Source organism: Electrophorus electricus, chromosome 10 (genome assembly GCF_013358815.1).
Source record: "Electrophorus electricus isolate fEleEle1 chromosome 10, fEleEle1.pri, whole genome shotgun sequence".
Taxonomy (NCBI): Eukaryota; Metazoa; Chordata; class Actinopteri; order Gymnotiformes; family Gymnotidae; genus Electrophorus; species Electrophorus electricus.
Genome location: NC_049544.1, coordinates 17,933,588 through 18,077,766, shown reverse-complemented (window position 1 = coordinate 18,077,766; position 144,179 = coordinate 17,933,588). Strand labels below are relative to the sequence as shown.

The 144,179-nt window shown below is 41.7% G+C and overlaps 3 protein-coding genes across 9 annotated transcripts; 2 read left to right on the top strand and 1 right to left on the bottom strand.

The window, feature by feature from the left end:
• Positions 1–23,205: 23,205 nt before the first annotated feature.
• On the bottom strand, positions 23,206–96,348 carry col11a1a (collagen, type XI, alpha 1a). Of its 3 annotated transcripts, none has more exons than XM_027021521.2 (67): positions 96,070–96,348; positions 89,635–89,799; positions 88,264–88,477; positions 85,270–85,432; positions 77,631–77,756; positions 75,018–75,107; positions 74,161–74,265; positions 71,744–72,052; positions 70,228–70,293; positions 69,796–69,837; positions 69,607–69,669; positions 68,225–68,299; positions 67,975–68,058; positions 67,343–67,399; positions 65,295–65,348; positions 65,149–65,202; positions 64,342–64,395; positions 64,065–64,118; positions 62,516–62,569; positions 62,392–62,436; positions 62,200–62,253; positions 62,065–62,109; positions 61,302–61,355; positions 60,212–60,256; positions 59,956–60,009; positions 59,185–59,229; positions 58,739–58,792; positions 58,605–58,649; positions 56,933–56,986; positions 56,391–56,498; positions 56,155–56,208; positions 54,431–54,484; positions 53,387–53,431; positions 53,194–53,247; positions 52,981–53,025; positions 51,423–51,476; positions 51,066–51,119; positions 48,336–48,389; positions 48,124–48,231; positions 45,940–46,029; positions 43,900–43,953; positions 41,333–41,440; positions 40,982–41,089; positions 40,215–40,268; positions 39,608–39,661; positions 39,124–39,231; positions 36,303–36,356; positions 35,832–35,885; positions 35,499–35,552; positions 34,881–34,934; positions 34,131–34,238; positions 33,701–33,754; positions 33,390–33,443; positions 31,847–31,900; positions 29,952–30,005; positions 29,385–29,492; positions 28,997–29,050; positions 28,674–28,727; positions 28,198–28,305; positions 27,165–27,218; positions 27,039–27,074; positions 26,888–26,941; positions 26,387–26,633; positions 25,080–25,192; positions 24,626–24,694; positions 23,913–24,146; positions 23,206–23,635 (listed from the first exon to the last, which is right to left on the bottom strand). In XM_027021521.2, the coding sequence occupies exons 1-67, from the start codon at positions 96,188–96,190 to the stop codon at positions 23,489–23,491; spliced, it is 5,469 nt and encodes a 1,822-aa protein (XP_026877322.2). In that variant the 5' UTR covers positions 96,191–96,348; the 3' UTR covers positions 23,206–23,488. The 3 variants fall into 3 exon arrangements, with proteins under 3 accessions (XP_026877322.2, XP_026877323.2, XP_035386740.1); XM_027021522.2 differs by having other exon boundaries at positions 71,756–72,052; XM_035530847.1 differs by lacking the exons at positions 71,744–72,052; positions 74,161–74,265 and adding an exon at positions 74,484–74,657.
• A 21,659-nt stretch (positions 96,349–118,007) lies between these two features.
• rnpc3 (RNA-binding region (RNP1, RRM) containing 3) lies at positions 118,008–129,107 on the top strand. Of its 5 annotated transcripts, none has more exons than XM_027021526.2 (16): positions 118,008–118,061; positions 119,869–120,031; positions 120,172–120,219; positions 120,313–120,422; positions 120,610–120,699; positions 122,614–122,725; positions 123,290–123,358; positions 123,807–123,952; positions 124,467–124,592; positions 124,887–125,044; positions 126,447–126,602; positions 127,043–127,137; positions 127,344–127,402; positions 127,958–128,090; positions 128,345–128,417; positions 128,741–129,107. In XM_027021526.2, the coding sequence occupies exons 2-16, from the start codon at positions 119,876–119,878 to the stop codon at positions 128,896–128,898; spliced, it is 1,689 nt and encodes a 562-aa protein (XP_026877327.2). In that variant the 5' UTR covers positions 118,008–118,061; positions 119,869–119,875; the 3' UTR covers positions 128,899–129,107. The 5 variants fall into 5 exon arrangements, with proteins under 5 accessions (XP_026877327.2, XP_026877328.2, XP_026877329.2 ...); XM_027021527.2 differs by having other exon boundaries at positions 118,013–118,071; XM_027021528.2 differs by lacking the exon at positions 118,008–118,061 and adding an exon at positions 118,135–118,480 and having other exon boundaries at positions 128,975–129,107.
• A 429-nt stretch (positions 129,108–129,536) lies between these two features.
• LOC113584546 (alpha-amylase 1-like) lies at positions 129,537–134,898 on the top strand. Its single transcript, XM_027021531.2, has 11 exons — positions 129,537–130,077; positions 130,389–130,553; positions 130,750–130,896; positions 131,141–131,338; positions 131,484–131,714; positions 132,203–132,336; positions 132,488–132,610; positions 132,722–132,821; positions 133,488–133,609; positions 133,735–133,860; positions 134,078–134,898. Exons 1-11 carry the CDS (start codon positions 130,072–130,074, stop codon positions 134,265–134,267), a joined length of 1,542 nt encoding a protein of 513 aa, XP_026877332.2. The 5' UTR covers positions 129,537–130,071; the 3' UTR covers positions 134,268–134,898.
• Positions 134,899–144,179: the final 9,281 nt, after the last annotated feature.

Here is a 144,179-nt window from a genome sequence, read left to right as displayed (position 1 = left end):
GGTGTGGACGGGTCAGTCCCTATGTTAGGTGACTAGGAAGTGTCATCTAGGGCCCCTTGTTTATCCAAAGCATCTGCTTGATCATTGAGTGTTTTGTCACTGCCAGGAGTCCATGAGTGACCCTTCACCTTTTTCCAAAAGATTAATGGGTCATGCATATCTACAAGGCCTGTGCAAGCCCTGAAGTGCTCTTGGTGTTTAACTTATTTCTTGTTTGAAGTAAAGAAGACATTTTCTTTCCATGCTGCAAAATGACACCTGAAGCTTAGCCATACATAGTTGGAATCTGTGCAGATAACCATTGTTTTTATGCCATTTTCTACCACTAGTTGTAGTGTGATGATACTGGCTATTTCAGCATATTGGAATGACTGTGCACCTAGTTGGAACTTTTGAGGTTCCAGGGGTGTGTCATTAATCCAAACTATGCCTATTCCTTCTTGGACCTGAGTTTTTTTGGTGGTGGAAGGAGCAGCCATCTATATAGGCAGTGAGCAGGTCTTTGCAGACGTTTGGGTCAAAGTACTGATAGTTGGTGAATGCCAGTGACATCTATTTTTGGACAGGCATGGTTCCAGTCAGAACATCAGTCTCACACCTTTGGCAGGCTGCCAGCCCTGTGCCTAAGGGTATCTTCTTGTTTTGTGCGTAACACACTTCTAAGTCACAGCTCTGTAGGACCATGAGCCAGGTGGCCACATGGGCATTATGGGACAGAGTTATGTCCTATGAGGACACCCTCTCTAATTCACTGGTTGGTGCTAAGTTTCAATTATAGCTTTCTGACCACCCAATTAATTTGAGAAGTGTTTGACTGCCCATACCATAGCTAACAGTGCCTATTGCAGTCAGTGTATTTAATCTCCGGGGCTGACAAGATTTTGCTGGCATAGGCTACACTTTTCTTTGTAATGAAAGGAAACACTAGAGATAGTTTTAATCCAAATTCAAGAGGTTTTATTTATTCTTGGGAGCAGTTAGTAACAAGGCAACCTGTTTTGGAAACTGTGTTATAACAGGTTTGCTTGTTGTGAGCATGTCTGTTCTCAAGGTTAGGGTATACCAGGGTTGTCATCAAAACACTGAGTACAAGAGGTGTGTGAAGGTCAGACAGAAGGCTGGGTCTAGAAGGCAGGCAGAGTTCAGAAATCAGAAAAACAAGCAAACAGAGGACCGGCTCATGACATGACATGACATGACATGACATGACATGACATGACATGACATAATACTTCACAAAGTGAGCATGCAAGAGGTGAGATTATATAGGAAGCCCTGAGCAGGAGAGGGAATAGGAATCAGGTGTGTCTCATTAGTGAATCTGATCGAATGCAATGATGGCCAGAGGAGGTGGGTGTGGCAATGCCGGAGTGGGTAGAGCCAATGGAATCTGTGACACTTTTCCTGTCCATCATTGTTGTATTCTTTTTAGGTCTATGCCTGGCTTCTGTTCCTTTTCCTAACTTAGATTTGCTTTGTTTCATTTTTGTTTTTGCTACGTTCTCATTGTTAATAAGTTGCATTCAGCTTTTGCTACCTTGACACCTAGCTACCCAACACTGGAACATTTTAAGTTCAAAGGCTTTTTATTTGCCCCAAATAAACATTAATCACCTCAGTGTTTTTGTCATACTTCACCTTATTCAGTGTTACAACTAGACATATCATCCTCTTATCCCATAATATTCAGTCCTGTGGGACTCAAATTGTGGAATTCACACCCAGATCTCTGTGATTATTCTCCCATTTCATCTGAACAGCTTCCTCTTTACTAAACATGACTTTCTTCTTGTTTTTTGTACTGTAATGCTGAGAAGATTGATGTGTTTGATAGAAGAATGATAAAAAGAGATAAATGTGTTTGGAGCAAGATTTGTTTCAGTAGCATGAACAGATGGTGATTCATAACTGTCCAGTCTTCAGGATGCTCAGGTTTGACATACTCCAGTAGTAGCTGGCTGACATATCCCAGGTTTGGCTTGGAGATGACTTGCTGATTTGTGACATACATGAACACACCATGGCAGACCATTCCACACTGCACACACATTACCCTGCCCAAACATGGCTTGCATGAGCACACCACAATGAGGAGCCTTATTTGAGAACATCAGACTAAATTAGTGTGAATCTGCGGTTTATTTGCCCATGCAGTCTGTTGTGCGAAAACAAAATGGAGTGTTTGAAAATGAGATTTTGTTGTATCTCTTTTGCCGTGTGTTTATGTGACTCTTATTGTAATTTGCCCTTTCAAAATTTCCTTCTGCATAATGTATTAGTCTATCAGAGGTGGGTGTAAAACTGTTTACCTTCCAAATCACATCAGCGCCTCATACCTGGGAGTGGGAGTGCATTCTGTCTGTCTTCTGCTGTTCGCGTTAAAGCACATTTATCTTTCTCTATTTTCTGTCTCTCTGCCTTCCTTTACCTCTTACTTCCCTTCTCTGTTCATCTGTCTGTATCTATGCCTTTCTCTCTCTCTCTCTCTCTTTCTCTCTTTCTCTGTCAAACCTTCACACCCATACACATAGACAATAAAAACACACAGTTGGTGACTTACAAACACACACACGCATACGCATGCACACACACACATGCATACTCACATGCAGACGCACACAAAGACCACACAGGACAGATTACAGCCAGTTGTAAGCAGTTAGCAGTTGTGACCTGAACTTCAGACATCATGGCAAGGTAGCACACACACACACACACACACACACACATACACACACACACACACACACACTCTCTCTCTCTCTCTCTCTCTCTCTCTCTCTCTCTCTCTGTGTCTCTTTCACACATACTCTCTCTATCTCTAGCACTTTCTTTCTCCATCTCTGTGATTTTTTGGTCTGTCTCTGATGTTCTACATGTCTATCCATACTACTCTCCCTGTTTGTATGTGTGTCTGTGTGTGTGTGTGTGTGTGTGTGTGTGTGTGTGTGTGTGTGTGTATTTGTTTATCGTAATACCCTTAGCTATGTTCTAAAGCCCTGCACTGGTTATGTGAGAGGCTGACTTCACTCTAAGACTTTATGGATACAATCTTTACTGCGAGGTGCCTGGCTCGTTCAGGGCCCAGGGATCCCAACCTGCAGCAGGCTTTAAAAGCTAACACCTACTTGCTTTACATAGCTCACTTTCATCCTCTTATTCCCTCTCTCCAGTTCCAGTGTGCAGAATTAAACAGACTTTTCCCTGAAGCCACTAGATGGTTACGTTCCACTGGGCTATGTAACATTTCAGGAACCATTGAATCTAGCAGCTAATTTGTTAATTCTTGGAACAATCTCAAAGATCAGAAGCAACTGAAATGCTTGCTCCTCCCAAGGCTACTTTGAGTTTCAATCTCTTTTATGTTTTAGCAAATAAAAACATTAAATAAAAAACAGGCTTGTTAAGTGCATGCTCTTCAATGTGTGGGCTGTTTCATGATTATGGCATTTTTACATATCAGGTTTGTTATGTCATCTGATACACCGCCATTAAATATGTACATGGAGAACTCTTATAAAGACAGTGAAATATATTGTTTCATATTAGACCAAATATATAATTACCAAATATATGTTTATATTCTTGGAAATAGAAAAAAAAACATGAAAAATTATGATGTTTTCATTGATCACAATGAGTGTATTGAATATTTGTCTGTTATTGAAGTGTTCATCAAATGCTGATGTGAATGTTTCATCATGGTTGTTCCTGTTGCTGGATATGTGAGCTGTTGCAGCTGGAGCTCTCAGTGTGAGTCACCTTCAGTGACTGCAGAATGTGTCCATGAGAAAACCTGCTGTTTTCCTACATCAGAGGGGGTGGGGGGAGGAATGAGAGAGAGAGAGGGAGAGAGGGAGAGTGAAGAAGAGAGAAAGGGAGGAGAGAGAACAGACTCTTTCCACATTCCTCCAGTGCATTTTATTATATGTTTCTACAGAAAGGAGACAGCCAGTTAGTAGACAGCAGATTGGCAAGACTGATGCCTGAACTCTACTTCAAGGAATTTACAGAACAAAAGGGTAACGCAGCAACATTCAAAGGAAAGGAGACAAATCCAGTTTAGTGGGCTATACAGAAGAAGCACTTTAGATGTGATCACATGGTTAATGTTCACTAATCCTCTCTAGAACCTGGAAGGTTTGGCCATATTATTCCTATTCTTTCAATACCCCATTAACTCCCAGTTGAATTCTACAGTGATTACAAAATGCTATCACTGTCCTGTAAAGCTCTAGCCTCATAGCATGTGAAAAAACTTACCGTCTATTAGGATCTGTTGTACTTGCTTCAGTTACAAGCTAGGCTCTTTAAATCAGTATCTAGAATGATTAAAACTATAGTTAGGCTTTTTATTTTTTTTATTTTATTTTTTTATTTAATTTTCTTTTTTTTTTTTTTTTACCAGGCCTACAAAGCCTTCTTACAAATTCTGCAGGCATGGGTGAGAACACAAGTGCAAGTTGGTTTTAATCAAGTAAATGGTGTACACACAAAAACTGGGACAAAACTCAACAAGAAAATAAAATATAAAGAAACTACAAAAGACTGGGATTGACTAAACAAGTAGCAAAATGAACATAGCAAGAAAGCAAAACAAGCAATATTTCGCAAACATATATAGAGACACACACACACACCATGCTCAGCAAAGAGGCCAACCAAGCACAGGAGTTTATATATACTGGGGAAGATGAAGAACACCAGGGAACAACAATGGGGAATATCACTGGGAGGTGCTAAAGACAAGTGGGAGAAGACAGGAGGGGGAACAGAAACCAAAACAAAATCACATGGAACAAGTAACACAAGGAACCCCCCCCCCCCCCCCCCCCCCCCCAATATATCACACTTCACACTATGGGAACCAGGGGACTCCTTAACACTAACAGGTTTTAAAACCTGTTTTATTCTTATATAGCCACATGAACTGCCAACTCATGCATGGATGTAATTTTGATACTTTAAAACCTTCAAATCATATTGGCTTTAACACCATGTTCTCATGTCAAACATTTTGTATATGTTTAGAATTATTACTATTCAGTAGTAAGTCCATATTTAATATTGATCTTGGCTCTAATGGATCATGGATCTCTCTCATGGATCTAATGGATTGATGAATATGTTATTTCCTTTACTTTAGTAGATTGTATATCAAAAGTCCAGTATCCAAATGTTGCCCAGAGAAAGAATCCTGTTAAATATCATGAGTTTTCCTTGTGTGATGTATCCTTGTTATGGTTGTCCTCAGCTTGCTCAATAGGAGTCTGGACTACAAATGTTCATTTTGTGTGTGTGTGTGTGTGTGTGTGTGTGTGTGTGTGTGTGTGTGTGTGTGTGTGTGTGTGTGGTGTTCTTTGGGGATTGTTTCTTTGGAGGTAAATTCCACTTCTAATGTGTGTAGACCCCATCCCAAATTGTTTGAGAAGTAGGCTGTTGAAGTCAAAGCTGACGGAGAAGACAGTGTTGTTCAGTATTGTTCTCTGCTTGTATCACCTGCCACATTCACCAGATGAACAGAACTGTATTACAATAAGCTTCTCAAACCCACGAGACCCAGCTGAGCAGGAACAATTAATTCCCACCTTCATCATAGCTTTCTGCTGTGCCCTCTGACATCCATACTGTGTGTTTGTGTGTGTGTGTGTGTGTGTGTGTTTGTGGGTGTGTGTGTGTGTGTGTGTGTGTGTGTGTGTGTGTGTGTGTGTCTGCTTGGGGGGTGCGGGGGGAGTAGGTGAGATGCATTATCTCTGTTGTTGTTTACATATTGCTTTGTTCCTGATACATCCAACAACTGACCTCAAAAAATCCCCCAAACAGCGTGAGATGGTTATGATGCTTCTGTTGGAACTGGAAGCAGTTTCTTATCGATGCGTTTATTGCTGCAGATTACTGTCATCATTTGACTGTTGGCATGTTACAGAGCAGCCTTGCAATAAAAACCTTCAAAATAAACTAAACTGTATTGAGAATAGGCAGATAGCAAAATGAGGAGTACAGAGACATATTTACAGAAAGAGTAGAAAGAAAGAGAGGACATTCAGACAGAGAAACAGAAAATAATCCACAGAAATAGAGAGAGAGAAGAAAGATAGACTGACACAGAGAAGGTGAGACAGATTTAGGAGGCATTTAAAGAATATGGTGAAAGTTGTAGCACAGAGTGGCAGATCCTCAGTGCACTATATATGGACAAAGAGAGGGAGTGTGTCTGTGTGTGTGTGTGTGTGTGTGTGTGTGTGTGTGTGTCTGTGTGTGTGTGTGTATTAGAGAGTGGAAGAGAGGGAGTGTGTCTGTGAGGGTGTGTGTGTGTGTGTGTGTGTGTGTGTGTGTGTGAGTGTGTGTGTGTGTGTGTGTGTGTGTGTGTTTGTGTGTGTGTTAGAGAGAGGAAGAGAGGGAGTGTGTCTGTGAGGGTGTGTGTGTGTGTGTGTGTGTGTGTGTGTGTGTGTGTCTGTGTGTGTGTGTGTGTGTGTGTGTGTGTGTGTGTGTGTGTGTCTGTGTGTGTGTGTGTTAGAGAGTGGAAGAGAGGGAGTGTGTCTGTGAGGGTGTGGGTGTGTGTGTGTGTGTGTGTGTGTGTGTGTGTGTGTGTGTGTGTGTGTGTTAGAGAGTGGAAGAGAGGGAGTGTGTCTGTGAGGGTGTGTGTGTGTGTGTGTATGTGTGTGTGTGTGTGTGTGTGTTAGAGAGAGGAAGAGAGGGAGTGTGTCTGTGAGGGTGTGGGTGTGTGTGTGTGTGTGTGTGTGTGTGTGTGTGTGTTAGAGAGTGGAAGAGAGGGAGTGTGTCTGTGAGGGTGTGTGTGTGTGTGTGTGTGTGTGTGTGTGTGTGTGTGTGTGTGTGTGTTAGAGAGAGGAAGAGAGGGAGTGCTAACTCTGGTTAGGATGCAAGTGGTACCACTATACAGTGTTTCTGTTTTCCTTCATTGCTCTCTCTCTCTTCCCTTTCTCCCTCACTCCACATGTGTCTAAGAGAATTAGAACAGCTCAACTCTCCAGTGCTGAGTGGCTGGTCAATCAATCTTGCATCTCAATTACCCCCTTCATTATCATGCACTGATTGGTTTAAGCAAAACAGCTTTGGAGGGGCATGGGGAAAAGTGTCCTCCAGAGAGTTTATGTTTGGGTGGCCTGGTGTGATATGACACATTTGAATGCTGCCCACCACACCTTCCTCCAACTCCCTTAAAATAGGCACACAGCCACAGTTGATCCTGTTCAGGTGCTTTGTTACACCTCTCCACGTGTTTCCTCCTCTGTGTCCTCAGCACTCCGGGATGGGTGGAGGAGTGGGCAGTGTCAGCCTGCAGCAGCTGTTAGAATCATATGGCAGGTCAACATGGTCCGGTTCCCCTCCCCACAACAGTTGCCCTACCGAGCCTCAAGCTGTGGAAACCTCTTCATATCCACACACTACCACTTAACTGAATTTATGAAATAACTTCCTGTCAAAGATGCTCCTGCCTTTACTCAGCCACCCCAGGGTGTTTTGGAGACATTCCAGTCCATATCATGCTTGAACATCTATCATATTCCTGTACCGCAGTTTCATCCTTTATAGGTATATAAGAAACTTTTGTAGAGGAAATTTCAAGATAATAAATATCACACAGTAGCTATCCATGATATTCATATCCATTGTATCTCTGGATGCTCAGAATCTCTGCAGTGAATGGGAGACAGGGGGAATGTGTTTGCAACACAAGTCTTCAAGCAAGGCAGATAACTGCAGGGATGTGATGAGATGCAATTTACAGCCTTCTTCTTATGTGAGTAGGGAGCACAGCTACAGGATGAAATTGCAATCACATTTACAGATTTTAACAAACGCTCTTCTCCAGAGTGACTTAGAGAAGTGCTTTGTTGTCTCCTTGAAATTTATGCTACCCTTATGCTAGCACAACTATGCTAAAGTCTAAGGATTCCATCATGCTAAAGCCTTGTCAGATGGAGTCAGTGCAGAAAAATATACACTCACTGTACTGTAGTAAAGGATATTTATCTATCTGTCTGTTTGTCTGTCTGTCAGTCTATCTGTTTGTCTGTAGGGATCTGTTGGAGTCATTCCTCCAGCTAAGGAGTTGCAGCCCTAAGTGCTCTTATCAACGCTGAGAAAACATTGGTGCTAACCTTCCACATTCTTTCTATTTTTATTGCCATATGTATCATCACTTCTGTTTTCAGCACCTTATCTACTTTCGCTGTATCTGGCTGGTTTACCATAGCTTGCTTGTCTGTCTAGATATGAAGATCCCACAGGATCTTAGCTTTCTACAACTTCTCCCATTTGGAAATGGGGATCTCCAGCTTATATGTCTTGCATATGAATCCATGCTTACATCATGCCACTTGGTTGCTTTTCTTGCTAGCTTTTTGCAACTTGCTACTAGGTGCTAGATTGTCTCTCTGGCTTCGTTGCATAGCCCATAGTGCATAGTCCATACACCTTGGGGCTTGTCTGATGTGACACACCTCAGCTATGACTGACAAGCTTAACGTTTGTACTTGTGCTGCCAGGATTAATGTCTTTGTGCTTTCCTTAAGTCCTGCCCTTTCCAGAATGCCTTTGAGGCATACCCTTGTCAAATCATCCTTGAGGGCCATTGCTTGAATGTACTCATGGGTGTTTCATGTTTCATTTCAGTATATTTTAAACTTCCCACATCTTTCCAGCTGGTGTACAATCTTTGGATATTCGATCTAGAGTGGAGTGCCCCATGCATTGTGAGGAGCTTACAGTTCTTCTTATGGCCATCTTATTGTGGCTGCTTGGTATATGATGACTGGCAAGACATACTTGTTTATAGCTTAGATCAGATAGATATGTAATAACTGCCTTACCCTGTGTAGACACATGAGTGTTTTTGGCCTTCTGGTTCCTGGTTTCTATGTGACTGGAGAATCATCAGGTAACTGTTGTCTAAGTCTGTTATATCGACCTTGTGGTAGTTTAGTTTGCTTGGCACTGATCACCATTTATCTACTTGGTATATACTATGCTATTTTCACTTGGTCAGTTGTATTTGAGTTGGTATCTAGCGTTGTCATCCTGTGATCCGCTGAGCTTTGAATGAAAAATATTATGGTCTTCAAACAGGGCATTCTGGTTTCCATGAGCACTGAATCTATTTTTTTTTGTCAAGCCAGCCAATGCTCAGGTTGTTTTTTCATCATGTACAGTGCTCATATATATGCACATATGCTCATTCGGCTTGGTGACTAGTATTCTTGAAAGGAGATTCTAAGTTGTGGACAGGCATATTATAGGTCTGTATTTGGATAGTACTTGTAGTTGGATTGTGCTTTATTAGGGTCCTTCATGACCAGTACATCCTGTCATGAGCTAGTCATTCTGGATGGGAGCCATTGGCTAGGTGGATCCAGATGCACTGATTTGTTGCACTGTAACTCTATACTCAAAGGTTCTGATGCCAAGAAGGCATTTATTCTTTTGGCCACTGCTTCATGTATCTCTGCAGATTGGCTGCTAGTGTTGTTAACCTATTTGCTGTCTATAATATTTCCTCTGTTGCCAGACACCATCTTTGAACTTTATACCCTTCTGGATCTCTGTCAGCTTGCCAACTTCCATCTGAGTTGCCTTTATTTTGCTTTCCAATCTTGTTTCCAAGTAGAACATTGAGGGTAGTCTGTGGCTTATAATTTGTATCCTTTTATCTCAAAGATGACTTCTGCAGAAGCATATACAATGGTACCATGCCCACAATAGTTACCTTTGACACAGTCAGCTTCTGCTTGTCTGCAACTGACCCACATAATATATTTACTATAAACTCTTCAGTTAGTTCATATATATATATATATATATATATATATATATATATATATATATATATATATATATATATATATATATATATATATATATATATATATATGTGTGTGTGTGTGAAGTACATGAGGTTTCAAGAGGAGCTATGCTATCTATATGGACAAATGTATCCAGACACAGGACACACCTTTCAATTACTGAATTCAGGTGTTTCATTCATTCCCATTGCCACAAGTGTATTACTGTAAAGTGGAAGTATTTAGGAACCTCAGCAACTCAGCCACAAAGTGGCAGACCACAAAACATTACAGAGTGGGGTCACAGAGTGCTGCGGCAGCATAGTGCGTCAAAGTCGCCAACGCTCTGCTGACTCAATAACTGCGGAGTTCCAAACCTCCTCTCGCATTAACATCAGCACAAAATTTGTACGCTTCATGGCATGGGTTTCCATGGCCGAGCAGCTGCATGGAAGCCTTACATCGCGAAGCACAATGCCAAGCATTAGGTGGAGTGGGATAAAGCACACCACCACTGGACTGTGGAGCAGTGGAAATCTGTTCTGTGGAGTGATGAATCATGTTTCTCTATCTTGGCCTTTTGTTCAAGAGAACTTGGGAAGATTGTGCAACTACAAGCTAGGTCAGCTGCAAGGGTCTAGTGGGAGGGGGACCTGCCAAAAGTGAGTTTCTGTGAGTTTCTGTTCAGTCTTAAAATGAGACAGTTGCTTGTCTGGACAAACAACTGACTGACCTCTCTGGGAAAAAAAGATGAAATCTTCCTGATGTTGTACAAGAAGAATCTGCATGTTCAAATGACAAGACATGAGCAGCTAGACCACACCTACATCACCACGGACTTTGAGTGTGGTAAGCATTTGACAAATAAAATTACAAAGTTTTTAGGATTTAAAGTTGGTTTTAATTTTTGTTTGTTTGACAGTTGTGTATGTGTATAGTTTTTTTATAGACACCTTGGATCAAAATACAGAAAAAGCACTCAAAAAAAAAAAGTTGATTTTATTTTGCTCCATACAACGCAATGCAATTTTGGTTTTGTATTGCAGTTGTAGGCATGGCCTTTTTGGATATCACAGCCATTCTTATATATCCTCAGAAAGGAAAATACCTACTGTTGTCTAATGTGTCTTCCCCACTGCAACTAGCTCTGTCTACTGTACACTGATAGTAATGCCTGGTAGTAATATTGTGAGAGAATAGAGGAAAAAAACTGCTTATTGTAGTTTAGTGAACTCAACTATTGTAGTTGTTAGTGCTTTTCCTGTGCAGTGAGATTTCCCAGTATCTCTTTGATTTTGCCTGAAGCTCTCAGGACACCTTGTAAAAAAGGTTTTTAGAGTGTCTCTCCACATCTTTTCCATCACAAAAGAATAGTTTTAGCAAAACGGAATGAACTGAATTGATTTGAATTTAATTTAATTTTGTGCTAGACAGGAGTCCATCGGACTGCTGAGAGATAAACTCAGAGCTGGCCTTAGGCCAGGGATACCAATGAAGAAGGAGAGGGAGAGAGAGATAAAGAGAGATAGAGATAGATAGATAGATAGAGAGAGAGAGAGAGAGAGAGAGAGAGAGAGAGCGAGAGAGAGAGAGAGAGAGAGAGAGAGAGAGAGAGAGAGCTGCAGGCATTCTTTGTAGTAGTCCTGTGGCAATCCTCACTCAACTTGATTTAAATTTGCTAACTATATTTTCATCCTACTTATATTAATTTGATTTTCAATGTGAAAACATTGTGTGAAACAACAACCAAAACAGCAAAACAAAAACAATAATAAAATACACAAACAGTTAACAGATCTGAGCTGTTTATGACTTTTGGTCCCATTTTAGCCTGACCACACTCATAATTAGTAGTTTTAACATGTAAATGTTCTCTTCACATTATAACCAACACATATGCCAGAGACCATAGCTTGTAAGCCTGCAGTGTTTTCCAGGCCATTAAAGCATTCTAAAGCAGCACATGTATTCCTCTCACGTGTTTGAGCAGACAAAGGAACAAGCCCTGTGGCTTGATATGCACCCATGGTCTGAGAGTTGAACCTGTGTGTCTCTGAGGACTGCAGCGTTCACTGCCGGGTGGCGTACACACTAGCAGCTATTTGATGGGCTCCATTCAGCCCGGGGGGAGGGGTGAGGCGCCAGGGCGAGACCACAGCAGCTGTGGCTGCTCTGGTTCCACATCCCCAGCAGCAGATGGGCGCATCTTAAGCCAGCCACAACTCAATTACAGAGCAGACAGACAGACAGACAGAGAGATTAAAAAGGATAAAAATCCCAGACAGAAAACACCAGGCAGAACATGTAATGTATAAACTAAGTGCCATGCAGCAAAGGTGGAACACAGCGCTCTTGTTTTTTAACAGACACTTTTTAGAAAATGCGAGTAATCCTTGTCCACAAGTAAGCAGATCTGATATATGCTGAAATAATAAAATGGGGCGTGTATGAATGCCAGTGGTGGTATGGATAGATTTTGTGTGGTATGAATAGATGGATTTGTGTGTGCATATACCAGTGTGAACCAGTGCATTTACTGATATGTCTGTATTGTGTTTCCTACTGCTACACCCTATGCCCTCTCCTGTAGACTTTAATTTCAGTCCTAATCCTAACTAATCCTGACTAAACTTGATCTAGTATTCAGATCCTTCTAAAACCCTTGATTAGGGTCTGGTGTATTAGATGATATCCTGGGGGTATTAAGAAAGAGCCCTGGCATGCTGATGTGCTGCATTAAAACATTAGGACTTTGTTTGTGTGTGTGTAGAGGCTGGATACTTGAGATTTACTGGGTGAGTGCCTATGCAATTTGATATCTCTACTGTCTTCAAACTGGCTTCCTGATATCACCTGGCTACACTATTCAGATGCTTCTTAACACTTTGAATCAGACGTGTTAAACTGGGTCCTGATTTGTGCAGATCAGTATGTCAGTATGATTAAATCCCTCAATGTAAACTTCAATATATCCTTTCCATAAATAAATATTTCAATTAATCAGTACTTTATTTGAGAATGTATTTAAATATTTAATGATTTATTTACATTTATGGAATTTAGCTGCTGCTTTTATCTAAAGCGACTTAAAATTTTGACTGAATACAATTCGAGCAGTTGAAGGTTAAGGGCCTTGTTCAGGGACCCAACAGTGGCAACTTGTCAGTGGTGGGGCTTGAACCAGCAACCTACTATTTATAACCTTGCATTTATTGATGGATTTATTAAAGGATGGGTAGATTTATCTGGATTTATTGAAGGATTGCATGCATCTACATGTAAATGAGGGCTGAATTTTGTTAAGAATGGGTTGAACTGATTGGACAGCAAACCTGATTTGGGTGACATGATTGGACTGCAGACCTGCTTGCTGGAAGCATTGTTTTTATATTTTCTCACTCATATCACTCCATATGATGCCGTCTCAAATTTTCAAACAGATTGCAGGCATATTTGTTCCTGACTGTAAACAAAAACAGAACACACACCAAACAAATGCAAAACAAGTCTACAAACACATGAAACTGTTTGCATGTCTCATATGAGTTGATTCCAATCTTACTTACATCTATGAACTCTAGCGACTAAATCTGAATATAAGCAGTGAAAATATTAGTCCCACTGAAAATATTACTACTCTGTGAAATAATTAACTATGCCATCATGCATAGAAAGCATGTTTCCTGTGCCTTTTTATCTTTCAGGCTAGGGAAATGCTTCATATGTACAAACCGTTATACAAATGAAGCCATACATCAAGTCTGTAGCATATGAAGAGTTGAAGTTTAGCTGTAGCTGACAAGCCACTTTTGTAATGCTAATGCTAACATGGGACGGTAACACTAGTTTGCCATAGTAAATTGCTTTACTGTAATTGATCATGAATAAGATTAGCACGTAATTATAAGTGCTAATCTTATATATTAATCCGCAGGTATGCTCTGCATTAGTAATTGAACAGAAGCTACATCTACAAACATCTATGAATATCTTCAATATGCCTCAAATCCATATGTATGTGAATGAATTTATCTTCCATGAAATATAGGAAAACAATGGGTGTGGTCAGGCACATGAATAATTAGGAGGGGTGTCAATCATCTTTTGGCCATATAGTGTAGCAGCACATTGTAGGCATAACAGTTCTCGTGCAAGAACCTTTCAAGCAGATTATTTCTCATACGAATAGATTCATTAGCCCATACAGTATTTTTTTTTTTTCTTTAGGCAATCACTGCATATGACTTATATGATTTGTATGGGCCACTCATACATTTGTACTTTTTTGTAGCTGTTGGTGGAATGTGCTGAAATTGGTGCTTAAAATGCTTGAACGAGTAATTTAAGAACATTTACATTTATTTATTCATTCAGAAGGATTCTGTTTGTAGCATGAAGTACAGTATGTTCCAGAACATGTGTAAATGTGCAGGTTCAGATGAGAACAAGCATCTGATATAAGTGTAAACAGCCCAAACTGGTGTGTGCACAAAGACATTCAGAGCAGGTCTATTTATGCCAAATGTATATAATGTTTTCAGTAGGCTTGCATCAGGAAAAAACTAGAGAAGAACATTTTAGAACTTCTGAAGAATCACACACAGGTATGTTATGTAATTTTGTTATTTGTTGGAGAATGTTAGATCTGTGTTGTTGGGCTAAAAAGCAGTCCTGGGTTCCACAGCTTTCAGTTATCATGTACCATAAGGCTAGTTAAATCTCTGCAGGGCAAATGTAATATGGGCACTTATACACTTATACATCAGCAGTGATGTTATGGCAAAGAAAGGAACAAAAGGGATGAATTTGAATTCTAAAGGGATTTTTGAATTGTAGTAGCTGCTGTTGGTTGCATTCACTCTCAAACTGTAACTCTGGTTTTGTCCATGTAATCACTTCGTTATATGTCTTCCTGTAGCATCTTAGAAAAAAGATGAGCTCCATGTTTGTGGTGGTTGAAGTATAGTCTTCTGCAGAGATCTGGCATTGTTATTATGAAAAATTATGAAATATGTGGAATGTTTTTTTCTCACCAAGGGAAGATAATCTAACCTGCTGTCTGGTGCTTCTCTTTATCGAACTATTTCTTGTCTGTGGGCACGACACGATATGTTGTTCTGTAAAGTTTTTTCTCCTCTGAAAAGCTCTCTGATAATTGATGACATTTGTGGCAGGGAATTCTATCCACTATGATAGAGAATTCATAGACATTCATACATGATTTGAGGACTGTGGCAATTAGCTTGACATCACTGCTAGCACTAACAATGATTTGAATGAGTTATGTTTTTTTGTTGTTGTTGTTGTTGTTTTTTTTTTTTTGTGTGTGTGTTTGGTTATTTTTTTTTTTTTAAGATTCTCTGTTTTCCTTTACATAACTGTCAAGGCGACATTTCATATTCAAATGATCAGATATTCCTGTCACAAACACACAGACACAGACAGACAGACAGACAGACACACACACACGCACACACATACACACAACTGATATTTGTTCTCACATAATGTGCCTCGTTGTACTCGAGGCCTCCATACAGTGTGAACCAGTTAAGGTGCTCTTCTGACCTTCCTTTCAATGCTTGAATGCTCCTGCAGCATTTAAAATGAATGTTGATCATTACTGCTGTGTTCAACAATTGCCACCTTTAACAGACTGATTTGAGCGGAATCTGTTATTTAATAGGGAGCTATGTTTAGTCGTCAGTGTAGATTATGTTAATCGCTCAGCCATCAACACAGAGTGATTCACAGCCATCAATAATTTATCCAGTCAGTCCCACAGGCCACAGGCAGGGTCTGTAAGACCCTCTCTTCAGAGCTTGGTGTCTCAGAGTAAGACACTTCCTTTTGTTTCCTATAGCCAGCCATTCTAGAGGATAGACACATTCCTCATGTTTACCTACTATCAGAAAGGTCTAGATTGAAAGATACTGTTGTCTGATGTTCAGAGTGAAGTTAAGTTTATTTATAAAAGCAGATTTTTAAACACCAAATGTTGACCAAAGCCCCAGGTGATAATGCAAATTTGTTCTTATATGAGATTATAATCCAATGGGTATTTCAGTGTTTTCAAAACTGTTTTCCACTTTTTATGATATCCTAGATTGTGAAAAGAAGCATATGTGCCTATCACCAAAGCTCGTCTTCTTGTTTTACCTGTGGTTATGTTTTATTTATTTGAATTTTTCATCTGTAGATTAAAACACCTGATCTGTTTCACCCAAGAGTATATTGCAGTCACTGGAATAATGGAATAATAGAATAATGGAATAATGGAAACATTTTCAAACTAGCTAGAAGTTGTTTTTCTTTATCATCACAGCAGCAAGCCAACAAATTTCCTTTGTAGACCGGACACGTAGATCTTCTGTAGCTGGACTTCCTGTGGTGGTCAGGACACACAGACCCTCTGTAGTTTGACTTGTGTAAATGTATGCAATAATTCCTCATCTAGTCATCAAGCCCTTCAGGTATGGAATCAAGTGTAATAGGGTGCATCGTACAAGTGCGTGAGATGCAGTGACATGCCACACAAATGGGACTGAGTACCAGTGTTTTAGGATTGTGTCTGGGATGTGTAAGACCTGGATGAATGCAGTTACACAGTTCAAATGCACCCCTTTGCCAGCACAGTTCTTTACACTGTAAACTACAACTGCTCTGCTTTTGCCATTTTGGTTCAGCACTGTGTTCATGTATTCTGATGTGAGAGCACGTTTTTTGAAGAATGACATCTTCTTAGACAAACACACATGACAAAACCTTAGCTACCAAATTAGTGCTCACCTACAATCTTCATAGGATCATCACGGGCACGTTGAAAAGCTAACAGGTCCGAGCGAGATATGCCATGACACGGTGACTATTCAAGTTCTGCACCAAGGCAGCGAGACCTGATTAAACTTCATTCAGATGAGAGCGCTTCTTTGAAGCACTCCATACGGGGGCTTTTTTTGGGGGGGGTTTGACAGTCTCAAGGATCCCTGACGAAGGTAGACCACGGCAGGCGCCTGGGGGCCTGTTCATCATCATTTCTCCCTCATCTCTGATCACCCTGCCTTGCCTTTCATCTTGCCCTTGAAGTCTGCTGCAGTGGTCTGAAAGACAAACATGCCACGTCATGTCATTTCATTCAGGCTTTTCACCAGAATGTCAATATCCTCCCACCCTACCCTCTGACTTGGTATAGGGCTCACATGCCTTGTTTGGCATGTGAATAAGTCTGATGTGAATAAGTGTGAGCTTGCCGCAGCCCTGGTTGCTGGTGACAGTGCCACACGTGACCCATGTTCAAGGGCCGAATTAGTAGAGCTTAAACACGCATGTTTCATGCAAAATAATTAGGCATTAGTCCACACCTTGTTCACAATGAACAGTTTTCCACCCATTACATTCATTTGCTATGTGCTCTGATGAGCAAAAGGGCGGAAGGTGAAGTAGAACATGGTGAGGATGATTTAATTCCTTACAGACATCACAAGCCTTGACTGAGCTGTTTGCTTACCCTGGCCCCTTGCCCTGATGACTTATGCTGGCATGATGCTTCAATGAAAAATAGAACAGCGCCGGTAATCATTAGCGTTCTGGTTATATCCGGGTGGAACAGGAGTCTTCACCTTGATCTCTGCGAATAAAGCTGCAGAATACAGACTCATTCCTCTCATTCTCTGTCCCAGGTTCATTATGCAACCAGCTACTCTGAGTTCATCTCATTGATGTTTGGGTCAGACTACTTGGTACAGATGTATTCGTTTATGTCCATATCAGACCACCCCAAATAACTGCCCCACCATACAACATAGCCAGTTATTTCAATAACCACTCACTCATTTTTAAAAAAACCTCCCCTTTGCTTTTCATGTATTAAAGATGCTTTACACACCTTGGCAGGTTGACAGAGCATACGGCTCAGACATGTGAAAAGTTGTCAGTAATGAACCAAAGCAGATGCTCTGAAAGGCATTTCAGCTCAGATGTTCTGGAAGGCATTTCAGCTCAGCCAGCTTGGCTGGCTGATATCTAATCAGACAGCCAGGTTCTCTGATCCATACATCGTTCAGTGTGCTTTCTGTAGGGTTCTGTGTGGGTGCACTAGCATGACTGGGAGTGTGGCTAGGCATGCGTCTGTGGAGTGTGGCTAGCCATGCACCTGTGGACATATCAGTGGCGCGCTCGCCATCCCGATATGCACACAGACTCTCCAGCAGAAACCTGTTCTGTTAAAGGGTTCTCAAAGGTCTGGTTTGCAGATGGCTCAGTGAGAACATATGTTGGTAGAGATTGGTTGTAAACAAACTATAATGTAATGTGTTCCCAGATGAGGTGTACCAATAACTTCCAAAGTACATTAGATGCTTCTGCAGTGAGGATGAGGGAAGAGGTTTGTGTGTGTGTGCTTGTGTGAGTATTTGCGTGTGTGTGTGTATGTGTATGTGTGTGTGCGCACGAGTGTTTTATTGACCCTGACTCTTCAAAGGTTGTGTGTTATAAGCTGCTGACCATGGTTGGCTCTCTGCAGCAGAGAGTACATGCTGCTGTACTCTGGCCATCCTTCCTCTCCACACCTCATAAGTCCAGGCACTTCACGGGCTTTTGTTAGCTACTAAGTTATTGCTGTTTGTTTGGAATACCAGAGAAACGTTGCCATTAAAAAGTTTAATTTAATTGCTGAATTTAAAAAAGTTGGTTCAAAAGTTCTAAATTTTTTATAGATATAAATTTATAACACAATTATTTTGCATTTCTTTTAAATGTACGCATACCTTAGTTGTTTTACTTTAAGCATTGGCTGCAAGCCGAACAGGTGGTTTTCTTCATTTCTGGCAATCCGTTTCTTGTCCATAGCTTTAAATTCCTTTCTGAGCACAGTGCGGCGCCAGCTGTTAGCTGTGTGATATTTTCACTTAGCTTGCCAGACACAGCCCAGAATGCTGGTGTTTCAAAGTGAGCATTGTTGCTCAGCTTCTCATTTGAGCTTACCTTCTCTCGTCTTTGAGGGATGGACTGGGGGTGTTCAAGCAAGCAGTGGCATTGCCTGTGTGTGTGTGTGTGTGTGTGTGTGTGTGTGTGTGTGTGTGTGTGTTGTGTGTGTGTGTGTGTGTGTATGTGTGTGTGTATGTTTTTTTAATCCATGAGTTTGCACCATGCCAGGGCTGCAGTGGATTAATTATACATTTGCATGAGTGGATAGCTCAGGTAATTACCCACGCTAGGCGGAGCGAGGGAGGGCGAATGAGAGTGCAGGAACACTGGCAGTGCTGCTTTGTCATACTTTATCTTCTGGAACAGATAAAGCTCAGCCTGGCTGCTTAGATTTATTTTCTCCATCCAGTCATGCTGTGAACATGAAGGGAGGGGCGGGACCGTAGTTACACTCCCTCTGTTATTGGGTGACTGATCTGTCTGAGTGTCATATCAGGTCCCAGGAAGAATGTTAATGCTAAGTCCAGCAGGGGGGAATTTGTCACAAAAGTGTCCAGTGGAGTCTGCCATTGGGGACCACTCACTCCCTGTGGCAGAGGTGGAGAGATGAATTTGTGCCAATAAGCGGGTGTCTTTATGGAAATGCATCAGCATTGAGGTCTGATTGAAATGGATAATTTCAAACATAAAACTCGTTCATATAGCTATGTTGCTTTTTGCTTGACATGATGTTATGTCATAGTTCACTGAGAGAACAGATTTCTCTCCTTGTTTTGCTCTTTTTTGTTGTAATGATTTAAAGGTCTCAGTGAAGGACACCACGGGAGCTCTTGATGGCATCATCACATTCTCTTCAGTTACATGGAGCCTTCTCTACAGATCATTGGTTGGTTTCGCTAGCAACATGCAACCTCTAGTCTATAGCTTCATGTGCTGTAAGCCAGTCTCCATTCAAATGATCTATTCTTTCCCATTTACAGTTACATCTGAATCTGTTTTAACCTGGCACAATCAAAGAGAAAATCTTAGTTCTGCCTGGTGTCAGTGCTGGAGTAACAAAATCCAGTTCCTGCAATTCAGACAGCATTGTATGTCATATGGTGCATCAAGGTTTTGTCAACGTACTACAGACATTTTTTCCAGTTTTTGAAGACTTTTGAAGAAAGATTGATTCTTTCAAGGGCTCTGTGTGCAACTGTGGCTCCATGCCCTTTGTGCTCCATGCCCCGTGTGCTCCATGCTCTGTCTGTTCATTGCTCCATGTGCTCCATGCACTCCATGTGCTCCATGTGCTCCGTGTGCTTCATGCTCTGTGTGCTCCATACTCCGTGTGCTTCATGCTCCATGCGTGTCTAACAGGAAGAGAAACAGGAAGAGGTGATGGTGCAGGGCAGACTCTGTTCTCCTCTCTTCTCCATGATGGGGAGCAGGAACTGCTTTATGATGTTCCAGTGTAGATGTTCTGTTATATACCGCTCAAGACCATTTGCTCATTCTGTCTCTTTACAATTCAGAAATAGTGTTTTTCCTTTTTGACAAGAAGTCTCCAGAGGCAAACAGATCCATTTAGAGTTACACTTAGGATGTATTTAAGGTATCTCTTTTTATAGCTGATCTGATCCACAAATCCAGCAGGTTATTTAGAGATAGAAAAGCTACAGTAGAAATGATCTGAAGTAGTCTAATGCTTAGGGGCATTTGAAAAGGGGGAGAGGGAGACATTTACATTTACATTTACATTTACAGCATTTGGCAAATGCTCTTGTCCTGGTTGACTTTGCAGTCTCTATCAAATACATATCCTCATGTGACAATAGGTGTGAATAGATGTGATACATGTGACAGGTCAGTGTTAAGAATACTATTAAGCTAATACCCTGGCTAGAGTGGAAGACAGTAAAATATTTTAAGTGCTTATTTGAGTGCTTAGTGACTCAGTGAAGAGTGAGTCTTCAGTCTTTGTTTGAAGATGGCCAGTGACTCAGCTGTATGGACAGCCAGGGGAAGTTGATTCCACCACCTAGGTGCCAGGACAGAAGAGTCTTGATGCATGCCTTATTTGTGTCTTGAGGAATGGTGTTTCAAGTTGAGAACTACTAGAGGCTTGAAGGCAGTGTGGTGCAGAATGGGTTTGAAAATCTGACGAACTGTGTGTGTGTGTGTGTGTGTGTGTGTGTGTGTGTGTGTGTGAGACAGAGAGAGAGAGAGCGAGAGAGAGAGAGAGCGAGCGAGAGAGAGAGAGAGAGAGAGAGAGAGAAAGAGAGACAGTATGAATGAAAGAAAAGTGAATAAAATTAAGGGAAATATTAATTGTGTAAGTGTGTCAAAGTCAAATGTATTTATAAAGGGCTTTTTACGACAGACATTGTCACAAAGCAGCTTTACAAAATGTTTGAGTCCAGACCCCAGTGAGCAAAACAAAGGCAACAGTGACAGGAAAAACTCCCTAAGCGCACAAGGATGAAACAAAGACTCAAAAAGGGAGCCCATCCTCCTCTGCTTGACCCCAGACACCGCAACAGGAACAAGATAAAAAACAAAATAAACAATAAGCACAAGCAATTGGAGTCTATTCTGGGTTCCAAAAAGTCCTTGTCTGGGTTCAATATCTGCATTTGTGTGAGAAGAAAACAGAGAGGGGGACTTGTTCTGACTTCATCCAGATATTATTCAGTCCTTTTATGGCCTAAGAACTGCAGCTCTGTCATAGAAGCTTATGGTGTAGTACTACAAAGAAAGGGTTAGCCTTAAGGAAAATCCCACTGTGTTGCTTATTCACCAGCTCAAACCCAATCATCCACTAATCACAGAAGGAAGTACAGTGAGCTGCAGTCAGCAGTCAGCTAACTGGTGCCTAATCATGAAACTCACAGCATCTGTGCTGCAGCTCTTTGCAGTGCTGTCTCCTTGAGACTAATTGGCTGATACCCAGGAAAGGGCTGACAAAATAAAGACAAATTTCAAAGCGTAAGTCGGTTTTACCAGTCCTGCTCACATGTTGAAATGCAGAGGACAAGTAATAGGTGTTTACTATTAATCATATTGCACAATAATGGAGCCCTACCACAGACAAGGAAAGAAAAAAACTAAAGAAATTAGTTATTGGACACATAACACTCTCATGCGTCTTTAAACTGACAGCCTGCAGGTGAGAAAATGAGGAATGTTTGAGGGTTAGCACATTATTTTCTTCCCCCACAGGGGAATCAATCTGGGATTTAATGATATGTGGAAGTAATGAATTTAATCTCATGTTAATGTACGAGGTACCAAATATTAGTTTCAACCTTTGCATATGGATGTTATATAGCTCTCTAGGACAGAAATGCCTGTTATCTTTGAAATCGAACATCAATATCCTTCAAAAGGAAGAGAGACGACGATTTGAAGTGCTTAAAATGTCTTAAAGCCTGTTAGCAACCAGGGACTAAGGTGGCAGTAAGGCTCCTCGGCCTCTGGCAGGAGCAGCCATGGTTATACTGAACACATGCATGTGGGCGAAGAACCAACAGCACACACAGACGTTTCATGGTTGTTTTGGAATCCAGTTTTTAATATTTAGATGAACCATAAAAAGCACATTTAAACATTTACTCATTTTAGTTACAAAAAGGGGTCATTGTAAAGAGGGCATCATTGCATTCACAGAGGAATTCTGAACAGAAGAAGCCTAAGAGATATCTTTTTGTCATAAAAAAATTCCCCACCCAAAATATATAAACTTAACTGTGTAACCAAGGTATATACAGGGCACAATGACCTCTCTTCTCTATGGATATTAAGAAGGGTTGAGGTATACGACCGAAGGAAAACAAAAAGTAAAACCAAAAAAAAAAAAGAGAGAACAAATAAAAGAAAAAACTGTTGAACGATTGCCATGATTGGTTAGGACAACAAACACATGCACTGATGTTAGTGGCGCACGGGGCATGTGTGGCACCTGCTTTCCCAGCCGAGGTGTTCTGAAACTGAGACTAGGCCCCAGCCTCGGGGTGGGCAATATATACAAAGGACATACATTGTAATTAGAAATAAGGAGTTGTTTGAATGCTCACGTTTATTTGCTTAATAATAGGTACACAGTATTTATCACAAAATATGTTTTCTTTCTCTCTTTCCTCAGTTCTTTAATTTATATTATTGGTTTTGTTTTCTTTGTTAGGAACACTGAATTTATGGGCCAGATGCAATTCTGATACACATGCAAGTTTTGAAAGTGGAAACAGAAAGAACAATAATGTACAAAATTATAATTACAGTTTTATCAAAATACACCTTCGTTCTCTTAGCACCTTTTTTATTATTAATATTTTATTATTAATATTATTAGTTGTTTTTCTGTATTTTGATCAAGCACCAGAGTTGTTTTCTTTTCTGTATATCTTTGTTGCACAGCACTGATAGACTCCATTGGGGAGGTCTCCCCCCCCCCCAACCCCCCCCCCCCGGTGTTCCTCCAGCCCTCCGCTCTGCCACCTCTTCTTCATGCTCTTCATCGCTTGCCTCCGTGACCATTTGCGTGTTATGCGGCTCTCACACTCTGTAGGAAATGTGGATTTTCCTGGGTAATGCATACAGACACGGTGCAACTGTTCCCTTTTTAATCCGCACTATTATTCAAAACTTGCATGTGGCATAAACGGAGGCTGGGTGATTTGGTGGTACCCAAAAAAAGAAAAAAAAGTCTTGGAATAAAAAGGTGTCTCGTGCTGACCCGTCCTTCCCTGTCAAGTTTTTTTCATGATATCATTTTTTAAAATTTAGCCAAGGAAGCAAACTGGACCAACTTCAAATCCAAATTTCTGGTTAGAATCCCCAAAGTCATTCAGCATGACGTCTACGATCGGAACCTGATCGATTTTGGGGGTGTTGATCTCTATCACAGTCTTTCCGTAGCCCTTCCGTACCTGCAGGATGGAGACAAGGACAGAGGTAACATTTCAGACTCACAACAAGAAATGATTTTAGCTTTTGATTGTTTGCTGATATTGCATCATTGAGATCAGAGCCAAAGCATGGTTTTACTGCAGTTGCATAGGATTTCCCATCTAATCTGGATTGTTACTTTGCTACTATTTCATTAACTGGCTACTGAGACTGTACAACATAGACAGAATAACATACTGCAAAAGTGTTGCTAAATGTTGCTAAAGTGATGAGGGCTCGTTTATGAAGGACTCGTACCGCGCAGGTGTCAGACAGAGCCTTGATGTAGGGGTTGTTGTCATAGGAGATCTCCTCATCGTTGGAGCCAAGGAAGCGCAGGGCTTTGTCGTAGCTGCTCTCTGTGGCATCATACCAGCCTGTGGACTGGTGGCAGCTGTAGGTGAAATTTTGCCTCGCCGAGGCTGTCAGTAGTCTAAGGAAAGTCATTTGCACCGAGTTTATAGAGCTGCCCTCAGCGTCCACGTAAGATAGCTGTTTATGGTGAAAAAGAAGACAAACAAACAAACAAACAAACAATAACAGGAGAAGAGATTAGTGGCAGGGTTAATGTTTCTGTAAAGTAAGACACACAGACACAAACACAAACACACAATGGTAAAATTCAAAATACAGTCATGCTTTCAGGCAGTGTAGACTAAACGAAGTGAACAAGAGCCAGATGCATGATGGGGAAGATATTTTCTAAGAGACACCACCATCTCTCTCCTCTCTTGACCACATTAACTATGGATGGTGCATGTGGGGCTTTGTGCTCCAAGACCTCAGGTCACAGAATCTTTAAAAGCATCTCTAAAGCAGTGCCGCTCCTGCTCTCTATTTATGTCACTGGGAGGAAGGAGAGAGGGGCTCGTTCAGGACCTGAAGAAGCTTTTTAGTTGTGGGGAGTAAGAGAGAGGAGGTGGTGGAGGAAGCTGTGGGGATGGAATAGAAGATGACTAGAGCGCACTCACTAGGCTGCCGTGTGTAAATGAGCTGAACCACGAGCCTGGAGCCTCTCTGGACCAGGAGGACATCAGCACCTGAGCAGGCACAGAGCCAGCCAGGGAATGAATCATGATGATCAGCATTAGAATACAAAATAAAGTAAAAAAATTAGAACACCGAGTCACACATTTCAGTCATGGTGAGTTTGAATTCTGTGTGCAAAAGGAAATGATACATCTTTGCTCCCATAATGGCCTAAATTAGACTGAAATCTACAAAAATCATAACACCAATGCCAATGAATGTTTCCTTCTTCAGATTCAGCTTGAGTTTAACCAGTTGTTGAACATGGCAGACTCTTAATGCATGGAACCTTGTCCTAAGAACCTTGACGTGAATTCTGTGAACTGTAAGACTGAATCTGTCTGCAATGACACTCACTCTGGGTGGGTGTCACCACAGGGCAACAGCAACACTCACTCTGTTCGATTTCTTCGCAGGGTAAATGCAGGTCTCGCCTCCAGCTGTGAAGTTGCAGTACACTTTGAAGGAATCCTCAGAGCATCCCTGGTTAGGATCAATGTAGTATTCACCTGAGCAGGAAACAATTCCAGTCAGACTTTACTCCAACAATGGTGATGTTTACATTTATGTCCTTTATGTCCTTTGGTAGACACTCTAATCCACAGTTAGATTTATTTATAGACTTATTTATCAGTATGACAGTACACATGCTCCCTGGTAATCAAACCCATAACCTTCTTGTTACTGCCAGATGAGCTACAGAAGCAATGCTCACTTAACTTATGAGGTACAGTTTCAATTCTTATGTAATACATATAATTTGGATTGAAAAACAGAAAGATTATAAACAAGGGGGAAAATACCCCAAAAACAGCAGTTTTGAGAGTTCAGTAGAGCTATTAGCACGTTGTAAGCCATTTTCTGAATGTATTCCTCTCTTTCCTTCCCTGTCTCAACATCAAGGTTCAGCTAACCATTGCTCATTAGATCAAAATAAAACAAGGTTTTCCCACATTCCTAATACAACATGTAAATTACCACACACAACTGCACTTTTCATTGGCAGTATAGCCTTTCAGGGTGAGTCAAGCCCTATCCAAGTTTAGCTCGCTCACATAACAGCAGTATTATTTAATTATTTTGTATTTCATTTATGGCATTTGATAGAAGCTCTTATCCATTTTATACATCAATCCATATATTCATCAGTATGACAGTAGGCATGCTCCCTGGGACTCTAACCCATGGTGTTAACCTTGGTGTTACAAGCATCATGCTTAACCAGGTACACTACAGAAGTATTAGAACTAAATCAGGTGTATAATAGCAGAGAAAGCACTAAACCAAGGGTGCCCCAGTTTAAGAGTTGCCCTGCAGAACCATGTTGCAAAATAAATACAATGGATCTAAAATTCACATACTAATGATGGCCTCAGTTAAGTGCATCAAGTACATTAGTACACAGTTGGAATTAACTCATCATAACTATTGATTGAGGTAGAGAATCTTGGACCATTGTCTTATATACATAAACACAACTTATTGGGGGGATCCATCTATGACCAAGCATCTGAATATTGAAGTCTCATAACATAGAATAGAAAAAAAGGCATTTAAGAAAGAGTTTCAGAAATCCTGACCTAGCTCCACTTGCATTATTTAATAGTACCATTGTAGAGAGCTTCCTCTCTCATTTGATCCAGTACACAAAGTTTCTTTCATTAGCTAAGTCTTTATTGGTCAGTTACAATTACCCAACTCACCATCGAGGAATTCTGGGTGACTCAGCTGCAGATCTTTGCAGGTCCTGGCTGGGTTGGTCTGGGTTCCCATGGGATATTTCATGCGTTCGATGTCCTGTTTGAGCTTGATGAGGGAACTGAAGATGTCCTCCATGCCCTCACCATAGTCCATGATGGGGTCTGCCTCGTCAGCCTGCCTGTCGCTGGAACGCCGGGTCTTCTTTGGTGAACGGATGGGCAGTGGCTGGACAATCTCACCTGGAGGGCCCTGCATGAGTGACATGGTGCCAACATCAAAGTAACAGGTTATTACGCTGCAGTTAGCTGCAGCTTTCAAATGCAAACCAATTGTTTTCATCTAATAAAAGAAAGGAGACATGCTACTCAGTTATGCAGTGAATTTGTTATAAATATAGACATTTTTGTGGCTGGGGTCATCAAGATTTAGTGCTGATTCCACAATCCCTTGTCATAATAAAGGTTCTTGAATCTTTCACGCATCTAGAGCAGAAGAGAACTCACAGGAGGACCAGGAGTGCCGACTATGCCAGTATCTCCCTTTGGACCAGCAGGGCCCTGGACAAACACAGTGCATCACCAAAACTGCATCTCAACTTGAAACATAAATTTGTAAAATATTTAGAAACTCTTTAAGAAAAGCAGCTGCACTTACTGTTGACCCCTTGGATCCCTTAGGACCTTGGGGACCCTAGCAAGAAAAGAATCAGAGCGGGAATGTAATGAATGCATTTGTCTAGAGCACCACAAAACATAATGTTTAAGGCAGAGAGTGACTTACAGGCAGCCCAGGAGGTCCTGGGGGACCAAGGGGTCCAGAAGCACCAGCAATGCCCTAGAACACAACACAAAATGGTGAGCTTGCATTCTCCTGTACTGAGAGCTCATTATGAGAGAGTGCTTTCAAATTGGCACCAAGAGACTTTAGCTTATGGGGACATGCATTTACCAGATGTAAAAAAAAAATAGGCAAAGTGTAAATGCTTAGTGATGTCTTGGAAAAAAAATGGGGATGAAAGAAATTAAGCCTGATTCATTCTTCTGACATCTGCTGCTATCAAAGTTGTGGAGGGCAAAATGACACTAGACTCAGTGCTGATGGTACTCCTTCTAATGTGGTTCATTTGATCCAAGGTTTACGAATCATGATTCTTTAGGGAACCATTAGGTGTTGAGCTCTGCATCACCCTATATCCAGCCTGAGTGAGTGAAGGAGAAAGCTAGAGAGTGAAGACACTTTTATTTTTTAAATCACTTTTTTTTTTTTTTTTTTTTTTTTCAAGAGATTACATTTATTTCAGCTCTTTAAAATACCAGGCAAGGCTTCACAGGGCCAAGGCTGCTGCTAATTACATATTCACTCAATTTGCAAAGTTTATTTAAAAATGGATATATTTCTTCCTCTGAATTCCTCTGAATTCCACACTTGCCTAGGCTTGCTAAAACATCCCTGTTATTGAACCATGACACTGAGAAAACTGAGAGCAGCAGAAATGAGTGTGCAGGAAAAAAAAAAAAAAAACCCAAAAAAACCCCCTCAATTACCTCAATTTTATGACGCCAGCTTTTGATGGGTCTGTGTGATGTATCATAATTACTCTAGTCGTTGTGTTGCTATGTGTGCTCTTCAGCCTTTTTATTTGGTTTTTATAACATGTAAACAAACATCATAAAGCATTTCAAGGGGGAGGTTGATGTACTTTGTCAGCACTTCAGGTATCTAGTGGAGAAAAGCCCTTTGCCCTTAACTCATAGCTATGCAGGCACAGAGAGAGAGAGAGAGAGAGAGAGAGAAAGAAACATCAGTTACTTACAGAATCACCCTTAGGACCAGGTGTGCCCTGGGGTCCAGGCAAACCACGATCTCCCTTTTCTCCCTGCTCACCAGGAGGGCCTATAAGACCAATGAGACCAGGGTGGCCCTGTTCAAACACACAACACACAGCATCAAAAGATGTGGTTTCACTCCAGAGGGCAGATGATAGATCATTAGCAAAGTCAACATGCCAACATGTAGGGTCAAACAGACAATAGTCAAAGCTTCAAATAATATTAGATGCATATACAGTATTTCAGCATGTAAACTGAACTAGTTTCCATCACAATATCTTTTCCCAGACAAAAGCAATTGAAGCTACTCATTAGCATAAACAGAGCTTAGTGGTAAAATGTGTATAATGTACCATTTCTCTCCCCCCCCCACACAAAATGCTACAAGAGATGAAATAGGCCTGGGGTGTAGGAACCACATTAACAGCAGTGTCAGGAAAGGAAATTGAATCTCACTCACCTTCTCACCCTTTGAGCCAGGGTCTCCTTTCAGGCCAGGCAGACCAGGGGGTCCCTAATATTGGAGAGCCAACACTAAGAAATCAATTTGCACACACATGTGCACACACCCTGACACACAGATGCACACACACACACACACACACACACACACACACACCTATAGGGATCGAAAGAGAGAAGAGAGAATAGATTTGGAGTGTAAGAGCATGCTGGAATAGGGCAGAGAAGAGAAAGAGAGGGAATGTGTGATGGGTGAAATATGGACAGAGCTGAAAGCGAGGGAAGAGAAACTGAATGAAGAGACAAGGGCTGTGTTCTCACCATCGGGCCTGGTGGGCCATCTTGACCAGGTGCACCAGGAAGTCCTTGTTCACCCTATAAGAAAAAAAAAAAAAAACTCAATTATTTCAGGCATTATTGCCCCTCTACTGCTTACAACCTGCTATCGATTTACTGCAGGCAGCAGAGTGATTAATAGTCCCTAAAATGTGTGTTCAAATGAAGAAGAAAAAAACATATATTGTGGCCACAGAGAGGATATTGATTGCTCCATCTAGTGCTGCTTGTGTCTGTTTTTGTAGGAGTGTATGTCTGCATGTCTGCTGTATTTGTAAGAGTATGTGCTTGTCTGTGCATGTCTGCGCAAGGTTCACAAATTGATGGGAGAAGCAGTAGATGGATTGGTAGCTTGGTGGGTACAGATGCTTACCACAGGGCCAGGGATCCCTCTCAGACCCTCAGGACCTGGTTTTCCTGCAGGCCCCTGGGGTCCAACAGGGCCAGTTTTTCCTGGGGGCCCCTCAGCGCCTGCTTCACCCTGAACACAGGTGGTTGCGTGAGTAGACAGAAACAGGCACTGGAGCTCTGTCTTGGTTGGCACTTAGAGGAACACTTCACTCAGAAGCACTAATTTTGCTGATTGTGACTGTGGAGGTGTTTGGATAGCCTCAGGCAAATGAACTCCCAATGGCTTCACTCACTCTTAGCCATGTTTTTTTCCTTTTAATATCAATTCAATTTTATAATATCGGTTTAATTTTTCAAACGATGGGAGATCAGAGAAACTACACTGTTCCATACATCATCTCATTACAAGATCCACATATTTACATCAAGACCAACAGGTCATGGAGGCTGTATTTATTTATTGTTTACTCCCCTGAACTGTATTCATGCTGTTTTGTTCCCAAAAGATTGGCAGGCTCTGCCTGATTTATGCTGGCTGGAGTCATGACATTTCTTTGCCATGTTGAATGGGTGGAGGGCAATTTGTTACCTTAGCACCCTTCTCTCCCTGCCTGCCCTCAGTTCCTGGTGCTCCTGGGGGTCCCTGGGAAGAGGAGGACAAAAAACAACAGTGTTTGTGTGTGTGTGTGTGTGTATGTGGGGTTGTGTGGGTGGGTGTGTTTGCGTAGTAATTTTGCACAGACATGATATGAAGTAGCAAATGACAGTCTATCAGTGTGAGGAGCAGTGGTCATGAGCAGTGGGCATAATGCTAAACCTGAGTGGATGATTTTCTTTGTTATTGTTTGAAGGGTATCTCTCAGCTCACTGTCTTTATCCCACATGGATGAGGAGGTTATTTGCATATGTGGGGTTTGTTGTCATAAATGATTGATGCAGTGTGTAGTTTTTAAATGACATAGTGTTGAATAAATGACCTAATGTATAATGGGGTTTAATAAATTGCACCCCATTCTTCTGTAGTGTCATAGAGAGACAGCAATAATCATGAGATGCCAGTTATGAATTCACAAATAAACACAAAAATAAAGAAGAAGATAGCAAGTACACAGAGTATTGTTTGAGGGGAAGTGAAGAAGAATGAGATAGATATATCAGCTTCATTTCAAACTGCTCTGGGTGAACTGCTGAGTAAGCAGTAAGTTTAGATGTGATAAAAAAAAGCTTAGGTCTGAATAACACACTGAGGTGGGTCATCTCTCTACTGCCGTTCTCTTCATACCTGCATTCAAGGTTTTCGCTCCTAGGACATTTTACTATTGCTGCCATCGAGCATATGGAGAAAACTGACATTTCTTTGCCCCATCCATTTTGTTGGAATAATGTGGATGTGAGCAGACTTGATGGAGGCGTTCCATGAGCTTGGCACAAGTTCCTTCAGAATGCATATTATTATTATTCAGCCTTCTTTTGGATGATGTGACACCAAACACTAATAGGAGTTTTTTTTTGTTTTTTTTTTAACAAACAGCAAAAACATAGCACACTACACATTCATTTGCCCAGAGAACCAATGAAATGATGAAAAGAATGTAAATTGTTGGATCTGGACCAATATTACACTGTCCAATTCAATAACAACATTGGTATCCTATGGTAAAATAACTTCATTTACATTTAAAAGTGTACTTTCCCCTTGCTGCATAAAAATAAAAGCATTACATTCAGTACTGCTGAAGTAGTTATTGTCATCAGTAGGGAGGAGTTGTCGTCCGGCGGAATGTTTTATTCTGATGAGCAACAGGGAGTTTAGCAGAGTATGACAGACCACACCCCCCACCCCCTTACTCCACCCAAGGTGCAGTAAGGTAGTCATGGTGATTTCCCATTGCTGTCACTACACACAGGCACTGATCAATATCAAGGTATCCCTGTCTCAAGGCCCTATGAGAGGCACTGCCAAGCATCCTGGGGAGATGAGTTTTTGTATATGTGCTTACCTCTGTCTCTGTGCTGTGTTCCTATCTCACATGCATAATGAATTATAAGCTGTTCACTGCTTCTGCAGATTGGGAGGTGACTTTGCTGTTTGGTTTGTAGCTGAATTGGCATGACACTGGTCGTGTCTCACTCGCCAACAGCTCTGATGAGAATGACTCAGCTTGACATTCCTTCCCCAGAGTCACGTGTGATTTCAGCACAGCAATCTCACACGTGACTTTGACTCAGTTTGATCTAACTCAGACTATTTATCTAATGCCTGTCTCCCAGCCGGGAAAATGATAAAGTGTGTGATTACGTGTGCTGCCTAGAAGAAAGCAGACCCTTCTGTTCCTTTAGAAATACCAAAACAGCAATTGTTTCCACAGCCAAGGGATTTTGGACAAATTCCAGAAGCTGGTGGTAGAAGCAATCGAAGTGAATGGCTCTTGTCTCAGATAACTGGAAGATGGTAATGTTATTAAGGTTAAAGGTTTTACTTACTCGTTTACCAGGAGGTCCTGGTGGACCAGCTTCACCAGATGGACCAGGAGGGCCCTAAACCAGAGTGTCATGATCAAAATATTTGCAAAATATTCAGTCCACTCTTAAAATGGTTTCACAGACGAATGAAACACCAAGACACTACTACACAAATTCTGCATCGAAGTCAAAAATATTTTTGGTGGATTTGAGCTTCTGTTTGGAACCTTTGAGAAGAGAAACGAGATTTGGACCTATTATCAGAGAATGTGAAAGATAAATCTACATTTCTTCCACTCATAATTATCAATCTGATTCACATCCTATTATCTAAAAATCTAAGAAATTTTTTTTGTATAGTTCACAGTGCTTAAAACAATGTTAAATGAATGAATAAATCAATATATCTGTTAATCTATTTATTTGTTTGATTGTTTATAATAAATAAACAAATAAACACAATGAAATAAAGCTTCCTCAGGACCCAGAACTGCATCCAGTTTTCACATCCATGGAAAAGCTCCTTCAAAATGTGCTAAAACATAGAAACTTATCACTTCCCAAGAGCAAAATGGAGCTAAGGACATTAGCAGAGTTTTGCATCTTTGAAAAAGTCTTCCTGTAATAGCCCAGCTCTAGGAAAATGTTGCATCCCTAAATTAGTGATAGATTACAGTTTCTGTTTCCTATCACACAGGAGGCCTGTATCAGGTAATTCGTCAACTTATCTTACTTTAGAAGCAGTCATTTCACACCTACACACCCCAATAAAATTCTAAAAACACTAAAACTTCATGGAATATTTGAAGAACATCACAATGAAAAGCATATTGAAACATACTGAGGAAACAAATTTCCTGAGTTACTCAACTGTGTGATGGAACAATATAAGCCTCTAATCAGAGAAGAGAAGTTGCATGCTTCTGTATAAAGGTTTCATAGCACTAGAACTCTTTCCTCATTAAACTTTAATAGACTTGCAGATTGCAGATAAGGCATTGCATTAAAGTTCCCTACACAATTGTAGGCTAGACATATCGGTTCGAAAAAATACATTCACGTCAATAAAAGGTAAATTAAACCCTTTCCTCCTGGCTTGCAAATCCAAATTGCATTCAGAAATGTTAATAAAAACTGCAATTTATAGACCTGTGCTATGCTCAGAGGAAATGTTGTTTGTCTTTCTTATTTCTTAATCATATTACAGCAACATACAGCAAATATCTTTTTACTAAGGAAAAAAATGCTAATATTCCCCTGTTCACTTAGATCCATTGCACAGAATAATGTGCAGGATAAAGAGTTTACTTAAGCAATACCTTACCTAGAGCAATGAAGTCAGCAAGGACGTGCACTAAGCAAAAATCTCTTAAAACATTAACTACAGGAGACCCTGAGGAAATTGTGATTTGGTTCATATTAGAGAAATAAGCAAGTATGAGATGTAGCTTTGTGCATTCAAGGTACATAGCCAAAGGTGCTGTGGATAAAACTTTATATATGTGCACATGGAAAACAGAGGCGTGTTTACTTTGTACATTTGTGGGTTCATTTGAGTACTTACAGCTTGACCTGCTTCACCGTCTTCACCTTTTTCTCCTGGGCTGCCATCAGTACCCTAACAGAAGAACAGGGTGATAGATTACACAGTTCCAGACTTGAGTCAGACCCAGTCTGCACACATAATTTCATGTAGTGTTGCCATAAAGACAGATTTATTTTTCTTATAAAACAATATTACATTTAATTTGGTTTAATTAGACATCAACATTTAATGGTGCATTTCATTTCTTGTCATTTAAACATCTTATTGTTTAATGCTGAATTTTTAAGGATATTATTAATTTTTATAACTTCATGAAATTTTATACTCACAGCAACACCAGGCTCACCAGGGGGACCAGGATCTCCAGGGAAGCCAACCGGCCCCTATAGCAATGCATCAGCAATACACAGCTAGTCAAATGCAAAGCCATTCATAGGAACTAAAAAATTATAATCATTATATTGGGAAAAAACTTGGGTCTTACAGTTAGTTATTTCCATTATTATACCATGAAATGGCACCTTCCAAGGTACTCAGTTAGTTATATAAGGGAATGAACATACTGGGCCTAGTATTTTCACATTCTTACAGCTATAATAAAAGAGCTTTTTAGTTCCAAGATATCATCATTAAGTGCTTCATAAAAAGGTTTTAGTACCATTTTTAATGTGTCCCTAACTTCAAGGGGTACATAGCAGAGGATAACATATGTATCTTTGTTTTAGAAAAACAGGTTTGAGTTTCAGATGACACACTCACAGGATTACCCTTGGGACCATCGTCTCCGGGTGGTCCTTTAGGTCCTGCTGGTCCAGCTGCACCAGGTGGTCCTGCTTCACCCTTTTCTCCTCTCTCACCCTTGGGGCCCTGCAGAGAAAATCACAAACATGAGTGGCCCAAACCCACACCCCTGAGGTATACCACCAAATGTTACAAATGACCAAATTAGGTGAAATTACAAATAACATTTGTAGGCAGCTAAGGTGTAAAATAAGAATGTAATTTCCCACTTTGATTGCTCTCCACTAAAGAGAAAATGTAAAATCTAGAATATATATTCATATCTTTCTGTATCATATGGTAGAGTTCACAAATGCATTTTGTGTTGTATGTGTTTATTGTGGCATGGATAGCGTGTATAGAGATGTCTGCCTGCATACTTTATACCTCTACTGACTGCAAATAAGGATCAGTTGAACTGATGAAAGGTGAAACAAACCTTTAAACCTTATTTACCCAAAACACATGGAGAATCAATTGTAATGGTCAGATATAGATACATGGAACATATTTCAGGTTAATCTGCGGGTCCAATTTGTAGCATTCTAAGTATTTTCGCTCAGCTCCAAAATGCATTTCTGCATACTGTGTGCTTTCTTTCAGGCCAGTGATAATATGATAATCACCTCAAATCTGGTGTGGTAGTCTGTTCAAGTCATATCAGAAGTGAGCAAGGTACAAACAAACACACACACACACACACACACACACACACACACACACTCTTACTCCAGTTCCAGGCTCTCCAGGAGGTCCAGGATTGCCAGCTTCACCTTGTTCTCCCTAGGAGAGATTTCATTGGTTAAAAGCTTTACCATGGAAACCGAAGCACATTTATGACATGGCTGGTCAACAACAACAACAACAACATAATGTCAGCAGCATGACCAAAATAACATGACTAACATTCAAAAAGATCTCTCATTTTAATTTTTTTTTTTCTTAGCTAGAGTGAGGTAAACTGGTCATTGCTATACAGCCAGTAGCTAGCACTATTATTGGGGTGCTCAGCATGATGGCAATATCCTGCATTTCATGCTCCAAAGTCAACTCAGCAGCCAGCCACTGTATTAAATATTGATGCTGAGAGGAGATGTGCCAAACAATTGCAAAATGAAGGATTGTTGTGGAATTGCCGCAACAGTGGAATTAATGGTGTCAGGGTGCTAACTCAGACAAAACCCTGACACTTGAAATGTACGCCTCCCTGAAAAAGATCCAGAGAGGAAGGAATGAATCAGGGAGACCCACACAAGGGCCGCTCCTCTCACAGTGCAGAGTGGGAACTGTAGCTCCCGGCTTCTAAAGATGAATGAGGGTCTGCTGGGAACAGAAGGTGGCACTTACCTTCTCTCCAACTGCTCCCATGCCTCCAATACCACCGGGGGGACCTTGCGGACCCTAAAACAGATTAGTCAAAGTCAAAGTCAGCTTTAGAGTGATTAGATTACAGTGATCAGGAAGGCCTTCAAAATAATAGGAACATTGCTTAAGGTGTCGACAGCTCCTAGATTGGGGGGAGGTGCTACTATAAGCAGCCTGTTTGCTTATTGATATTTAGAGTGTACAAAGGTAACAAGCTGACTTTTTAATTGCACTGACACATAAAACCGTTAGCAGAGAGGAGTGTAGCTTTGTTGAGTGCTTAAGAACTGCACACTAGTTGAGGGAGAAACTTACATCAGCTCCACTTGGGCCCTGGGGACCTCTTGGGCCGGGGGGACCAGGGGGACCCTGTAAACACATGGTTCAGATGTTCTCATTAAAGAGTTCTTATTAAGGTTTCACGGTGTCCTGCTTTTGTATTTGAAGGTATGTCATCTGACAAGTCTTATCAACAGGCATCACAATTTAGCTCACTGGTACTTCAGATGTCTATGTGAGCTGTGCTGTATAACAGTATATAATAAGGGTATATAGTAAAGATAGTGTTCACATGTGTCTTATATGTTAATTCTGAGAGACATTTCCCTGAAATAATGTGTCTCATGATAAGACACTGATAACTGGAGTTTAGAGTGGAGATGCATTTGGGGGGAGTATGGAGAACACCATAGCAGAAACTATAAGTGATCACACAATGTTCTTTGCAAAATTGGGTTGTTCAAAAAAATCGACCAAGTTCATAATTGTCAACAAATATGCACACACCATAGGACCGACATCTCCATTCTCTCCTTTTTCTCCTGGTGGACCAGGGAGACCCTGCAAGGAAAAACATGACACATGACTTTGATAAAAGTATGCTTACCAACTCACAATGAACTTTAACATTTATCACAGTGAATGTAAGAACATCAGTAGTGAAAGGAGTAGTTAGGAGCCAAGACTCATGCTTGTGGAAATTGGTTTGCATATCTGAATGACATGGCTATATGAGAACAAAGAGCTCTAACCCAACATATACTGAGCCTAATGTCATTGATTCTTATTATAAACCAACTGTAGTAAATCCCCTGACAGACATTAGCAAAAAATATCTATTTTAATGTGTGCATGTACATGTGCATGGGAAAACAAATGCTATTTTTTGTTTTTCTCTGAATCCTCTTTCATGATGAAAATTGCTGTGTTTCATTTCTCGTGACTGCACACCCAGCTAAAGTGTGGAAATGAACAATGATAGAAGATGCAACAGAAAGGCTCTTCAGACAGGAAGACAACTTGGCCCAGATGCAGTTACTGGGGCAAAGCAATAAAGCTCCACAGCATCCTGGGCATGGAGAAAGGTCTGAGCCATACGGCAGCCGTGAGCGGCAGAGGGAGATTTGTGCTTATTGAGTTTCTCTGTGGCAGAGCTCTTGTGTGCTGTAGCTGCAATCTTCTTTTAACAGGTTTTTGGCCTATTTAAGCACATTTTCTCCTCTTTCTCCTATTGGCAGTCCCCTCAGCAGGTGAATTCTGGCTAGAAACCTAAGAACGCAACAAAAGCTATTTCACCCACCGGCAGTGTGCTACAGTCTCTATGAATTCACCACGTATATTTCCTGTGGTTAAAATGGGACCTAGTTATAGCCAGCTGAACAGATGCATGCTGGCTAAATGTTGAAGCTATTATTTTATTCTCTTCATTTGCTGCTGTACTGCTTTTCTGTGGATTACTAATTGAAAGACAATACCACTTTGAGCTTAATTAATGGTTATTTGAAGGTAGCGCTTCTTTTCTATTTTCTGCAGTAAGAGGCGTGACTTCTGCACTGCAAAGGCCTGAGGCAGACAGCTGTGAATGGAGGAAATCATAAAACAGTCAAATAGGAGTCACGTTTCCCATTAGGGGCTATAGCCAAAGCCGGTGGGAACTAGTCACAAACAGGTGAGCTAACCACCTGACTCAGGTGTCACATGTTTGTTCCCTGACATTTACCCTCTAATTGCTTCCCCAGTCTCTGACTTTGTGATGTGATTCAAAGGCTGTCTATCGCCAGCTGCCAGGAGCACCTCTGAAGACCAATTTCATCTGATATTTACACGCCAAATCCATAGGAGTGGTGGGAGCAGAAGATATGGTACACAGGCATCGGCTGAGAGCACCAGCGCTCAGTGGATCTCAGTACGAGGGACATCGAGAGATGGCTATGGTCTCAAGGCCAGACGCCATTAGCACAAATACTCTTTAAGGGCTGCAGAGAGCGCGTGCAGTGGCCTAATGCCTGTTGAAGCAGGTCACTCGAATTAATTAATAAAATACAAATGAAAGTGCATTACACCCAATTAAAGCTTAATTGAGTGGAATGACTTCGAGGTTTAGTGGCGTCCGGGCGGATTACTGACAATGCAGTCAATGTAATTCCATTACTATGACGATTCCACTTCAGAGAAGTGAGCAGCTAATTTATTTATGATGGATGGACACACTAAAGATCCTTGTGACTGCCTCTGTGGTTGAGTATTATCAACCACAGAGGCAGATATGATGAGATACTTATATCTTCTTCTTCTTTTTCCATAAATATTATCAGTGCCATGGTCACCTTTCCTTTGGAAATGAGTATAGTGGCATCTGGATGGCTGTGATGGTTCTCTTCACTGTTTATCCCTTATGGTCATTTAACAAAGATACCTCTAGTATCTGTGATGTTTCTCTTCACAGCCTATCCTTTATGGTGATTTAACAAAGATATAAGATTTGCCAAATTTTTGACTTCATTTTTCAGTCATTCCCCATGGGCTGTGACTCACTAAAAAGTAAGAAAAAATAAAAGGCTGACATCCCTCAAAAAGGAGGCTGCACCCTACTGCAGTGGTCCTAGGTATCCAGGGAGTATTGTATGTGATTACTTGATTGACAGCGCTTAGAACAGGTCTAATTTTAGTATGAGAGTGGTGCCCATTAACTACAGGAGGAGAGATAGACAAAAATACTATGTGATGTTTTTATTCTTGTCATAAGGAATAGGAAATAAAATTGTTCAGGAGTTCCAAGTCAGCCTGCACAATTAAAGAGAGTCAGAGAGTCAAAGACCATAAAGAACTTAAACATTAGCAAATGGCTAGAGGGTCAAAATTTGATAATTCACAGATTAAACTAGTAGTTGTCATAATTTCAATTTGCTTACATTATTGTTATAAACAATTATATAAAAAAAAACCTAAAATCACAGGTTCAAGATGGTTGGCGAGATATAGTGCCATGTAAAATGAAACAAGGATGGTGACTGGCATATTCCAGCCATATGGCAACTTCGACGTGTGTCTTTTCACTGAAGACTTCAGATACTCTCTTTAAAACATCATATGCAGTAGAATTTAAATGTAATGATCAGTGAAGCTCTGCAGCAGATGAGCACGAAATCTGTGCTCATCTCAAATGCACCCCAATTACAGCTCAAAGGCAAATCAGTGAATACCAATAAGTGACATCCTGCCACTCACTTAATACTAATGTCTTGGAGCCAGAGATGCTGGAGGCCAAATGCTATGACTCACCCATCTGAAACGCAGTGACTGTAGGCCTGTTGTGGAGGTGACTCACCTGAAGCCCAATGGGGCCAGGGGGACCGAGGAAACCCCTGGGGCCCTCGTCTCCCTTCTGTCCGAACATGCCCTGTTGCCCCCGAGGGCCAGGTTCTCCATCAGCGCCCTGTGGGAGCAGAAGTGGAGGGCATTTGGCATGGTTTGGCTACGCACTGGCACAGATCACTCTGTGGCTGGGTATTCCATAGATGAGCAGTTTTGGGGAAGATACTTCACTGCTGAACTTGACTATGCTATCAGCTACTGTGAACTAGAATTTGCTGCAGCAAAGTTTTAATACCAAGTGCAACAAATGTGAACATTTAAACATTTAGAAACATGTTAACTAGCTCAACAATTAAACTATCCTAGCTTCCAGTAGGTATTATTGTAGGTGTAGGTAGGTATCAGTGTATCAAGTCGGTATCATTTTAAATTATTATCCCAGGCACTGCAGGTGAAAGTGTGAGGATATAGAAGTTCAGGTGAGAGGTTCTGCTTACTGCTGGACCTGGTGCTCCAATAGGGCCCTGCAGACCTGGTGGTCCTGGTGGACCCTGGCAGACACAAAAGCAATACAGATAGAGAAAGGTTATACTCACAGCACTTCAACTTCAATTCAGTGCACTTCAGCTCCACTGTCATTATATTATACATGCATGATAGGAAAAAGCTCCTCTCTTGTAGTCTTGATGCTGCAGGAGTAGGTGAGAAAAGTCTGTGCTAGCCACAGAAACATTAACATTAACATTAAAAGGAGAAGAAGCCAATGCTGCAGGAAATGGCTTATGCGGGGGCTCAGGAGAAGGAGCAGGAGTGTGAGCTCTCACCTGCTCTCACCTGCTCAGGAGAAGGAGCAGGAGTGTGAGCTCTCACCTGCTCTCACCTGCTCAGGAGAAGGAGCAGGAGTGTGAGCTCTCACCTGCTCAGGAGAAGGAGCAGGAGTGTGAGCTCTCACCTGCTCTCACCTGCTCAGGAGAAGGAGCAGGAGTGTGAGCTCTCACCTGCTCAGGAGAAGGAGCAGGAGTGTGAGCTCTCACCTGCTCTCACCTGCTCAGGAGAAGAGTGTGAGCTCTCACCTGCTCCTGCCTACTCAGGAGAAGCTCTCACCTGCTCTCCTTTATCGGCTTTGCTCCCCTTCTGCCCTGGTTCTCCCACTTCTCCCTAAAAAAGACACAAAGCAGAATCATTAAGCAAACGCCATCCCCACAACATCACTCAGCGCTACATCAAAAAGAAAATCGCAGATGAGAGCCTCTAATTGAGAGAGATTTCTGACTGATCATTTGGCGTGCTGGGCCAGATTATTGAGTTTGCTGTGTGTGTGTGCTTTTGTGTGTGTGTGTGTGTGTTTGTGTGTGTGTGTATTTCTGTGTGAGAGCCACGTGCTGTGTGTGTGTGTTCAGGGGAGAGGTCCTTGAGGTGCTTTATACAATGGTGGCATCAGGCTGAGTGCAACTTTACCGCCTATTAAATGATGAATATCATTTTGAAACTGCGTAAATAAAACGGCAGCCACGCTGGGCACCCCAGCCAGCTGGCACGATCACACCGCTGATACAGGACTCTGTCGGGAGGGAAGATAAAAGGGAGGCACTGGTTCGCATTTCGGCCCTGGAATGAGATTTAGGGCTGCTTCCTCTGCTGCCGCCACTGAAGAAGAAGATGATGATGATGATGATGATATGATGAGTATGATGGATATGGAACAGACTGGGATTCAGGGAGACGGATGTGTAGTACAGATGGTTAAGGTGTGTTTACCCTGATGAAGATTAATCATGGGCCTGATTGGTGTGGTGCATGCGTGTTGGTTCTGTGTGAGGCAGTAGAAATCAGGGATATGGGTGGCCTCAGACAGCAGCAGGGGGACTAACCTTGTCACCATCCTCTCCAGGTGGACCCTGGGGTCCAGGGGGCCCTGGCAGACCAACCGGACCTTGGACTCCATCACGACCAGCAGGACCCGATGGCCCTTTCTCACCCTGTACAGAAGCACAAATACATAGAGCCACACACATACACACATACACGCAGACAAACATGCAAACACACACACACACACACACACACACACACACACACACACACACAAACACACACACACACACATATATGCAAATGCATTAAAAATAGCACCTGACAAGACATCAAAGCTTAAGTATGGTTTTCCTATAATGAATGGGAAAAAAGAAAGGCTGTGCTTGTCACAAATACTCAGCACTTACAGGGGCACCCTTCTCTCCAGCTGGCCCAGGAGGCCCCTGAGGTCCTGTGCGTCCTGGCAACCCAATTGGGCCAGCAGGTCCGGCTGCACCTCTCTCACCGGGTGAACCCTACAGGTGCAGCCAACACCTCATGATCAACAGGTAAACTGAAAAATATATAGTCTTTTTCGACAAGATAATGTGTGAGTTCCTTCTGATGTGCCAATCACATTCATTAGAGAAAAGTTAAATGAGTGGGATGCTTAAATGACATGTCTATGACAGATTAGCACCCAGATCTTCACGGGATTGTAGAAAAAACAATTGTGCATTGGATCCAGTTTTACATGAAATCATGGGGCTAGGCTAGATTTCAATCTATTGATTCTGTACAGTACAGTCACAATGTAGATCATAGTATCCTAACAAGCATCTTCTAGTTCTTTCATCTTGAGAGCAGTAAGACAGTGACATTAATATCATAAGGCATGTTCTGTTTTTGAGTGATTTTTCTCACTGTCCATGATATTAAGAAAACTGTTCTTGTTGATACCTAATCTTACATTTATCATTTGAGCAAAAAACACAAATGTCGCTAACAGTAAATCAAAACCAGCAGTGTTAGCTAGTGTGACAGCAACATTGCCTTTCATTATTTATTCATATTTTTCTCCTTAATATTAATCATAGCTAATTACTACTTGCCGAAGGTCTCACGTGGAGCTGTAATTGAACCACTATAAGCTGCCACACGAAGCATGTCAAAAAAGCAGCAGAGTCCTTGGACATTAACATGCTAACTTCAGATCTGTACAAGTCACCTGAAGCATTTCAATGATTGGCATTATATGACAAAATATAAGTACATTTCTTTTTCTAATTTTGTCAGTAGGAACATTTCATTTCATTTTATTCACTAAAACATTATATTATTACTTCAGTTATTATTGAATAAAGATTTGTAGATACTTGTAGATATTTGTTACAAATAAAGTTTGTAGAGGAAAATAATATTTTCAGAGTACACTTTCAGAAAGTGGTGGGGATGTCCCCAGCATAAATGACACCTGTGGCCTACTGTTCTCTGGAGGATTTCTGGTCATGTGTGACAGTGAGCTTGCTGGGTTTCAAACATTGAGGACAGAGCCTTCTAGGACAGAACACTTACAGAACAGAGTGATAGCTGGATATGCTACAGAACTTTAGCAGGATCTGCTCTAAAGCTCTTTATATACCCATTTTCAGTCCTTGCCGGGGTTGAGTTTTTTGGTCCAACTGTTCTTTTAATGCGCAAAGAATCGTATCTGTGCTCAGCAAATGTCATTTTTCCAAGCAGTGTGATCCACTACATACAAGCTACCACTTGTATTTTTGTGGGCAAATTGAATGGGTTGCCGGGAAACAAAAGGTCTGGCGTTGTAGGGTATGAAGCCATGGTGAGCATCCTCATGACTTCCCTCAGCCCTGTACAATTATCCTGAGAGAACTGAGCAAGAAGTGGACCACTCACACCCAGAGTGCTTAAGACAGACAGCCTGAATCAAATCCCAAGCAGAGCGGGGCGGGGCAACAGGCAGCCTCAGTCAAACCCAGCAGGAAAAAAGGTAGCTCTGTCAGCAGAAAATTCTGATACTCTACATAGCCTTGCTTGTGAATGTGTATGTGTGTGTGCTCTTTATGTACTACATGTGGCAGATCATTCACACACCCCAGCTAAGGCTGGGTTATTCAACCGTTGTACCCCTGCTTCTAGCAGGGTGGATAGCAGACCAAGCTGCCCATGTGTCCCAAACCTAATGATCAATAATTTAAGGTGGGTAAGACAACTATGTTACACCATTGTTAATTACTCTCACCTCTTTCTTTCTCTATACTTGGCTGTAATCTTTCTCTCTTTAAATAAGGTTTAATTTATAGAGAAGTGCATCTTCATATGAATGCAAATGTATTTTTTTCTGAGTGACATGACTGAATTTGAAAGTCTTCTCAATGACACTTTGACTGTCCATTCTAATCTCACGCGGGCCTGCCAGACCCTTAAAAAGAGCAATTATAGACTGACAATACTTATCTGCTTCTCTTACAGAGAAATGAATCTGTTAAGAACAAAATGTCTTTTTATTCTAAGAAAGCTTAAAAGAGATTCCAACTTTCTGTCAAGAGTCAGTGATTATGAAACATCCTGAATTTATCTTAATGGAAAAAAAAAACTGCTATCCATATTTAAAGGATTAAAAGTGCCCTCTTGTGGAAAATGGTGTCACTGCAGGCTCTGTTGCTGTGTGAGGATGTATATTTACACTCAGATCTGTAATATTTCTCTCAAAGCTCCATTACACCCGAACTCAATATTTCTCACTCAGTTGGAGTATGATTTAATATCATGCTTTATTTGTGCGTATGTGTGTGTGTGTCTGTGTGTGCACCCTTTGAATATAGCACACACCTCCAAAGCCTTGAGGGTCAGGGTGAAATATTTATCTCAGGTCTCCAAACCTCCACCCCTAAGGGTAGTGGAGTTCCTGAATACTGAATGTTGCTTTTGATATAACATTAGTGTTGGGCTAGCATGGATAATGAGTACTTACCACTGGACCAGGAGGACCCTGAGGTCCCTCCCCTCCTTTCAACCCGGCCGGACCCTGGAGAGAGAGACAGAGAGATAGAGAGGGACATGGACAGAGAATTAAGAGAAAAGATAGAAAAGATAGGTGAGGAGGGAATGGAGAGAGAGAGTGATGGGAAAGGTGACGCATGTAAACTGAACTACAATCCCAGGAATCCTCAAGGTGTTTCATCAGCAGCATTGGCGTGTTGAAGGTAATTCCCAGCTCTGGGAGTTGAGCTGAGGACCTCACACAGGCACATCCGTGTGACAATCCCAGAAGGCTACTGGCCTTAGTAGGTTCTGCCTCTCTCCCTCCCTCCCTCACATCAAAGTTTCAGTAACACACTCTAAGATAGCTGTTGGTGGCAGTGCTGGAACATAACCCTGTCTTATGAGGACAATATCTAACTGTCTCATATCTTAATCTGCTGCCACAACACACACTGAAGGGTTTATTTCTGTGTGTCAAGGGGCAATACCGCCTTAATGTCTATATGGGAGAATGGTAGATAGAACTTGGGTTGATTTCTTTTTCCCCCTTCAGTTACTTAAATGCTACACCCACGGTTTGAGGAGTGAGTGAGTGACTGAGTGAGCAGACAGGTTTTCTGCAGGGAGTGAATGAGTGAATGGGTGGATGATTGAATAAATGAAAAAAAAAAACCTGAAGGAAAACACTGAGGAGAAATGTTAAACAGTTAAACACAGACAACAGTGACAATGTCCTCAGCAGGAGTCAGTGGTTCATCAGGCAGGGACTGGATGCTCCTGAGTGTCGTGTGACCATAAACATCTGATTTGGGGAGGGCACACAGGGCCCACCCTGTTGGGAGGCTCGAGTTGATGGGAGCGTCCCAGGAGGGGACCCTAAATTAAAATGATAATAATAATAAAACAGAGCCTCCATATTGCCTCTTGCAGTGGGTCACAGAATTTTATATCATTGTCGGTCTGTGCTGTGTGAGAAAGAGTGTTATAGTGCTCATACATTTATTTTCATATCTCCTATTTGATGCTATTCTCCATTTCCTGGTTAGTTTCTAGCTGGTAGAGCTGTGTTTAAACCTATTAGGGAAGTTTTTGAGAAAAAAGATTGGGCTCCAATATGCTGAATTTTAAGAGCTTCTATGCTTGGTCCTGTATTGCAGTGAAGGCCATGAATGATATATATATATATATATATATATATATATATATATATATATATATATATATATATATATATATATATATATATATATATATATAACTCAAGCAATATGAATAGGCCACTTATGCCGCAAGTGCACATACTGCTGCATATTTTCAATATAAATATATTCATTATAATGAATTATAATTTAAATACAAATGCATTTATTATAATGTACTTATATATATGCTCTATAATAACGCACTACAGCAATATGAATGTGTCTGCTATAATGCCCTGTATATTTATCAGCAGGACTCCAGTGGCCACTGGACCTCCCCTGTTATAGCTGGTTTCAGCAATCCAGAGGAGAGCTGGATGTGTAGACAGCCCCTGTAGCTATGGTGGTGAGTATTCTTTTTATTAGAATGTTCATTTGTGTGTGTGTCTGTGTGTGTTGTATGTTTCAACTGAGAGTACAGTTGTCCATACTCATGTCTATGGAGTGTATTTTTTATGCGAATAAGTGTGTATGTAAATATATGTCAAAGAGTGAGTGTGCGTGAATGTTTACATGCATTAGTGTGTGTGTGTTTTGTGTGTAATGTGGGTGGGCTGTTGTGCAGCTCTGCAGTGGGATGTGCTCTGTGCGTGTGTGTGTCTATTGTGTATGTGTGCCTGTAGGTGTGTGTGTGTGTGTGTGTGTACTTTATGTTTTTTATGTGTGCATTTTGTGTGTTTGTGTTGTGATGTTTTTGTGTGTGTGTGTGTGTGTGTATGTGATTGTATGCGTGCTGCGTGTGTGTGTGTGTATTTGTATGTCAGCGTGTTGTGTGTGTTTGTGTTTTGTATGTGTATGTGCATGTGTTTGTTCCAGTGTGATCTTACCGATGTTCCAGGAAGCCCACGCTCTCCAGGGAATCCTCTTAACCCAGGTGGTCCATCTTTCCCAGGCAGTCCCTGAGGGCCTGGATCACCCTGCATACACACACACACACACACACACACACACACACAAACACACACACACACACACACACAAGATACACAATATGGCTGTTGGTTATTTGTTCATTAAATAATTGCTATTAAGAATTTAGTTGATCAACAGTTGAACAAAGTTGAACAAAAATTATAAAAATTTAGTTGAACAAAAATTATAAAAATGATAAAAACAATTATTACTCTAGTTTTAGGTTTATTTTTCTACTTTAGTTTTTTGATTCTACATTTACAAGGTGAGATAAATTTCACACAGAAGACTAGTGCTAATTTTATCTTGCTAGCTAAGTACATTTACAAAATTCAAATAGTTTTTTTGGTTAACTTGGGGTGCATTTTTATTTAATTTTATGTTGTCAAGCAAAGGCCAGTATGTGCAAAATATGTATTTTCAATTTGTTGATAGCATAGTATCACTGGCAATATATTTTATACACTAAAATCAGAATTGGCTATCTCATTTAAGCTTTTGTTTAAATTTCATCTCTATATCTGAAGATGGTGCATCCAACCTCAATATCATAAATACAGCTTTTCTGATATTTACAACCCAAGTACAGAAAAATACACAGAATATACCAGTCAAAAGAAGGCTTTTTTCAGAAATATTTTAGGGATTGGCAGTGTAACTCCAGCACCCAACAACAGCTGTGAAACATGTTAAACTATTAAATTATTAAAACATGGTCCTGATCAAACACAATCAAGCCCCATCCAATTAAAACATGGTCCTGATCAAACACAAATCAAGCCCCATCCTAGTAAAACATGGTCCTGATCAAACACAATCAAGCCCCATCCTATTAAAACATGGCCCTGATCAAACACAAATCAAGCCCCATCCTATTTAAACTTGGTACTGATCAAACATAATCAAGCCCCATCCTATTAAAACATGATGAAGCTGGGTGCTGTCCAATACTGTTAAAATACGACAAAAAAAACCAAAACTGTGTCTTGTTCAAATGTGATGAAGCCTGATCCTGTTAAAGCATGATCAAGCCCTGGGTCCTGATCAAGCCCTGGCTCCTGATCAAGCCCCTGGTCCTGATCAAGTCCCTGTCCTGATCAAGCCGAGGGTCCTGATCAAGCCCCAGGTTATGCTTTCTCTTTGGCATTAGCCCTGCTAGCTTCTTAAAACAAGCTTGGTGCTGTAGTGGATCGAAACCATGCAAGCACTATCTGACTCCTCTCTTCCTCGACTTCAGTCTCAGTCATGACCTCTCAGCCTCGACTGCAGTGCAAGGATGCACTTTGAGATTCACTCTCAGCAGCTCAGAATAATGATTACCAAATTAGCAAAGCATCAAAGTCTATGAAGCACACATGCTTCTGGACCTCTGATGGGCCTTTGTTATTCTTGATGTGTTTCATTATATGGACACTTTTTAAAAAAATTGAATGAATAATATTTGAAATGTGCATATCAAAACAAATCAAATGAGATAGAGTGGTTAACAAACACAGGGGTGGGAATAGCAGTGGTGGAATAATGTGATAGGCTATGGCGGGGAACGGATAGCAGTGGTGGAATTGTGGGGGTGGCAGGGAATGAACAGTGAGAGTGGAAAAGCATTAGAAAGTCTGACAGGGTAGAAGGGTAAAGTATTAGCTGCTTAGCCTAGGTGCTTGGGAAGGTCTCTGGGGAGGGTCACTGCAGTATCAGGCCCTACCAAGCCCTGACTGCTGATAGACAGCTCATCTGGACTAGGTGGACTGAGTTGATTAGAGTGTCTCCGATCAGGTACGGCAGAAACTGGAAGTGAGATAGAGGACGATGGAATTCAGGCTGGGTTTAAAAAAAACCCAAGCACTAAAAAACCCTTCATCTTCTTTCGCTTTGCACTCTATTTAGAAAGACAATCGAGCACATCCCACCCACAGTGCTGCTGAATGGTCATGTTCTAAGGTAACCCTTATTTTTCTTTGAATAAAGGACCAACAGTGCCTTTAGCCTAACCTTCAGACTTGCGTTATTAGCCAAATTCAGGGTCAACCCACCCATGGCCATCCTCTGGTTCAAGGGGCAACACCATGGTTATGACCTGTACCGAACACGAGGGGGTTTACCTTAGCACCCTCTTTCCCTGCTGCTCCGGGAAGTCCCTGCTCCCCAGGGGGGCCTGGAGGTCCTGGGTGTCCTCTCTCACCAATGGGCCCAGTTTCTCCAGTTGGACCCTGTGAGCACACCACAATTACATGTGAGCTGTCATAATACACTGCATCAAACCCTAGATGACCTAACACATATATCAAACAGCACACAAGAGGTAAAATCCTACCTGAGGGCCAACTACACCTCCAGGGCCAGGTGGACCTGTTTTGCCTTGGAAACCCTGAGGACAAAGTTAAAGTCTTTTCAAGCAGAAATAAACCCTGATTAATCACAGTAAAGCCTGAGTGGGAATGGCTCTCACTAAAAAATCATATGATGGTGTTTCCTTCCGATAGGCTATACATAGGTACACAGCACTCAAATCTTATCATGTTACACATGCATGTAAAATGAAGGCTAAGCAAAAAATAATAAAGAAAATACAGCTAAAATGTGTTAAATGTCTAAAGGATCTTTTAATTTCTTTTTTATTAACACCAGTTAACATTGTATAATGTGCATTTTAATTTAAAATTAAAAATAAATGCTACATTATGTAGACATTTACAGACACTTTACTTACTGAGGGTCCTCGTCATTGCTTTTGTATTCTGATTTGCGATTCATGCTTATGTTGCATTTTCATACACATGTGAGAAATATCCAGTGATTAAAATATGCATAAAAACACATGCATCACCAATCATGACACAGTCATGTGAGTGATCACATGACCCTGAGGTCACTCACATGACCCTGAGTTCAAGCATCATCCCACTAGTGGATCTCTAGGCTTGGCTGTAATAGTAAGGTTAGCAGAGCAAAAAAACCCAAAAAACAACAAAGCAGCAGGTGCAGGTGAAACACTAGAGAGCACAATATCTGGGAAGCTACCACTAACCAGACACATCTCAGAGGTCTATTGCACAGAACTGAACGATCCATAAAGCACAGGCAAGTCAGTAGTCTAGTGCAAGGAACTAAACAACTGTCATGACCAAATATCAGCTTGAAATGAGACAGATCATTTTACTGAGAAATATTTTTATGCTGATATAAATCTAAGGTCGATGATCTAAGGTGTTTGAAACTGAACTAGCAAACCATACAGCAATTTGTTTATTTTTACATGTTACTAGGAGGAAATAAATATAACTGCACTGCGTTTTCAGAAGCATTTGCTTATTTACAAAAGAGTGCTGCGCAGATCGTGGTCCATAAGGATCAGAACCTTTACTGCCTTTATCCAGTAGTCACGTGTGATTATACAGTGGCCAGTGAGTTGATCTAATTACACATAAGATGGGTTTAGTTCCGAGCCAATAGCACCAATGCCACAGACATGCTTTACTGGCATTCTATATGTCCTTAGAGGCAACTGCACCAGTACCACAAATGTAGCTGTAGCAGTTGTGGACTTTATGTGTGGGAGAAATAGATGTGTTTTTCTGCACTGTCCCAGTCCAAGGAATGACTGCGACTAGAAAGGCCTTTTGGTTTGGTTTTTGTGCACCGCAGCAGCATACAATTTTGAATGACAGCAGAGGGCTGTAAATGTGAGTGCATAATCTGAGATCCAGGGACTGTTTACACTAGAGGATTAAATGTGGATTCGACTCTGCTTCTTCACTTCCCTCTTTTTATTTGTATTTGGGGTTTTCTCTGTTTGGGGTTGTACAGAGAACATGTTAACTAGGACATTACATGATTATATGCAAATGAGTTAGACTAGGGGCACTGCTGTAACAATTCATGCTTAGCACTTCAAAAGATTGCCTATCGTTTTGATGCTTGTAAATCTGCACAGGAATGGCACTTTGATCAGTTGCTAAAGTCTCCTCATTGGCATCTCAACTACAAAGAGTATGATAAGCTGTGGATGCTCCACTGGTGAATATCTCTCTGATAAATCAGGTGTCATAAAATCATAATGAAGCTTATTGAATAGGTAATGAGTCAGCAGACTTGAGTGGAGACAGAGAGTGAGAGAAAGAGTAAGAGGCAGCGCGGTGCCTTGTGGCCATTCAATGAAGTAGCCCCGCTTTTCCTAGCATTTTATTGGCTTTTTTTCTAGCATTTTATTGGCTCCAGTGGAAACCACAGAGTGCTTAGCTGAAGCCAAAGCTGCTGTTTGTGCACTGGCTGAGCAGCTTGGCTCAGATTACCTACCACTCTCTGTGGTGCATGTTCGTCTATATCTCTGGTGATTTGAGTGGACAGGCATAGGAGGTTGCTGTATGCTGTGATCCATCCCATTCACAGCTGTCTAAATAGAGTGTGTTTTTGAAAAAGATGGGCACAGAACTGCACAGGTCAGTGTTTTCCAGTGCTGTAATGACCTGATTCAACTAGATAATTAACTGATGAATTGCATCAGGTGGGCTGAAACACTCAACATCGCAGTGCTATGGCCCTCCAGGGATAGGCGTTGAGGCAGGGAAAATAGATGAACTGATACGGCTGAACCGATTCTCTCCCTGGCCGTGTTTGGCACATGCTCTCCTGGACCAAACTGGTAGCTGGATCAGCTGCAGGAGTTCATCACTCTAAAGTGTCTTTAAAGTGACAGATAGACACCTCTTCCAAATGGAACTGCTAGGCAGCTATTAATACATCTGACCAGATCAGGGAAACTTCCATAAATCCCATAGCCCAACATCTACACACTGGAACAGTTGTGGGTGTGTGTGTATGTTTGTGTCCATGTGTGGATTGGCAATCATTCGGGCCCCGGCCTTCGCTAACACGCGTAGACTCTCAGAGACACAGCCCTCCAGGTGATGGAGACCAGGTGTAGACAGGGGAAAACTCTTGCCCCGTACTCCCACACCTGGCCGGAAGTGTCTGTTAGAGTCCCCTGGCCTGTTATGCCCATGTCAGCAACAGCCCAGAGTCACACACGGGAGGTAGCACTCACCGTCTCCCCCCGCTGGCCAGGGTGACCAGGTAACCCATCCTTTCCAGGTGGTCCCTAGAGACACCCAGAGTTGCAGGTGACTTTATGTCTTAATGACAGCAACTGATATAACACTATGTTTCATCATGATTAAAATCACTTCACTTTTACTCTATTATCCAAGTACACTAGATCCAAGTACATTACAAAAGGAATTTGACTTGCTGGAAGTGATGCTCACACACAAAGGTAATATGTAATATAGAATAAATATAGTAAGCAAATGAATACAATACATAGTAAATACATGTTACAAAAAGGTACCTATCATATGTACAATGTTTCATGTCTTCACATTTATAAATGGCAGGTACTTACAGGGGGGCCCTTTGGCCCTGGGAAACCCACAGGGCCCTGGGGTCCTTGAGGTCCCTAGAACAGACAAGACAAATTCAGATATAGCAATGAGAAGTACACTTTATCCTCTAAGTTAAGACTTCACTGTCATACGCTGGTGAAAAAAGCCAGATTTATGGATAGCCAACTCTTCAATAACATGCAGTTATGTGGCAGTGTTCTTCCAAACTCCTTTTTGAGGGTCAAAGCACTCCACAGTTTAGTGCTTTCCCAGAAATGACATAACCAATTCAACTCTAATGCAAACAAATCAGTTCACAAAGCTGAGTAGTTGAATCAAGTGTTATGTCTAGAAAAACATTGAACTGTGTACAGCCCTGCTGTGCAGTATAAGGTGCAGGACATCCCCTGGGCTGGGACTGGACCTCAGCAGTCCAGCAAAGCAGCCGTGCGAAGGGGAAGGAATTAGGGCTAGCTCACTAATGGCTCGAGGTGGACACCCAAGGTCACTATCATTACACTGCTCTATGTGGCCAATGTAGATGAAATGCAAATTTGGCAATTAGCCCAATCCGCCTACACTGCACTGTACTGTTTTGATAATGGAAATGTACAGCCTAACAGCACTTTAATTAAAACTCCATGCAGCGTGCCACAGGCATGACCTTGCATCTCGATTAGAGGGCCATTCACACACAGTCTTTTACGCACTGTAGAAAGGTGCATGAATGACAACACAATAATAACACAGAACAGTTTTAAACAATGCTGGCAAAGTGGTACTTGCAGGATGGAACTAATTATATGCAAGGAAAACATGATGTATGATTAGAGGGCTAAATAAAGATATATTATAGAGGACTATTTTTTATACATCGAATATTATGAAATAAGTCAATGTATTTGTATAGGCATGCAAAAAAAAAAAACCCAGAAAAAACAAAAAACAAACAAACAAAAAAAAAACCCAGTGCTTTAGCAGTTACAGACTGTCAGAACATGAAGGCCAAAATGAACAGTATAAATTCAAAAACAGAACAGCAGAGAGAGGAAAAAAAAAAATGTGAAGAGAAACGATAAGCAGAAGCTGTAAAACAGTAGCTGTGCCAGTGCCCTGAGAGCACCAGGTACTGGCCTGCTGCTCAGAAGCTTGTGTGAATAACCCCTCTTTCCTTCTACCCAGCAAAACCTTCATGCTGTGTGAAATAAACTTTGACTTTTGAATAGAAAAGTACTGAGTGGAAATGTTATTCATAGTTCCTCAAGATCTGCTTTTAATCACCTACAGTGGAGTTGTGTTTGTAAACTCAAAGCTATTATCAGCAATATGAGGAAACCAACTGTGAAGACCGCACAGTTCTGCAAAAATAATAAGGGGCTGACAGGGACAATTTGTCCTTTTCTAAATAGGAATCGAGTCCTACACCATACTTGTTCAGGTGCCTGGCTGAAATCTGGCCACAAGATAAGGTAACAGGGAAGCCATGCTCAGCTGAGGCCAGCTCCAATGCCCCCCAGACCTGCAGCAAACATGCTGTCTCTCACAACGTGAAATGCTGAATCAGAAATTAACACTTACTCTCTCTCCAGGTGGGCCAGGTGGACCGTCATTACCCGAAGTGCCCTAAGAGAATACATGATAGAGAGAGAGACAGAAAGACAAGACAAGACAGCGAGAGAGAGACAGACCACAAGCAAAGAGAGACAGAGAAAAAACATGAAACTTTGTTCAAACAAATATCTGCACACATACAACACATATAACACATTTGGTAACTGAGCATGTGGCTACCTTAGGACCTGGCTTTCCAGTCGGACCTCTGGCACCCCGAGCCCCACGTGGCCCCTTGAGTTCATAAAACACAAACATAAACACACACAGGGATCAGTGCCTGTAGAAATACAGCTTTGCACACACTCAGGAAAGCCATCATTTAGGATTTTATACAGTGGGTTTCTCCAGTGCAGCCTGAAGGAGAGCGTACCGTTGGACCTCTCTGCCCCCTTGGACCGGATTTCCCTGCGACGCCCTTGCAAAAACAAGAACAAGAGAAAACAAATTAGCATATACAAAATAATTGGCTGGTGCAGACATGGACAGTTTGACTGGTAAAGCCAGGTAAAGCCAGTTAGTATTCTATCATACATTCACACACATGCACACACACACACACACACACACACACACACACACACACACCTGTACACACTTGTAGAAACATACATAAAATCACACACACACACTGCTGTTCACAAAACACACACACACACACACACAAGCACAAATACAGAGAAACGCACACAGCATCAGCCACCTGCTTTCTTAAACAGACGGTGGCAGTTTTATGTGGTACTTCATTGGACCTCCTATCACTGTGAGGAATGTATTTTTTTATCTTTGGCATTTTATTAATAGTCTTCAGTTTAACATCATTGACAGTGATGATTAAGAAGATTAACATCATTGACATCTTTTTTTGTTGGTAAAATCACAAACAAAAACAAATCCTGTTTTGTTTTATTCTTCCAAGCTAGAATGCTCACTGGGATGAAATCTTAAAAAAAATCCATTAATTCATTAGCTTCAAGTCTGCTGTAATTCAGTTGCCTGCTGTAATAAAGGGCACAGTGTATGTGGCCGTGGAATGCCATCCACTGGCCGTGTGTAAACACTGCATATGATCTGGCTAGGCACTAGGCCTCTTGCACATTTGTATTCCGAGCAGGTCTGAAGGACGCCTCTGCTATGAGATGCGGGGACGAGCGAACGTGCAAGCCTGTGTCAGCCCCTGACCTTTGACCCCGACTGATCATTAGCTTCTTGGCCTGTTTTTACTCAGAGGGTGTGAAGGTGCTGTGAAGGCCAGTGATGGTTGACCAATCACTGCGACCTGTCAATGTTCTCAGCCCATCGATCTCTGCCTGTGTTTTCTCACTAAACCCTCATACGAGTCCCTTCATAATGGGGCTCTATTATCTCCTTTTGTGTTTGGTTATGGTGCAGTGCAGAGCTACACAATCCATCTCACCCTGGTTCCTTTCTCTCCGTTAGCTCCTGGGAATCCGGGAAAACCAGTCGAACCCTGCAGATCAAAGCAGAAGACTCTTGAGGGGAAGAGAAGCATGGTGGAGGTGCATGCTGATCAGGGTGCAGAACCAGGGAGCTTCCTCCTGCTCTCCTGCCCTGCGCCAGCCATGCACATTAGCACTCAGCACCCTGCTTCAGATCAGGGACACGCAGAGGGGCTAACTACACCACAGCTACACTAGGGGTCTAACTCAACAGCTGCCAGGGTTACACCCCTTCCTCCAAACACACACTCTAATGCTCTTTTATTACATGACTGGTTATTACAGCTCTGTGTGTGATATTCCAGCTGAACAAGTGTCACTATGAATAATACAGTATTATGTTATATTAGTAAACACATTGTTTAAATGGATTATAAATTTTTATTAAGTTTTTTTGTATTAAGCACGTGAACAACATTGCAATGCTAAAATGATAAAGAATCCAACATGAAGCAGAGGGGGAGGAAACGGATTTCTCTAGACAAACAGTGGAGCTGCATGATGCTCCCAGAAAAGGCAAAAAAGAAAAAAAAAAAACCCACCAAACAAACAAACAAAAAAAAACCCACCTACTGAAGCAAACAACTCACACACACACTCATATGTTGCACACACACACACACACACACACACACACACACACACACACACACACACACACACACACACACACAAGAACACTCAGGCCTGGGCCTGTGCTATTGGGTTCTCTGCTGTTTTCCAGGGTGCAGTGAATTAAAAGCAGCTTACCCATGTCCCTCAGTCCTGTTGGCATTATAAGAAGCAAAGAAAGAAAATCAATACGCTGTTTTACAGCCTTGTCTGAGAGACGGCCTTCAGTGTTTACCCAGCGGAGGTGCGGCTCGCTTTGGCTGAGCTATCCCAGACACATGGGTTTGTTAGGGAAGTAGTGGGGCAGAAACACTGTCTCTATGATGGATGTTCTGCATCCTCTGTAAAAGACACCAGGGCTAGCCAGGGAACGATGATGGCCACAGTTCACTTCATGAAAATTCAAAAGTTTGTCGGCCAGCGCATGGTTTTCAGCACCTTGTGGGGGCGATGGAATACCAAACCATCCTGCGATCTCGTCCCCCTGCTGTGCACTGAGCTGGCTGACGAAAGCAGAAGATGATAGTGGGAACAGGAGCGGAGAGATGGGAATGAGGCGAGATTGCGGCAAATGACCTTCAGCCTCTGTCTCCGTTCATGATTCTGGGTTGGGGCTCATTCAGCAGCTAGGCTACTGCTGGTTCCCAGAGGGCTGAACTACAGGCCCCTTAAGATGAAACACAGCAAGGCTGGACATTATCTCCTGCCCTCCACAACCTCTCCACAGAGCTAGGTGACTGTCTTGTCTAGCTGTAGAGAATACTACTCTGCTCCGAGCTCAGATAAGCCTTTAAATGGCCTTCAGATTCTCCATCTTCACACAGGACTGGAATAACTTATATACTGTTAGTTTAGACCTTTGGAAAGGGTATCTGGAATGATATAAAACTGGGCATGCTATTTGGGATGTAACAACAGGCTCCAGTAGGTGCTAATTAATATTGGGTATTACATTCTAGAAGCACACTGAGGGATCTAGGATCACACAAAGGGTTCTTCACAAGGTTGCCTGTGCTAGCACCACAGAGACAGAAGACTAATGGACCTGCTGTGACCATGCCTGACTTACCTTCGGTCCCTGCCTTCCTGGGTAGCCCGGCAAGCCAGGAACACCCAATTTACCCTGCCGGAGAACAACAGCACAATCATTACCATTGTCATAGCTTTCAAAAAAGACAAGGTTACAGACATTCATTCATCTTTATGCTAGTGAGAATACATCACCATCCTCTGACCCCTGACTTAGCAGCTCAAAGTCAAATGTCTAATAAGATGAAGGTGAAGAAGGCTGTGAGCAGAACTCACCTTCTCTCCAGCCAGACCCATGGGGCCTGCTTCACCTGGAGGTCCCGCACGACCCTTAGGGCCCTCAGGACCATCCTCACCTCTGGGTCCAAACATGCCCAACTCACCCTGAACATACACACACACACACACACACACACAGAAACTGGCATAAACAATTTCTGTCTCTCAACTCTGCTAAGAATAAGATATGATATAAGATATTTCCATATGCTTGTGGAAAAATATAATAACATTTGTGACATTGTATATTTAGAGCTATTTGATACAATAAGTATTTGATACTTATTGATTAATAATTTGATAGTGGACATGCAGCGATTCAGTTTTGTCATTAAAGTAATTAAGCAATTTATCATTGATTATTGATGTATTACTGTACTGACTGTATATATAACTAATAATACATATGTACTTGTATATATGTATATGTGTGTATATAACTATAAGGTTATGGTTTTTTTCCAGCTATTTTCTTCATTGACTTTTCCTAGCTGCATATTTAGTGACCAGCTGTCTAGCATGCTGTGTGGGATGTTTACCCTGTCTCCTTTGATACCCATGTCTCCTTTAAAGCCAGGGAAACCATCTTCCCCCTGACCAAGAAAAAGGACAAATTGCTAAGTTAATGACAGCGATACATGTGAATAAGCCTGATAACCAAACCAGTGTGTCTTTATGAAGTACTGGTAATCTTTGAGTTACTTTAATAACACACTGGTTTGTACTTCAGTAACTGCACATAGTAGCTTCTTATTGATAATAATCAGTACTTAAATTTTGATAACTGGAATATGGAGCATGCTGCCATCTGCAGGCAGTAATGGAGTAATGCAGCCTAAACTGAAGCAAAGTAGCTGAGCCTATTCTCACTTTCAAGGGAGCTGATGCAAGAATGAATGAATATACTGAATATATTTCTTAAGGCTAATCACAAAACATGCAAAGACCTTTATGATGCTGTCAATATTGTAATTTATACACTCAAATAAGTTCAGTGACACAGTTTATACACACAAACGCAGGCATACACGGGCACACACACACTTTAGGGATGACTGATGGAGTTTCTTTTTACTGCAGTTTCTTAATTCTGTACTGAAATTGACTTTGTCTTTTTGCCCGTAGCTCTTAACCACTATGGCAAGAGTAGATGGCATAATGATACAACACATATCAAGATTCTTGACTCATAACTTTAAAAGAAGACTCTCCCATGCTTGATCAAATGAAAAGGTCATTGGAGTTCTAAATTGATAATTGATAAATTTATAATGACTAAGTGTAGTAAATGTACATTGAGAACAACTGAATCACTTTTTTAAATGTCACTGAGCAGAAATGAATTTATTCATACTATGTCTCCTGTCTCTTTCTCTACTTTTCTCTCACTGTTTCTCCCCCTCCTCCCTCAACACACAGACACACACACACACACACACACACACACACACTTTCTTACTGTAACTTCAGGACTCAGTTTAAAAACACCTGTCATCTGCCCATGTGTGTATCTGTGAGTGTAATGCATTATGCAGTGTTGTGTATGCCAGACAGAGATATGCAAAATTCAATCTTTTGTGTCACTTGAGAAATCTGACTGATTCTTTATTTATGCACAACTACACAGAGCTAGATACCTACATGTGAAACAACAGGCCTGCAGCTGAAATTGTACAATGAATTATACACATCCACACACTTGCATCATTAACAGTATTGTGTTTGTCACAGCTCTCCAGGTACACCACACTCAATCCCAGAAGCACAGGAAAGGAAGATTAGGAATTGGGACTACACTTCCCAGACCTCCAGGCCCACCTGATATGTTCGAGTGGGATGGCTTGATTTTAAAGTTTCTTTTTTGTTTATCTAGATTTATATAGCTTTGTAGAGAATATTTGTGTATGTGTGTGTGTGTGTGTGTGTGTGTGTGTGTGTGTGTGCGCGTGTTTGTGTGCGTGTTTGTGTGTTTGCGGTTCGGAACGTCTGGTGCTGAATCATGGTCTAGGCTGGTTCAGAGTATCCATCCCTTTCAAATTTCACATGTAACAGTCACATTATTTCCTGCAAAGTCAAAATTGAGCCCAGCAACTTACAGACCAGGTATAGTCGTTAACAGCGAACATATCTGATCTGTTAGGGTTCGTTTAACATGCATGCTGCACTAACATCTGTGATGTATCCTATCAGATAAAAGCCACGCCTTCTCACCTTCTCTCCTTTGCCACCTTTCAGTCCCCGCACTCCGTCAGCGCCCTGTTTTAAAACAAAACACGTGGTCAGGCATCAGCGAGCATTTCAGCGAGCATTGCTGAACTTTCATCAGACATGAGGTGGCAGCGTACCTTCACCCCACGAGGTCCTGGGTAGCCAATGGGACCCTGAGGACCGGGCTGACCCTGGAGACAGTAGAGGAAAAGAGACACAGAGAGACAATTAATGCACGCTGCAGTTTGATGCAGTTACAAACACCCAGCATTAGCCACTGAGATGATATGGGCACGCAGCCATGGATGCGCTGACACTGGGCCAACAGAGCTAATCTGCATATTCCAGTACTGCAATCAGCAGGGGTTTTTTGCACTTAGTTATACAATAACACAATCAGTTCATTTTTTACACTTAAAGATTATTACATCAATCATAAAAGATGGAAATTGTATAAAAAATTTTAAAATCTTAAAAGTACATTTCCCCCTTTTTTCTTGTGGAAAAACACATGCCCTGAACAGTTATTCTGTTAATCAATAAATCACTCAGTGTGAGTGAGCTTTTCACAGTGAAATCTTACCAAGGCTCCTTTCTCTCCTGGGGGCCCCTCTTTACCTGGATGGCCCTTAAGGAACAAATTAAATAAATTAGAAAATAATTCAATTAAAGCATTGTTTGGCTGGGATTTACAAACACACACACACACACATGCGCGCACACACATGCACACACACGCACATACACATATGCAAGCACACACACGCACACACATTCTTCTTCTTTGAAGAAAGATGCTATTCTATTGGTTTTATAGCAGGCACTACCTCCAGGCTGTAGCATGGCTTCACTGCCTCATAAGGCCACGCATTAAAAAGAGCGGGAAAACAGAGCTCTGTAGTCTGACATAAAGCTGGGCCTCAGAAAAAATACAGCCTGCACACGTCTGCCATGTTCAGTCAAATATAAACCAGCAGTATGACTCTGCTTTATGCTGCAAAATGATAATGCCACTGATGTTACCATGTGCTTCACCTGTTATAGAATACTGCTGCTTATTCACTACAAACAAATGCCCTCAAAACGCACAATTTTAAAATAAATTTTTGAAGGAGTCTTTTTATCATCTTGGATGCTGCCATATAATCATTGTTTAACTGGCTTAGCATTAGGTGACATTAATAGGTATAGTGGTGGGTTGTAATTTGATCTCTCAACACATCATCACAGCAGCTGCTGTGAGTGCAGGGCAGGGATGGAGGGGCAGAGACAGCGTGCTGTGTGCATTGTGACAGGGAGCAGCACACTGCACCACACACGGCACAATGCTGATGCATGGCAGGTATGGACTTACAGGAGGTCCATCGGAGCCAGGTAACCCGGGCAAGCCAGGTCTCCCTTGGGGGCCCTGAAACAGGACAGAGTGAGTGAGTGAGTGACAGAGAGAGAGAGAGAGAGAGAGAGAGAGAGAGAGAGAGGGGTAAGAGTAGGTGAACTCAAGTATACATTTCCGTAGGAGTGTAGGTTTTTTATCTGAAAGTACAAAGCAAATATGTTGTAAATGATATAAAGGGTGCTGTGAGAGGACCTGATGTGAGTCTGAAACTTACTTTCTCCCCCGGCGGTCCAATAGAGCCCTGAGGTCCAGGCAGACCCTACAGGACACAGAGAACAGACAGAAATGTCTGAGGCTCAGAAACTAAATCATTAGCAGCAGTGTGCGTGTGTGTGTGTGTGTGTGTGTTGGGGTGGGGTGGAGAGGGAGACAGTGAGCAGCAGAATGGGCAACAGAGAAGGATGTTATAATAATGCCCTTACTGTGTTCTTCTTGTGTGTGTGTGTGTGTGGTGTGTGTGTGTGTGTGTGTGTGTGTGTGTGTGAGAGAGAGAGAGAGAGAGAGAGAGAGAGAGAGAGAGAGAGAGAGAGAGCTGGGGGGCAGAGAGAGCGAGAATGTTTGCATGCAGTAGTGTAATATTTGCATTGTGTGATTGAGAATGTGTGTATTGAGTCCAAGATTTGTGTGTTTACTGTGTGTGCGTGTGTGTGTGTATGTGTGTGTGTGTGTGTGAGTTCACTTGTAATCTGAGCCCAGTGCTGAGCTATGACCATCGTTGGCCACATGAATAAGATGCTTTCAGTATCCTCATTCTCTCTCCCGGCTTAAAGACTGAGAGCTATTTCACTCTTCCTGTATACTGACACAGAGGCTGAATTTCTTTCATTCAGAAATGACAGGCAATTAGAGCAGACAGGGCAAACATTCCCTGGCTGCTTCACTAATGATGTGCACCAGACAGAAATTCACCAAAATGAATCTGTGAACACAACTAATAAAATTTGACAGAATAATCAGGCAGATTTTGTAGCAATTATTTCCACTAAAGAAATGCCATCTTCTATTGGGTTTTGATTATACACAATGGCTAAAATGGGCCTTCATGAAATTGTATTGACTATTAAATTCAATAAACAGATAATGAAATAAATAAATACATGTACATGAATTGTTACGCTTCCATGACAATGCCCTAATATGAAAACTGCATCTATATGATTTACAACAGTATTTAGATATTTTTGATTCTGCTGACAAGGCTGTACTAGTCATATATAAAGATGGTAGATTTACACCTGAAGGCCTTCTGGTTTACTCTGATTTACTCTGGTTTATTCTGGTGACTGTGGGCTACTCCTGCTCACCTGGGTACCTGGGATCCCCTGCTGACCTGGAGGTCCTGGTTCACCTTGAGGTCCCTAAAGAAAACACAGCTATATCAGTCTCAACAATTTTGAAGAATGCTTCAACAGTAAGCAATAACACCACTAAATGCGGAGAAAGGTTTCAAGGGATGCACTCAGCGGTCATTAGAAAAATTGTCAGCTTGACATGTTTATGCAGTCCTTGCACGTTGTGACACACTAGACCTCATCCTAATATATTAAGGTTTTTTTTTAATTGCTTTGATACTCATTAATTTGAGAGGCTTCATTGACAGATATGCCGTAAAACAGAGCCTCCAGTTTAGGTGCGTCTATGAGTGTAATATCAGGTAAAAGGACTGACCTTCATTAAAATGACTTTGTGAACAACTAGCAATTGCTGATGATGAGGTCAAGCTTAGTTAACAAATGACCAATGTAAACAGACAGGGCATAATGGTGGACTGGAAAAACACTGGCATGTGTCTGTTTTGTTATGGTATGTGAGGTCACATAAGTTTCACATGTCCATTGGAAGCAATGGTCTCACTTCAGCAGTGTGGGAAAACACAGTTCACCTTTGACCTCCAATGCCAGCTTTGCTAATGGCCTATCACAGATTCAAGCTAGCTATGCAGGTCAGCAAAACACAATATACATTAATATTAAGATTAACACTAACTAATTGTGCACATGATTTATTAGAGCCGTTATATCACAGCACCTAGCAGAGAGAAGGGATGAGAGTAGTCTCAGTCCTTACCATGTTTCCTTTGGGGCCATGTGGACCATCAACACCAGCCACACCCTGTGGAGAACCACAGTGTGAAAATTAGCACCAAACTATCAGAAACAGGTGCAAACAAAAACTAAAAAGCCAAATGTTCCAAAGCCTTACAGGCTGTCCTGGGGGTCCTGGGGGGCCTCTTGGACCGAGCAGGCCTCTTGGACCCTGAGGACAAACACAGGAAAAGGTTCTGATTTTAAACCTCATATTTGATTGAATAAAACGCAATAGGTAATTTTGGCTCCTAGCTTATGATACAATGTAACACATATTATCAACCAAAGACATCACTAGGATTCTTACGCTCTCGCCAGCCAATCCCCTTGGACCAATCTCTCCGTCCTCTCCCTGTAGATAGAGACAGAGACAGAGTCACACAATGGCAGGACAACAGCGTTGTGAAGTTATCAATTGGAATAATACTTACTCTCTGACCATCCTCTCCTGGTGCCCCGTGGGGACCCGCAGGGCCTGCCTCACCCTAGTACACACACACACACACACAGAGAGAGAGAGAGAGAGAGAGAGAGAGAGAGAGAGAGAGAGAGAGAGAGAGAGAGAGAGAAAGAAGTAGATAAGTTGTATAGTGAGTGGTATTGATTCATGTTGTCATCTGTGCCAACTGGGAACACCAGTTTCACCAGTCTCACCAGTCTCAGACTGATGGCAGAGACTGCTCTGTTAAACTGAACTAACTAGTTTCGGTCTTTGCAGTCCTTTATTTCTAAATCTTCATGTAAAAGCTGTTTTCCCTTCCTGCTGACATTTGACTAAATGTTTTCAGTGCCAGAAATCCATTTGCACAACAGAGGAACAATTTATCATGATTACAGAACTTGTTATTGCTAACGTTGTGATAAATGTTCATGACAGAGAAGTTCGCACACTACATAATCATCTTTCCTAGTAAAGTATGACTAAATGATCACGACAGATAATGTCCTTGCATGCATTCTCCATACATTTGTTTAAGACACCAGCAGATATGGATTTATTGTGGTATTTTGTCTTGACCTCTGCAGTGCCATAAATCAACCATCCAAATTAATAATGCATTCTCCTCCCTTTACCATATAGTAAACAGCTTTTAGGAAGATTCTACAGAATTAAACAGATAATAATAATAATAATAATAATAATAATAATAATAATAATAATAAAACAAGCCAAACTTATGGTTAAAGATCCTAGTTTAAAAGTGTGCCTATGGTGAGTGGATTGTGTTCTGCACTGATCTAAACAATAAGGTCCTCCCAACATTGAAATCTCAATCTATACTTACAATCTTCAATTCAGCACTTGACATTTCATGCCATTTTAGTATAAACTGGCAGGCTGGCAATGTCGAGTCCATAATCTGACAAAAACATTATTCTGAGTCCTATGGCTATGGGAAATCGCATTGAACTGCCATTGACTTCCCGCACCAAATGCTTTTCCTGAACCCGTTACCAGGATGGACTGTGATGCTTATGCAAACCCCAGACATGCAGCCTCTCTGTCTGTGTTCAGTGTGATCATAAAGAGCAGGACCTGTTGTTCATCTCTAACACAGACATGGGATGCTAGGCTAAATAAAAACATCATTAGCTTTGTGGTTTTAAGCCAAAGCTTTCAGAGAATAGCCCTACACTAAGGTTTGTATTTAAGTGTGAAATGGTGCTTTGTGTCAGCTGTGACAGGTTAAGGACAAAAGTTTACTTTTTTTGAGATTTACTTACAATTATGATAAAATACCACTTGAGTAATTTAGAATTTAAGGCCTTGCTCAGGGATCCAACAGTGACAATGGGGCTTAAACTAGCAATGGTCCAATTACTAGTCAAGTGCCATAACCACTGAGCTACCACTATCTGAACAAGCCCCTCTCAAGATTCCTAAGTGTGTGGTCACATTAAAGGGTTTGTATCTATTCTGGCATGCTTCTCTTGAGCTAGAGTGTGTCTCTAATACTGTGGGACAATAGCTCAACTCACCCTATGTCCCTTCTCTCCAGGGAGACCAGGAAGGCCATCGAACCCTCTGTCACCCTACATAGCAGTCAAGGTTAAAATGTCAACAATAGCAACAAAAAACTTACACTTTGTTCTAGACTTTACTAACATCTGGTGTAAACATTTTTCTGCCCACTCAAAAAGTAGTGGCATTTTGGAACATTTCCATCAGAATTCAATATGCCGCAATGCATTTTAAATGCATAACATTCCCGTATAGGAGAGAATAGGGAGATTGCTCTGTTATAGCAACTCATACCTTGGATCCGGCCTCTCCTGGCATTCCACGGGCTCCATCTGCTCCTGCACGACCCTTTCACACATATTAAACATGGCATTACTACCAAAAGCCAGGTTCCACAAAAGCATTAGAACACACAGATCATCATTGATCGGTAGACCGAGTATCACATTGAATACTGTACCTCTAACTAAAGATGATCTTAACGCTTTGGGAAACAGGGCACAGAATTTTTACATTTTATAGGTATAATACTTTATCGAAAAGGAAAACTCACTAGATCATGGGTGTGGCTTAGAATGGTACTCAACGCTAAACCAAAATCATGCAAATCCATTTGAGACAAAGAAGCAAGCAAATAAAATGAAACTGCAATAGAAAGACAGAACTCAATCTGTGTGATTCTTATGATTCAAAACACTAAATAACTCAAAATAACAAATTCCTTTTTCCATGTGTCACTGATATATTTTGTACATCACAACTGACAAAAGATTTTTAAGTACTATAAAGGAAAATCAGCACTTCTTTTTAGTGTTTTACACCTTTAGTGTTTTACATGTGTTTAGTGTGTTACATGTGTTTAGTGTTTTACACGTCTAGTTTTTTCCCATATTTAGTGTTTACACATTTAGATGGTTTCTGGAAAGAGTGGAAGGTTGTTGGAAGATCAGATAAATGAGGCCCACTGCATTCATGTTATGAGTAAGAATGTTGAAGCACCTGAGGAAAAGCCAGGTAAGCGGTTTGACTAAGCTCTCACCTATGAGGTTAGATTTTTCTTTTTTGACGGCACCAATGTGAGGGTACCACAGAGTTACTCACTCTCTTTCCAGACTGCCCCACTTGTCCTGGTGGTCCTTGGACACCCCTCGGACCCTGTGGAGGACAGGAGACAGCAGAACACAGAATGAGAAAGATGTCTCCGTACAGCAGCAGTAGGTGTGGATGGTTATCCAACAGTGTCTGACCTGAGGACCCGGATCTCCAGCTTCACCCTTCAGACCAGCAGAGCCAGGAAGTCCCTGATTTATAGAGAGTGGAAGAGAGAGAGAGAGAGAGAGAGAGAGAGAGAGAGAGAGAGAGAGAGAGAGAGAGAGGGCGGGTGAGTGTGTTAGAGAGAGAGAGAGAGAGACAGAGAGAGAGAGAGAGAGAGAGAGAGAGAGAAAGAGTCACACAATAGAGCATTGTACATGAATGTACTGTACTGAAAGAATGTACTATACTGTAACAGTAGGTGGCAGTCTTTCACAGTTTCTAAACTTGCTTCTATTGTTGCCTTTTATCAAGCATCTAGCTGACTATAAATGTTTTAGGATTTTAAAAACATTAAATCATTATTACAGTAGGTCTCCGAGATCAGATGTGGTACTTGGCTGTGCAATGGTGGCTTTGTGATCAAACTGATTTCGTATGAACTATAAAAAAGAATAGTTCAAGAGGATGTACCCTGCACGTGGTACAGCTGTGTGCTACTCTAATGGGATTTAGTAAAACTATTGTTTTTGTAAATTGAATGTGGTTTTGGAGAAGAAGTGAGTGGTACCAAGCTCTCTACCTCAGTGTACCCTAACCCTAAATACTGTGTACATTTTCACATATCCCCCAAGTTAGGTGTGTACTCTCTAGCTCCCTCATGTGGCAAGCAGTGCAACAGCATTGCTGCAGCTATAACAGCCGCAGACATCAAAGGTCCTGCATGGCTGCATGAAACTCACAATGACACCGGCCAATTTGGTGTTAGCTAAGGCGATACCAGCACACCTGAACCCTATAGTAAGAAGACATGCATTCTCTGGCCTGTCTCCCAGATGGTGGAATGAACTTTCACTGGCTGTCCAGACAGCAGAGTCCCTTGCAAACTTCAAATGCAGACTGAAGACTATCTATTAAAATCTGGAATATTTTAATGTCCATTGATCCTGTACCTATGTTGAATAACTGAAACTCTAGTACGTATTGTGTGGTATTGTTTGTTATTGTACTTATTGTTGTCTGATATAGAGCTCATGCTTATTTTGCACTTCTTCTAGGTATCAACATTAATTGCTGTATTTCAGCAATATTCTAGTTCATTGGTATCTTGATCTCTAACCTACTGTACTGTCTAGGATGCATTCTATGAGTAGATGACAAAGCACTTTTGTAAGTCACTCTGGATAAGGATGTCTGCTAAATGCCAAAAAAATGTAAATGTAATGTAAATGTAAGAGGACATAAGTAGACGAACGTGGCAGTTAACAGACAGTACTTCACACATACTTCCCACTACACACAGCTAATCATTCTAAACACACAGCTAAAGCTTTTAAACTTTGCTGTGTTTAGCTGGGTCTGGCCTTGTGCAAAAGTACACCAGTTCACACACAATTTACATGGCTCACTTTGATCTTTTTTTTTTTTTTTCTTGAACATGCAGGCTAATGTTTACACCACTTTCAGCAGGTGGTCATTTGTTGCTGGAAGAAGCAGGTGTCCAGACAGAGAGAAGTGTGGTTGGGTCACTAGCTACTGGCCCGGGATTCAAAATCCTGCCTCTATCTAATGTCATTGACATCACAGAGCTGTGCCCACTGCACAGAGGAACTTAGATACATTGTGCAAGGCAGGGATATAAATATACACAAATATACACACAGGAAAGCTCTACTGCAGGCTCTTAGACTGGTAAGTCGAGGTTTGGGATAAAAGTTAACATGACTACACAGGTACAGTGTGGGGGTATCAGATAGAGCGGTTTGGGGTAGTCTCTGTCAGTAGCCAGTCCAATAGTAATGCGCATGACTGTCATAACTGGGAATCCACTAACTGCAAAAATAATCTGGAAATTTCTATGATTATTCCAGGATAAACATGATCACTGTGAAGGTCTTGGAGAAATGCACAAAAGAATCTCTGCTATTAGCTGGACAGATATTTTAGGATGTGAATACAGGGCCATTGAATACTGGTGCCCTGGTGTAGAGAGGGAAAATGCTCTCTGCTGCTGGTAGGCCTAGGAAGAGGGGTGGGGACTCACCACGGGGCCGGAGCGTCCTGTAAGACCCATGGGCCCTGGGGGGCCTCTCATAGCAAGCTGTGGAGAGGAAGTTAGAATAGTTAGAGTCAATGTGCATTTAATAACCCCCTCCAAAAAAAAAAACAAACAAAAAAAAACCCCCCACCCCATAAAACACAAACACAAGCACACAAACCAAAACATTATACATGCGTACAATAAACAACATATATAAACAACTCCAAATATACTTTACTATAGTTATTATTAGACAGAATGCTATTGCTACTGAGTGTATGTGTGTGAAAGAAAGAGAGAGAGAGAGACAGAGAGAGCAAGTGAGCGAGCATGTGTGTGTGGGTGGGGGAATGAGGTTTCCCCTCATACAGTTCTGTGAAACTCAAGGCTGGACCCTCAGTGGTCTCTGCTAACCTCTGACACCTGTTGGCCAGCCCACCTGTAGGTCATCAACCTTTCTTCTATTTTCACCATGCTGTGTTAGTGTCAATCACCTGGTCCCCTCACCAATGCTCATTTTAGCAAAAACAAGACCCGCCTCCTCACTTCCCTGTAACGTTTAAGTGAATGGCCGTGGTGGCAGCTGTAAAAACTCTGGGCCGATTTGGCCCCAGTCCTGCCCCCACTTCACTCACCCTGGCCTGGGAGAGGATAGCCTGGGCCTGGGCCTCCTGAGCTGACACCACAGGACCCTTCTCACCATCACCACCAAAACGGAACTGAAACACCACACACACAAACACACACACACACACACACACACACACACACACACACACACACACACACACACACACACACATGCATGCCCATAAATTGTAAGCATATGTATACTTTTGGAGAATAGCAATCTCGTCAGGAATGACAGTGATAAGGAGGGTTTACCGGCAGCATCAACATGGTACCAGGAGGACCTGGCAACCCGTCAGCTCCAGGTAGACCAGGACGTCCTGGAGGACCCTGGTGGGTAGAGGGAGAGAGAAAGAGAGATAAAACAATTGTTTTAAAATCTGCAAGGATATTACTTATTGGTTGAGTCATGTCTTAGCACATGGGCTTTTTAGATCCTAGATGGGTTCTTCCTCCACTTCATTTACATATATTCCATCTTTTCTTCACTTTTCTTGTAGTGACATACTGATGTAACAAACATAGGACACTAATAGTTCTGGCATCATTAATCCAGGCCACAAGAAAATGAGCCTGAGAAGGATGCCATTTGAAAATTCAGTGTGCACTAATCTTACATTTCTCAGCAAATGTCAACAAACCCACATGTTGGATGTGAGGTAACTCGGAGGACTCTAGACAACTGTCAACTGGAGAATGCTGCCTTGCTGGGGTGTGGGCTAGATTTAGAACATTGAAGTACTGTGTACTTTAAACTGTGACCTGTAGTCAAATGACCGAGAACACAAGCTCCTTCCATATTACCAGTAGTAACTGCAGCATAAAGAATTGCGTGCATTTTGATGTATACTTTCTTTCATAACTCTTCTATGGTTTTGTTGAGCTGGTTTCATGGCTGCACCATGATATGACCGACAGAGGTATTTGCATTCTCTGTATACACTATTCATTTAGAGCTCGTCTTCTAAAACCCACAAAGTCCACAATCCAAAGATAACACTAACCTGACAGTCGGAGCGATGTTCAGTTCTACACGTTTCGAAAGCAGTGCCAAGCAAACAGGCAGAGAGTGTGCTGTTTGATAAACAATTTACCCCACAATTTGTCTCAGTGTGGACAGCTAGGTGCAAGTCATTCCTCACAAACAGTTGATGTAGAAACAAAGATTAAGCGAATGTCCATCCAGGAAGACTGAGTTGTCTGCCTGAGGTGTTAACATGACAGACAGTTATTTGCCTGACATAAAGAAGTGTTTTTCACAAAAGGCTGTATTGCTAAGCTTGACAGTGACTGCCATGTTGGTTACCAAAATCCAGGGATGGAGAGTATAAGTGTGGATCATTATTCATCAACCTGATGTGCAGTTTACTGTATGCATATAAAAACAAATCAACACAAGCAAGACAAAACAAAACAAACAAAACAAGATGAAAACACTGAATTTAGAGTCTTAAACTGAGTGTCTTGAATTGTATTTTTTTTTATTTGTATTTTGAATTTAGAGAGTCTTGAATTTAGAGAGTCTTGACCTGTACCCTAACAAGATCTCTTTCCTGAAATGAGTTTGCTGTTTTGTCTTTTTTTACCCAGGTCAGGGGTCATTCCAGGAAAAGAATAGACTGCCCAGCAACACTCACCCTATCACCAGAATCTCCAGATGAACCAGGGGGTCCTTGCAGACCTGGCGGTCCTGGAAGACCCTAAAGAGTCAGAGCAATATCAGATGTGTAAAACACATCAACACAGAGCAAACCAAAATGATCCAAAGGCCAACAGCAAGGGGTCCAGTAGAAAGCAATGGAACATTCTGTTACTGGTTCACTCACAGCAGGGCCAGGAGATCCAGGAGGCCCCTCTATCAACATTCCCTAAAGCAAATGAGACAAACACTGATGAAAATCATTTATTAAATCATATTCATAATAACACACCTCATCTTAAAGTCTGTCCTGACTGTCCTGTTTAATAGGACAATACCATTACAGCTCAGTACATTTATACTGTGCTATACCCTTTTACATAGACCTGAGGTCTAAATTGGATGTAAACCATAAGAAGTCTGTGCTATGCATATTAAACTAGCTCACATGTATTTAAGCACTATTTCTTTTGTTTAGTGTGGCAAAGGTTAGGGTTCTTCCTGAAGTGGCTCCATCTACTTGCAACAACCAGAAGGGCTGTTGGTAAGGGCCGCTCATATGCAGAGCTCTTTACTAAGGATTGTACTAGAGTTCATGGCTCTCTGGTCTCTGGCTTACAGGCTCCATGACCGCTGGTTCCCCCTTCTCTCCTTTTTGTCCTAAATATGCTGCATTCCCTCTGACCTGTACACACACACACACACACACACACACACACACACACACACACACACACACACAATATAATAAATATTGATTTTTTTTAAGGAAACTGAATACAAAAAGTAAATTCAGTGTGTTTAAATAATATATAAATATAAGATGAGTTGGCCAAAACAGTTGGTATTCTTGTAAAATGCCAAAAAAATGCAGTAATGTCATTTTCTTACACAGTCAATTATGTACAGTGGGTGTAAAGTGGGACAGAGCCACCTTAGTGGGCTCAAAGAGACAGCAGGAGAAAAGGTCAAAGGTCAAAGAGGCAAACCAGGTTAGTTGAGGTGCAGAGTACTGCACACAGAAACTGAATACCAAATGCCTCAGATGGACAGCCATGCTAGTGTCCTTCCAGGGCATTGTATGTGCTCTGACTGCACACTACAACAGTGCGTTCCTTGAATACATACCACAGTGCGCATATGCTGAAAGGTGTTGTCCACTATGTAGTATTGTTCACTACAAAGTACCATTGTCCTTCAGACAGGCTGTGTGTGCTTTAGGAATATGCATTACATAGCCAAGGCACATCTTGTTATCATATCACAGAGTGCCTCTCAACTGAATAATATTAGTGTGTATAGTAATTAGTACTGTAGCATAAAAAAGGTATTGTGCAAGATATCAATATATAAAGATATGGAAGTGGGTGATTTCTGTTGAGAGTTTTGTACATGTATATGTAGTGCTGTTACAGACCTCACAGGGAATGCGGTTACCATCGTATTATTTTAGATATCAACCATACTGTGAATGCAGACCCTCATAAACTGCTGTAAGTAACAACTTCATTCTCTGCGAGAGGGGTGTGGTACAAACAGCAGGCAACACATGTGTATCCAAGAATTATAGATGAGGGGAGGTGGGAGTTGGAGAAAGGGTAAATAATGTCATTTTCCAGCAAAGTTACAGAGCAGGGCGTGTCAGAACAGACAACTGGCTTGCTGGAATGGGGTAATTGCTTTGCCTTCAGGCTAGTAGGGCAGATAGAGTCCTGACAGGCCACTGTGCATGACCTCAACGCAGGCACAGGTGGAGCTCAATGGGACACGATTTAATTCACAGTATGGAAAATAGCGCTGCATGTGTGTTTGTGTGTGAGATTGTATGCCTGGAAGACAGGTATAATGAAGTGCACACTAAGAGAGTTAGAAAGATTGTTGATCGCAGCTGGTTTTCAGTGTGAATCATGCCCAGGAGAAAGCAAAAGAAGTTAGAATCAGTTCATCTTGTTTGGACTCCTTATGTTCAGCACAATGACACCCAATGACACCCCATGCCGAGTGGTGACACAGCCTTGCATACTTGTTAGGTCCCCAGATCCAAGAGACTAAGAATCAGATCACACACACACACACACACACACACAGACACACACAGACACACCCATGTGCTCACACAGGGGTGTGATACTTACGTCCATGCTGACCTGTGTTTCCTCTACATCAGTTTCAGCAGGCACTCCTGGCCCAAACGTATCCTCATATATGGATGTGGGGTTTGGGGCTGCATTTCCAAACTCATCATACGCCCCAAACTCATACTGACTTTTGTCAAATTCGCTCATGTCATACTCCTTTAGGTCATACTCCTTCAAGTCATACGGGTCCGTTGCCTCAGGCACGCCAGTGGTGCTGGGCTGGGGTGCCTCAGGGGTGCCCATGGGGTCCAGCCCTGTTTGTGCTGGCTCAGGGACAGCCTCACCCACAACTTCCTCTTCCACAGCCTTTTTATGCCCAAGCAATGCAGCCGGCGCAGGGGAGGAGAGGTGGGGAGAGAGGAGAAGATGAGAGGAGAAGAGGGTAGTAGAGGAGGTGAGGGGTTGGGGGGGAGCGTAGGGGGAGAGGAAAGGCAGGGAGAATAGGAGAGGAGGTGAGGAGAGGTGAGGAGAGGTGAGGAGAGGTGAGAAGAAGGGAGGGATGGGCAATGGGAAGATGGCTGTTAGTTAAGCAGGTAAGGGCTTCCATATTCATATCCTACTGCACATTAGAGTCAGATATGGATGTCGCATGAATTAACATAAATAAATTATTGCAGGCAAAAAACTTTTTTTGTCCCATTTAACCTGAATTTACAGTAAACACTGTAAACATGTCATTGTATTTCCATGATAAAAACAGAACAATTCCCTTTATGAATGATATCATGGAAATGAATTGATAAATAAATAAAATAAATTTCAAAACTCACCATTGCAGGTTGTGAATGCTTAGACTGTCAGAGGTGTAATTCACTGCTGATAAATTACAACTGAGCTATTCACATTATAAATGTAATATGAACATTAAGTATGAGATGTTACATATTAATTCTGAACCTCTGAACCTCACTAAAGTAATTTTAATAAATAGTATTAACACTATTGTATGCAACAATTATGTTGTATTTTACATAGGGACAAATAAAGTGTTATCTTAAATATTAAAAAAGCATTATGAAACATGAAAATGAAACATAGTCTATAAAACCTTTAACTATTTCTGTATTTTTTCTACGAAAAGCAATTGATGATGGAGGATTAAGTTTATAAGTGGAAATAAGAGAGAAGTAAATGAAGTCTGAAATAAAATGTTAGAAACTACAGCTCAGTTGCATACGTACTTCATCTTAAGAATAAGCCTTGATTTTTTTTTACAGCCTAAACCAATAAACTGTGGAATTCCTAAATACTATGATCAAAAGGGAAAGTCTTTGTTGATGAATAATGATTTAAGTTTGTTTGGGAACATGATGGATGTAAATACAAAGCTTACTTAAGTTCTCACATGGTTCCAATTCTACTAAGGCATTGCATCCATGGCTAGTAGCATAGCTAGCATAGCTAGCATATCTAGAAGGCTGTGAAAGCACTGTGTGTTTGTTGATCATAGTTCTGCTGAAATGATCGGCAGTAGAACTATTCGATCCAGCTGTGGCAGAGGACATAAGGCACAATTGCTGCAATTAGTTGGAGGTGGTCAACAAGCTCCACATCAACCATGCAATCTCTTTTACACTGAAGCTCTGTGAAATTTTGACTTACCACATATGGCTGAGGCTTCACACTTGGCTATTGAAAACTGATACAGCCATTTATTACCAACATCTTTCCATCCAGATTTGTGTTCTTGAATTAATTTCCTTTTTTTTTTTCTACCCAGCCTCTGCTAAGAGGAACTGGAAGAGAGAGAGGATGCACAGCTAACTTTGTCCTGGCTCTGTTCGCCAAGGGCCCAGGCTACAGCTGGACTCCAGGGTAATGTGCACATCAGCTACAAATTGAGCACCAGGCTCACTGGGTTTGGAAGAAGACATATCCCTAACTGAGAACAAACTGTTCTCCTTGATCTTAACTTAGTTTAGATCTTTATTATTGGGACGAGGACAAGGTTTATTTAAGTAAGCCAATTTAAGCAAATGTATAATTTTATATGGCATATTCTAAATTCTTCAGTGGGTCATTTAAAGTACCAGTGCAGTCTTAACGAACATGGACTTGACCAACAGAGAGCAAGAATGCGGAGTCAATCCACTGATGTGACGAAGACGTTCAATGCTTGGTCACAGAAAGTACTAGAACAGAAAGTGAACTGTCTAAACATTCTGTGTGTTTTAATGCTCTTTGTTCAGCAGCTGATCAGGAGGGAGAAAGTGAATAATAAACACAGAACAATTGCTTGCAATTGTTTTGGTTTTGTCATTTGACTCCAGATACTTCCTGTTCCTGGGCTTTCGACTCTTACTGCACCAAGAGTGATCCTGCACCATGTGGTAATACTGTACCACAGTAAAGTACCACTTTGCAAAGCCAAGTCTCAATGTTACAAACATTAAAGAAGCAAATAAAATAATTACCTCATTGGGTCCAGTGGTGGCAACAGGAGAGAGAGTCTGAGTAGCATCTACTGTCTCGTAGTCAAGTTCACTGTCAGTATAGTACTCGCCGTCTAAATTGTTTAGCTGAAGCATCGTCAGAGTGAAAGGAAAGAAGGAAGAATATGGAAGGAGGGATTAGAAGAGGAGCACACCATAGAGTTATCGCCCAGGCCTCTGGCGCTCACTGCCTTTCTGCTCAGACTAGAGGAGACAGTGAAGGCATAGACATCAGTGATCTACCACAGAGGAGAAGACGGGAGATCTCTGTGCCATATGAGCTGGACTACGCTTTGTCCTTTTACCCCTAGAATGGCCTTTCTTGCTGGTGCTGTTGCCTGGTAACCATGTCTCTTCTTCTTAGAGGCTAACGTTTTGACTGCTGTCTTTTTTGAGGCCAGGTACTTATAGGGCCTGGCTTTGGATTTAACGGACTTTCTCATCTTCTTCGTTGTCACGGAGACACTACGCTTCGCTCTCTGGAGGAAGGTGATGGTGACAGAGGGACAAAAACAAAACATATCAAACTATCAGAATCAGCACACAAGACACGACAAGTTAAAAGCCCACAAACTAGTTTGGAGAGAGAGAGAGAGGGGGAGAGAGAGTGTGAAAGAGAGAGAGACAGTCAGAGAGAGAGAAAGAGAAAAAGAGAGAGATGAAGGTCTTCCCACAGGAACACATGGAACAGATGTCACTTTGAAAGACTTCAAGACACAGACAAATAACACCTATATGCTTGGGATGGGAGTGGCGAAGTAACATGACAGCCAGACACCACATGCACCTTTTTTGCACCTACTTTTGTTGGTTTGTTTAAAATGTTTGTTTGATTTTACCTGAGCCTCTGAAAATTCATTTGTTGTGTCGGTGGTAGTTGGCCCATCATAGTAATCATACAAATCTCCATAATCTACTGCAGTTGTATACTGGACAGGAAGAGGAAATGAAGTCAGAGGAATGTTAGTAGAGCATACCAAATCAACTCAAAACACATCAAATGTAACAAACCCAGTGGGCATGATACATATTGCTGGTATAGTTAGACATGTCACTGTTTTTTGACAAGTATTATTTTTTGAAAGAAGCATTGTCTCAGATAATATATCACTGCATCTTCAGAGGTCCATTAATGCGATATATGTCAGTACTTCAGGTCAAAGTAAGATGCATCACATCAAAGAGTATAACAGAGACAAGCAGTTTAAAGACTTCCAAATCATAAGACAATGCTTTTCTCAAGAGCGCTGACTTCAAAGCAGGTTACAATACAAAAGAAATCCACAACAAACAGCACATCATAAAAGGTCAACTTATGCAGTATTAGCCACCTGATCCTTCTGGAGATCAGTGCAGTAGGACAGTAGGGATTTTAATTAGAAAAGTGAATAGCAAAGGTGGCTGTTTAAAGCTTCATAAAAAAAGGGCGAGGAGAAAAGGCATCAGAATGCAGCAAACACCTACAGCATCTGCATTCTTTCTCAGGCTCTCTCTGTGAGTGCGAATGAGATTCCCTTCTCACTTCTGCATGGGAACTTCTGCAGGCTATTAGTCTTTATGTGTGTGCGTTTGTGCATATATATATATATATATATATATATATATATATATATATATATATATATATTTTTTTATTTTTTTTTATTTTTTTTTTTTTTAATTTTGGTGCTCTATAAGAATGCAATAGCAAAAATTGACTTTTTTTTCAATATTTCAATTCAGTTAAAATCAATATTTTTTAGCATTGTTAGAATATTAGAAAACTATCCCAGTTTGAAATAAATGTGCAAGTCAGCAAAAGCAACAGTTAGCCGGTTTGTTTTATGAACATGCACAGAATTGTAAAAGTAAAAATGGTCTTCATTAATTCTGATCATTAGTAATCAATGAATGAAATATTTAATATATGAATATTGCATAATGTGGCCAGACGTCTAGATACTGTGTAAGTCACGTCCTGATCTAATGTTGGGAATTTTTAAACTGAGTATCTCCACTAGCAGTGTAGTACAGACTGAGTAGGCTGCTCTGTCTGGTATCTGGCCGTGCAGAGCCACTGATCCTCTTCCATGTAAGCAGTGAGATGGGGACTGATGGAATTGGTGCAGCAGGCTCACTTCCTTTATGGGTCTTTATCTATCAGGCAGGAGTCCCAGTGCCCGGAAGGCCCTGATGGAGCTCATAAAACAGCTCCTCCTCTGGCATGCTGGACTGCCTTGACTGTCTTCACTGGCTACGTTCAACTAGGCTGCAGAGGCCACATGAATGTCCAGTACTGCTCAGCCAAACTTGAGTAGGTGGTGAGCCAAGCCAAGCAGGTGGATGCAGGCTAACATTTATGACATATTTATTTATATGGCATAACTTAAATTGACATTTGTTATAGACAGAGGCTCGATCCTCAGGGATCCTGGACCACAGAACACAAAAGGTTAATATCTAATGCTATCTGCAATGGATGAGGTCCACTGCTGTATCATTACCAGGAACCAAAGCTGGATCTGTGCTTCTGTATTTGCTGCTAGATTTTTGGATGTAGTTCTGGCACATGTCATGACAGGATCTCACAAGGGCAGAGGATGCTTATGCATACAGGGCCCATATGTGGAAAATCAGAAAATAAAAAGCCTGATCTTCAATCAACTGCCCCTGAGTATTCAGATATTGAAGCCCAAAAACTGTTCCTGGTTCAGCCTTGTCAGAGAAGAGTAGGCATATATGCTTGATTAGACATTTAAAGTTACTATTGAAACACAGTTCTTTGTTGGAGTTTTGACTGTATAATGCACATGATGTCCATTTCTTGAATTGTGCCTCAATACTGTCTGTTTCAATACAACCATTTTTTAATAGAATGTTAAAAAATGACTAAGGAAGTATTCAGTATTAAAAACCCTTGAAGTCTGACATGTGCAGTACACTACACTGTAGTTGTATTATTAAGAAACCAGAGACATTTTTCTTCCAGCTGGTGCTGTCACTGGGCTTATGATGGCCAAACCTTTTGGGTTTACATTACGTGCACCTTCTGAGATAGCATTACAGATGGGCTCTGCAGAATGCATTAACAGAATGCAGGCCTGAACACTGCAGAGCTCCTGCCAAAATACGTTCAGCAGTTCTTCAGCTGAGAATCTCTCTCCATGCGTTCCAATTCATTACATTATCCTGGGCAGGGGACGAGGGGATTTGACCTCAATCACTAGGCAAAACATGACTCCCCAAGACCTGACAAAGAAGGTGATCATTCTGAAGGAGGAAACACTGAAGTTAAGACCCAGTGTGGTTTTGGCATACATATCTCCTTGTAGTTGTAAATAAACCTGTAATTTTAAAAAAGGAAACAATGACTGTAATCTAATTTGTTATATTCCAGGCTTGAGTGGCTGGTTCATGGTGGCAGAAGGCAGTAGTTGGGCTCCTGGTGGTCAGTTGGATGTGGGGATACTCACCTCCTCGTCCGGTTCCTGAGCCTGCAGGGTATCCTTGTGTGGGGTGTCACAGTCAGGGCTGTAGTGTTCACAGTAATCATATGCAGCTTTTGGATCAGCTATGATCAACAGTTGCTGGATATCACCCTGGGAGAGAGAGATAAATAAAAAAGAAAAAATAGCTTTTAATTCAGCTCCTTTAATAACACATGATAGGAACTCTGTAATAGGAGGGAGGCTAGTGAAGATATTACAGGGAAAAGATGATAGTTCTCAACATCATCAATCATATTTAACAATCCATACATTATCACTATTATACAGTCCTGACAGACACAGACAGAAAAGTAGACTCTTGCTAGCACAGCTTGGATCTAAACAGTAAGTAAACATACATAACAAGCTCAAGACCACAAGTAAATTACTGTTCTCACTGCTACACTTTATAGAGACGGAAATTAAACATGTCTCATCAGGACAGAAGAGCACCTGGAGTTGTCCTGGGACACTCATGATAACCGGGTATGATAAAAACAAATGTGCGCACACACACACACACACACATACACACACACACACACACACACACACACACACACACGCGCGCACACACACACACACACACATGCACACAGTGCTCCATCACAAATAGGAGAAGGAGCACAGTTGAAGCAGCAGGGGTTTGAGATCTCTTTGGTCAAGATGGTATTGTTTGTCCTGTAACATTTATTTAGGACAGCACCACTTTCCTTTCGCCAGTCTAATCAAGTTTGACCTACTCAAGCCTCTGTGAATGGTTTAAGGGCAGTGCGCTATGTGAGCTGGGTGTGGAGACCAGCATTCATCTTAAAACTGTTCTCTCGAGCTACGGACACTGATGGACTAGTTGGCTGTAAACAGGCAAAACGGAAAGCAGAACAGGGTGGAATTGCCTCTGTTTTGTGTGGCAAGAGCGAGATAGATAAAAGGGGGGGGGGGGGGCTCACATACAGGTCAGATGCACAGCTGACTTCTACTGAACAGAGGAGAAGAGCTCACATCTGGTGGTGTTTGGACAGGGGGGGTGCCTGAAAGGCGTTGTTGACAGGGGCTGTTCCCCAAACTGAGCTGCCTCTTTAAGGATGTGTAGTGGAGAGGTGGTGAGGCATATCAGAGACTGAATGACTCTCTGCCAAACACACACAGACCGAAAATGCTTGGGTGGGGGGGGGGGGGTTGGAGAAAGGGACAGACAAGCAAAAGAAGAGAAACAAGGAGAAAAAAGAGTGAGAGAAAAACAAGGAGCTAAAGCTACCGATAAAGGGAGAGTATAGGAGAGTATAGGAGACAGGGGGAGAATACAGATTATATGTACAGAGAAAGACAGAAGTGTGGGAGAGATCGCCGAGCACTCATGTTGCTTTCTGAAAAAGCAACAGCACTGAAGTCTAGGTACAGGAGCAGGCTGAAACACGTTAGCGCTCTGTATGTGTGTGTGTGTTTGTGTGTGGCTACAATATACACAAATGATCTTCAGGTATACCAAAAAGAGCCAAAAGTAGGAAAAACTACTGGCTCTAGTTTAATTAAAGTCTACACAATCAATTCAATGTATTATTACACTTCTGGTGCATCTGATAAAGCTCCTGTGGGCAATATTTCACACCTTTACTACACCACAAAAGGGAGCAAGGTAGTAGTACCTGGTGCCAAGTTTGAAGGGAAAACAATGCCTGAGTATTGTACACAGGCATTATCTCATCTGACAGCTATACATGTTTGGCAAGAGGGAGATTCCTGCACATAACTGAGTCTGATTCAGCTGTGCATGACAGTAGCCAGTCCGAACACAGAACACTGGCCTGAGGGATTGCCAGCCTAGCGCCAGGACACTCATTCTGAGCAGAGGTGAAGAATGCAGTGGTAAAAGTACTCGACTAGTAATCAGAAAGCTTCCAGTTCAAGCTCCACCACTGACAAGTTGCAACTGTTGGGCCCCTGAGCGAGGCCCTTAACCCTCAATTGCTCAAGTTGCACTCAGTCATAATTGTAAGTCGCTTTGGATAAAAAGTGGCAGTTAAATGCTGTAATATGGTTACAGTCTAACCTCATGGGCTCTGTCTTATGATAAAAGAAACTAAAGGAAAGAAAAAAGCCAAGATCCCTTAGGCTATAACAATGAAGGCTCCAATGAGCCAGGGCAGAGGTCACACATTGGGTCAAAGTGCAAGCAGCATATAGAAGAATGGAGCGCATTTCAAGGTCAAGACCTTGAGCAAAAACCTGAGAGGCTTCAAATCTGACATTGAGATTTTAAGTGAGAGTGTTCTTTAAGTGGGAGCCACTGAACATTACCAGGTGTCAAAATTCCTTTAATTCATCCTACTATGCTGTCAGGGAGCGCTCCCTTTGCCACTGGTCACTGGCGTGTTTGTAAGCATGATGGCACACACCTGCACCTGCTTTAATGTTGTGTGTATTTAAACCCCTATTGGCATGTACCTCAGTGTTGGTCATTGTTTGTGTTGCTAGTCACACGTGTATTTATGTTAACCATTTATGTACGTGTTGCCGTTGTTAGTGTTCATGCCAGTGTTACATGTATTCATGTTAACAGTTTATGTTATGTGTGAGTGCTGTCGTCGTATGCATTATGTGTCAATAAATGTCTGTCAAAGTTGAAGGAGTCTGTGCATCCTGCTCTGTGCCCTGCGGCATTCGGGCTGTCACATATGCTATACCAGGTTTGCAGTAAAGCACACATAAGACACAGTAACAAAGTTACAAAATGCTAATGAATGTTAATAGTTAAATTAGACTATATTCATTAATTACTCATGTTAGCACTTTCTTTTAACTTTTCCTTTAATAGTGAAGACATTACATATTGAGACCATGCAAAGTGTGTGAAGGAAGATTTATGAGATAACATAAAATTGTCCATTCATGAAAGGATTTATACATTTGCTAAGAGAGTGAGGGTAAAAGAGAGAGACAAAGAGAGAGAGAGAGAGAGAGAGAGAGAGAGAGAGAGAGAGAGAGAGAGAGAGAGAGAAAGACATGACAGAGAAGGAGACAGAAAGATGTATGTGCTTACAGTATCCTGAGCTTAAACAGCACTGTAGTGGTTCATAAAGCCTGTCATTGGATGCCAGGGAGATGGGGATTCACTCTTCTCTTTTGTTCATATGGAGGTCCTTAAGTGCTCTAATTACAGAGCTCTCCCAGTACAACGGTGGTGGACAGCCAATCCAAGCATAAGGAGCTGTGATCTTTGAAGTGCCCCAGCCCAGGGTCACACACTGCCTATTGTCCCAGAGACACCCCTAGCTCAGTTACAGCCCATCTACACACAGCCCATCTTACCAGAAATTACCCTCAATACAATGATGAAGCCAGAACACCATTTAACACAAACGACTGACTGGCAGGTCTGTTTTGCAGACCTCCGGTCTTACAGAGAAGAACACAACAAACATCTCTGGCACAGGAGTTCTCATATTCTCTTGACTCGAACCCCTCCAGCCAACACCCCCTGGATTAACAATAGGGAGATGAAGTACAGGTGGTATTTACAGGATGGAGACATGTGGAACTGTGATACAAGAAGAACTGTGAGGTAAGCAGCTGATTAAAAGTGGTTTACAAAAATGATCATTTGAGTATATTCCTCTCATGATCAGCTTCATCTGACTGTGGTGTTAAGCATCCAAAGCAGGAGCACTAGTAGAGTACTACTAGAGGTCTAACAGAATCGAAATCAGCTCTTCATCAAAGCTCTACGTGCCTCTGTTTGGCTCTCTTCACCCAGACCTGCCTGTGTTTCTGAACTCGGTCTGATCCTTACTCTCAGTGGGTGTGACCCTGTCTCCCTCCTGTTTTTCCACTTCATCCAACTTATGAAAAAGAACCCCAAGCAGGCACTGAGCTGGATCAGACTAGGTTAGGCAGCTGGCTGGCATCGCAGTAGCGGTGTGTGTGTGTGTGTGTGTGTGTGTGTGTGTGTGTGTGTGTGTGTGTGTGTGTGTGTGTGTGTGTGTGTGTGTGTGTGATAAAATCAGGGTGTCTGTCAGCTAGTGTCAGATTCATATGAATAGTGTGTCTCATGGCTCCGACAGCAGTGAAGGCAGACCATGGCAGGGAGATTATGGGGGCATGGAGTGGGGGAGGGGGAGACAGAAAGTATACAGCAGCTCTGAAGGACACTGAAAAGCCTTCATTCATTCTCCACTAGCTGTGGGAGTCCCATAACTGTGGGCACTCCGGGCACCATATAATGCTCCAAGTCTAATCTGTTTCTTTAGCGTTTACTATTTCTATCACTGATTCTTTTTTGGGAGGCAGAGGGTGGATAGGTCCAGGAAAATATAGCACACAGCAAACATTACATACAGGGGGGAAGGGTCAAAGGCCGCATGCATCGCTGCGCAGAGACCGTGTTTGAATTTAGAGGAGGGGCAGAATGCTTCTGTCTCCACCCATCCCCAAACCACCACCACTCTGTCTGACCAGGTATTTCCTCCATATTTCCCAGAATGCAGTTCAGGGGCAGTTGAGTAGAAAGGACAGACAGTCGCCCTGTTCCCCAGTTCTGAACAGAGAAGGCTGTGTCTCCTGGACCTCAACTGACACCAGTCTACCTCAGGCTTCCTAATGATTGTTGATGTAAGAGAAAAATGTGAATTCATTAAAGGCAACACTCTAACCCCTTTTTAACTTTCTGGAATGTTTGTATCTCAGCAAAGTTCTGCCTAATAATTTATTTTTTTTTTAATTGACCAGAATGCACCATATGAGAACATAGAATCATTATTATTGTTATTATTATTTAAATAATAGCTGCTTTCATGTTTCCATATGTGAGAACATCTCTCTGCAATGTGAAAACCTACAAATATTACTTGAGGGGGGGAACTCTTTCCTTTGGCATGCACTGAGACGCACATCTGGCAACCCCTCCTGTGGAGTTCTGGGAGCCCCCCTGACAAGATCTGTCAGCCGCTCCTTTGCCCATGCAAAGCAGTGGGCCTGCAAACCTCACCTCAGGCACTAGGAAAACAGCAGCGTGAATGAAACCGAGTGTCCCCGGCAGAGAAGCTGCACACCAAACAGCCCGTCAAGCACAACCACACAGCCTGACTAAGGCAATGGCCTTTCTGTTAATCACGCTTCATTGGTAGCCATCAGTCAAACAAGGGCAGGGCAGAAGTGGAGTACCCCCCCCTCCACTATAAAGAAATGTTCTTCTTTACAGACAAACTCAAAGCCCCAGAACTAAGAGGCTATTCTTCTTATACCTCTTATGGAAGTGCAATAAATTTCAACCTCATGTGACAAACAAACATTGGGTACCATAATTTACTTGGCTAATTGGTTTTGTCCCCCACAATCTCTGACACATCTGGAGAGAGAGAGAGAGAGAGAGAGAGAGAGAGAGAGAGAGAGAGAGAGAGAGAGAGAGAGAGAGAGAGAGAGAGACAGAGATCTTACACGTCAATGCGGAATCAAAGACTTTAACACCGGGACTGAAATGCAATCAGCTTTAAAGAAAGACCATCATATTCTCATTTATATAGTCTATAAAAGCACTGACTAGCTTTCACTAGCTATCAACAAGGTTTGCATTTCTGTGTGAAATTCTCCTTTAACAAATAGGGTTACTTATCAAATACACATGAAAGATTTGCCAGCACCATCAGATAAAGGGATGAAGTGCCCTGACTGAAGTGTGCACCCTCTGGCATGAGCTGTTGTCCTCAAACGCTACCTACAAAATATACTTTAACACACTGCCACATAAGTGAAAATGTATGTGCAACTGCCATTGATTGCAACCCAAAGCTTTAGAAGTTTTCTTTTTTCCTCCCACAGTAATCAGAAGTGATTGTGGAGTGAGGAAACAGAGGGTGTTTCTTCCTCCCTTAAAGCACCACAGATGTTTTGTGTTGGACCGGTAATGGAGAGTTATCTTCCTGTTCACAGACATCACAAACACAACTGTTCACCCAGAAAGAACCATGTCCCCAGACCTCCACAACATGATAGTTTTGGTCTACCAGGGCACACACGTGTCTATCTTTATTTTGGTCATTGTATCTGTTTAAGAAGAAATAATCTAAGCAACCTTAAAACCAACAATGAAAAGGAGCATCCATCTGTATCAAAAAAATATTAAAAAAGAATTTCAAAGATATCAGTGTCTAATTATGTGTCAACAGTCAATGTAAACTAAAGGCAATCAAACTTTTCCTATAGGCAAACCTACAATACAGTGCATAATTAGGCTTACTGTTCATTTCAAGCTAAACCTCCATCCTTGTAAATTCAGCTAATAATTAAGAGCAGAGCCGAGGTGGTTTGGTTTCGGAAAGTAAGTGTGTTTCTCAGATGTTTGCTACAACAGCCTGGCTTTGCTACCCAGAAGGTGGAATAAATGAATCAAATCACCAGGGCAACATAATTAAGGCAGAACCTTTGCCTTTGGACCTAAACTTATTCCTCTGATCCTTGACCAGGTTATGGAGAATCTTAATCAAAACCTAAATCCAGTGTAGAAGTCTAGCTTCCAGAGAAAACACAGAAACATTGTAAGCCATTATGTACGGATAGAATGTGTGTCCAGCCTAAATGGAACGAAACCCTTTCTGTCCAGCCCTCCAAGGGGTCCACAGCACAACAGTCTCCCAAGGCCTTGAGTGGGTTTATTACAAAAAAAAGGAAGCTTTCATGACAGGAAAGCAGAAGGTTAACATGGCTAAGGTAAAGCAGACACGCAGTATCCAGTGTAATTTCACATACATATGAATACATGTCAGACCCCTGCTTCATATATGAACTCTGACAGTTGGGTATAATATCTCACATGAGTCTAGGTCCCTGATATTAATAACCTAAATGATATACATGTTATTATGTTACATTATAACATTTTCCACAGAGGCAGCTCTGCTTAGGTATGATGTATGATACATGATACTTCTGTTAGAGGAGTAACTGAGATTGAAAAGAATGTATCTGATATAGGGTTGCTTAGATTTTGGTATTAAATGGTACAATATTTAGAGGATGCTGGGCACAATTTGAGTGATAGCTAAGATTGGGGATAATCCTTAATCACTGATATACAAGCGTAATATACATACAAAGGCAGATCAAAGAAGCTTCTCTTCTAGAATGCATTCCATTATTTATGACAAAAGGACACTACTACACCATCGAGCATTATTAGGCAACAAACACAAGGTCACATCATACAACTGATTCCTCAGTTTTCCAGCAAAGCCCAAACATCATCTCATCTAATTCCTACTGAATAAAACAAAGTGGAGCTCTTTTAATGGCACCAGTACCTCCTGGTACCTTCTGAACAAGTGATAAATAAAAAATCACATACACATTTATACTAGTAAAAGCATTTGGCACCGGTGAAAAAAAAAAAATTCAAATTTGTTTTCATAAACCTGAAGGTCTGACACTCCATTATGACATGCACAAGACACAAGCACACATACACACACACACACACACACACACACACACACACACACACACACACACACACACACACACATCCCTCTCAATGGCTTCTCACAGTTTTCTCAATATCTTAGTAACTGTAGGGTCAGAAAATATTGCTTAAACAAAGAGGTTCAGATGTTCAGATATTCTCAGGAGCCTGTACCTCAAACACTTCCTCATCCAAAATCCTGCTGCCGAACACAGTGATGCCTCTGGTGTCAAGGTTGGCATGGTCACTCCTGCCCAAGGGCTTAGTGATCTTCTTCTTGCAGTCCACGATGATAGTCACAGTCTTCTTCTCCACACTGATAGCCACACGGTGCCACCTTTAGCATAGACAAAATCACATTTGGAATCAAGCCATCGCCAACACTAGAGCTCTCGCAAACTATACATTTTACTGTACATTTTAGCGAATTCCTTGCTTTGGTTCATCTAATTAACCTGATCAGGTGATCTACAGCAGGGAGGACACTAAAATGGACTATGGAGCAGGCACTTCAGGACTGGGAAGGGAAAACGCAAGTATAGGTGAAAGGGCAGAGTGCAGCACAGTGACACATGACTCCAGCAGAATCAAAGACGTTAGCCTCTCTGTCTGCTCCACCCTAGCTGCTCCACACTCCAGCACTCACACTCTGGTCCTGTCCAGCACTGGGTTGAACTCTTAAACTCCATCCCAAATCCCTCCTCTGGGATTATAGGTATGACAGATACCTTGAACATTGCAGAAAGTGTGAGGGGACAGTAGGGAAAATACTAGTGTACAGTCGTAACAGTGGGTAGGAACAATTGGAAGACGTGGGCTGGGACCTTGGGTCAGCTGGCCCAGGAGACCAATTGCGGATGGATTCCTGATCATATTCTTAAGGAACCACCCGAATAAGTTCACAAAAGGGCTCAATCATTACCTAATGGGTTAAAATAGATGTGTTATACCTGGGAAATATACAGTTGTCTGGTAAATGGGGTCTCTAACTTCTACAGTGATCAAATCAGCCTAAGGGCAGTGATAGCTCAGTGGTTAAGGTGTATGACTAGTAATTAGAAGGTTGCCAGATAAAGCACCATCACTGCCAAGTTGCCACTGTTGGGCAAGAACCTTAACCCTCAGTTGCTCAAATTGTATTCAGTCATAAGTGTAAGTCATTTTGGATAAAAGTGTCAGTTAAATGCCATAAAAGAATAACCTGTTAGCTGTGTAAGGGACTGTGTAAACAAAGTACTGATTAATACAGCACTAACAATAATTAATAATAACACCACCCACATTAATGAGAACATCTAAAAGGGGCAATCAATGTTAGTAATCAGAAGCAGTAGCCAGTAAGTGATCCATCCCCCCCCAAAAAAAAGATTAAAAAAAACTTGTAACTGAAGAGCCTTTCTTCCAGGCTGATAAATCATGCCAGTATCAGCGTAGGATTCACTTACTCTGGCTATATTTTTCAAAATCATTTAAGCATTTCCTCTTAGCCCTGTGAATTTGAACAGTCATTGGTTTATATAGATTGCTCCATTTGTTCTGTATCACACGGAGACAAAGCTTAAGCAAGCTTTGTTTAAGAGCATACATTTTCCTATATGTGTTAACAATACATGCACTGAGCTGGCAGACTCTATTTTGTCACTTTATAACTGATGGCATTGTTTTATCAAAGAAAGGACATCCTGCCGTAGGAATGCTCAGTGCATCAGCATGGTAATCAAAGCTAGCCTGCATTTCTGCCATAACTACAAGCACCATGAACTTTGCACATTACATTATAGACCGCACATCAGAGAATGATTCTGAGTAGGAGAGAAACAACACAGACCATGCTCATGACTTATTTTCCATACTTGTTTTCTGGGGACAGAGTTTTCCTATCCCAAACCCATTATGAGATTCTTATCCGTTTTGTTACTTAATCCATTTACCTGCCTGATCAAAGGGATCAGCAATCAGAATGGAGATGTTGGGAAAAATTGTTAACACTTTATGACACCACAAACGCTATGTAGAGCTGACAACTCAGCCTACATGCTTGGGTATGCACTAGTGCATGCATTCATGAGGTTAACCAAGAGTTGTGGACTAGAGCTAAAGAAAGCTTTACTAAACTCTACTAATGAGTGTAAGAAATTCAAAACATGAAATGTGTTGGATGAGGTCATCACATCCCAGAGGTTAACAGGTTATTTTAACATACTTAACATACAAACACACACACAAACACACGTACATACATACATACATCTGCCTCCCCTTTTTTTCTTCTAGATCTGAAGTAATAGGTCTCCGTCAGGTGTTCCTGGTTAAGGTCAGACCATTCTCAGTCACCCCTGCTTCACCACTAATCTTGTGTTCCAACTAGACAACTCACACAGATCTGACCATCATAGCTACACAAACCAGAGAACCCACTGTGGCTGCTAGGTCTTGCTTCATTCAAAATGTGCTGTTACCATTATTAATACCCATTAGTAAATCCGCATTCAGAGTGCTTCTCACACTACTGTCTTAGCATAATGTATTTTTATAGACAAGAGTTTACCTAACAGCGTGTATGGCAAACATACCATTGTTATTAAACAAAACATTTCAGCAGCAAAAATCATATATTTGTAAGTGGAACACAGTTGGCAAGCTGCCCAATAAGCCTTTACCTGTGCCAGACTGTGCTGTTATACAGTTTCATTTAGCCTGTCTAAACAGACACACTGGTTACTGCAGGGTTAAGCAAGCAAGCATTTCACTCCATGACAAAGCATGCTAGTGTATATGGGCAGTCTGATTCTGACTCAGGCTTGAAGATCTCCAGCTTGGGACATCCCTGCCTGGGAGAGGCACAGCTAAACAGAACCCAATTGACTGTGCCTGGACAGAGGTTTTTAGGGGACAGCTAAACTAAGCTTGCTTATGGACAAACCCATATAAGACACAGTTAAACTGACTTTCTATAGACATATAGACATCGTTTATGTAGTCTAGACAAAGCATACATGACAGATACGTGTTCACAGCAAACCCTTCCAAGTCCCTAAATCCACAGCCATGCCCCCACCTCTGACACTGTCTACCCTACCATGTTCTCCCCACTGCCTCTGCCCACATTCCTTCCCAGCCAAGCCTCTACCCCAAGTCTTTGCCACATGACAAGCGAGCCCTACTTACTTCCCATCGGCCAGGTTGAGGGTGCGGAACAAGGGGTAGTCCTCGGGAGCGGGCTTCCCGGTCTGGTCCTCATACAGGAAGACGGGTGAGCGGCCGACTTCCACACCCAGTTGCTGGACACCCCGCTCACTGTACACGGACAGCAGAAAGGACTGGAGTCCAGCTTTGGGCTTTAGGGTGGTCAAGATGGAGAAGTCTTCAGGGAACACTCCATCTGAGAAACAGAATAGCAATAGCAATTTAGTAAAACATCTGTCACATACACACAGGAAACCGAATTATTTAAGATAGATAATTGTTTTATAATCTTCTAAAATGTTAATACACCATAAAATACTTCCAACAGTTTTATAAATGAAAAGGTTCCAGTGGCTTTATCAAATCTGTAGCTTTTGTTTTGTGTTTACTATTAAGCAAATCTTCATGAGCATCAGTATCTGTTCAGTAATAGGCTAAGACAAATAGACCAAGTTCTCAGGGCTAAGAGAAAAACATATTAACCAGCCTTGGCATCAGTAATCCTGCTTAATTTATGATAGATTAATTCTTCTTTTGCAGGCAATCTGGGAAACCCAAGAGAAGCCTGGACCTTCAGTACATTAGCAACAGGATCCTAAAACACATTTAATTACCTAATTAAAGTACAGCTGTATCACAACATGTGGAGATACCTCCCATTCATTTAGCTACAAGAGTAAAAACAGATTATCTGCATCATGTAACATATTCCTAAAACAACTGTTAGTATACCTGGAATAAATATTTTCTTTTAGCACTGTTCTCATCTACATGAAATTAAATGAGTGTTAAATCAAAAGATCTATATGAAGTTTCTTAATTGTAACTCAGTCTAGCACAGACCCTTCATTCATTTCTAGAAGATAGCAGAGGATTTGACTAATCCCATGATTCAGTTCCAGACACTAGCATAGGGCCAGCCTAATGCCACAATTCAGTTCTAGAAAGCAGCAAAGGATTAGACTACTCCCACGATTCAGTTCTAGACACTAGCATAAGGCAAGCCTAATACCACAATTCAGTTCTAGAAAGCAGCAAAGTATTAGACTAATCCCACGATTCAGTTCTAGACACTATCATAGGATTAAACTAATATCACAATTTAGTTCTACAGTAGACAGCATCATAGGACTGACCTAATCACACTATTCAGTTCTATACAATATCAAAGGACTAGACTAATACCAAGATTTAGTTCTAGAAACCAGTAAAGGATTAGGCTAATCCCACAATTCAGTTCTAGACACTATCATAGGAATAAACTAATTTCACGTTTCAGTTCTAGACACTAGTATAGGACTAGACTAACAGCTAACAGAACGTGGAGGAGTGTGGGATGTGGCTGTGGTTTACCTGGAAAGAGCTGCCTAGTGGGGGCGCTGATCTGGGCTGTCTTTGCCACTCGGTAGGCCGTGTCTGGCTGTGAGGCTCTTCTGTTCGTGCAGAAGCCTGACGTCTTCTGCACTCCTTCAGGGGTATTGTGAAAATCTAATACTTTTAGCACGTCCACTGTTTCGACTGTGAGCAGGGAAAGAGCAAAGATAGTGTATGTTACCAATGAGTATTTCACCTCAGCAGTGTTTCATGTAACCTGCAGATTGGAGGAAGGAAGGGTGTAATTTTGAAAAAAAACAAAAAAACTAAACTGGAAATTGTGCTATAAACACAGAACACATCACCTGTAAGAATGAATATATGTGAGGACTTTGGAAGAGAAATGTCAATCTTAAGAACTTTTGTATAAAAAAAGAAATGCAAGCAATCATACAATGCAAACTATCCCTTACAGATGAGAGAAAAATATCAAATACATGCCCATAAGAAGTGAGATGACTATTCAGATAATAGCTGTAGTACCGCAATCTACAACAACTCTAGATGTGCTAAATGCAAATGTATTAATACAGCCAATAAAATAACTGGCACAAAAGGATCACTTATCACCCATTCATATTCATGCATTACTGTAGGAGTTGTCTACTGTATTAATTGCAAGAGATGTAATCAGCTTTACACTGAAGAAACCAAGAGAAGGCTTGTTAATTGCTTTGTTAAACAGCTTCAGACATCAGAATTAAGGATTTGTCATTTCCAGTGGCAAGGCATTTTAATACTAATGGACATTATATTAATGATATATCTGTTTGCATTACCAGGTGATGTTATGTCAGCAATGAAGTTAGGAAATTAAATTTAAAAAAAATAAATCTAAATCTCATAACTTTAAAATCCTATGGAACAAACATTATGATTTAAACAACTAATTTGTCTAATATGAACTGGATCCACCTCCCAGAACTTCAGAAGCACCTTTCTTGCACAGCTGATGAAAGACCTCTGTCTGAACCATTCTGTTTCTCTGAAAAGTCTGTGTACTTTACTATAATTTGAATCTCTCTTGTTCTCTCTCTCTCTCTTTCTCTCTCTTTATATATATATATATATATATATATATATATATATATATATATATATATATATATATATATATATATATATATATAAAGTTTCCTATTTTTCATCTACAGTATGAAACCTCCAGCAAAAGAGGCATAGAGGAAATTTATGTATTAAAGCCAGATCAGCAGCATGCTAACAGCTGGTCAATCTCACTGCACCCCGAAGTCCAAAGGTAAAGGTTAAAGACATCTAACTCACCCCACATTCTGGGACCCAGGAAATTCAGACCAAAGAGAATCAATTAAAAAAATCAAAGAGACCAAGTAACTGACCAAAATCATCAAAATCACTTTTCATCCATATAATCTTAAACTTACCCCTGTTCAAAGCAACCACACACAAAAAAAAATGTTCTGTGTGAGCAAAATATCATGCATAACTAGGAATGTGTAGAAGTCTAAACTGAATTTAGACCAGCCTGAGGAGGATGCCCCCCCTCCTCCCCGGGTCTTGGTTCCTCTCCAGGTTTCTTCCTCATGCTCTAGGGAATTTTTCCTTGCCACTGTAGCCCTTGGCTTGATCATTGGGAGCATGGAATTGAACATTTGTAAAGCTGCTTTGTGACAACATCTGATGTAAATAGAGCTATAAAAATACATTTGATTTGAATTATTTGCTGAGTGATGACCATCTTACTCCACTATATAATCTCTATGAGGCTGTTAAACTGTCCAGAGCTGTCTAAAGGGGCTACCCTCTAATTAACTTCTGATAGCAGTTCAGAGCAATTTAACCTCAGAATTCTCTCTATCCCTGTTTTTCTCACTCTTCCACATCACTGTCTCCCTTCTTTTTCTTCCCCATCCTTTCTTTCTGTCTGTAATCCTTCTTTTATCTCTTTTATCTCTCTGTATCTTTTCCTCCCTCTCTCACTTCCTCCTTGTCTCTGTTAGTAGGTCTCTCTCCTTGCTGGACTAACTTTCTCTTACTTTGTTTTTGGAAAGGAATATGTGATTTCCTTTTCCAGTATTTGCAAATAGATACTACTGCACATTAAAATATAGTCAACATTGAGTTCTGCCAAATGAGTGAAAGCTCTGTTCAACTCCACAACAGATGCACAAAGGGTGACACACAGATCTGTTTATTAAGCATCCCAGAATACAAGTTGTGATCTACAATATGCTCATTTCTGATTTCTACTGGTTTTTAGAACCAACCCATTTAGAACCAATTCATAACTTTATTTATCATAATACTACATGCTGGGAAATCGAGAATCAAAATCAAGAAAATAATAAATGTAGTGTCACTTCCAATGTCCTAAAACAAATTCAGTGATAAAGAACCTCCTAGAGCAATGATCTACAGTACATACCTTACTCTAATTACATTACTGTCACTGATTCCGCAACAGCCCCACGGAAACTCCTCATCTGTTCATTTTTATTCAGTTTTCAGTCATTTTCACTGTTTAAAACGACCATCTTGGCTATGCTCTAACGTGATGACACTGCCCCCCCCCCCCCCCCCCCCCCCCCCCCCCCCCCCCCCCCCCCCCCCCCCCCCCGCTTTTCCATTGAGCTATGAGACAGGTTAAAGGGCAGAGTTTGATAAAAGGTGCGAACCACTCCAGTACCACTGCTGAGGACCTCTACACTACCATCTGAAACCTCTGAAAAGCAAAGGCCTTTCACCTCTATTCATCTGGACCAGAAAGGAAGCGTCTTTGTGTTGACTGGTCCGTGAATGCAGTTAGTGACCGGCTCCTCTACAGCTTCTCAGATTAGCGAGCTTTGGACATTGATCATGAAAACTCTAAAACATGTCCAGGAGAACAGAAGTCTGGAAGACTAGACTGAGACTGGAAGATGAGACTAGACTGTAAGCATGTGTTTATCCTCACACTGTAGGTGTTTGTGTGCCTTGTCTGATTCACAGTTCCCAGGTTCTCAGACTGAGTCGGGGCTCTCTTTGCAAGTCCTGAGGTTCCTCCCTGCACAACTGGCTATATGTTCCAGGAGTGTAGTCATGGCCTGCCTTTGTCAGGAAGAAATTGCACTGTCCACTAGCTCCATCAACACTGCATATGAATAGCTGCAGTTTTCAGAAAAGCGCCACTCATGAGCTGGTGTGAGTTTACCAAGACCACTTGGCAAACACACACACATACAGAGAAAAACTCACATAGATACACACACTTCCCCTTTATTGGAGCTTTCCCTCTTTTTCTCAAAGATGCAAAGATACAGCCATTGAGTGTGATATGTTGGATGATGTGTATGTGTGTGTGTGTGTGTGTGTGTGTGTGTGTGTGTGTGTAAAGATGTACATATGTCAACACAAAGTAGAAAATAAATCAGGGTTAAAAGGCTGACCATATGATCAAACATACACAAACATAATTGCTCATTTACCACCCCAGAAATATTCATCACACAATGGAAGGGGCCAAAAGGAAAAGCAGGGTGGGTTTTTCTATCTCAATAAATAATTTCATTGAGAGCTTGATCTAGTGCTCATGATGGGAGCAGGAAACCATAAACAATGCAGGAACAACTCATTTATCAAACGTGCATGTACATGAATCTTCTGCATGAAAGCTTGAAAAGGTCCCCAGAGCAGCAAGGAAAGCTAGCAGTGTGCTAGGTCCAATCAAGTGGAAAAGCACAGACCTTTTCACCTGCAGCTCCTTGAGGCTCTACCGATGTATTCATCCAGAATATATCTGGCCCCACTCCATCACGCCCACCCGCCATCTCTCCCTCCTCTCTCTCCATCCCCCTCCTTCTTTGACACACGCTTGCTGTTTGAACAAGGCGGCATTATGCCACAGAGCCTCACTGAGAAAACTTCACTAGGAATGAGTGCCTGAAAAAATTTCTCATGACCCCCCCCCCCACCCCACTTGACGATTGCAAAATGCTCACTATATTACTATCTTATCTTACTTATAATGAAAAATATATTAAAACATACATTTTCTGATGTAAAACTAGATATCCAGACAAGTGCACCATGTGTAATTATAGTACATATAAATAACTGGAGATATTTATGGATGGCTACAGTCACCAAACCGACTGGAAAGTTCTGTAGCAGCAATTCGTAGTGAACAGCGTCCTGAACTAAAAGGTAAATGTGTTCTTGTCTATGACTGCCCCTGTACCGTAATAGATAGCAGAGAGGTTAGGGGAGATTTGTGAAATGTGAGCATTGTTTGAAGGAATGCACATGTGAGATGTTTGAGCCCCAGGGGCCGAGAAAACGTGTCTGTACACTGCAAACTTAAGAGGGAACCCTACAGAAATGCCTTTACAAGCCATAAACCATCAAGTTAACTCAGCACGGTTTAACCAATGAAGAAAGAGATTAATGCAGTAGAGTCAGCTTTCATCATAAGAACGACTAGCATAGCACACATTCCAGGTGCTGCGATGGCAGTTGGAATCTACTAACTGTATTAATATATATACACTAAAATGAATAAAAGCGGCTTTCAAGTTGTGTTGTCCGCAAGTTCCAAATTCTAATAAAGCAGCCATTAGACACGGAAAATTAGTTATAAAATTGTTCTATTGCTCTATCCGTTTTACTTTAAAAAAAAAATTCAGAGTGGGTTTAACGGATAAATTACAGGTTTAATTTAACATTGCGGGGTCTTTGTTCTTGTACATGGGGAGTCAGACCTGTCCCAGATAGGCCCTAGTGCTGCGCTGCCTCTTTGAACTGAAATAATAGGGGATGAGCGAAGAGGGCCATCATCAAATAACCGCGCGGCACTTAGCGCAGAAACGTTCTCACCCCGCTGGATGGAGGTTCGAGCACAACGCCTCCTTGTCCAAAAGCACACAGATTCAGAAACCTATGAGAGGCAAAAAAAAAAAAAAGCTGGGCACGAGGTTGCCCGAGCCCCCGGTTGGGCTTCGGTGCGGACTAGGTCTGCGTGGAGACTGGGTGTTCCTTGTGGCTGGCGTTCTGAATCGATTCTCTAATTTATCGCGATACACCACTCCTGCGGGTGAAAAATACTCACTTTGCGTATCTTTGCGTGAGATCCCACAGCTATTTAAAAACACCCGAAGAAAACAGACCTAATCTAAAATAAATCATCAGTAGAAGTTAAATTAGTTGAATTATTCGTTTCACCATACCAAACGTTTGTGATACAAATCATATTTAATCACTGTAATAACTACCAGTTCAAGAGTAACTCTTAATAGGCCTATATAAGAGCACCTTGGCTTATTAAAAAACAAAAAAGCAACATTAACTGTTAGGTGTTTCCAAGATAGGCCGTCTATTTAGAACTGAATCCATAATTGCAAGGATTATGCTTTATTGTGGCACGCCCATAATGAACGTCCTCCCTGTCGCACTACCATTTGATCTCTCATTAATATTAGGCAGACAGCGTGTAACAACCGTTATACGCTTTGTAGACCCACGTAGCCGCAACTATGTAATTAAAGTTATTTTTACATATGAGTCATCTTAATGTCCTATTTTGCACTTTTTAAATATATTCATTAGTCTTGTCGGATACCTTTCCGTTTGTTGAAAACTTCTTTAACAAACTGTAAGACAGCAACCTAAACCCCGGAGGAATTTCACCCTGCCAACCGTGTCCACACACACCTAACGGACCACTGCTTCAAACAAAGAGCTTTCTTTCCTGCATAAATCTTAAATGTTGTCTCACAGAAGACTTCACACATTCTTTCACTGTTTCCTCACTACGATTGTGTGGAACTAGATGGAAATCGTCAACCGTCTCACATCTGATAAAACGAGGGTCCCATAGTCGCTGGATCAATGAAACACCGTGAACATATATAGCCATGCGTAAAATCCACGTAAAAACCAAGTACATCGTGAAACACTTTTTATACTTTGCATATTCGAGACAGCACATCTCCAGTACATGTGTAAAGCTGTGTTCTACATCTGCATGAGGCTGATAAAATGTTAGGATGCTGTAGCCTAAAAAACAAAACAAAAAACAAACAAACCCCCCCCCCCCTCCCAAAAAAACAAAAAACCTTCATAACATATGTTATTGTTTACCAGCGGCCGTATTTTACTACAAAACCCAAACATCTAAATGTGATTCACTTGGAAAACCACTTGAATATATTGCCGTGCTTGTATTTCACAAGTTCGTGGCTTCAGCTGTGAGACTTGTTTACGATAACCTTTATTTATTTTAATGTACAGCAATACTGCTAAAGCATTAACGTTCTAATACAAAGGTTTTAATGTTATTCCCGTAGTCCCTCTATATGAAGGGACAGAACACGGCTAGGGTCTGTTCTGACTGACAGGGTTTGGTCTGACTGACAGTCCCTATGACTTTAAAAAAAAGTTTGGAAACCTAGCTTGTCTTACCTGCTCTGACATTCGGAGCCTGCAGAACAAGCACGAGGGATAACGTGATGAGTTTGGTTACAGTGAAATCCAAAAGCCACCTTTTCGTTTTCCACCTTGTGGACCACCTTTTCATCTCCATGGTTGGGCGCCCACGAACGTGAACAAATGAGGGCGACTTCAAGTTTTGTTCAGTTATGTCCCTTCCACAATCCCAAACGTGCCGGATCTATTCTACAAAGCCATAAGTGAGGAGTTTAGTGTTTCTTCTCACAGCCAGTCCAGGCCACTTCGAGCTTGCTTTCCTTTGCCCAGCCTTCGGACTGAAGGTTTTTGGGCTTTAATCAAAATGCACAGAGCATCCGATACCCTCGCAGTCACACCGTCAAGAGGGCCGGCCAAGCTCCAAAGCAGACCAACGATTACAGGAAAATGACAGGGGAAAAGCCTCCGATTAGCAAATCACGAAGCTTGGAAGTCGCCCTGGGATCCACCCATCAACTTTATGCAGTCTCTGGAGTCGTCCCCTTCAAGAGCGCGCCTCAAAGGCAGGCACAGGTTTTCGCCAAGTGGCCTGGGAATCGACATGCCAGCAGTCTGCAGTCCGGGAGAACTGCAGTGAGACGATTCACCCTGGCCAACATATTAGTGATGGCAGTAATTTGGGTTCATTCTAGCATCCAAAATTGTGCTAATCTAGTTAGGTTATCGTCTCCAGATAATAGTTGTGGTCTCCCACTTTGAGGATGGATGGTTTAAATAACTACGTTTTATTTAATATAACGAAATCGTGTTCAGTTTCTACCAGCAAAGAGTTATCAATAAACATCTTTAAAACCAAACGTAAATCAAATCCAGGATGAATATTCGAAATAAAATATGTTAATAATCTGTGAATAATTTAAAACAAATAAAGAAATTCTTCAGTTGCAAATGCATGTACTCTAGTAGGACACTGGAGATATCCCAGTATATTAAATAACAATAAGGAGAACCATAAAAAAAATAATTATTGATATAACATAATCATTATACTATTCAAAGACATTGTTGAAACCAGTAACTCAGACAGCGATCTGTGTAAGCACTCTATCTTATACCAGGGCTATGTCAGTCTGCCTTAGGGTATTAGCTATAGTCATGTATTAGCTATACTGCAGTGCTCTCAATCTGGCTTAACGTGGGTTAAACTCTTGTGATGTTTACCACTGCTTTACCAAAATGATAAAAATTTTTAACTCTTGTATTACATGGAATCCTGTTTCTTATTTTTTCTACATATAAACCTACAGTACTGTTAGTGACACAAATAATCTGTTTTGTCCAAAATATCACAGACATCATACTGACACATTGTAAAAATGTACATGCTATAGTTTATAATAGCCTTCACAAAAAGGGACAGTTTTTAGTTGTTACTACATCATAGCAGTGATGTTGAGAATGATCTAGATTACCACATCTTCTAAGATAAAATAAGAAAATACTTTATTGATCCAAAAGGAAATAGCAAATTTTAGTATCTCATAGGGACAGTAATAAAGATAAGACTTTTTTACTTTGGAATATAAACACTAAATTGATAAGAACAAATGATTGTAGTTTTTCACAGTGTTCAAGTGTTTCTATCCTCTTCTGTTAAATGATAAAAAAAAAGTTAATTATATTGCCACAATAAGTAATATGTACATTGCAATAAGTGTGAAATTAGAATACCGATCTGCCATTGAACAACCCCACCATGTCTCATTAGGGCACGCCTACACAATAAGCATTCACATTATAATTTTGGTGCATGGATTTAGAATGTTTTGAGAAAAAGAAGTCACAAGACACATGATACAATATGAAAAGGGATACATATTACACATATTATATTAAGGACAGCACACAAATCCAGCATGGTGGTGTGAAGGTATGCACAGCTATCATTTAAATTTACATTTAATAATATTGACTGACATATAATCATGACTTTCATCAGTTCATTTGATCACTACGATACCATTTTACTGCATGTGATATTTAATTGACGCTATAATAACATTGTCTTTTTCATTTATTACTTCTTGTATGTTTATTTGTATATGTATGAGTTAACACTATCCCACACTTATATGTAGCTTCTTTGAATGTCCAAATGTTTATATGTTCAGTTAAATAAATGAATAACATCACAGTCAGTCTTAAGAGAAGCTGTCTAGTTCTTACATGTGTATTTGTGTAAATTTATTCATAATGTAGTGCTTACAGCATGTTGGACACACTTGAAAAGAATGATCACATGAGCTGTTACTCTAACACTATCAGTATAACAGCTTGTAAAACGAAACCCACAAAGGTGACTTTGAGATGTGGGAACATGTGTAGATGCTATTTGAGTAGTTTTCAATTTTTATCTGTTCATTATTTTTCTTTGCTGATTATGTAGACTTTGAGCCAGGCAAAATGGTTAAAGTTTAAATGGCTATAACACTCAAGATGAGATTATATCTCATAATTTGAACCAATTCTTTGCTTTCAGTGTACATGGCTTGACCTTCCTCCAGCAGCACAGTTCCATTCCTGTTCCCCTTAGGAGCAGAAACCAGGTGACCTGGACCATTTATGGGTGACTTTTGACCTGGTGGAAGTAAATCTCGTGTTGAGACCAACCCCTCGCCAAACATAGTTTGGGTAGGCAGATGTAAACACCACTATTTTCCATGCTGAGTCACATGCAGCTGCAAATTCTTAAAAAAATGTTTACACATCTAATGACAACAAGTAAAAATGTATTAAATTAAAAAACAAAATGTTGCTTCACTGATGGTGTACTAAAACTTCTGACATCCCAGTGCTCATTAATGACTTTGCTCACTGTGTGAGGGGGCTTATTTCTTGATCCCTTGGGTAAGCATCCAATCCTATGTGATATCCTATGTGATGGGGAGGGGGACACTTCTCACAGGCATACACTGCACAGCCACTCACCCCTGTGTGGAAGCTGCTGAGCATACATAGCTTGGACCGGAATAAAGAGCCCATTCTCTCCCTGCGGCGGGTTTCAGAGCTGCCCAGGAACACAACTTTTCACTGCCTGGTCTCCCTCTGGGCCAGCACAGGCAAACAGCTCTGAGAAGACTTGAGGAGACAGTTGAAAATGATGAAGAAGAAAAAAGAGCCCAAACTGTATGGTTCAGAGATTTTTTAAAAAAGATGGTTTCAGGTAGAGAAAAGGCCATCTTTTCCTGAACCTGGGTGTATTGTAACATTTTTATTTGGACTGTGGTGTACCACGGTGGGGAGCAGAATAAGCCTCACTCAGAGGCTGATTCCTTTTTCTGGACTCATGCATGACTTTATAGCATGTCCAGAAATTGCTTCAGAAGCCAAAAGTAAGGATTACTGCTAACCTTACTTGAATAAATATACAATTATGGACAACAATGTAGTACTTTCACCTGAAAAGCTGTGGCAATCTAATATAAAATGGCATGTTTTTGTTTATTGTTTTTGATTATTTATTTTACTGGATATTTTGGATGGCTTAACACTCTTAACCAGGCAGTGAAAATGACATGTGAAAACTCACTTATTCTAAAGACATACTTATCCCAGTGCATGTTGGTGCAAATTAAAGTGTTTCTAACCAAAACACCTTAATTTAGATGTTTCTAACAATGTGTGGGGTATTATATACAGTTCTTCAGCCCAAAGGCTCAAATCACCTTGGTCACCTTCTTATTCTAGTCAATCTTCATGAGCAGTTCAGACTTCAGTCCAGGGATCTTCATGCACAGTACATTGGTTGAGTTTTCCCTGGTGTGTGACAGTGGCCTGATCGGCAGAATCAGATGTGCCAGAGGAAAGAAGAAAGCAAAGCTCCTTCTGACATTCAGCCCAGGCTCAGCTTTCTCAAGTTATATTATTCATGACAGAACTCTCTGTAATTGCTGACATGGATAATCAGAATCATTGAAGGTTTCGTCTGCTGTTCCTTTAGACCAACAAACTCTTTTTGCTTTTGAAAAAAATTTACCAGCATCAATTACACAGCCCATGGCTTCAACATCTAAACATATGATGATCATTGTGAATGTGCAATACATTGCAATTTCATGAAATACAATGACAAATAGAGCATAGTTAACTAAGCCAGAAATAGCCATCAGTTAGCTGTGTCACATTTTCTGTACAGGTACAATTGGGCTGGTGAGATGGCTGCACACTGCTTGATGATGCCATTTATTTTTCACTGTTAGTCAAACCCCACATCATAATCTCTCTGAGTTCATGACCTTCAGATGGTCCAACATGACTCGCTTGCCTTGCTGGGTTGCTGGACTACATGTGATAAAGCAAAGTTCTATAGTTCATTTTCCATGACAGGAGGGTGAGTTTAGGTTGTAGAGCAGGCAAAAGGCACTGTGTGCCCTAAACCAGAAAATGGAGAATCTTATGATGGAGCATGCAGAAATTCATGAATGAAAAGTTATTATATATGGAAGCTATTAAATAATTGAAACCAGATGAGATTCACCACACAAGAGATGAAAGCACAGCTGTAAGTCAGTACCACCTGTTTGGAAGAATCAGCATCTTGGCTTATGGTTACTCCAAGGCTTCCTGCATCTACCCTCTCAGACCATATGAGAAACATATGCTGTTGGATGAGTCATACAGAAAACCCCAAGGTGCAGTCTGACACTCAGGCCATAAGACAGATCAGGCTGTGGGTTCCCATGGTTGCCACTTCCCCCACCAGTTGTTCAAGAGGCCAGAGGATCTTGAGAGGCTAAAAAAGGTGTCAATGAGTCAGTGGAGGTCACTTCAACTGATCCCAGATGACTGAAACAGACCATAGGAGGTTTGAGGTGAGCAGGAAGAGTCCTGGGTCTCTGGAGGACACACCCAGTAAGACAGTAGGTGGTCCTGCTATGGATGTGGGTGGGCTTTTACAAAGCAGTGATAACTGTATTTATCAGGCATGTTGGTCTTACATATGCCTTTAGAATGTATGAAAATGCCAACTGGCTCAGGATCGGGTCAAGGAATAGAGCCCAGTGATTGCACAGTGATTGCACAGTGATGATATGTTATATTCAGTTATTGCTTTTATACAGAGCACTGCAGTTTGCCAGTCTAATATTCCTCCTGTTTTTTGGCTCTTGTCTTTCTGCTTCTCTGCTTCTCTCTCTCTCTCTCTCTCTCTCTCTCTCTCTCTCTCTCTCTCTCTCTCTCTGTCTGTCTCCTTTCTTACATGCCATAAATTGTGATGTGTTTAACTTTCAAACTTCCAAGCATGCACAAGTGGAAGGAGGCACACCTCACAGCTTTATGTAGTGCTGTTTCACCAAAGCAGCAGATAAAAGTCAGCTCATCAGGAGGTGTTTATTAAAAAAACATCCTCAGTAAACATACAACAGAAAATTCCACCCACTGAAGCCCATCTGGCAAATATTCAATCTAATATATTTGTGTTACCTCAGGAACACTATTAGACTTCTCAAGTAGCTAGAAAGAAAACAAAAAAATAAACAAAAAAACTATTTTTCAAAACATGGGCAGTTTATGTAGGAAATTCCAGAAATAGCATCAACAAAATCTGAGACTGACTTTGTGCTTGGGTTGTCTTGTCTTGGACAACTTCTGTCCTGAATATATTCAGTAATTTAATTTGATTATCAGTTATGATGATTTATTTTGCTGGATATTTTGGGTGTCATAGTATGGCTCCCTCCCCCAAACTCCTCCCAGTATGCATGTGTGTATGTGTCTAACACCATGCCCCTATTGTGTTCATTGGTCCTGCCGCACCTGTCTATAGTTATGATCATTGTTAGTACACATTTAAACCCTTATTTTCTTGTTGGTTGTAGGTGTTTAACCTCAGGTATGTTGTGTATCAGCTGCCTCATTGTGCACTGACTCATTCAGCGTTGCCTCATTGTATGTTCACACTGCCTGTTACGTTCCAAGTAGTGTTGCTGTTTGATGTTCTTCATGTTTGGTTTGGTTTTGTTACATGTTTTAATAAACGTCTGTGCATCCTGCCTCGCCTCATACGTCACACAATGACATCGATACAAGTCTGTGCGTGACACATACCAGTGAGTGTAGGTGCAAAGTAGTGTGTTTCCAACAAATGTATATATAAATTTAAATGTATATACATAATTGTATATACATAAATGTATATACATAATTAGAACTTGAAAAGGACTTAAAACCACAGTCCCAGGTCTACGCTCTATGAAGTGTCTATGAAGTGTCAAGCATGTTACTACAAATCAGTTCCTCTACAGGCATGCATGCTGAATGAAGTCAGCTGTTTGTTTAACAGAAATCATGTATCATTTCATCCTGGGTCATGGACAGGAAGTTATCCTGGCACACTCAAAGTGTTCCTTTGAGTTAGCAAAGACATCCAGAGGTGGTTTCACTTTCTTCTTCACCACAGTTAGAAACTGATATTTAAAGTTGCAAATTCTGTCCTGCAATAATATTTTGGTTGAAACAGAAAAGGGGGTGAGATGAAAGCATGAATCAATCCCTTGATTTCAGAAAAAACTTTGGCATAATGAGACTGCACTTTGACTGGCTAACTCTAGCATGTTTAAGCATTAATATGACTGTTATCCATCAATAGCATTTTATTACATATTTAATTACAACTGATTAAAAATAATGAACTAATTACTGCTGTTGTTTCATTAGTAAGCACTGAAACAATAGCAGGATGTCTAAAAAACTGAAAGGAAGACAGAGAGATTTGAATTCTAATTGCATATTTTCATAATGCATTGCCTGCAGTTTATTTTGGTCTATCTGGCCACTTTGCAAACAATGCACACAAGCACATGATGGAAAAATCATATGTAACCCAATAACTGTTCTATATGGCACTCAGTTACACACGAATGCATATTAGAACAGAGGGTTATTCCATATCATACACAGATTCAACATGAGACATCAGCACAGGTGCAAAACAAAGTGTGTCAGAAACTGCCCTGCTGCCCCATTGATCCCTACGAATGGCACTGCATTTGGACTCTACATTCTGCGGTGGAGTTTCTAAGTGAGCTCTGGAGAAGCAGAAGGTCAGGGGTAACTCATGCCTCATGTGATGGACAAGAAATGAATGGCCTAATGGATTTCTAATGGACAAGACAATATGCGGCGAGGTGAGGTGAGGCAAGGTGAGGCAAGGCAAGGCAAGTTTGTCTGCAGAGCATTTTTTCATACACAGTGGCAATTCAAAGTGCTTCACATAAACACCATTTGATGCAAACAAAACCCTCAATACTAATAAACTTTCTGCCAAAAATGTCAGTAACACATTTACCAAACACCAAACACATTTCTTAATGGATGGAACCAAGTAACAAGAATCTTTTGAATGTCATAAATTTTTAATGAAAATACAAAACAAAACAAACGTCCCTGCTGAGTATGTGTTAGGAATGCCAGACAGTCAGTTTCCTTCATTTAAGCAGAGGAATGCCTACAATATTTAACATCATAATGACAGATTTCTCTTCCATGAGACTTTACAATAAAACTAAATCTCAGGCACTGCAGTCACAGGCTCTTAAATGACCATCCCTGTGCCCATGACTTTTCTGCAGAGGCTGCCTAATTACAACCTCAGCAACTGCACCTCCCAGTGACTGGATGACTGTTTTAAATCCATCAGTTACCACTAACTGCTATTGGTCACTGGCCTCACAGGCAAGGCTGAAGGAGCATGATCATTGCTGGCATCTGAAGCTCGCTCGCTCGCTCTCTCTCTCTCTCTCTCGCTCTCTCTCTCTCACACACACACACACACACACACACACATACACCCCAGCTCAAGTATTGCTCAGACCTGCTTTCCTTCCAATCCTCCCTTCTCCCTCTAGCTGAAGGCCACTTCTATCTCCAACCCCCCCCCAGAACTAAACGCCAGACACTGGCAGCCTGTGGCCAGAAAAGCAGCCTTTGTCTCCCCTCACTTAAAAGAGGGAGAGAGAGAGTTTTTTATATATATATATATATATATATATATATATATATATATATATATATATATATAGAGAGAGAGAGAGAGAGCTCTTACAGGTGCATGGTTGAAGATGCCTGCTACAGCTTGTCTAAAATGTCTTCTCTGTTTTAACATACAAACTTTTGAACATTATAAAGTCTAGTTTTCCTTAAATATCTCCCTATTGTCCTTCCTGTCTCCTTTAAATACATTAGTCTAGAAATAAGCACTAATATTGCATATTACCACAGTGTAAAATTAAAGATCCACCCAAAATGTTTCATTAAAGACTGCAGGAATAGCATGGGTAATGTAGATAGGCTGGAGTCTTCCTGGCCTACCATGCCCATGGTGCCAGCTGGGTAATGGATGGCTGCTCTCATGATGAACCTCGTATTTATGGTGGATTTGTAGTCAGCATTTAGTGGTGTAGAGACACTTTGGATCATCTACATGGATGAAAAAAAAAAAAGACCTGGAAATTATTATTTAACTTCTCAGTAACTATTCTCAAGATAAAATATACACACTTATACCACCACGTTATGATTTTATAATAACGTTTACAAACTGGTAATTTAGTAGCACTGAACAGCAATGAACACAGAAAGGACTGTATATGAAAATAAAGACCACAAAGACAGAACCCTAAAGACTGGAAACCATTCTGCGTTTCCTCTGATGATTTTATGCACATTGTTCAAGCAATTGTGACGCTGGCGGCACAGAAGAAGCGAGAGGAAAAGTTTAGCTAACATGCTCTTTATTATCCATGACAAACAATGTAAACGGTAAAGTAATCCGCAGGGATGCTACAAATGCCAAGTTGCAATGCACCGAGGGAACACCATAGTATCCTTGACCACTAATGCCCAGCGTTGTTCTTTGGGACCTGCAGGTGCATAAATAGGGAGACACAATGATGAGAAGTAGGTGTCTCCAATCAGTTATCAGGTGATTGAGAACGGGGTAGACAAACGGTACGAATCCTGTCTGAAGTGGGTGTGTCCCGGTCTCGGTGGTGGACTGACCAACCATGGTAGAACCCCCCCCAAAGACACCGCCAGCCGCCTGGAGCATGGGCCTGCACCTGTGGAAGGATGCGATGAGGCTGGAGTCTAAAACCTTGTAGGCCGGGCTTCAGTGCCGAAATGTGGAAGACCCGGGAAGCCCAACTACGCCCTGCCAGACCAACCCAGTAAGTTACCTGATTGATTCTCTCCTTGACTGTATACGGGCCCTCGTATTTTGTGGCCAGTTTGCCCGTGGCGCCCGCATGGCCATCTCTGGTTGAGACCCACACCTTCTGTCCCAGTGTGTATCGTGGGGTCTACCCCCTTCACCTGTCTGCCTTCCTCTTGAACGTGGCGATTGCATTGTGTAGTCGCTGATGTGTCTCCTCCCAAGTCTGTTTGCTCTCTTTGCACCAGGTTTCAACTGCCAGATGGCCCGAAGTGGGGGTGTTCCAGGGGTAGAGCGGTGGGTGATACCCTAGAAAGCACACGAAGGGAGTAAGGCCAGTACCCGCATGACGCAGAGAGTTCTGTGCATACTCCGCCCAGGGGAGGTACGCATTTCATGGTTTGGGATGGTGTTAACAATATAGATGGAGGAACTTACCCAGTTCTTGTTTAGCCCTCTCTGCTTGCCCGTTCGATTGTGGGTGCTAGCCGGACGTCAGGCTGACCGTGATGTTGCGCTTATCCAGCAGTTCTCTCCACACTTGAGACGTGAACTGAGGGCCTTGGTATGGACATGATGTCCTCCAGCAGACTAATTGGCGGAACAGAATAATTGGCAGAACAGCAGGTCGGCTGTTTACAGCTCACTGGGCAGGGCCGCCAAAGGGACAAGCCAGACCATCTTCGAGAACCTGTCGATGACAGTTAGAACTACCATATTGCCCTCAGAGACAGGTAGGTCAGTGACAAAGTCCACAGTGAGGTGTGACCTGGGTCTCAGAGGAGTAGGCAGGGGGAGCAACTTACTGATGTGGGGAACATGTGGGGTATTTCTATGGGCATAGACTATGCAAGAAGATACATATTTCACGTCCTTGTGCATAGCGGGCCACCAGTACTGAGTGCCTATTAACTGTGTCGTACATGTGGCACCAGCGTACCCTGTTCCCATAGAGGTATGTGCCCATGTGATCAGAGCACCCCGATGTTTCAGCAGTGCATAGAGGTGGTCAGATGGGCACTGCAGATGTGGATTTGCGGCCTTTGTTGGTCAAGGTCCCACTCTAGGGATGCCAAGAGGCACAAGAGGGGAAGAACAGGGTCCACACTCATCGGTAGGGCTTCTGTGTGGTGTTGCCAGGACAACGCGTCCGCCCTGGTGTTTTTCTTCCCAGGCCTGTAGGTTATGCAGAACTTGAACCTGGAGAAGAAAATAGACCGGTTGTCAGGCCATGTCACATGTGGGTTGTGCGCACACAACCATGGCAGACCTAGCATAAGAGAGCGAGGACAGGAGGATAGAGGGAGGCAATGTGTTCTGTATGCGCCCTGTTGGTCATGAGGCGAACATGGGGGTAAGGTGGGTAATGTACCCCAGACCTACAGAGCCTCTGTCCAGGGCCAGCACACTCAGCAGGGAGGGTAGGGAAAATGCTCTTATCCCCAACCTTTTCACAAAACCCCAATCCATGATGTTGCCGGCTGCCCCCAAGTCTACTAAGGCTAGAGCAGAGAGCAGGTGGTTTTTATATGACACCTCGACTGGTATTTTACACATCAAGTGTATTGGGGAACAAATCACCGCAGTGTTACCTTTCTTTTGTTCCCCGGGACGGTGCCGTACTCCTGCCATGCCCAGCTGCATAGGCTCCTCTGGTGGGTCAGTCTGTCTGGCTGTTAAGGTTCCCTCCTTTTGTGGTGAGCCCTGGCTGAGGTACCAACGCAGCTCTTGCAGGAGGCGGTCGTAGGTGATGGCGAAACACATTACCTCGTTCAATGAGGCAGCTTCCTGCTTGCAGGCCAGCTCTCCCTGCAACTCTGCCCGTAGCCCTCCAAGGAATGCGTCGATCAGTGCGGGTTCATTCCGTCTTGTTCCTGCAGCCAGGGTTCGGAACTCCATGGCATAGTCAGCAGCTTGTCTGAGACCCTGCCTAAGGCGCAACAGGGCTTGTCTGCAGAGCATCCCAATGGAGGTGGTTGAACACAGCCCTTAGTTCCCGAACGAACTCGGAGTAGTCGTGCATCAGGGGTGATGCATTAGTGACTAGCACCGCACCCCAAGTCCGAGCTTTACCCGAGGCTGGTACCCAAAGAAGAGTTCACACTGGACAATGAACCCCTCACAAGTTTCTGAGTCTCCTCCATATGCCTCAGGGGTAGCGATGAGTCCTTTTACCCCTTCAGGCACCGGTGGTCTGATAAGGGGGTTGCCCTTTGCTCTGGACTCGCAGCCAGACAGTGCACATAATGCCCAATTACCTGCATCATTGAGCGAACCTCCCAGATCTCCTGCTTTTGCTGGTCCAGAGCCACCATCTGAACCGCTAGCAGGTGAGCCCAGACACAGCTGCTTGCTTTGCTTCTAGGTGGCCACGCATTCTGTGCTAATGCACAGCATTGTTCTTTGGGACCTGTGGGTGCATAAATAGGAGGACACAATGATGAGGAGTAGGTGTTTCCAATCAGTAATCAGGTGATTGAGAACGGGGTAGACAAATGCTCCGTCTGACGTGGGTATGTCCTTCTCGGTGGTGGACCGACCAACCGTGACAGCAATACATGATAACTACATTAATAAGATAGGATTCTAATAACTAAATAAAATACCAAAGCTTAACATCTTATTAAATAAAAAATGGTTCAATAAACTAAAACTCTATCTATCTGTCTGTCTACTCCTAGAACCTCAGATGCACTTTGCTTGCACAGCTGATGAAAGACGTCTGTTCTGTTTCTTTGGAAACCTTGTGTACCTACAATGAAACTTTTACTACCTCCTACTTAGATCAGCCTTTACCTCCACCCTATCTTCATGTATACCAGACAAAACAGGAAAGAGGAAAATGTTCACATCGCACACGTATGGTCATATGGTTACATGGAGAAGGGTAATGGCTAGAACAGAGGGGATCACACTAACAGATGCTAATTTAACAGACGCTGAGGGCAGCTACAAGTACCTACAAGTACCCATAGGCAAATGGAAATCATGAAGAGGTCGCAAGGAAAGCAGCCACGGGAGAAACAAGATTTGAGCAATCAACACCTATGCACTGCCAATTATCAGATACTCTCCTAGCATAATAAGAGAGCTTAAGGAAGAGATAGAAGCCACTGACATCAAGACAAGGAAATTCCTCACAATACATGGATGGCAACATCCAAAATCAAGCACTCTGAGACTGTACAGTAAGCTCTAGGAGCGGGGATGAGGACCAGTGAGCATCAGAGCCAGGAGCAGGGACCATCATGGGAGGAAAAACCCCTGCATGGTATGTACCAGCAGCATATAGTGGCTGATATGGAGAAATCCTACCAATGTCTGGAAAAGGCTTGATTGATGATAGTACAGTGGCAATAATCATGGCAACACAGGAACAAGCATTGAACTCAAGATCAATAGAGGCTGGGATCTACCACACCAGGCAGGACCCCAGTTGCAGGCTGTGCAAAGATGCCCCTGAGGCAATCCAGCACATAACAGGTATATCAGGCTGCTGTACATGCTGTCATAGCCAGGTGTGACCTTGTATTTCCCTCATGCACTACACGAGGTCCAGAACTGCCATCACACCATCATTTGCTTGTCATTTGGAGCAGTGGGAATGTCTTAAGAAGACTGAGAGTTATGGACACACCTCAAGTTGACAACCACCCCTCGTACATCTAATCATTATGTTTCACCACCTTCAAATGCAAGGAGGGGTTCCCAGCAGAAAATATAATTTTATGATGTTTTCAACAGATATATGTAGTATTTGCATGCCTCTGCTTGCCTGCTTCCAGTGAAGCATCTGGGCAATGAAGATGTTTCTAGTAACCCTGCTCTGCACGGCATGCTGCCTGAATTCCAGGCACAAGTATTAACCAGAGGCCGGCACCTACAGACATACATGCAAGGCAATTCTTGTAGTGACAAACAGAGAAATGCTTCAGCTTGGAAGTTGGACCTTGTGTCTGGGAGCTGAAGTAGTGTTTCTCTGTGCCAGTGCTAGGAACTAACCCCATGCACTTTGTGTCTTTTCTATGCATTAACACACCTAGCCAATTCATCAGAGAAAGGCAGCGTTTTGTGAGCCTTTTGTGAACTAAGTCTACTGTGTTAAAGTTGGGAAGATACTGTGCTCATATGCATATGAGCTGTTAAGACTGGTGACTATGAACCACTAATCTAGACGATCATGGGTTCAGCTCCTTATTAATAAAAATGTTAACTAATATCTCTGTGCACCTGTTTAAGGAAATTAAGACTATTTACATGAAAACTTTAATATTTTAAAGCTTTTTTAAAACTTTCAAACTAGTTTTGATCTTATTTATAGATTAATAGATAGATCATTGTTAAATTAACTCAAAATATGGCAAAAGGAAAAACAACAGAACTTGAAGTAAGTTGCTTGTAAGTACCATTTCTAGCTGTTTTGGGAAAATGTATTCAGCTTGGGAAAGCTGCTTTGGGAAAATGTATATTGTAAAAAGTGCAATACAAATAACATTAAATCAAATATCTATTCATGGAACTATTTACAGTTGCCATAGAATGCTACTAGGAGAGCACATCACCATGGTATGCTAGCATTCAGTTAGTGTAGAGTCTAAACTGCATTTCACTGTCAGGCAACATTGATGTTTGCCACTGCAGTCAAACATGTTTAAAAAAAATGCCATAACAATGATATTACCAGACTAATATAAAGGATTCACCTGCAGCACATGGAGTGTATTTAACATGTTTGTTCTCAAATCTTATTGTGTGCCATGTTTCCATTTTCAAAATATTTCACTGTCATGTTGAGAGGAGAGAAGGTTTCAGCTGCATGAGGTGTTATTTAGTAACAGAATGAGCTGAAAGACACAAAAAACACACAAAAAATCAAAACTTAGAAAACACCACTACAGACCTCAGCAAGCATAGTGATGGGAAGAAAGAAAAACACATGGAACACCAACGCTGACAGACAATAACCGACAAATGAAAGACAGAACCAAGAGTATTAATATACAGACCAGTAAATGTTTAACAAGACACAGGTGGAAACATGAGCACAGGAAAGCACATAACCAAAATAAAAGTGGAACTAAGACAAACTCAAAACAGAAAACATGGAAAGTGTTGTGGGAACCATGACATCAGAGGGACAATCATGACAAAATTCCACCCCACTCCATGTATAGCCCATGCAAACCAGAACCAAACAGACACAAACTCAGACGCAACAGACTAAACACAGACTAAACAGGGGCAAGAGCCAGGGCAAAGCATTGAGCAGGGACCGGACGAGAGAGCAGGAGGAGGCCCTTACAGGTACGGAGGCACGGTAGCAGCTAGCAGTGACATTCTGGGTGCAGGGCATGGCGGAGGGAGCACCCCCTGCAGGTGTGGTGCAGCACATACTGCACTCACCAGGGAATAGGGCATGACGGAGACGGTGCTCTCCGGTGAGCAGGAAACAGGAGGCTGAGCAATGTTTTCCATGGTGGTAACAGGCCTCAGACACAGACAAAAGAGCCCTGGGTGCTCCCTTTAGCTCAGAGTTCCTTGCACACTGGGCATGGGAGCAGACAGATGGACTATGAGTGAGGCAGCAACCTCTGGAGGGAAGGCACTGTGGGCAGCAGGGCAGGGGTAACTGAAAGCACTTGATGGTGCAGGACAGGGTGACTCAGGTCTGGTGGAGCCTTGCTGGTGTATTGGGGGGGGTACACTGGAGCGTTACCTGGTGTACGGGGGGGGGGGGGGGGTACACTGGAGCGTTACCTGGTGTACGGGGGGGGGGGGGTACACTGGAGCGTTACCTGGTGTACGGGGGGGGGGGGGTACACTGGAGCGTTACCTGGTGTACGGGGGGGGGGGGGTACACTGGAGCGTTACCTGGTGTACGGGGGGGGGGGGGGTACACTGGAGCGTTACCTGGTGTACGGGGGGGGGGGGGGGGGGGTACACTGGAGCGTTACCTGGTGTATGGGGGGGGGTACACTGACCTGATACAGTCCTTGCCTTGTGCAGGTCCATAAGGGAATCACAATCAGTCTGCTACTTGACATTCGCTGAACCCGGAGGAGTCTTGAATCCATCCAGTTTGTCCACAATGCGTTTAAATACAGCATTGAGCATCAGAGCAGGTGGGTGACCCTGAGCAAGCGGATGCTTCCTTATCAAGCCTAGCAAGGTCCTCTTGCTGCATCCTTGACTGGTCAATTATTCTGTCATGCTGAGAAGAGAGCAGGACAAAGTTGCAAGATGAGATATCATATCCTCCTTTTAATAAAAAGAACGAACCCAAAAATAAAAACTGCCATCACACCATCATTTGCTTGTCATTTGGAGCAGTGGGAATGTCTTGAAAAACACTAAACAGAAAATTGAATCTTAGAACAGAGAAAACAATACACTACAGAACTCTCAGTGAGTATAACAGCAGGAAGTAAGCAAACAGACAGAACACCAGTGCTAACAGTGATAATAACTGACAACTGAAAGACAGAAGTAAGGGGCATAAATACACAGGCCACTAAACAAGACACAGGTAAAAACATAAGCACATTTCCAAAAGAAAAGCAGAACCGAGACAAACTCAAAACACAGGGCACATGGAAAGCATCATCATGGGGAACAACATCACCAGAGGGGCACCTGTGACACTCACAGGGAATGGACCAAGAAAAATAAAATAGCTTGAGTTACAGGTACTAGAACCACATGGATATGCTGCAAAACAGACCAGGAATAACGCCTTGTTTGGATGCACCATTAAAATACAAATTTAACTGTTCTTATCCAGTGGGATTCTTATGTCTCTTCATAACTCTAATTCACTGGAATCAGATATAATGCAAACTCAATAGGCTGAACCATTATATGCTCCTTCAACAAAAAGTGGGACTTCCCAGAAAAGCCTAGTACGTCATGCGTGCAGTGCTCTGATTGAAAAAAAAAAAAAGAGGGAAGACCTGCCCAGGTGCAACACAGAGTGAGGGAGACCTACAGTGTAGATCAGATGGGTGAGTCTGAGGTCACGCAGTCCACCATGACTGGTATGAGGAGACCAGGGTAGCAGGGCTTCATGGATATCCAGAAAGGGAGATTCATGGTAAGATGAAGAGCTAGAAGGAGCATCAAAAGTAAGGAGAGTGAGTGCCCATCCTCAGACCACTGCCAAAATAGAACTCAGCACGTGCACTCGTGCATTACAGGCACATAGTAGTGGGCAGTAGACGGTTTGTAGAAATCAGCTGTAGAGAGGGTGCGGCTTTGGTGCACTGTACCGGATCTTGGCAGTGCAAGAGCCTTAAACAGTTAGGACTTTCTACAGATTTGAAAGGTCCCATCAAGTCAAATGATTTATTGCAACATACAAATCATGTACAAAATCGTTAATTTGTGAGTAGGAGGGACAATTTTGAGGTTAACCTCAGTGACGTATTAGAATGTGCAAACAAAAAAACCCTTAGAGTACAGTAGCACCTCCCTAACTCCAAGACATGATTTGATGTGTGAAACATTTGGTGCTTTCGAAAGCATGAATCCCTACCTCATTTGTACATAATACAACCATTACCTTACACAATAACCTATAAAAAGGCCACATCAAACCCTTATGTTAAGGAATCTTTTTTTCATAATGTTGTGTAGACATTAACCGAGAAAGACAGGAAATAAATTACATTCTAAATTTGGGCTGCATTTTTGATCAGATATTTAACAAATGAAATGTGAATTTAATCTGATTGTACTGTTAAATACAGCAAGGAAAGTAATTTATTGGCCAAATTGTGTTGCCTTTGTGCTGCATTTTAGAATGTTGGATTTGACATTAAATAGAGATTACAAGGTTAAAGTGTAGGCTGTCATATTTAATTGAAAGTTATTTTGTCTCTATTGTACATTGTACTAATCTGCATTTGCTGACTGTGCTTTCAAGGTTTTCACAAACTGCAAACACATGCCAAGAAAATAGCATAAAATAATCATAAAAGTACAGAGTCAAACCTAAGATGTGTTTAATCACAAGTTATGGTTTACACACCTCCCTCAGGGTACAATAATGACAGACATGAGGCTAGAATATCAACAGTTAAACCAAGCAGATGGAGCTCTGGTGTGAGGTCATCATCTTCCTTATTGACCATCAAACATAACTAGAACCTCTAAAACAAACAATGCACTTAGCTTTCTCAAAATATGCCAAATCAAAGTAGCATCTGTGGCAGGCTTTGGCTTATAGCCATGGAAATTTCATTCCTTACATTCTGCATAATTATTGGCTGACCTGAAATATCTAAGATATACCTTTCATTCCTCAGGTTTATTTTCTCACTCCATCACAGACACCGACCATACTAATATTGCATTCTCTAAGGATGTGTGAAATGAATCTCTGCATAAAGCCTTCCCAAAATAATTCCCATTCTGTGGTTTTCAGGGTCACAGTCTTGTACTTCCTGGGTTAATCCTTGTTACCTGCTGTGTTTGATTCTGTTCTGACCTCACCTGTCCTTGTGGGTTACTTACTCAGATTGGGCATACTCACACAAGCCACCTTGTCCCACCCCTTCCAAATGGCCAGGCTAATATTAAACAAAATCTATCAGTCAGTGAGCTATTTTTTTAAATTCTAAGTGACTTGAGTCAAAGTTACACCTGGTTCTATTTTTAAATGAATTGATGAGCTCACTAAGCAATAAACCCAATGTGATGCTATACATCAATAATCAAACAAGCCCAAACACATGGATGTAGTTATTCTGAACTGTATTATTAGAGCACATAAATCAGTGTTTACAAGAGCCAAAGTTTCTTGAGAAGCCAGCAGAGATCGACCATCTATTCTTCTCTGAATCTATGACATTTTTATAGGCTTTCATCACATTGAGATCATTTATACTGAAGCTTGACTAGCATAGTTGGAGGGCTGTGATTGCCCTGCATTAGGTTGTTCATTCATAAAATGTCGTGGATTAAGAAAGTGGGGTTTTTATTCATTTCTAATAATAGATATGAACAGTTATTTTTAACTGGACCAGTTATATTTTTAGCCCAGCTGTATCTGCTGGGCATAACTCTTACACCAAGACAGCTGCTTCTATAACAAATATGTTGATAATGGCCCAAAGCACCCGAAGCAAATTAACACATTCAGAAGCACAATTCCAGTGAGATAAGCCAGGATGTGGTCTTCCAGTTCCTGCCTATCTCTTGGCCTAATGTTGCCTTCTCAAAGTTTGTTGTTCTGCTTCCTGCAATCCCCATGCCCATGGGACTGAGACTGCTTTCACATGAGATCAAGCAGAGAACCAGAAGATCAAAACACAGGCAGTAAAGACAGACCCTGGCTAGGCCATGTCTAGCCCTCTCAAAACACATCTGCACAACACATTGCTGTGGAATCTTGTTTCAAATGCCATCATTCTCATATGAATGCTTCTCTTTCCTAATGTGGGCCAAATTAAACAAGTGATAACTTTAATTAACACCCCCCTCCCCCCCAGTGGTTTTATCTGATGTAATTACAAGCAGGGTGTGATCACACAAATGCCTACGATGTGTGCATGAGCATATGTTCAGTGTTTTAACCCTTCAGAGGGGGACAGAGAGAAAGAGTAAAATATTCAAGAAAAAAAATACTATGAAAGAGGGAAGGAAAGAAAGAAAGAAGAGGTGTATGATAGTTGTTGATAAAATGTTATCTATTAATCTATCTAGAATTTTATTTTTATTTTATTTACAAGTAGATTACAAGTATGCTGACAGAAGCCACATTGTTAAGGATGCTGAGGTCCATAACTAATAAAATCAAAACACATTCATCTCCTCATTGTACATTGTACAGTCCTAGTGTAGGACCTGTCTCTCACACTCCTTCTGAGGCAGACAGTCTACAAATGAAATCAACTATTCTTGTGCCATTGTCACTGTGATTTAATGCTAAGACCAGACAAGCCAAAAGATCTGCCAGAAACATTAGCCATTTATCTCCTCCTGATGTCACAGTAGACGTGACAGCATTATTAGGGTGCTGCTGTAACACCAATGTTACACAGAATTTGTACTTGGTAATTATGAATGTACTAAAATCATTACTTTGTCATACCCTGAACTACTTTATAAATGGTAGAAGCATTGATATGACAACAAGATTATATGATTCTCCATTAGCCCCCTACCACTAAGATATTCAAATTCTAATTTACACATTTGTTTGGGGAGTCATTCATGTTCAATATTTAAATACATTCAGCACAGGAGGCTGGATAATCCATGTTTAAGAATAAGGTGATCAGGTTATCAGGAGACTCAGAATCATCAGACAGAGAAAAAGTGGAATTTTTCATGAGGGCACTTTACCATCACTACATGAACAGCGACAGGGGTTGGAGATGGGTTGAATCCAGTAAAGCCTGCTTTAGAGCAGGGGCATAAACTGGTTAGGAGGAGTGTGCTGTCCACTCTGGGGTCAATATAGCTTTGTGATCTCAGTGCTTCTCCACCAATCTCCATTCGCGCCTGAAAGAGTACACTAATGTTTGTTATTAGCCAACATCTCTAACTGGGCCTTGCACTCTCACTTCACACCAACTCTCATCTATAAAAAGGCCTTGAGAATGAAGGGAGTTATGCTACCATCTTACTGTTAAAATTCTTTGAAAACTGGTGTTATTAAAAAAAAAAAAACATAACTTAAAACTTAACTTAAAAAATAACACAATAACATAACTTCAGCTGAATAAAACTTTTCAACCTACATAAAAAACTCAGAAAACACTAGGAGGGTTTAATTCACACAGGGAGGGGTTTGGGTCTGATGCAATGCACCACAGAATAACCTGGAAACACTTCATTCAGCTCTACACCCATGTGTCTGTATGCATGTGCTTTAGTTATGCATTCTGGTCACTTGACTGATGTTTTTATACTATATAATAAGTCAACTGTCCTGAAGGTAGCAGGAAGTACATGCTTCTCGGGATGCAGCTGTATATTAGTATTGCTCATAAACTGTAAAGCAAGATGCTTCCAAGGACCATGTATAGTGTCAGCATACATTGGCAACAATCATTTCCTTCATATAAAATTTTGAAAAGGGAAGCCTGAGTAGCAGAAGCTCAGCTCCTGGTGACTGCACAACTCCTGGTTACTACCCAATACTATATACCATCTAAACACCATCATCTCGGTAGTGTTGTGGTGGTATGAGGTCAATATTAGTGCAAATCGAGCCACATGCCCTCTTCAGGTTGCTAAAAGTCAAGGCAAACTAACAAACAAACATGTCAACATCATTCTGAGCATTCTCCTCACACTGGAAATGATGTTGATACTGCAGGAACATCAACAAGCCTTGAAGACTGAGCAGTAGAGACACTGTACAAGTAGCTTCCATAAAATGTTCCTTCCACAGTAAAGATAGTACTTCACTGTTATTGATAATTCATATGGTGTTGGGATACAGCAAGGTGGAAGGGGAAGAAGGCAGAGGTTTATGTTTATTTACATTTATTTATTTATATACATTTCTATACTTCATTTCTACACACACACATTTATATATATATATATATAAATCCTAAATAAACGTTAAGGGAAAAAGATCCCAAAACAGACCAGATAACACAGTCTAAAATCTGCATCAGCTCTGTGGATGGTCCCCACGTCTCAGGGCGGATGAAGCCAGGTTTAGACCAGTCCAATTTGGACACCCACTGGTGGGGTGGTCCCTCGGTGCCCCCCTCTACTCTACTACAACCACTGCAGGACAGGCTTCAGACTGGATCGGGTGTCCAGAGCTCCACCTTCACCTGGGAAGTCTCTGGGCCAGCCAGGCTGAAAGGCGGCATTGTCTCCCCATGTAAGGAATGCCCATGTTTTAAGCAAAGAGACGAGTCCATTTGCACAGGAATTTGGAGGCTCCCCGACAACATTTAAGGGAAGAGCTCCAAGTGGGGTCTGTATGAACAGAGTGTCAGTCCTCAAGTGATGGTTCTCAGTGTATAACGTTTAAAAAGTTGGGGGTTCTCTCCTTAGTTTGGAACAATTCCATTCATGCAGTTTAGCACTAAAAAGGCTCCAGCTGTGAAGATTTTACTGAAAAGAAAAGTTTTTGTCTATGGTCTACACTGTGCTATTTTTCCAATGTAATGTTTGAGTGATAATTGTAATTAAGCATCGCAATGATGCATTGCATTTTTTTTTATTAAAGATAACAGTGAGTAGTGGTTCCAAGACGTTTTAGACCAAGGTGAAAAAAAGATTAAAACAGCATTTCTTACTAAAATCCTATTATAATACATTTTATCCTCTTCTGAATTATATATCCTGTCAGATATACTCATTATACTCCTAGCCAATCTGTATGTAGCCGAAAAGAGTGTACAATAGAGAAACGGGACTGACTTCTGATTGCAGCTACTACACATCCTTTCCCTTAGGGTCAAATTATGATATTATTGATAGTCTGAAGGTTCTTATTTGAAGGTTCTTTTTTGATGTTACTGACAGACTGAAGGTTCCGTTTTCGTAATAGGTTCTTTTTGTTTGGTAATTTCCTTTTTAACTATATTTTTACTGAAAACTAGAGAGTATGAGCGTGGAAAATCATTAATTTACATACACTGACATCTATTGGCTAAAACTGGCAATTTTATTTTCCTGAAATTCTTGGGTTTGACCAATAATGATTGACATCCTTTATAGGCCAAACGTTGAAGTCTAAAGAGGAGCGGTTCCGTAGATAACCAATGAGCTATCAGAACTGTTAGACATGGCGTGATCGCCCCGCCCTCGATGTTTGCGAAGAGAGGACTTCGGAGCGAATTTTAACCAGGTAAAACGAGGTATTTGAGAGCTAGTATGTTTCGTTTTTCTGGTTTACGTTGCTGGTGTTGGTTAGACTTCTACATTTTGGATTCATTTAAAGGCGATTTTCGTTACTAATTGCATGTGTTTTTAAATATATATTCCTTTAGCTAACAGGCTGGGCTGCTAACAAACAGCGAGTAAGATAGCTAACAAGCTAAGCTAGGTTAGCTATCCTAGGTTACCAAGCCTTAACTAGTTAAGTTAACTGCTAGCTTAGTTAGCTGGATAGGTTATCTAACTTAACTTATCATTAGCATTAACGAGTTAATGTTCGCTGTATGTCGGCAGTATTTCCATGTAGCTAGTTTGCTGTATTTTCCTGTGTCAACCCTATGATGTCTGTATGTTCCTAGCTAGGTCGGGATATGTAACTATATCGGCATGGTACGTATCGTCTACAGACGTATTAGCTAGTTGGGTAGTTGTTTTATCGTGGAGACTTTTTCGTGTCTTGTTTATTCAATAACTCGAGTGTTCGCATTTGTTCTGGTACTCGGAGCTATTATAGCTAATTACCCATGATATTTTATTGGCAGGTCAGTAACATAAGGCCGCGACATTAACTTTGTGATCACGGGCAATAGCATAAGCAGCAGTCGTAAACACTTTCTTCATAGTATACCCACCTTTAGCACCCACTTATGCTTTTCTTATGTTTTACACCAAGTCTACAACAAGAGTGGAATTACTGCAAACTCGGTCATTCGAAGGCTATTTTCCAAAGATGACCTTTAGCCAAGTGTTGTGTAATTTCATATCGTCAAAGGCCTACAGTAATAATACAATTAAATATAGATTTGTTAGGTTTAAACACTCCACAGGGTCTGTAATAGTGTAAATCCATAAATGACATCTGTTAAGACAACTTACATTTACCTGACACTTTTATCCAAAGAGACTTACAATTATGAATGAGCACAACTTGAGCAATTGAGGGTTAAGGGCTTTGCTCAGGAGCTCAACAGCAGCAATTTGGCAGTGGTGGGGCTTGAACCAGCAGCCTTCCAATTACAAGTCCAGTAACTTAACCACTGAGCTACCACTTCTACTAAATAAAAACATATAATTGAGACTATTGCATAGGAGTCACTGTAATCAGAATGTTTAGGTGACTATTAAAAGGGTTAATACAGTTCAAAGCAAGGAGAGGAATACAAGCAAACAATGCACTCACCAGCCTTGTGAGTAGAAACGTATACCTACATCCCTGCCCACTTCAGATACACACATCGTATGTGTTTATAATTACAAACTACCCAGATTTTGACATGTACAGTCAGGCACCTCCTTCACCGGTTATCACTGCTCAGTTTCTGACCACTGCTGAGTGGATATTATTTGAGTGACTCATTGACACTTGTGTGATAGTGGCATGACTGTTGGGGTTCAGGTGGTTGCATGGTCTTTTCATGTGACTATGTCTCTAATGGAGTGGTATGCCACCCAGTAATGTCCAGACAGTTTTATTTACATCCATTTCTGAAGTCAGAAACTGGCCATTGATGACTATCACAAACTGGGCATGTCAGCAGATTAGCAAAAGACAGATATTTTGGGTATGTGAACACAATCTGATCTGGGATAGAACTGGCATAGAACAGACTTCTTGGTATGTCATATTTCTACCTCAGTGAAATATAGGAAGTCCCTAAAATGTCAATTCATGGCCAAATGAATAAAAAATAAACAAATACAATTAGAATCACTAATTATTCTAAATGCTATTGCTGGAAATATATGTAAAAAAGACCCGTATTTTGCTGCATTTCCAGGCGAGCTATGGCAGAACGGTCGGAGGATGAGGTGCACATCAGAAAGAGCAAAACCCTCTTAGTGAGACATCTTCCTGCCGAGCTGAGCCACAGCGAGGCAGAGGACCTGCTCAAGTACTTCAGCGCCTCTTCGGTCCGCGTGCTCTCTGAGAAGGGCCCTCTAGTAAGTCTGAACATATTAGATTTATTTGTTTGTTTATTTTTAAATGTTTTGTTATTGTTTTGATTTCTTGAGTGATATGATTGAGTTGATATGAGTGATAACTGCTGTGCTTTGTCTTAACTGTTGTTTTCATCCTTTAGAAACACACTGCTTTCGCCACTTTTTCTAGTGAGACTGCGGCCTCGAAGGTAAAGCTCAAATGTTGCTCTTCTGGGTGTTTTTATAGTTTGCAGCTCTTCTGCGCTGGTGTAAGTGGTGGTTCCTCTCACATTCTTCCACAGGCCCTGAGAAGACTACATCAGCTGAGGATTCTGGGTCATACACTAGTCGTTGAGTTTGCAAAAGATCAAGATAATGTCACTGTGTTGGACAGCCCACCCCACCCTGACAGGTAACCACATCCCAATTCAATCCCACTAGTGTGGTTTTCTGCAGAGGCTCGAATTGAAATCTGTCTCAGCCTTGTCATAGTGTGGAACTTATCAGGAACATTTTTCACAGTGGATTTCTTTGTACCACCTCTTTCTTTGATAAAAAAAGAGGTGTGTGTGGTTTAATAGCAGAAATTCCCATTTCAGGTGTGCTGACAACCAAGATGGGAAGGAGAAAAAGGAGATTCCACAGCCATCTGTCTCTCTTATTGATACCAGCATTGCTCCAAGTCTCGGGTGAGTGTGAAAGCCCTCTCGCATGTGTGCGGGCCAAGCAGACGCCGTCACGGCGTCCTCAGGACGGATGAGTGAGAGTTGCCGTCAGCTTCCTGTTAAAGGCATCCTAGCCATCTCTCAGGTGAAAACCTGGCAAGACTGCTGAAAGTCTTCCTTTTTGATAGAACATGCAGCTGTACAATGGTACTATTACACAGAAGCCTAGTGCCCAGAAAGAAATGTGTGTTTATAATTACGTGTACAGCGTTTAGCAGATGCTCTTATCAGAGTAAATATGTGCTCCACTGCCAGCTCAAATGTTAGGTGTATGAGTTTAGGCCATGTTACATGTTGTAGCTGTGTTTTGAAGTGCTTTAAAATAAACTTCATAGGCAAAATTAAAATATTATCATTTTTAAATATTTTAATGTAATTTTCTCGAAGTTATTTAACATTCTTTTGTAAAATGTATTTTGCAAACATAGTTCAGGTAGACACAGAATCGCACTAAATATGTCATGAAAAAAATAAGTAAAACCACAACTGAAGGGGAACAAATGAGAACTGGAGGCTAACAGCACTAAAACAGTGCTATCAAAATTGCCTGTCTTAGCTCACATAGAGAAATATACTTCTCAGTCTTTCACCTAATTTGGTGAATAATATATATATATATATATATATATATATATATATATATATATATATATATATATATATATATATATAGATATATATATATATAGATATATATATATATATATATATATATATATATATATATATATATAGATATAGATATATATATATATAGATATATATATATATATATATATATATATATATATAGATATAGACATATATAGATAGATAGATAGATAGATAGATAGATAGATAGATAGATAGATAGATAGATAGATATAGATATAGATATATAGATCATTCAGGCACTTTGTGTAATTCTGTCTGAGGGTCACAGAGATTTCTTTTGTGTTTGTTTTCTGAGCAAGAACACATGAACACAGCAGTAGCTCTGCTATTTTTGCAGACTGTTAAGCTCTTTTGGCTTGTGGAGAAAGAGCAAGAGAGTGAGTGTGCTAGTGTGCATGCATATGTTTCTTTCTTTGTGTGTGTGTGTGTGTGTGTGTGGCTAGCTGTCAGCTACAGCCTCATGTCCGATAGCGAGGCCGGGTCTTGCTGCGTCTGCTCCGCGCTGACAGCCCTTCTGCTCTTGCCATTTGGTGGCCCCAGGTGGCAGTTGATAAAGAGGCTGAGGGCAACCATGTAATTTCACTAAGAACTGCGCTCACATCACCTTCATTCACACTCATCACTTCCACCTTTTTATTTATTTCATTGTTTGTTGCTTTGTTTCTTTAGTATAGCTTGTTGTTCAGAATTCAGTGATGCCTGAATGTGTTTGTCTGAATTCTTGTTTCTGGATAAGCCTGTGGCTGAGTCAGGCCTGATATTGCTCGGAGAGACAGAGACACGGCTGAGACACGTAGCTCCAGTCACAGAGGCACAGCTGAAAGGGTCCAGGAAAATGTGCCAGTGGTCGCCACGGTGACCTCCTAAGAGCCTCCTGTAAGAGCAGAAATCAAAGCAGTTCCTGTGGAAGGCTCGCTTATGGCAGAATGTGCTGGAACCACGTAACGGGAACAGTGTCCTTTGCTTTTTAACTTGTACCTTCTCCTGCTGTGTGCTTGGGCGGTGGTGTAAAGCAGGAGGTTGCCACTATGTGGGGTTTGAATGGGCTCGTTCCCATACACCTCCAGCCTGTCGCTCCTGTCCCTGAATAGAGGTATGCTTCCGACTGCACGCTGTCTGCTTGACATTTGCAGCGGGTAGCTAGGCGAGCCTTCATAGGGATTATTTTGGAGGATGTCCGGCCTGGCCCAGACTCACATGCTCAACGTGCTTCTGCCCCTGCAGGCTGAAATTTCAAGCAAACCCGACGCTGAAATATTTATACCCTCCTCCTTCAAGCGCGATTGTGACAAACATCACACACGCCCTTCTGAGCGTGCCCAAGTTTTATGTACAAGTGAGTACAAGCTATATCTTTTCATTTAAATTATAATCCGTAAACAAACACACACACACACACACTGTTCATATGTAAACCCCCTCCCTTTAAAATCAGAATCAGAATATTACAGATTAAGTGTGATTTTGAGTCCACACTACAAAGATGAAATAAGAAATATCTTGGCTGGATATTGGACAAAATATGAACACACTCTTGCAAAAGATGGGTTGTGGATTTGACGTCTTCCCTGTTGAGATAAGCCGTTCCTCTTCAGTGAGCAATAAGGATGCAGCTGTGGTTCCTCATTAGGCCTCATGATGGTGCTAGCACTTTTCTGCTGTTCTGTTTGCGAGCACTGCTGAAGGTTTTCTGAATTGGCGATCAGCTCCTTGATGCTGGGAAATATATTCCCACACCGCAATCTTGCCTACATATGGAGCAACAGTCACAATTATTGTTTGTGTCTGAGAGACGCATAACAGCAGGTGTAAAGAGGCGTAATACAAATAAATGTACAAACGCACAGAGAGTCTGCTGCTCTCTTGTATTAGCTGAGCAATTGAACGTTCTCCTCCACAGGTTCTTCACTTGATGAATAAGATGAGCCTGCCGTGTCCGTTTGGACCTGTCACAGCCCGTCCTCCAGTGGTAAGCCTGTGAGATGGCCCCCTTCTAATGCTCTGCACCAGACTGGGTGACCCAGCGTGCTATATGTTCTTCTTGTAGTCCACCTGCTACTGCTGGTGCTACTGCTACTAAACTTGTGCTATTTTAACGGAATTCAATTCAGGATCCACTAATTCGACATTCTTAACTGGGAATCAGCACACACAGATGATGCGTTGGTGGGTGGTGCCTGTGTACTGATTGGGAAGTCTATAGAATGTTCACACTGATTCGTGTGGATTTATGGCTCTCTTTCAGAATATTCTGAATCCAGTTGTCACGTGCCAACACAGCATGCTTATAGGCACAGTCAGTGTGTTCTGGTTGAAGTATCAGTTTGTAGCACAGCTGGGGAATACAGGGCTGAAATAGATGATTGGATATGGCTGAGAGCTGGTGCTGAAAGATCCCCCTGTGTGCACTGTTTCAGTTTGAACTGGCTCATGGCCTGCTGCCCCTGCTAGTGCCCCTGCCACCCCCCTTTCCCCCAGAGAACCCACCCCTGCCAGAGGGCGCTGACGAGGCCTCCAACGAGGAGTCTGAGTACGAGAGCGGAGATGATGAAGACAAGGAAAGGTTGGATTTGCAAACACACACACTCCTGTTTCATTTAGCATCACTGACATCTTGATCTGGAGCAGTTTCACTGAGGAATTGAAGGAAGCTGCTCTGATTGGTTGGGAGCATAATGTAAATGGAAAGAGGCAACAAATCCTGCCTCATTTTATCTTTGTTGTTCCTGGATAAGCCAGAGGAAAATGACTGGCATGTGTGAGGTGTTTCCTGAATTGAAATGTACTGCTTGTCTGGACAATATAGTTTCCTGCACATCAGGACTCTTTGTATTTGGAAATTGTACATGTGAGTTCATTTGTCTTTGTGTAAATTGCCTAGCGCTGTTTGTCTCTGCAGTTGCAGCGAGCCTCAGACCCATAAACGATTGCTTGTCTGGCTCCATTGAGCCATAGTACTCTAGCACACTTAAACAGCACATTTTGTTTTCTTTTTCTGTTCGATGGTTTTTACATTGTGCTCGATAGACATAAATGTTTAATATGTTGCTCTTGTCCTCCACCTGCTCTTCAACCAGGATGATTAGGCTGATGGGGCTCGTTAAGCAGCCAGTTAAAAGACCCCTGAGACCAAAGACTGCTTCCAAGAGGAAGAAACCTAAGCTGAAAGATCTCCTCTTCGCTCCCAAACCAGACTCCCACAGGTATGGCACACACTCTTCTAGCAGAGCTCACAGTAGTTAGAAAAAGACCACCCAGCTTTCAGAAAACAAAAGATGGCTGTTTCTGTGACTTGATTTTAAGATGTGGAAATGCAGCCACAATTCCCCGAAACATGACATTCGGCAGTGCTGTTCCCTCTTTATGCCTGTAAAATGTGATGAAATGTTTGAATGAAAGTGAACTTCTGTAACAGTGGTAGGGATGGGTATGGGGACATGAAGGCATATGGTAGCCCCAGACAAAATGCAGAAAGTAAAGTCTTCACTGATTACTAGCACTCCAGGCCCAGGCCTGCAGCCGTCGGACGTGTTTGAGCAGCCGCTGTCAATCGGACCCAAGAAGATCGAGTTTCACATTTCTTCAGAAACGTCCACCACTGTCCGGGAGCTGTGCGACCAGCCCCAGGATCTGAGTCCACTGGAGCAGGAAATAGGTGAGCCTCTGTGACTGCACTTCCTGTGGGGTATCCTTGCATACTTCCCCATCCTTCATCCTTTCCTCCTCTTCCTTCTGTTGCTGATGTCACACCTCCTTGAGCACCCTGCCTAGAGACCCAAGCTCCATGAGCCATTTCCTGAGACAACCTGTTTAATTAACATGGCAATTAGCTGGGAGAATAGGAGCTCAGCTGGGGGGAGGGGGTGGCACTGCTTGGCGCTGTCTCCAGCCGAAGTGGTGATGGCATGTGGGCTCGAGGACTGGCTCCATGCTGGTGCTCATGACTTTCCTGGTGGCCCACCATTGTGCACACCATTATATCGCAATTCCTGTCAGACGACCACTGAACTGTAGGGAAATTTATCAGGATGTTGCGCAGCATCGTAGGATTGCCATTTTGAGTTTGGTGCTCATAAACATTCACCTTAAGCAAAAAAGAATGAGGTATGGCTTTCCAAGTCAAACATGCACAGACAAACGGCTTTCCTAACAATGTAAAAGTATGGATGTTGTAAGGTAGTTCTTTCCATTCTTCTAGCTTTGGACAGATAAACAATTTTGAAGAGAAGAGGATAAGACAGTGTTGTTTGGATTAAAAACAGATATATAGAGAAAACTAGATCCAGTTCTCTGAGGGGAATTTATCAACGCAGACTCTGGCTTTCTGCTCTGGTGCACACACAACACTAGATCTGTGTAACACGTTTCTGAAGGATTTGTACTGGCCCACTGGTCTTCATAATTTTTCTTAGCTTTTTGCTTACTGCTAACTGCCTGCACTTTCCCCAGGCCTCTGAGAGTAGGCACCATGGAACAGAGACACCCCCCCCACCCAACACAACCTTCCCACTGTAAAAGACCGGTCCAACAGACAGAGTGAAAGGCACAGACCTTTGGGGTTTGCATCGATGCTGCCTTTTCCTTTTTGGTTTTCTCCATCATCTGAAATGCTGATAGGATGAAAGAACTGAGTGTAACCTTTTAAGTGCCTGCTGAAAACGTTCTGCCTCCGATGGTTCGCCTGGGAGGGCTCCATTTTGAATACTCGGGATGGAGGCAGTTGTTTGGCCTCCTGTCGCCTGGTGTGTCCGCTCTGACATCACCACAGTGCTGCACCTGCTGCTTTTCTAATCTGTTGGTGAACTGCTATTACCAGCCACACTTATTGTTACTAGCAGTCAGAGCATGTATAATTATCCAGCCATTATAATGGCAAACTTGTACCAGTCTGTTCATACTGGCTCAGAAAACAATGGAGTTCCTTCAGAAATAATGAGAGAATCAGAAATGGCCACTAATAATAGTGGGGGTGACTGCACACATGATTCAGGGTTTTATAGGAGCAGGCACTGTGTGGCATTTTCTGTCCTAATTCTGCTCATGGTCCCCTCCCCCAGACCCAGCAGAGCTGGGCCCTGGAGCCGGGGGGTTTGGAAAGATGTACCCCAGCACTCAGGCCAGCATGCAGGAGGAGAGTGGTGAGGAACCAGAGGTCATCCCCTCTGAGTTCATTTCCAGAAGGGAACTAGAAGACGGCAGGCTCACCAGAGATGGTATGGGAGTTTTAAAACAGTTCTTTTACATAGGAAATTGTACACAGCAGTTGTACACATTTTGCTACCTTGGACATTTTGTCCTACGAAATGTCAAATACACTACAAAACTACAAATAAGATGGTTGTTTCGTTTTTCGAAACACTATACCACTTCATTTGAAATAGGATGTTCACCATCATGTCAGAAGGGATCAATTTAAGAATCACTAAGTTGATTATAAACAAGCTACAGTGTCATAACAGAATCTGTTTCTATGTGTATGATGAATCTGTTTATATGTGTATGAGGAGTTTATATGTCTTTTTAATAAAGGTGTGTGTGTGACGTTATTTCTAATGGTATAAGAATAGATATTTCATGATATTGAGAGCTTTAGCTGATATGAATTTATCAGAAACTCAGTGATGCTGGTAATATGCATTTTGGTGTCTGTCAGAGATAAAGAAAATGTCCGTGTTCAAGAATTATGATCCAGGGGAACCAACCTGCAGGCTTTATGTGAAGAACATTGCAAAACAAGTAGAAGAAAAAGTAAGTACATCTGGAGGCCAAACTCTGACATTGCCCCACAGAGAAAAAGACTTCTGCATTCACTTTTATACCTTTGTGAATTCATTACATCCAGTACATGGTGTTTCATGCTGGATACCAGAATGCTGTGTGAACATCCTCGAGTCTTGAATTAAACAACACCCGAATGTGCGGCTCAAATGTGCTCATTCGTGTCTTTACCTCAGGACCTGAAGTACATCTATGGGAGATACATTGACACCTCATCAGAGGAAGAGAGAAACATGTAAGTTGCACCAGGCTGGGTGTCGGCCTTAATCAGAGCCTCAGCTTCACCTGCCTGTTATCAGGGAATCAGAGAAACTGTACAGCTTCACAGCAATACTGGAAAAAGAGGAGGGCTTCGATGTGTGCAAGAACAGGTGTAGAGTACCCTGCAAAGGCTGTTTAACTTTCATCGACAAGGTACTTGGTGTATCCAAGGGGCAGAAGAATATTAGCACAGAGGAAAATGGCAGATATTGACTACATATATATGTTATATACTACATATATGTATATATATGTTATATACTACATATAACATAGCATATAACGAGGGTGCCAAAATCTAGTCCTGGAGATCTACTGCCATGCAGGGGTTTATCTCCAAGCCAAACGGAACACGCCACATATGACTAAAGCCTTTCAGCAGCATGAGAGTCTTACAGCCAGGTGTGCAGAGCCAAGTGAACTCAGCAGGGTGGCAGGTCTGTAGGCCTGGAGCTGGGCAGCCCTGGACGCACAACAGCTAACGGATCTGTGCAATAACATACGGCTTGTCTGTGTTTGGCCTGTCCAGGTTTGATATAGTTTTAATGAAGGAGGGCCGAATGAAAGGTCAGGCCTTCATCGGCCTCCCCAGTGAGAAAAGTGCAGAGAAGGCCTTGAGGGACACCAATGGATTCCTCCTCCACGACAAGCCCCTTGTGGTGGTATCCTTCACTCACTCATTGCTCCCTGTTCAGGGAAAATGTCAGCGGATCACCTGGCCGTGATTTTCTGAAGCCCATTTCAGCCTGCTGCTGATTTGTGTGCTTAAAAGGAATGGGCATGAGGTTTGAATGCCAGTTGCGTCTCTTCAGATGTGCCATGAATTTTAATTGCTAAGGTTTGCCCTTTACCAGCTTTAATCAAAGGGTGCTGGGTAAGTTTGCACTGTGTGTTTTACTCTTAACTCAAAATCCAGCAATTTGCCCGTTCGGCCAGACCCAAACAGGAGGCAACAGAGTTGCGGACAAGAGCCAAAAAGCGTGAAACAGGTGAGCAGAAGTAGCAGTGATCCCAATATTTGTAATAATTTAACATTGTTCATACATTTTTAATTTACACCTACATGAGCACTTACAGTAAACAACTGCTGTGTTAGCACTTGTTGAACATACTGAAAGCAAGCAACAAGTAGTTAAATCCCTGAAAATAAAGATTAGTAAGAGAATGTGTGAAATGCGCTGGGAGCTTGACCCAATCAGCTGTTTCTGTGCGAGGATGCAGGGTGAGCATCCTGAGAGCACTTATTTAGTTATTTATTTTTTGCTTTGATTTTGTTCGCAAAACTTCAATTCGACATTTGTCCTTGTTGAAGATGTTGAGGGCACATCAGATGCCTCAGTCATGATCCTGCAGGACTGTTTGTATCCTTATGCATCCATATCCTTTAAGAAAAGAGATTTAATACGTTTGGTGCCGAGTTGTTTGATTATTTATTTTTGTGTCAGTCCACATGAAGTATGTGTTAGGTAGGAGAAAGACGGGTGCTGTTTCACCTGCTCTTTGTCTGTTTGGGTTCTATGTGTTGTTCTCTCACTTTTGCTTCCAGTCCCCAGGTGATGAGTCCCCTGTGTCTTCAAGCAAAAAAAAAGCTGCAATTAAGTCGCATGTAAAACTTATTTTTATGTATTTGACTTACTTTATGGTGTGTTGCAAATAAATAAAAATAAATATTTCACATCTGCTGCTCTAAATGTCTATTTTTGCTGATGTCTTTGATCTTGAGATTGCTAGTTATTTTTGCTTTGTTTCTGGGTGTTGATTTTGACTAAGTGTTCTCATTTCAGTCTCAAAGATAAACTGTAATAGCCAGCCAGAGTGGAATAATATGGCTTATTGGTTGTGGATTATTGTACAGCAGTGCTAAGGAAAGGCTGCATTATGGGGCGTAAGTTTGGAAAGTGAGCTAGCCAAAAGCCATTTCATCTCTGAGAGGCATTGCAACAGATGGTGGTGTCAATACAGAAAAGAGCCAGAGACGGCATGCAAGCAAACAAACAAATAAACACACTCAAATAAACAAAAGGAAAATGCTAAGGAGTAGGCTGCAGCCGATCAGTTTTTGACTGCTTTGACTCTGCTCTGTGGGGGGCGGGGGCGGGGGCAGGCTGCTGGGTGTTGTTTGTAGTCAGGACTTTGCACTCTTATTTCCAGCACACTTTTCTCCTGCACATGGAGTATACACCACTGCACCGGGTTGTAGAGGGAAGATGAGCAACTGGCTCTAGGCTTAAAACATTTCAGAGGACTAAAATGTGCTATGATTATTTGTGCTGAGATTTTCTTTACCTTTGCTCTCTATTTTTATAATGGAATAATAAGGCAAGTATCAGGTATTTGATGATCAGAAAAGGCTAAAAGGAAGAAAATGCATTTGGACAACTGAAAGCCCTAGTACTTCCAGGTCTTGGTGTAAATTTGCTACATAACCACCATTGGCAGTTTGCGTGTGGCAGGGCCAGGGTGTGTATGTGTGTCCCAGCTAAGCTTCACTGCGGTAAGGCTGCATGTGTAACTTTAGCTCCCTGCTCTGGGCCTAATCTGGTCCAGCCCCAGTAAACGGGTAGGTGTGCTGCAGCTCCATCAACAACACACTGTTTATCATCACGGTGTTCATCTTATGTGGATCCCACTGGCTGCTTAAATATGAAGGTAAGGCTTTTAAATCTGCACTACTCTGGGGACTTCCAGGGCAAATACCAGGACATTGCCATGAGATACTTGTATAAAGATTGTTTACTCTAAATGGAGTGAAAAGATTTTATGTATTATGTATTGTTACAGATAAACATTTCTTAATATTGTACAATGCTGAGGTATCCACCTCCAAGCTTGAATGTTCATAGGCTCTGTATCAGTAATTCAAATCCAAATAGGGAATTGCAGTTGCATGGCATGAGTTACTGGTAATGTGTATAAGCTGCTCAGGTGTGTTCTTGTATATCCTGACCATCTGTGATTAGGTAAAGGCAAAGTGGTGTTTGCTGGCACTGGGTTTTGGACTAGGCTTTTCCCAGTACTGTTCCCAACAAGGAGGTTCGATTGTCCATTTATTTGAATGGCGCTGGTCAGATATTGCGGATGAGTGTGAGCGATATTTGGCACCCAATGGCTTTGCTGGAGTTCAGGTAAGCATACTGACTTGCATTGTCAAGTGGCTTTATATGAGAGTAAATATGCATTACTAATAAAATATAGACTACTATCACATGAAGAGAGGAAAGTCAGTTTTTCCTATATCAGATCTTTTCTTAAAAGCACATGATTTTTTGTTGGGGACATGGTATATTATGCTGAAAGAAAATAATTGTGTTCCTCTACCAGATTTCTCCTCCCAGTGAGCATGTTGTGGTTTCCAAACCACACAGGCCATGGTGGGAGAGGTACCAGCCAGTCAGCTACAATCTGTGCTCCAGATCTGGGACAGAACAAGAGCTGAAGAACATGATCACCAGATGTAACAATGTTGGGGTACAAACTCTTTAAATATGTTGACAGTCACTCAGAAAACAATTAGCACACTGCCAGATAAACTGGACAGCTCTTTCAAGCAGCTTTATCTAGCAGAACTATCTGCTGGGGTCTTGAATATCCAAAGTACATTAATGACCCAGTCTGTGCTCCCAAGATGGTGGACTGACACAATTTGATGTGTGGCAAGAGACGGTGTTGCACTGTGTTGTTATGGAAATGAACCCGTGAGCATTTTCTGCAGGTGAGGATCTATGCTGACATTGTCATCAATCACATGTGTGCATCGGACGCAGGGGAGGGCAGGCACTCGACCTGTGGCTCATACTTCAATGCCATACGAGAGGAGTTCCCATCTGTGCCCTATTCCGCCACCGACTTCAACGATGATAAATGCACCAGCAGGAGCGGCAATATTGAGAATTACCAAGACATTTATCAGGTATAATTTAGGGAACGATGAAAGATCATTGTTTAGGAATACCATTGGACAAAGGTGTAAATAGGTTTGTTTCACTATGCAGAAATGTATAGCAGCTGTTTTAAGCCCTGCATATACACTCTTTTTAACCAACACGTTCGCACAGGTGCGAAACTGCCGTCTGCTCGGTCTCCTTGATTTGGCACTGGAGAAGGAGCATGTGCGTGGGAGGGTCATCCACTACATGAATTCTCTAGTGGACATGGGTGTGGCTGGCTTTCGGGTGGACGCCTGTAAGCATATGTGGCCAAATGACCTGAAGGTCATATATGGACAACTCCGTGACCTTAGTCCAAAGTGGTTTCCGAAAGGCTCCAAGCCTCTCATTTATCAAGAAGTAAGGTTCAGTCTTCATTTGTTAGGCCACAGAGCCCTCTCTAGCACATTGTAATCCTTGTGATTTTGACCTTAATTTTTAATCAAGTAATTTAAGATGTAATTTCAGTATGCTTGGCAGTACATTAAAAACATTGATGATCAGTACAACCTTGATCAAATCAGCCTACATTACTTTGATGGAAGTTATTTACATTTGTTGAATTATGTGAATGACTTGGCTTAACAAATCACTCACATAACGTTCATCTGCAATGGCTGAGATTGGTCAGGATGCACACTTCAGCCAGTAAAAAATACTGTGATTTATTAGAAGGATAATTTACATACTGCAGCATTCTACGATATCAGTACACAGATTGCACAGATCAATACTGCAATAATTAATTAAAAATTGACGTACTGTGCAGCCCTAAATCCAGCTTTATGAAATTAGTTATTTGGAGATTTTTAAAAAATGTGACTGGTAATTTTGAGTTCTTATTCAAGGTCATTGATCTGGGGGATGAACCAATTAAAGCCAGTGAATACCACTCGCTTGGACATGTTACAGAGTTCAAATACAGCACTCTGCTGGGTTCTGTCTTTCGCAAACGGAACGGGTATAAACTCTCTAATCTCAGGTACATCATGCTTCAAGGATAACCAAGCTCCACCTCTAAAGGCACTGTACATTCCACAGCTGAACTATCTGGCTGTTTATCTGCCACATTATTTTGTTACAGGTTTGCTCATGTTCCTCCCAAGGCCAGTCTGAATTCTTGTTCTTTACAGGACCTGGGGCGAGAGCTGGGGATTGATGCCTTCTGACAAAGCCATAGTGTTTGTGGATAACCATGACAACCAGAGAGGTCATGGGGCTGGTGGGGCATCCATTCTGACCTTCTGGGAGCCCAGGTAGGAGCTCTATCCTCTCACCATCAAGCCATGTTTGCTTCTACGGCTGGTACCAGCAAAAACCAACACACCTGAATGAGAAATGACTTCACTGTTCCTTCTGCTTCTAAGACTCTACAAAATGGCCATGGCATTCATGCTAGCCCATCCCTATGGAATGACCAGAGTGATGTCAAGCTACCGTTGGGATCGGCACATTGTGAATGGAAAAGTAGGTGTCTGTGTGGTTCACCCCGAAAGGAACACTTCCACACTTCCAAGTACTAATCCTAAATGAATGCTAGTTAGCATGATCTTATCTGCTGTTGCTTATTTAATTGCATTGCTTTACATTCATTTTTGGGTGAATTTTTTCCTTTAAAGTCACTTAGAGTTCATATTCTGTAAGAAGTTTGGAGGAAATACCATTCTCAAATTCATAGAAAGTGAAGATGCTTAAAAACAACATTTACTACTGAAAACTAGATGCTCCCAATGTTTTCTTTACATTTATCTTGTTTGTAAAGAATGGAATCACTACTTATTTTTCAATTACCTATTACTCACAGTGGGTTTGTAAACAGTGAGTCAAGTAAATGATGCAGGTGTTGAGAATCAGGAGGAATATACCCAAAATATAATGTAAACCAAAACTGAGCAGCTCGAATCATTTCCCCACAATGCTTATAACCTCACAGGTCAAAACATGACCTGCCTTTTTAGTTCTATGTTCATACATGTAGCCATGAAATTTGCCCCACTTTATTAATTAAAGCATATTTGGCTGCAAATCCAGTTATAACCAGTTATATTAGTGATTTCAACCATAATGATCATGTGAGCCATCATGGCCTGTCATTAGTGTGAGATGTTAGAAGTCAATGTTCCTGTTTTCCAGGATGAGAATGACTGGGTTGGGCCTCCTAGTTATCCCGATGGCTCTACAAAGCCTGTCCCCATTAGTCCAGTGGGCAGCTGTTTAGATGGGTGGGTCTGTGAACACCGCTGGCCCCAGATCAGGTGAGAATTTCTGCCATGGACAAATATTTAAACTGTGCTTCAGACTAGATTCAAAGGTTACATCCTGAACTAGAGTACATATCCTAGCAATACCTAATCATGCCATTCTGTTGTGCTTGATCTAGGAATATGGTCTCCTTCCGCAGTATAGTGAATGGGCAGCCTTTTAGCAACTGGTGGGACAATGGAGCCAACCAGATTGCATTTGGACGTGGAGATCGTGGCTTCATAATCATCAATAATGATGAATGGTGAGTGTGCAAATGCACTGGTTTTCATTTTTATTGATCAGTGAACTTGAGAAAATTTTGTTATATCAGACCATGCTTATGTTCTAATTTACATTCCACAGAAAATTAATGTGAAAGTGAATGCTTCAGTGTCCTGGTTCTGTAAAGGATAGAACTTAAATTGACCTTCACTAGGATGCATACTTTGAATTGGGCAGTTACAATCTTACCATCTCAGTCCTTTAGATGCCACTCTGAAGACTGGTCTTGCTCCTGGGACCTATTGTGATGTCATCTCCGGCCAGAAGACAGAAGGTCATTGTACTGGAAAGCAGGTTACCGTGGATACCAGTGGCCGAGCCCACTTTAGTATCAGCCACACAGATCAGGAACCCTTCATTGCGATCCACACACATTCCAAACTGTGATATGGCGGTATGACAGTTCTGTGCAATCAGAAGCAAAACTGAATACAACATCCTCTGAGATGTTCCCTCTCACTGCTTTGGGAAAGTTTTGTTTGTGTGAATATTTATTGCATAGCCACTTTGTGTGATATTTATTATCTAACTGGCCAAGTGTTGTGATTAATACATGAACTCAATACAAAATCACTTTATTTGAAATCACACTCGTTATAACTAAATTGCCTGTATGTATTTTTTAGATGGCTGCATTTGTAAAGTGGAGAGCATTGCCTTCAACTTGAACTTATCAGTATCAAAAGTTCTACAATGTCATGTTAAAGACCTTTTCTGTGTCTAATCACTTTTACCTCCAGAGTAAATATGTCGATCCCAGAGTGGGCTTATTCATTTTGAAGTGACTGATAGCTTTACCATACATATTTCATGCATACAAATCCTGCAAGTTTCATGAAGTTGTCTGAATGAGTAACATTTGGATCCGAATTGAAGTAATTAATTTGAATAATTGATGTTTAATGTCTTTGATAAGAGTTTGCAAGAAGGTCATGGTTTCAGTCCAACCTAAGAGGCCAGGGTAATGAGCTTTTCATTCTGCTGGAACGTGCCCATACTGAATAAACAGTTAATCAGCCATGGTGGTCTTTCTTGTTATGAGCACACACAAGCGCAAACGTGTTTACTGAAATGCTACAACACTGGCAGTTGCTTTTAAAAGCAAAGAAACTAAATGCATTACAAAATTCCAGACCATCATGTGTGGTTAGATTAACCAGACATTGCCAAGCGTCATGCATTATTTTAGAGATTCTCTTCCATGAGCTGGTTTGACTTCACAGGAATGAACAGTTATGCACTACATATGGACAAAAGGTTCCTTGCTCATCACGGAGCACAGTTACGGTTTAGATCTACTTGTGCAGGCAAAAGATGAAGGAGGGCTGATGTGCTTTTTGTCTCATTATTCTTTGTGTGCTGTCAGAAACTCCAGCTAAATCGGGGCCCTATCTTATGTCCAGTAACCTTGCTTATTCCCCACAGTGGTATTTGTGTAGCTGTAAAGAATTTATGACTGCAGAAAACTGTCAGAGGCGATCTAAGATAAATATATAAATCCTATGCTCAGATCTCCCAGGGCCATGGCGTGCACGCTGAGAGGAACGGGGAAAAACGGTTCCCGCCGAGCTCCTTTTTTTTTTTTTTTTAATATAACTAATGCGCCTTTTGTCCCCTGCCGCATCCCAAACAGGTGCGGTGCAGCTCAGCAGTGCCTGGCTCATGCCTGCAGCACAAAGCTGGCCTTCAGGTGGAAAGCTACACAAGGGCACTGGGCCACTGTGGGGTTACAAGAGTGCCAGCACTTCACACGCCACACCAGGCTGAGGGTCTGGGGGATGAGAGTACATGTGAGGGCATGTGGGCACTGAGCAGCAGTCTTGCGCAATGGGTAAGAAACTCAAGGAGCCGATCTTAGTATAGTTCTGTTCAAAATGTAAATACAATTTCAGAAAAAGGAACAGTCAGGTGATTTAGTGTACATGTGTGTATTTTGGATTTGATAGAACCTTATATATTAATTGATGAGCTGATTCATTTGACAGCAAAAGCTGCTTTCTTACAGGAGGCATATCTTTATTGCAGCTCTGGAAGCAGGATATGGCAAGTTGAAGCTCAGTCAGTAATTATGATAAAATTTTTATTGACGTGACACCATCTAAAATTTATCATGCTAGCTTTCCAAGATTTAATATTCCATACCAGACACATAATGTGCTGTAAATGTGACACATGCAGAGTGGTTAGCAATTTTCACTGTCTGACAAATCATTAATTAGCCAGCTTGTGCTTAAGAAAGATTACACTAAAAGATTTCCAACAATGCACAGTCCAAATAACCAGTGGTTTCATATCTTCGAAAATGACCCAAACATCCCTGTAGTGATTGTACACATTCAGCCTGTGCTGTACTCAGTGAAAGATTTATCTGGAGCAATAGCCTCAGTCTAAGAGGACACAGGCAACAGGGGAGTGCCCTCCTCGGTACGTTGACCAGCAAATCAATACTTTAACCTCCGTTTCACTGTGCAATCAGCTATGTGCCAAACTCTAATACCCTAAATTGATATAATCCTCCACATTTCCTCAGTGTGGTAAAGTTAATATCGCAAGTCTTATGTGTGCGGGCCAACCACATGAGGTTTTAATCCTTAAATCAAGATCAATTAAAGCCATAACTCAAAAGGAATTATTCTTGAGAAAGCAGGATGAACGTAGTGCCATTTTAATTACTACTCAGTCACCCCCTGGCGTTGGCCGACGCTTGACAACATGGCTTTAAATGTCTCTGGAGAAGGGTGTTTGCTATGCATATATGCTGTATATTTTGAGTGCATTACACTGCTGGCAGATTTGAATATCAACCCTTTTGGCACACTTGTTTAAAGGGACTTTATGAGTCTGGAGTGTATTAATAGCGCAGTACAGCCTTGTATCATCAAATTGATTGGCAGGCAACACATGTTGGTTAATTAGTGGCGGATATGGGCTGAGAGGATCTGTTCGTTTTATCTGTGGCCTCCCAGAACCTGGCAGGCCATTACTAACCCCCCATTCAGGACTCTCTGATGGAGCGCACTCTTTTCTGCAGCGCTCCAAATGGCCAGCTCATAAATCCCCAGTCTTTGGTTTTGTATTATTAAAGTCCAACCCCAGCACAGCCGTGCCCGCTACGCCAACCCTAGCTCTGTAGCCGGTGGATGAGCATTCCCTTAGAGCCATCTCTGGGTTAAGCGCTCTTTTCATTTTCTGGAGAGCCACAACCTTTTTCAACAAGTACTGCCAATCAAGAACACCCCTCCCCCTCTCCCCGGTGGGAGGAAGGGTTCATAATCTGAGGTGTAATAATCTCAGCCGTTTATGACTGGTCAGGGGAAATGTAGCTGATAGATTCAAAGTGCACCACCTGGTGCTGGAGCCCTCCTTATCTTTAGCCCCAATGTCTAATTACAATTTATTTTGCAGCATTGAGAAACGATAGCTTTTCCTTGGTCGTCAGATACACTTTAAATTGCATTACCCAGGTTTGTTTAAACGGTGGAGCAAATCAATACCATCTGCCTTCATGTGTCCTGCCCCACTCAGCCTTGCACTGCTGACTCCACCCTCACTTTGACAATTGGTAGGATTAACCCACACCCAAGCTCATATCGATTAGCTCTGAACCTGAGCATTTATTATTTTTGCTGTTTTGTGGTTTTTTTCCTCTTCCAACGTCTTCTGTCTCTGTAAAGTGGCAGATAGTATCTCTGCGCATTAGTTACCCACAGCCAACACAAGCCTGGAGTACACAGTGCGTATTGATTTGTTACTGATATGGATCATTTGCATTATATATATATATATATATATATATATATATATATATATATATATATATATATATATATATATATATATATATATATAAAATCATGCAAATGATATATATGCAGATGCTCTTCTTGGTTATGGATGAGATGGCTGATAAGTAGGGCTGCAAAATATTATATTGTCTTTATATTATTGTATACAGGATTCCACATGTATTATGCTTTGTACTCAATCATACAGCCTTGTGATGAACTGTCCAATCCACAAAAACATGACATTTTGTCCCTAGATTTAGTGATACTAAATTATTATTCCAGATGCTTTGTGAATGTGTTACTTTGGGTATCTATTTAAAGTAAAGATGAGTAAACAGGCTACACTCCTGAAACTATTATTTTTAATATAATGAATCCACAAATAAATAAATAAGTAAATTCAAAACATAGAAAAGGTTGGACAGTACTCATATGATTGACTCCATTTGTGCAAGTGGAACAGCGCAAATTTATGCCTAACCTATCTCTTAGTGCAAAGCTAAATAGGTCCAAATTGCACAAAGGTAATTATGACCAGAAATATAGTCTTGTGTTTTGTCCATTCTCAAATAAATTACTACATATAATACAAGTGCTGTCCGACCTTTTTTTTTTTTTACTTTGCAAATCTCCCACACCTCTTTACAATAAGGCTAATGTGTTAGATTTCTTCTGCCACATTATCCCCAACACTGGTGCTTAATAATACACACAAAAAACCCCATAAAAAAACACTCATCTAGAATTTCTTAGATTAGCCAGGATGCTCAAAGCATGAACTGAAACATTATCTGATATGTCGCTCATTTGCATATAGCAGACTTCCACAATATCAGTACCGTGTAGGTCAATATTGTGACAATACATATACGATACATTGTGCAACCTTTTGGAGGCAGCTCCACCTATCATCCAGATGCAAGGGCATCAGGGAAGCGCCTCACAGCTGTCTGGAATTGGAGGAGAAAGGCAGTGTGAGCGTTACACAGAGGACCGGCTGCCTGCTATGGGCCTCCTTGCAGCTGGTCCCAGCTTGAGGCACCATAATGACCTGTCAGAGCAGCAGGCCCAGCGCCAGAACCACAATCCGGCGCTGATCCATAGGGGCTATCCGCATTAATGAGTCCTAACAGCAGCCTCCGTGGCCCAAGGCCCTGCTCTGCACATCATCTGTTCCCCCTGCTTCATCAGAACTGACAGAAATGTATTCCTGCAAAACACTGATCTGGAATCAGACTTAGATTTCATTCAGAGCCTTTTTTTGCTTTTGCTTTTTTTGTAGTAACTTGTTGTTGAAGTCGCCGTCTGTGGCTGGAGTTTGGAGTTCATTAGCCTGGCCTAACTGTGATGTTGAGAAGAGGGGAGGCCTCTGTGTCACTGGTGTGCAGGGGATTGTGCCAGAACTCTGATGCTGAAGAGATGGTTTGACTTGCGGCTGTCCCCAGCCAAGCACTGAGCTCGTCCTTTGGAGTGACAGCGTTGGGTTTGCCACTGATGTGTGGCTGACAGCTGCAGTTGAGGAGCTGTGAGTTTTTCTCCTAAGGCATTTTTATCTGGCTCAGTGGACCCAGGGACAGCCACAAAAATGCTGTTCACATCACAGCAGTACAAATAATGCAACACTCCACTTCATTTTTCAGCAGTCTTCTTATAGTTTTGCAGTCTAATAACTGAGAATTGCAGTCCAATATCTACACTACTGCTATACAAAGTCACACCACAGGATCCTTTAGCTAGTTCATTTTTGAAGAGCAGCTAAAATTTGTATGATGGATAAACGAAGAGGTATAGCGCCTTTGTCCTTGTGGAACTTTTTGAGTTTCTCTTTGTTCTTTGCATGCTGTGAAATTTGAAACAATGCCTTCTGTCTCTTTTGAACTAAGCATGCTTTATAATTTCCAGTGTCCTTGAGATCCTTTCCAACACTCTTGTTTTTCGTATATATACTTTTTTACAAAACAGCCTCTAACAATCAATGTCAAACCTGTCAGGATGTACACTTCCCTCCTCCTGCTGATGTCTTCCAGCAACACCACTAGATGTGATCCGCAGAGGGTCCCCGTCCCCCATCTGACATAATAGACATGTCCATCACTGCGTAGGCCCTGGTGGATTATGGGGCGGTTTGATCCATGGCTTCCACTCCTCTTCCTATTCAGATGCATTAGTCAAGGTAAATAATCCCACCGTCAGCAGTGACAGGCTGCCTGTTATTGTCCCGTAGGTCTCTCATGGTCCCGCTGCCATTGTCTGGAGGATCGACAGGCCTTCTATGATATGCCTTAGTGTGGAAAACAGAGCCCAAATGTGTTTGTCTCTGGAGGGCATTTTTCATCCCCTTCCATCACTGCGGAGTGACAAGCAGAGATAGCGGACGCACCACGCGCATTCATTTCTGACCTTTTTTGTTCTTCTTCTTTTTTCAGGACGAAAGTTTCATATTTGAAACTTAACTTGCAATGAAAGGCGTTTTAAAGTGGTTAAGGTTGAAGTTGTTTTAATAAGCTTACACACTCACTCATCCTCATTTGGAGTATGTCTGTTTTTTTTTCCTGTTTTTCCTGTTTTTTTACTCTGGTGACTCGGTCACCCCCGGCCTGCATTTTGATAGAGCTGCCCGGCTGTGGGGCCTTGTCCAGCAGCACTCTGGGTTGTTTGCAGCGTCACTCAGGGACAGAGCCGAGCTTTCAGTGTTCAGTCCCATCGGTTTCACCTGAGTGCTACCTTGGCATCCACCATTTGGGGCTACAGGAGCAGATTGTGAATTAAGAGTCACCCCCCCCCACACCAACCACCCATCCTCCCTCACCCTCCCACAGCCTCTTCAAGGTCAGTCCCCGGCCGCAGTCCGCGTGAAATCGGGCATCTGTATGGTGAACGCGTTGGCGGCCATGTTGCCTCTGAGAGGAGGAAGCTGTATGAGGTGAGACAGCAAAGGTGAAATGCTGCATGACATGCCACTTTGTTGTCATGGCAACCATCCTTAATGAAAAGCCAGGAAAAAAAAAATACCCCCACTCCACAACACCAAAAAAAAGCAAAAAAAACCCCAAAAACTAACATTATTGACAGAAGAATCAAAAAGGTGGATGGGGGGGGGAGAGATGTAACTGCCAGTCACTGTGGGGAATTGAAGGAATGTACCAGCGAAAGAAAAGAGGTTCTTGAGCATCTGAGTCCATGTTTGATCATTTTTCACAAGTGGAGGACCGGCCAGCCATTTCAGAGGAGCTTCCGTACCTGAACATATTGAGGCTGGTGAATTATTTAGGCCCACTGTGTAGCTGGGCCCTGGAGCTCAGCAGAAGTTGCACCTACCCATCAGAGTCTGGCATGTCACTGCAGAGTGCCAGCCACTTACGCCTGGTACTTACCCATGGAAGCCCTCGCATCCACCTTCTACCCTTCACACCACCTCAGCACACAAAGAGCACTGGTGGAAAGAGTGAGGTGATTGTGGACATATTTGAGCTTGTTTTGCTCTACTTGTGGGGACCAGACAAGCATAGAAAAGTCTGATGTTGTGGGAATATTTGGTCCCAGGAAAAATGTTGCTTTTGCACAATAAAGTTGGGGACAGAGGAGTGCAGTGATGGTGGAAAACTACAGCCTATAGATTTCCTTTTGATTATGGTTTGGGTTTAGCTTAGTACTACTACTACTACTACTACTCAGTCAGTCTGGAATAACAAGCACTTATATCTATATTTAAGGGTCTGGAGGTCAGCTACAAATGCTGCCCACCACTTCCTAGGCCTGGTGGGGGTAGTACATCTTAGCCTAGCACTGCCAGTAATCCCCCCCCTCCCCCCCACCTCCGTCCCTACAGTGCCAGTCCAAACACTGGGATATGGTCAGCAACAGGTGTGGCATCACCTCGGCAGGAGTGACGTTTTTGCAATGCTGAAGGAGTTATAAGGACTGTCAGCTCTTAGCACTAGGAGCTTAGACATGCTGCTCTCATACCTCGTGCTGTCGCTCATGCAGTGGTCATGCACAGTGCAAGAGCTCCACCCTCCTCATCCTGCTTTATGCTTTACAATATATGCTCGGAATATTCAATTAATTGAAGGACTGAAATCCAGCAGTTGGTAGTCTGCAAGCATGAACAACTATTTTAAAATTCCACTTGGTGGCAGTGTTGAAGCAATTACGCTTTTTTTGAAACAAGGGAGGAAATGAATGGCTTTAAACAAAACTTGGGGGCATGGCCAAAGGACTATGTGCTGCCACGCTCTTTACTGTTCACTTTTGAGTGTTCTTGGCTAGAAAATAGACAAGTACACAAATTCCAGGAAGCGTCTAATATAGCTATTAAAGACTACACTGTATAACATTCCATTTGGATAGATAGTGGGGTAGTGGCTTTGGAGAGAAGTAAGTCTGTATGTATGTGGGGTTGGGTTGAATTTGACCTAATCCTAAAACATCAAGCAGTAGATTTCTGTGATATAGTAGATTTTCACACTCTAGCTGTTGAATGTCTGACTATGAGGTAATCAAAATGAGTACAGTCACCTAGATATAACATATAACATCTTACTGAACAGGACGTCTTATGTAGCTACACTTTGAGTACCTCCTTCTGGGACTTCCATTGTCTGTAATTCTATAGCAGGGAGCTGTAAGGACACCATCCAATCACATAGCTTTTTTGTAAATATACAAAGTATACCATTACCATTATCAATGGATAGACATTATCAAACTACGACACTGATTCTGACTAATGTCTCCCAATGTTATCTATTTCAATTGCTCTAAAAACTTAGCGTACTCCACCAAGGAATGTAACAATAATTTACTGAAATTCTAAGCTTGACAGGTTGTACTTGGAATGTGTGTGAGGTTCTTGCACATTCTGAACCTCCAAGACTAAATTCAGAAGCAGTTAAAGCTTTGTAAAGTGTTTATCAAGGACCTACAGAATAGACACAATGTTTTATTTGCTTCAGTTTCTGTCTGTTGTGACTTCCTTATTCACATTTAGATCCAGTCCAATTCCAGAGGCAAATCTGACTAATTTAACTCAAGCAGACAAGTTAAGGATGGCATAATGAACCAGTCTGTTGTAGCCTGTTGTATTTTGAGGAATGCTCAGTAAAGAGAAAGACAGACATGTTCTTTAAAAAGAAAAAGAAAAAGTGATGCAGGTTAGCAGGGACTATTGACATGCAAATGTGATCTTTCATTTACAAAAATTAATCATGTTAGCTCATTATTGCCACTTCAGTTTCACTTTGAACATGACTTCTAATGGCATGTTATAGCTTTTCACTATTAACCAGATATTTAATCTTCAAATCAGTGAATATACTCTGCTATTGCAGACTATAACAGCCACTCCTTCTGTCCTTTCAATTAGAAATCTGATTGTCATTTAAATATTTCAATTTTAACATAGTGTTTTAGTGTGCACATGGATTTGAAAGCAGACTGAATGACCTAAATGACTTTTTTTGTGGGTTTGGTTTGATAAATCACACACCTCATTTTTCATTATCAGAAATATACAGAACTGTATCCATTCTTTGGAGCATGTTGTCTTAGAGATATTTATTCTTTATAAAAAAAATCTTGTTTTCATTGACTTGTTTCATTTAAAGAGCAGTCAGCTGCTATACCGAGTGCATTGCTGACCCTACTGTCAGCACTGTGTATGTGTGTGTGTGTGTGTTTGAGTGATGACGCTCCAGTTCTTAATAATTTCTCAGCCTGTCTCTGCCCCCCCCCCCCCGACACACACACACGCACACACACACGCGCACACACACACGCACACACACAAAAAAAAACATACACACCCACATTGTCATTCCCTCCATCTGCTTCCTCCGTGAAGAAGACCTGAGGCTGTTTGAAAATACACTGCCTGTTAATTAAAAGGACATTGATATGCCTTGCTACCAAACTATCTTTAGATAAAAATAACAGCGTAAATATTTGGCTGAAGTTCATCCCCCAACATGAAAAACCTTTCACTCTAGGCCCAATAACCCATGACTGTCCAGTAAGTGAAATACCAGACAGCTCTATAATAATGATGACTTTTCACTTAAACTATCAGGCTCCCTTGGCAATCCTGTTGAGCAGTCCTGCTGAGGAAGAAATGCATCCTAGGAGCATTCATAGGTATGAAAATGCCAGTTTAAACATCAGACTCTGATATCATAAACTACTGTTTGTTGACTCAGAATGAGCAGAAGAATGAATGTGTCCCTCTGGTAAGCTGTGTTTTATACACATGAATAATTAAGCTCTTATTCTTCTCGCTGCTCCTCCATGGACCCGTGGAAAGGCCCTCAGAGCAGCTGGTCTGTTGGGCTGCCGCCACAGGGGGCCTTCTGATTCCAACGAGAATACACGGGGAAGCTCAGCTTCTCCCGCCCATTCATTCCGCCGTGACGGCCCAATATTGGCAGCTTGAAGTCCCTGCACGAAAGGCAAACAAATGCGTTTGCGGAGATGACAAGAAGGCAGTGGAAGATTGAATTCTCTCTTTGTGGTTCGA

Coding starts and splice junctions, on each gene's coding strand:
- rnpc3 (XM_027021524.2), top strand. CDS start 118,440: ATGTTCCTAGCTAGGTCGGGATATGTAACTATATCGGCATG. Junction 122,726..123,289: donor TGCCCAAGTTTTATGTACAA/GTGAGTACAAGC, acceptor TCTCCTCCACAG/GTTCTTCACTTGATGAATAA. Junction 127,403..127,957: donor TCAGAGGAAGAGAGAAACAT/GTAAGTTGCACC, acceptor TGGCCTGTCCAG/GTTTGATATAGTTTTAATGA.
- col11a1a (XM_027021521.2), bottom strand. CDS start 96,190: ATGGAGATGAAAAGGTGGTCCACAAGGTGGAAAACGAAAAGGTGGCTT. Junction 58,650..58,738: donor CAGGACCTCGTGGGGTGAAG/GTACGCTGCCAC, acceptor GTTTTAAAACAG/GGCGCTGACGGAGTGCGGGG. Junction 28,728..28,996: donor ATGGCCCACCAGGCCCGATG/GTGAGAACACAG, acceptor CTCCAATATTAG/GGACCCCCTGGTCTGCCTGG.
- LOC113584546 (XM_027021531.2), top strand. Junction 131,339..131,483: donor ATTACCAAGACATTTATCAG/GTATAATTTAGG, acceptor ACGTTCGCACAG/GTGCGAAACTGCCGTCTGCT. Junction 132,337..132,487: donor TATAAACTCTCTAATCTCAG/GTACATCATGCT, acceptor TGTTCTTTACAG/GACCTGGGGCGAGAGCTGGG.